Here is a 123,180-nt window from a genome sequence, read left to right on the forward strand (position 1 = left end):
TTCAATTCAACAATGGAGCAACCATTGTTGAAGACTCTATTGTTGGAAAGAATAAAGAAAGAAGATAGAAGAATGAAAAAATAAATAAAAAATATAAAACTTTAAAAAAATTAGAAAATTTAGGGGCTGTTTGGCAAAAAAAGAAGAAGTTTTTAACGTTTTAAAACAATTTCACGCGCTCAATGCGCGTGTCTAACACGCAATTAGCCAAGTGGCAGATATATGTCATTAAAATACGAAAAAAAAAGTCTGGGGGTAATAGGATCCCCGCAAAATTCAGTATGCTCAACTGGTAATCCGGTCAAATTTCAGGTATTTTTGTGAGTATTCTCCCTTTTATTTTTAATCATCAAGTATTCTTAGAATTTTTGAAAATTCCACTTTCAGAAAAGTAAAAGATATTTAATATATTTTAATTATTAGAAAAACATGGATATAATTTTCTTTAATAATCTAAGTGAAATGTTTATCATATAATTAAAAAAAAAAAAATTTGTACTCCTTTAACAAAATTTATTTAGTACCTTCCCAATGTCGAGAAATCCCTAAAACGTTCAACTAAATCTAGTAAAAACACTGATTTATTTTATTTAAATATTTTTAGAAATTTTTAATTTTACTAATCATATTTTTTTTCAGATCGATAAAATTGCTTTGCAAAAAAATAAAAATAAAAATAAAGTAGAAAGGAATGTTATATAATTTAAAAATAACACTTTACACGTGGATGGTGATGTGACATAGCCATGTGGCCTTTTTTTTTTAATCTAGGTGGCATGCTTGGTGGAATTTCGTTAAGGAAAGGGGTATTTTTGAGCCAAATTTTTAACGAAGGGGTATTTTTGAGCCAAAAAATTAACGAGGGGTATTTTTGATCTATTTCAGATAGTTTAGGGGTATTTTTGATCCTTTTTCAAAAATAAAATTTTACATGTGGATGGTGACGTGGCATAGTCACGTGGCTTTTTTTACGTAGGTGGCATGGTCCGTGGAATTTCGTTAAGGGAGGGGGTATTTTTGAGCTAAATATTTAATGAAAAGGTATTTTTGAGCCAAAAAACTAACGAGGAGTATTTTTGATCAATTTCAGATACTAAATTTTGCGAAAATGTTCAGATATACCCTTTATTTTAAGTTTAGCTCACCAATGCCCTTGACATCCAAGTTTTAGCACATATATACCCTTGTTGTCAAGTTTTGGCACATATATATACCCTTGTTTTCAACCCCCCCCCCCCCCCCCCCCCTTTTCCTTTTTTTAAGCAATTATATTTGTCACATCAGTTTTTAATTATCACATCATATATAATTAAATTCACCTTTTTTTCTACGCATTAAACATCCGTCGAATGCTCTCATCTACCTCACAACTTCTTTGAATTTTCTCTAATTTTTCTAAACCCTTTTGTTGTAGATGAGTTTAATTATATGTGATGCGGCAATTTAAAAGTGATATGACAAATATAATTTCTTAAAAATAAAAAAAAAAAGAGGGTTCGCAAATTTCAGCAAAGTAATTAACAATAATAGGGGTATATATGGGACAAAACTTGACAACAAGGTTTTGGGTCAAAACTTGGACGACAAGAGTATTAATGAGCTAAACTTTAAATGAAGGGTATATCTGGACATTTTCGCAAAGTTTAGGGACTTATTTGACCCTTTTTCCTTTTGGTAAATATTTTTCAAAAAAGTATTTTGACATCTCCATAGAATGACCACATGATTTGCGAATGAATGTTAGGTTGGGCCACATTGAATGGCGTGAGCCACATGAGTGGAGAATTAGAGACTCTCTTGTGTTTTCTCTAGACAATAAACAATATTTTTTTTGTTCAGTTTTATTCGTCACAAATTGAGATGATACACTTATTAAGAAAATAATAATTGATAGTATAACTTTGCAATATTGCCTCTATTAATGATTGTGCCATGTTTGTTTAATTAAAGTCAAATTCTAACATTGATGGAGTAATTATTTGAATGATACCAAAATATTTTTTTAGATAAAGAGTAGCAACCTTTTACATTATACTCTTGCTGTTTGGTGTGAGGTGTAAGTATAATAGTTTCGGGATAAAATGTAGAATTATTTTATTCATGTTTAGTTGGAGGTATTATTTAATCAAGGGACTGCTTATCCCACCATTTATGACTTAGAGATAAGATAAGTTCTTAGAGATAAGATAAGTTATCCCCTATATATGGTGGGATAACTAATCCGAAAATTAATTATTCTGGAATAACTTATTTCCCATCAAACGACAATGGTAGCCTGTAGTTCATCCATTTTTGTTAATTGCATTCTAACAAAAAATCAAATTTTTAGTAGAATTGTAGTAAATAAAATAGGAGAAAATCAATTGAATTTCAACAAATGTTTTCATCAATATATTTTTTGTACTCCCTCCATCCCATTTTACCCGTTCCAAATTTTCTAATTTGATGTCCCATTTTTCTTGTTCTATTTTACTTATCAATACAAGACAATTTTTTTTTTCATTATACCCTTAGTAGCATTCTTGAAAAATGTTGTAAAGAGGAGTACCATTAAAAATACACTATTAAAAATATAAATGGTACTTTGGCATTAGTCATCCATCAATATTGGAACTAACAACAAGACACAATTAAGAGGGGCAAAATGATAAAATTACATTACCATTCATTGTTTTCTTAATAGTCGTATCATCCCAATTTGGGACGGATAAAATGGGACGGATGAAGTATCTCTATTCATTTTTTAAAGCATAAAAGATGTTCATAAAATTTTTAAAAACAATATTTCGAGTCAAAGTACTCCAAATTATAGGAGTATGTTTTTATGCATTAATAAATGACTTAAACACTTTGTAAATTTTTACATCATTAATTTAATTTTTGAAGTCTTCAAAAAGTCTTGAAACAAACAAGGTTGGTTAATTCAATGCTACTAGGAGTAATCAATTAAGGGTATAATGAATTTTTTGGTTATCCTGTCTTAACTAATAAAAATAATAAATAAAAATAAAAATCAAATTAAAAAATTTGTAATGAGTAAAACTGAACGATGGGAGTATATGCATCTTTCTTCTCCATATATTGCTCCACCCATCTTCTTACAATATAAATGATTTGTATAGTTGATGACCTCCACATGAGTCCAGACTGATTGATTTCTAGTCACACACACAGACACACTCCTTTCACCCCCTCTATTATGTTCTCCCAAAGTTTGCTAGTGTGGCTTAACATCTTGATGTCTCTATAATTAGGGGTGTTCATGGTTTGGTTATTAACTAAATCGAATCACGATCCAAACCAAACTGATTAAAAAAAATTGATATTTGATTAAGGTTGGTTTGGATTGGTTTTGAACTTTAAAAAATCAATACTAATTTGGTTTGGTTTGGTTTTACTCTAAAATAACCGACAAAATTATCAAATCGAACCGATTATATATATATATATATATATATATATATTATTTATGTATTATTCATAAATGCAATATAAATATTTGTTACATTTTATATTTTAATCATGATTTAACTTTAGTCGTAACACATTAAGTCATTTCTTCATCTAGTTGATAGTACCTTATAAGATTCTAAGTGAATTTCGTACTTTAAATGACAAATGATACTAATTGTGAAAATAATATTTTTTTGTATATTAAAATTTATAGTTGAGATTCATTTGACTATAGACAATCATTAATTTTAAATTTCTTTTTGAACCTTGTTGAGCAAGAACTTTATATGCTTCTTTTTGGGGGGTTTTATCATATCATTCTGTTAAATGTAGTTTCAAAATATTTTTTTAGAAGCATTCATATGGTGTTGTTCATAGCTTTGCTGAAGTATAACACTCAATCAGAGGCGGAGTCAGGATTTCAAGTAAGGGGGTTAAATATTCAAAGAAAACTAAGTCGAAGGGGGTTCAACACCTACTATAACTACATAAAAAATAATTTTAATCATGTATAAATAGTATATTTTTGGTCGAAGGGAGTTCAGATGAACCCCCTAAAGAGGGTTGGCTCCGCCTCTGCACTCAGTTGACATCTTAGTTTCAAGGTTGAGATACAACACTTGGTTAACTTTTCATATGTTAGATTGAATTTTTTTTTTTTTAATTTTCAACTTTTATCATTAGTTAAAGTAATAAATCGAAAAAACCGAACCAAACCGACAAGAACCAAACCGACAGTTATTTTTTTATTTGGTTTGATTTGGTTTTAGAAATTTAAAAACCGACTAAGTTGGTTTGGTTATGATTTTGACCAATAACCGACCCATGAACACTCCTATCTATAATAATAATTCCGAATATCACCCTTGTTTTTTATAACAGTTTGTTGTACTTCACCTTCATTCTTTGACATTTTTGTCGTCCTAAAATCACTCCCCCCCCACCCCCGCCCCCGAGATTTGAGGTGTTCAATCAACCAAAAAAAAATTGCTTTTAAGAAATGGAGTAACATTTTTGAGATAAAATATTTTTAAAATAAATTCGTATTATTAAACCATTTCTCATTAATTTGACACACATATATCCTTTAATTACATATGGAACTCCTTGCCCTCCTTGAAATAGTCTAAACGATAAAGTGAGTGTTTGGATGAGCTTATTTTAAGTTAAAAATAGCTTTTAATTTTTTCAAGTGTTTGACAATTTAAAACTTGCTTAAAAAAAGCTAAAATTTACTTTTTATAAGCTACTTTTTTAAAGCATCCATTAGTTTTTTTGAGGAGCTTATAAGCCATTGTGTTTTAACCCACTAAAAGACATTTTTATCCCTCAATTTATTATTTTTTTATTTTTTTTAAAAAGAAAATATTTTTATCCCTCAATTTTTATTATTATTATTATTTTTTTTTAAATAGGAACTTATGTGAATACTTGCTATCAGTTTTTCTTAGCATAATAAAACATCATGACAAAATAGTATTTCTTCTGTTTTGACGTTAACTTATCACTTTTTGACATGGTACACTCATTAAAAAAATTATTATATGATTATTTTACCTTACTATCTCTATTAATTGATGTTTAGGACCCGTTTGATCATAAATTTTTTAAGTGTTTTTTGAAAAAAAATTGGCAAATAATGTTTGGTCATATAATTTGTCATTATTTGATAACTATTTTTGGCAAATAGTTTAAATTCTCAAATACTAGGAACAAATAGTATTTGAACCAAATTTTATTTTTTGGGAACGTTTACAAGTGAAATATATTTCCTAAATATTATGACCAAATACATGGTGAAACTAAGGGAATGTTTACAAGTGAAATATATATTTTGCTTGATGATTTAAGCTCTTTTAATTAAAAAAAAAAAGTTTTTTAGCACACAAATTAATAGTCATTTAAGAAAATATTATATATATATATATATTATAATATATATTAATTTTAATTTAAATCATTTTAGAAATAAAAATTAATAATAATCAACTCTATATACCCTTAACAGCTTTAAGGGTATTTCAGATATTTTGACCAAAAAAAAACTTAAAAGCACTTGTTTACCAAATATATCAATAATTTTTTTTCAGTTTCAGCACTTTTATCCAGACACATTATTTTTTATTTTAAAAATAAGTTCTAACACTTTTAAAAATACTTTTTAATCTAAACGGTTACAGTTACTCTCCCTCTTTTTCCACTATGTATTTCCTTTTCCTATCTGGAGTAATAAACTATTACTATAGTAGAAAATATGAGTTAATATATTTTTCACTTGGCTTTTAAGTCTTTCATAATAATAAATATTACAATAACAACATTCCGTATAATTTCGCAAGTAGATTTGAGGAGAATAATTTATACACAGATGTTATTCCTACCTCATAAAGATACGTAAGGTATTTTAAAGTTTTCATAAAAGTATTATTAAAAATAATTTTTCTGTTTAAACAATCCTAATCGTAAAACGTGACATGATACAAAATTATTTTCTTCAAAACTGCTATTCTAAAAAGCCATTTTGAGAAAAATATTTTCTACTTATAGAAGGGAGAGGGATCAATGATATTGACCTGCGGTCTTTCTGGCACAACTTCATTGGTCCTTTTTCTTACCTTTATTTATTTTTCTCTATTTTAATTTATTTATTTTATTTTTTAAATTTATTATATACTTACAAAAAATATATAAAAAATACTATAAATTACAATAATTAACAACTTAAAAATTTTAAAAGGTATAAAATATTTGGTTGATTCTTAAAATTATATTAGTGTCACTTAAATTGAAATAGAAGAAAAAGTATTATAAATCATAATAATTAATAACTTAAATTATTAAAAATATAATTGACTATTAATGCCACAAAAATTTAAACAAAGATATGCAACCTATATTATTTGAAAATTACATAAAAGTATTATAAATTACAATAATCAACAACTTAAAATATCTAATAACATATGAAATATATGATTGATTGTTTAAATTTTTTTTGTGTCACATAAATTAAGATAAAGAAATGACATATATTAGACTCGTGCCTCAAAATCTAGTCTCAAAATAAGGGTTTGTGACAGCAGAGGCGAATCCAGGATTTAAGCTTGATGTGTGCACCTCTATATTTAAATATAGTAATTAATAGTGTCAAAGTTCGACATTCAATTCTTTAAAAACTTATTAATTATATAGTATTTTAAAAGCAAAATTTTAATATTATTGAATATCATTAACTAGATTTAAAATGATAAAAGTGTGTTATTCACCGTACTTAAATTCAACTCACTTTTATATTTTGAACAATAATTGAAAGTTTTTGAAAAATATGAAATTTGAGAGATTTATTTATTAGATGGTTGCAAGGTAACGTTTGATTTAAGTCTGTTTCTAACTTTAAATTGTTATTTTTTAAAATAAAAAATAACTTAATGATCAAAAGATAAAAAAAATATATATATATTATACAATATAAGTTAGAGAGGATATCTACCTTTTGAAGTCGGAGAGAAGCTTGTATTTTGAAATTAAAAAAAAGTGTAAAAAGAAAATGACGGTTTTAAGCATTTTAATATAAACTTAATTTTTTATATTTTAATGCTTTAGATCGTGGCAGTAAGTGGAGTATTACTCCATCAGTTGCAAATTCACTTTGTGCCATTTATTTGCACGTTTGCAGACATGCAATATGTGCCTTTCACCGCCCAACCGTTGCACCTCTTTACTCCCATTCATTTGTTTCATTAAACTGGTAGAATATCAACATAAGTTTCATACAATTTCTATCTTTATTCCTCCATTATTTTATATTTTTTGACTTATAATTCTTATAATCTTTAAGCCATTGATATTTTATCTTTACTATCCCTATTCATTCTTATATTCATTGCATGAAAAACTTCCTCTACTATAAATAGAGGTAGTCTTGCATAGTTTTGGAATATACATACATAAGATAATAAGATAATATAGAGTTCATAAAAGATAGTAAAAAAAGAAAGTTCATTAGTTGAAAGGAAGGTGTTTCTTTTTGTGGAGCTTTGAACTCAACTCTTGTCTAGAGTTGTTGAGTTATTGTGATAAGACTGTTGTATTCTGGAGAGAACAAGTCAATAAGATTACTGCTGGACCGGTGAAATATTTGCTGCAGTGGGCTTGAATTTTCTTAAAGAGAGCGAGATATCCACACGTCAGACGACGACGAAGAAGAAGATAGTTTTTTTTATATTTTCTTCACTTGTAATTTTCAGTTGTAAGTTTATTGTAATTTCACTAACAATTTTAAGGAGATTCAATGGCAACAACTGAAAAATCCGCGGATGTCAAGATGTGAGATTTTAACAAGTTATTCCGGTTCAACGGTACTTACTTCAAGAGGTGGAAGGGTAAAGTATTTTTCTACTTGAGTCTTCTCAATGTCTCCTATGTTTTAACTGAGAAGAATCCAAATAAAGTAGATAACTCTTCCATGACCGACGGTGAACTTATCTCTCATCACGAGAAAGTTGAAAAATACGACGGTGACTCCTGCAAGTGTCGCTACTTTTTACTTAGTTGTCTGTCTGATAATTTTTATGATTATTATGATAGAACTTACTCTAGTGCAAAGAAAAATTGAAAAGCATTGCAAAGTAAGTATGACACTGAGGAAGCGGGAGAGAAAAAATATGCAGTTAGCAGATTTTTTCGTTTTCATATGGTGGACAACAAATCAGTGGTAGACCAAACTCAAGACTTCATAATGATTGTTGGTGAGCTCAGGTCCGAGGAAGTCAAAATTGGAGATAACATTATTGTTTGTGGCATAATAGATAAACTTCCACCTTTGTGGAAGGAGTTTTAAGAAATTATGCGCCACAAGCAAAAGGAAACTTCTCTTGAGACTTTGATAATGAGAATCCGCATGGAAGAAGAAGCAACGGGTCAAGATGCCCCTTTGCAAATAGAAGAGAACAACATTACACCGAAGGTAAATTTAACTTCTTCAAATAATGCTACCCCTGAAACTAACAAAAATACTACTTTGAAGCCTAAGAAGAAAAAAATCAAGAAAAATGATGGTAAACGTCCTAAGGACAATAATGGTGAAAACAACCAAGCAAAAATCAACCTGTACAATAAAAAAGACCGTGCTTTGTCTGTGGCAAGAGTGGGCATGTTGCTCGATTTTGAAGATTTTGAAAACGTGGGCCTACACCTCAGGCAAACGTTATCGAAGAACCATTTTTGCGGTGATAACAGACATAAACATGATTGAGAATGTTGATGGATGGTGGGCTGACTCTGGTGCAAATCGTCATGTCTGTTATTTTCAAAGATTGATTTAAAAAATATACTAATTTTGAGGAGCCCAAAACCATCATGATTGGAGATTCACACACAACTCAAGTACTTGAAACGGAAGATATCAAGTTGAGGTTTATTTCTGAAAGGGTATTAATCTTAAAAGATGTACTTTATACTCCTTCTATGAGAAAAAATTTAATTTCTAGTTTTCTTCATAATAAAACAGGCTTCAAACAGATTATTGAATCTGATCAGTATTAATTGTTAAGAATTATGTTTTTGTGGGAAAGGGGTATGTATGTGATGGTATGTTCAAATTGAATGTTGAAATAAACAAAACATCTACTTCTGTTTATATGTTGTCTTCTACTAATTTTTGGCATGCTCGTTTGTGTCATATAAATTATCGTTATGTGGGAATCATGAGTAGTTTAGGATTAATTTCAGTGATCAAAAAGAACTTTGAAAATGTGAGGCTTGTAGTAAAGAAAAATAACAAAAAGACCTCATTTTCAAGTTTAAAGAAAAACTAAATTATTATAATTAGCTCATATTGATATTTGTGAATTTGGTGAAATTTTAACTCGTGGAGAAAATAGATATTTTATCATTTTCATTGATGATTTTTTTAAGTTTACATATGTTTATTTAATTAAAAATAAAAGTGATGCATTTGAGAGTTTTAAATTTTTTCTCCATGAAGTTAAAAATCAGCTTAATAAAAAAAATAAAAATAATAAGAAGTGATAGAGGTCTTGAATATGAGTCACGTGAGTTCAATTCTTTTGTTAGATCATTGGGTATAATTCATGAAACTCCTCCTCTTTATTTTTCTGCATCTATCGGTGTAACGGAAAGAAAGAATAGAACTTTGGTTGATTTGACAAATACCATGTTAATTGAGTTTTGAGCACCTTTAAGTTTTTGGGGTGAAACTTTTTTGAATGCTTGTTTTGTGTTGAATCGTGTGCCTCATAAAAAGACCAAATTAACATCTTTTGAGTTATGGAAAGGTCATAAGCCAAATTTGGGATATCTAAGAGTTTGGGGTTGCTTAGCCTATGTAAGGTTAATGGATCCTAAAATCTCTAAGTTGGGTAAAAAAGTTACTACTTGTACTTTTCTTGGTTATAATTCAAATAGTACAACCTATAGATTTTTTAATCTTGACGATAATGTGATAATAGAATCAGGTGATGTTATTTTTCATGAAAATAAATTCTAGTTTAATGCTAAAAATAGTGCGGGTCATAGGATTGAAAAAAATATTTTGTCACTACCTAGTTCTTCTACTTTTACTTTGAAAAATAATGAAAATGATGATTTTGATTTAAGAAGAAGTAAACAAGTTAGAGTAGAAAAAAATTTTCGTCCTGATTATTATGTTTTTAACATTGCATATGACCCTATCACTTTAAAAGAAGTTTTGTCTTCAGATGATGCTATTTTCTGGAAAGAGGTTGTAAATGATGAAATGAAATCTCTAATTTCCAATAAAACTTGGAAGCTAGTTGATTTAACACCGGGTTGTAAAATAATAGGATGTAAATGGGTCTTACGTAAAAAGTTAAAACCGGATGGATATGCTGACAAATATAAAGCTAGGCTAGTGGCTAAAGGTTTTAACCAACTAGAAGAATTTTTTAATACTTTTTCACCAGTAACTAGAATTACATTCATTAGACTCTTAGTTGCTATTGCGGCAATTTTTGATTTACAAATTCATTAAATAGATGTAAAAACTGTTATTTTAAATGGAGACCTAAATAAAGAGATTTACATGAAACACCCTGAGTGTTTTGTTGAGGCTCTCCAAGAAAGCAAAGTGTGTAAACTTAATAAATTCCTATAAGGCTTAAACAGGCACCAAAGCAATGACATGAAAAGTTTGATTTACTGCATGATTGATAATGGGTTTAAAACAAATGAATGTGATAAGTGCATATATCATAAGTCTTGGAATAATTCGCATGTTATTATTTGCCTATATGTTGATGATTTATTGATCTTTGGCTCTAACTTGAATATTATTGATAAAACTAAAAATATTCTTAGAAGCCATTTAGATATGAAAGATCTTGGTGAGACAAATTTTATTCTTGGAATAAAAATTACTAGAACGTGTGATGGATTTTTCCTTGACCAGTCACAGTATGTTGAGAAAATATTAAAAAAATATAATTTCCTTAATTGCAAGAATGTTGTAACTCCATTTGATTCTAGTGTTCACCTATTTCCTATTGAAAGTGAAACTGATGTAATAAATCAAAAGGAATATGCTAGCATAATTGAAAGTTTGAGATATGCGACTGATTGCATTAGGCCTGATATTGCATATGCAGTAGGAGTACTTAGCAGGTTTACTAGCAAGCCAGGTAATGAATGTTGACAAGCTATAAATAGAGTAATGAGATATTTAATTGGAACGAAAAATTATGGTTTGTTCTATAACAAATATCCTATTGTACTTGAAGGCTTTTGTGATGCAGATTGAAATACTTTATTAGGTGATTCCTTATCAACTACTGATTATATATTTACTTTGGGTAGTGGTGCTATCTCACTACAAGAAATCTGATTTTTAAAGGCGACAAAAGTCGCCACAAAAGAACCAAAAGTCGCCACTAAATATATTTAGCAGCGACATTAGGGTCGTAGCAATTACTTCCATAACTAAAAGTATTTTGTGACGACATATGTAAGTCGCCACAAAACATACATTCTGTGGCGACAAAAGTTGCCACAAAAAAGCAAGCAAATACGCCACAAAACAATAATTTAGTGGCGATCTTTTGTTGCCACAAAAGGTTGAATTTTATTTTTTTTAAAAAATGACTTTTTGCAGCGACTATGGATCGCCACTAATACTCCCTGTTTGTGGCGACTACGGGTCGCCATTAATACTCACTTTTTTGTGGCAACTATGGGTCGCCAATAATACTCACTTTTTTGTGGCAACTATGGGTCGCCACTAATACTCACTTTTCCCCCCTAAAAAAAAATATAAATTATATATTGTCTGCTTCGTTGCCAATAATACAACTACAGTACTTAAAGGTACAAAAACGATATTAAAATATATTTCTCCAGAAGAAAATTATATAGTTTTAATGGGTAACAAATCAATGTGATATACATATGAGAAAGAAAATCACAAAATATCTTCAAACTTCTCATAGCTAACAATTTCCATCATGAAATTACCTGTCCCTGAAATAAAAAATAAAGCAAAGTTTCAATTCTAACTTGTTAAAATGCAAGAAATGATTTGAGAAATCTTAATGTTGTTTTGTTAAAGAGATGACAACAATATTTTTGAATTAAAATACTACAGAATACATTAAAGATTCCAGAATGCACAAACTAGTTTGCCTCTGTGGTAATTTCCCTCAATACTCATCTTACAAATGGGGATAAAAACATACTTATCAGACTGGCTCTTCCAAAATGATAAGACTTTTAATTCCTCAATGATGAATTACATTAAGAAAGCTTAGAAACTTTAACTCAATAAAAATTCTGTCCTTTTCTGTTTTCCAGGAAATGAACTTCTTTTTTAACTACTCTTAGTTAAACCAAAATAAAATAAAAGGACAATGAAACTAGCAAAAAGATCTGGCCAGTAAAAAAGAAAAATCTCAATTCAGCTAACACCACCAAACTTATTCATGCTAGGCATATCAATTCCTAACACATTTTTTCTTAAGGATTTACTTAAGAATTATCTAAGACACTCATGAGATCATTTACTTAACTTCCACTTCATTTTATCCATTATGTGGTCCTAAAATTCTGTTAACTCTGAAAATTTTTAAAATTTTTTGCTAGAGTTTCCTCTGTAAATAGGCCTATTAAAAACCTGTCAGCTAACCAGAATACATACAAATACGCTTCACAGAGCGTTACAACAATGGATATTGTAATGTCGTATTGATACAAGACTATGTGTGTATCAACAGATTCCAACCAACACAATAACAATAAGATGAACAACAAGGTGCTAGTGAATCGAAATAGGCCTTACACGGCTTCACTAGACTTTGAGTTTATGTGTTTGAATAAGAAAATTAGATGAAAGACAACGTAACAATGCTGGTGAATCGAAATAGGCCTCATACGGCTTCACTAGACTTTGAGTTTGTGTTTTGAACAAGAAAATGAGATAATAACCAGTCAACAATGCTAGTGTATCAAAAGAGTCCCACACGGCTTCACTAGACTATAGATTCAACAACACAATGTTAAAACGATAAAAATTGCTCAATAGAGCACTTACACAAATCTCTTTTGCCACTTCATTAACATATGATCCATCTTTTTTGGTATTGAGTTATTTACACTGAAACAAGATAAAACTCAGTGGGGCAATAACTTGACAAGGCTACCAAAATTTGTGTTTATATTATTATTCTATGCAAATTGACTGTAGAAATGAGAAAAATTTCTTAAACCAGCTATGAATCTGCTTTACTTTTACAATCTGTGCAAACGAAAATTATATGTTTATAAAAGGATAAGAAGCCCCTCCAACCGCAACCAAAAATGAAGTTCTGGTTTGCTTATTTCAAACTAAACCAGTAGCAGCAGAGCAGATGTGAAGAGCTGAGAATTAGCCTTGTAGCTAAGCCTTCTCTAGGTAAGCTATTGTTCAATGAAGAACCAAGGCGAAAGTCGTTTATCAATAAAATTAGTAATGTAGCCAACTATGTAAAACTTACATGCCAAAATGAATAAAACAACATTAAAACAACATTTAAATCACAAAAAGTTCACAACTTTCAAGAATATTTGCTGAAAAAAATATAAAAATAAGAAGACTTTAATGGTGTGATTAGACCTTAATATGCTATCTTTTTTTCTGGTCAGTTACTGAATCAGTGCACAGCCAAAAATAACTAAATCCGACATGTCAAAATGAACTAGATAACATTAAAACAACACCCAACAAATCACATAAAGTTCAAAGCCAAAACTAAGCAAAATCCACATGACAAAATGAACAAAACAACACTAAAACAACATCCAAATCCCATTAAGTTCATAACTTAATGCAGAAAATATAAAAACAAAAATACTTTGATGGTGTGATTAAGCCTTAACATGCTAAAACTAAGTAAACCTCAACAACACCCAAATCAAATAAAGTTCACAACTTCAACAATACTTACTGAAAAATATAGAAACAACAAACTTTGATGGTGTGGTTAGGCCTTAATATGCCAAAACTAAGCAAACCCCAAATGCAAAAATGAACCAAACAACACCCAAATCACATAAAGGACTGCAAACGGACACAACTCCTAAGCTCGGGAAATGTAAGCGCGGGCATAGCTTTCTGTAGGCCAGACAGAAAAAGGTATACATTATAATTCATTCAAACCCAAGATACCATCAGTGTCCAGTGAATGCTAGGCTCTTATTTCATTGCAATATCTGTGAAGAAAATTTGATCTGGTTGCAGGCCTTGTGCAACAGAAGCTGTATAAGCGATCTGAATTAGCAAGAATTAACGTTTGCCTACCTAACCCATCGTTTGCCTACCAACTTCAACCTATCGTGATACTATCTCAAAATAAATGAAAACAAAATCCACACTATGAATTTAATACCCCAAAATATCAAACAATTAAAAGTAATTGAGAGAGAGATAAGAAATGGACCTCAATTTATTTTAAATCCAACTTGTTCGACGTTGCCATCGGAATCTCGAACAAACGTCAACCAAACGAACAAATCCAACTTCGATCTAACGCCCTATGCATTGCCTCGCCAAAATAGAACCAAGAATCACAAACTGAAAAGACCAGAACCCATCCCATGTCGTTTTTCGATGAATTTTTGATGAATAGTTGCCGAAAAGAAAACGAGGTGACTGTTCTTGTTGAATATTGGCCGGGTTTTTTTCGAGGGGATTTGGAGTGCGTTGAAGCTAGTTTCGATTGGGTTTTGTGAAAAGGACGTTTGGTTCGATCGGAAAACGTGGGGAAGGGGGCTGGTGGTGTTTCTTGGCGGTGGATGACCTCTTTTCTGGCGAGATTCAGGCGAAGACTTGCCGGTCTCCGACCCCTCTCTCTCTCTCCGTCTCCGATCTCTCCCCTCTCACTGTTCTCTCTGTACCTCTCTCTTTCTCAATTTCTCTCTCAAATCTCCATTTATCCACTCTTTTTTTTTTGTTCTGGATGTAGATGAAATGAAAAAATTATATGAGTTTGTTTTGTTGCTACCTATTGTAACTACACTTTTTATTTTCTTCTTGTATGTTATTGGCCTTTTTTTCATTTTATAATTTTAATAAAGTAGGACAAAGAAAACATTTTTTACTAGATACCCAATAATTGTATTCATCAAAATTTAGGTAAATAATAAATAACATAATACTTCTCTACAAAAATTAAACACAAGAAAGAAAAATTGGATAAAAGTGGCTGCTAGTTTAATAAATATAATAATCATAATAATAATGAGACGTCCTATTAAAACAAATTAATGCTACGTCAAAATTATTATAAAAACTGTCGATAATAATAACAAGAACAATAACAATTATAATAAATATAATAATAATAGACAATATATTTGTAAATTATGAGTGTGAACATTTACGTGAAAAAAATTAATAAAATTATGTATAATATCTTATTTTATTAATAAATTTAAAAAAATGATACTAAAAAGTACCAGAATAATTTGTACATTTTTAAATCATGAATGTGGATTGTCTATATATAAAATATATATCCAAAATATATTTACAAATAACTTAATTTATTTTTTTAAGAAAAAAATAATGCAAAATGAAAATTTGAACTTTTGATTTGGTTTACATTTTGAACTTTTCGGCCTTTTAATTTATATCATTAATTATTCTATATTTTTATTATTATCGTAAATAATTTTTATTTGTAACTAATGTTGTAAAATATCTCAAGCTGAGAGTCTTATCAGTGACGACTTTAACGGTCGCCCCTAAATCTTAAACCTTTTGTGGCGATCTACGCATAGTCGCCACTATATAGTAACTATTAGTGGCAACTTTAACGGTCGCCCCTAAATCTTATACCTTTTGTGGAGACCTACGCATAGTCGCCACTAAATATGTCACTATTTTTATACCTTTTGTGGCGACCTATGTCACTATTACTGGCGACTATGTCGCCACTAAATATGTCACTATTCTTATACCTTTTGTGGCGACCTACGCATAGTCATGTCACTATTAGGGGCGACTTTAACGGTCGCCCTTAAATCTTATACCTTTTGTGGCGACCTACGCATAGTCGCCACTAAATATGTCACTATTAGTGGCGACTTTGACGGTTGCCCCTAAATCTTATACCTTTTGTGGCAACCCTTATATGTCGCCACAGAAATGCTAGCTTTTGTGGCAACTGTTTGTATTGCCACTAAAAGTCGTCACAAAAAACTGTATTTCTTGTAGTGTCTGTTGGAAGTCTAAAAAGCAAACTATTATTGCTAACTCTACCATGGAGGTTGAACTAATTGCTTTAGCTTCAGCTAGTGAGGAAGTGAATTGGTTAAAAGATTTATTATTTCAAATACCTTATGAAAAAATAATTCCTCGTATTTTAATTCATTGTGATAACACCGTTGCTACTGATAGAGTTCAAAACCATTATTACAACAATAAATCAAGACCTATACAGAGAAAACACAGTAATATGAGATCATATTTGACAAATGGTACCATTAATATTGATCATGTTATATCTTGTGATAATCTAAAAGATCCGTTGACTAAGGCTTTAGCAAGAGAAAAAGTCTAGAGCACATCGAGGCGGATGGGATTCAAACCTATTGAATCTTAAGTCATATGTGAGGAAACCCAACCTGGGGACGAGAGATACTATAACCAGGTTCAATGGGAAAAATGAATCACATGATGACTTGTTGTGAAAAATGCACTATCTTTTTATCTCTCCCTATGATGTGAGTACATTTACCTGTAATGATTGTGAGATTGACTTTATAAAATTATTAATGAAAATCTGTAGCTCATATGAGTGGGGTGCTAAAATTACAGGATCACTCTCGACGAATTTTACCTATATGAGTGTGGATGTAGGCCGCTTCCTATGAGAATTAGGTTCATTCTCAAAAGACACTTATTAAAATCGGGATAGCACAAGGCTGTAACGTGCTGGCTATAAAGCTCATTTCAGCACCTTGACTATTAAGTGTAAGCAGTAACTTTTTATTTTTCCAAAGCAGTCATCGTTCAAGTCTAAGATCAATACGACTCTGGAGTAAAAATTATTGTATTACTAAGTGAAGGTTCAATGCAGAGCAAACCTTCATTATGCATGGTAGTCTTACTTTAACTAGTGGACTCTCTTGTGTGAATGATCTCTGGGGAAAACTAGGCTACAAAGGCTTCTACACGAGAGATAATGGCCCCCATATCAACCATCTAGCCTTTGCGGATGACACCATTTTGTTCTGTAATGGAGGAAAAAAACCTCTTAAAATGGTTCTTGAGACCCTCAAATCCTATGAAGATATCTCCGGACAACTTATAAACAGAAACAAGAGTGGCTTTGTTGTTGCTGAGAACACTAGACCTGGTGATATTGTCAGGCTTCGTAACATCACTAGGATGAACCACCTGAATTTTCCCTTCAAATATTTGGGGTGTCCTATCACTGCAGGGAAGAAGAAAATTTCCTATTTTTATGACATTATGAACAAAGTTACCAGTAGAATTAGGGGTTGGCACACTAAACTTCTTTCTACAGGGGGAAGGGCCATTCTTATTAGACATATCCTCATGGCTCTTCCTATTCACCTATTATCAGCGGTTACTCTGCCCAAGGGCACCCTTGAAACTATTGAGAAATTTTTAAATAGACTTTTCTGGTCGGGGTTAGACAGCGGTGGTAAACATCATTGGGTTTCTTGGGACAACCTTTGTTATCCCTTCAATGAAGGGGGCACCAACTTTAGAAAGATCTCGGATATTTGTCAATCCTTCAGTGCTGAACAATGGTGGTCTTTAAGAATCTCTAACTCTCTATGGAACGAATTTATAAAAGCCAAATACATGGTCGGGAATCATCCGGTGAAAGCAAACTGGCAAAAAGTGCAATATTTCTCCTGGAAAGCTCTTCGTGCTACTGGGAAGGTTATTGATCATAACATTCTCTGGATAGTTGGTAAAGGGGAGGTATCCTTTTGGTATGATAACTGGAGTAACCTTGGCCCTCTCTATCAATAAATTGACAACAATACAGACATTTTAGATTTGCAGGTTAAAGAAGTTCGCCAAAATGGAGAATGGGACTGGAATAATAAATTGATCACTCCATTACCTGACGATCTAAAATGAAGGATTTTAAAGAGAAAAAATCCTAGTATAAACAACAATAAAGAGGATAAACTAGTGTGAACTCTTTCCCATACTGGAAAATTCTCTCTATGTTCAACTTAGAGGGAATTGAGGCAAGAAAGAGATCCCAACAACTTTGATAGCAGGCTCTGGCACAACAGCATACCCTTTAAGATGTCTTTCCTCACCTGGAGAGCCGTCCATAATAAACTCTCCACAGACAAGAATGTTGCTAGGCTTGGGATCCACATGGATTCCAAGTGTTATTGTTGTAACAGTAGTAGAATTGCCACCGAACTTGAATGGGTTAATCACTTATTTTGTCATGGAGACTTTGCTAAAAAAATGTGGTCTTCTTTTGCAGGTCCTCTCGGGATGAGAACGAGTAACCCCAATTTGAAGTTAACAATGCTCAATTGGTGGAACCACAGGACCAAAAATCTCTTCTGCTCGCTCATAATTAAAATTACTCCTGCGTTTATTTGTTGGGAAATCTGGCGTGCAAGATATACTAACAAATATGAAGAAAAAAGACCTTCGTTATATCAATCAACCTCTAACGTATTATTCAATATTTTGTAGGTTTTGAGGAAGAAATTTGGAAGTGCGAGGATTGGATACACTTGGAACTCAATCTGCCAAGCCTGCAATCAAGATATTCACCAAGCAAAGGCGACCATCGTCAAGTGGATTAGACCCCAAACGAACTTGTTAAAACTCAACAGTGATGGAAGTTGTATTAATGGAAATTGTGGGGGAGCCGGAATGGTAAGAGATCACACAGGGAAAATTATTTTTGCCTATGCGATACCTTTAGGCCAAGGTTCCAGCAACTATGTCGAAGCTGCTGCAATGCTATTTGGCCTAAGGTGATGCTTCAATAATGACCCCAGACCTGTTTGGGTAGAAACTGACTCCCTTCTTCTAACGAACTGCATAAAAAATGTTTGGAAGACTACATGGAAAATATCTAGTATTGTTGATGATATTCTGAAACTACTTGAAGATAGTGACTCTCATATTACTCATTGCTTTAGAGAGACTAATAAGCCAGCTGACAAGCTCGCCTCTTGGAGTCATAGAAGTAATGACATTCAAATCTTCAACTCCTTCTCTGTCTTGCCCTTCGAAGTGAAAGGTCTGACCAATTTGGATAGATAGGGTATCCCGTCCCTAAGAACCAAAGCTGTCACGGATAATCACATTGTATATGATCCCCCTTAGAGGCCTTGGCCTCCTAGACCTCTTTTGGGTAGGATTACCACTTTCATATTACCTCATCTCAATGCTCTTATACTCAGTCTGGGATACCAGACTAAACTTGTAACTTATTGCACATCAATGATCAATGAAGGTTGAGTTAAAAAAGAAAAAAAAATTGCACGTTTGCAGACATGCAATATGTGCCTTTTACTGCCCAATAGTTGGACTGCCACAACATGCAACCTCTTTACTCCCATTCATTTGTTTCATTAAACATCATAGTTAGTGATGGTAGAATATGGACATAAATTTCATGTAACTTCTATTTTTATTCCTTCATTATCTGACACTTTATGACTTGTAACTCATGTAACTCTTGTAACCTCTAAGCCATTGCTATTCTATCTTTACTACCCCTATTCATTCTTATATTCATTGCATGGAAGACTTCCTCTTCTATAAATAGAGGTAGTCTCACATGGTTTTGGAATATACGTACATAAGATAATATAGAGTTCACAAAAGATAGTAAAAAAAAAAAGTTCATTAGTTGAAAGTGAGGTGTTTCTTTTTGAGTTCATTAGTTGAAAGGAAAGTGTTTCTTTTTGTAGAGCTTTGAACTCAACTCTTGTCCAGAGTTGTTGAGTTATTGTGAGAAGGCTGTTGTATCTTGAAGGGGACAAGTCAAGACGATTACTGCTGGACCAGTGAAATATTTGTTGCAGTGGGCTTGAATCTCCTTAAAGAAGTAATTTTCAGTTGTAAGTTTATTGTAATTTCACCAACAAAAAAGGTGTAAAATAAATAACTACTAAATAGAGAGTCTTTTTTAATTAAAAGATGAATATATACATTTGCACAATAATGCAGACAGTGTAATTTGGAAAATGGGAAAAGGAGCAATAAGGAAACGTTGTTGTTTGGGTTCGAACTTGAGCAATCAGGTAATAAGAGCAACTTTTAAGTGGCATGCCCAACCATCTCACCAGCCAAATAAGTTGTTTTTGTGGGTGCACAACATATATTTTACATAACACCATGATATTAGATATACAAACTATATATACAAAGTTTTTCTCGAAGCTAGAGGGTGCATGTGTACCCCTACTCTTAATGTTAGTCCGCCTCTGTATGACAACTTGATCAAACAAGCCTTTAACCCAGGGCGGACAAAGGTTGAGCAATAGTGTATTTGGGGAGTTTGGCCGAATCTAGTAATTTTTACGTAGACCCTGTATTTATACTGTAAATTCAAAAATAATATATTCCTATAAAATATATAGTTGCAAACCCACATACAAACATGGAACGTTGATACGGAGGCGAGGTGAGGATAAAATGTCTTCCGCCCCAGATGTGTGGGTACAAACCTCACCAGCAACACCTAGTGTTTTTGCTTTTAAAGTGTTTTTCCTTTTTACTAGTGTTTTTGCTTTTTACTCTTTGTCCTAAAATTCTCAACCCACAAATCTAAAATCGTGATTTCGTCAAATAATACTATTTATATATGATTAAAATTATTTTTTATGTATATATAATTGATTTTAAACCCTATTAGTAAAAATTCTGACTCCGTCATTACAATAACTTTCTCAAATTGCAAGTAATCAAAATTTCGACTCTCTCATAGTTCTCTAAATCACCCAGCTGCATAATATTCTCTTCACTCTCTTTTGTTCAAAAAGCTTATGGAAGTATGTCTGCCATATTCAACTATTAGTACATGTAGTATGTGCCTCCTCTTCCACCAATACTTTGCACTATCCACTGCTTACGCCATCCAATTTTTTTTTCCTTCCAAAACTATTGGACCAGCACAAACAACAAAGTTGGAAGTAAATTATTTAGTGTCCCTTTCTCCAACAAAAAATGCAAACTATCCTACACAGATGATTCATAATTACTTCATTATCTCTATCTTATGGAAAGAAGTTCCACTTTTCACTTAACATTTTATTTGTCCCAGTTTGTCATGGATTGGATAGAAGAGCTGCCAAATATGACATACAACATGCATAGATGTTGACATGGTCCTAACTTTATGACAAAGTGCATGAAGCTTATGGAGGACATTCCTATAAAATAATGGAAATCTTTGGCAGCCAGACATGCTGGAAATTAATATCCTTGTGTGTAGAGAATAGCAGAAGAAAGGTATAATTTGGGAGACCTTCGGGTAGACCAAAATCGTTAATTAAGATCGAAAGATTCAACTAAAAAGAGGAAGACTAGAGAAGTGAAGGAAATACTAAAGTGAAAAACTTAGATTGGGAAGAAGACTACTTGAATTAATTTATTTTTTGGATTTTTTTGTATGGTATAAATGTACAAAATCATCCCTATTTATACTTGTTCTTTTACTATTCTAGAATATCATTATTCAAGATAAAAATCTAGTCATTTTTATCTTCTAACGCTACACTAAAATATCTACATAATTTTATAAGATGTTTAATCAAGATACTTTTCTAAATCTATTTTTCTATAAAATCTACTTTTATATTTTCACATTATGGAGTATAGAGAATTTGCCCCCAGAAAAAATGGGGAATAAAACAAAGATCGACATGTCAGGAATAAGTAATTAATTTGTAAAGAGTTATCCGGCCATATTATTTTAAGAGCTAGGAGTAATTCGGATGGAGTTTCCTATGTTAAAATTGTTAAAGAGCACATAAAATTTGACAATACAACATGGAAGAAATCGTAGTCAGTCGTTTTCATTAGAGGATATACCATTCTATTTTCGAATATTAGTTTAGAGGAATATAATCTTCATTAAGCATATATATATATATATATATATTTGGAGCCACAAATTGCTGAATACAGGACCAGGTGTAGTGTTAATGATATGGTTTTACTGGATCAGTAACTTCTGATAGATTTCGGAACGGTAAATTGAACGGATTTTCACTAGAATTGTAAATCCAAACTCTAAAAACTTTAAATCATAAATCTGACTATGTGTAATTGCGCTATATGTTGTGCTGGGTATATACTCTAACTAGGGAAATTAAAGAAGATGGAGATATATATATTTGAACGAAGATCTCTTTCTTTACAAAGATAGATTGTTCAGATGCCTCCATCAAGTAAAAGTTATGGAGAGAAATAATTTGATAAATTGATATTTCTATTTATGTTTTATTTGACTTCTCTAAAAATTGAAGAGTATGTATCATCTCAGTATAGGACAATTGCAAATTCATTTGACCTAAAAACTTTTTTCTTTTTCTTTTTTAAGTTTCTCATCCAATACTTGGAACCTCCAATAAGATTCATTCGAAGATATCACTCCTACTGAAGATTTTTCTACACTAAGAGCTCAAAACAAAGACAAGTCAATTAAAAACAAAATATGCCAATAAAACACTAAACATATCAAGAATGAGATTTAAGCCACACATTAGTATACATATGATAATATTGTGAAATCCTATTGTTAAATCTTCCTATCAAACGACTTCATCTTCACCATCGCTTTTATAAGAAAATGATAATGTACATTAAAATCAAAGATAGAAAATAAAATTCAAACAAAAATGAAAGAAGAAAATAAAGGAGAAAAGAAAAAAACATATCATAGGACCCTCCCAAAAAATGAGAAGATTATATATAGTATGAAAAATAAAATATGAATAGGCAAAAATACATTGCTCACTTAATAGCTATTTATTTTCCATATTCAATGTGCAATTTTTTTTTTCTTCATAAATACAATGACTTGTAAAATATTGACAAAAATTCAAAAGTAGGAGAAAAAAGATAAGTATTTTTCTTGGCCTATGAAGCGTGCCACATAAGCATGCCTATAAGTCTCCTTTATATATATATATATATATATATATATATAAAAAAAAAAGGAGAAACAAGACAAGAATTATGTGGCATCTCTCTATGAGTCTTCATTTCTATTTTTCTTTTCTTTCCTTTTTTTTTGACAATTTTTCTCATTTATTTCAATTAATTTATTTTACAAATAAATAAATTCTTACTCTTTATTAATATGCACGTATGATTCTATTGGCATTCCTTATTAATGGTCTCTTAAAGCTCATATTAGTTATAAAATACCAAAAGTCAAGAAAGTGGAAGTGGCATAAAAGGTAGTGTATAAAGGCAAGCTAACATTAAGCATTTTAGATAGTGTAAATCTACACATTGTAAAAGCTTTTAATATTTTATCCTACAACCTTTGTGAAGAAAAGAGATATTGTTGTCTAATCCAGAAAACTTTCTAAATGGTCTCTTCACATTTCTGCAGTGTTAGGATTATATATTGTATTTATTTCCCTATACAAAATTGATATTTGAACACTAATCATGTATTCATTACTTTTCATTAGGAAAAAAATAGTTGTCTATTTATCAAAAATACTATTTAAATAGAATTGTAGATATTCTTTTTTATATAAGGTAAAATTCTAATTGATATAGAAGTGTTAAATATTATATTTTTACTTGAATCTAATAATTTTTTTTCTTTCCATGCATTATTTTTTTTAAAGAAAATATATTTGCTTCCTAAATTTCTTACCTTAAAAAGTGGTAGGGCTTTTTTGTTACCATGCGTACTTTTCTTAAAAAATATAAAATTTTAATTCTTAAATATTTTTTTTCCTTTTCACATTAATTTAATTCCTTTTAAAGATTTTACCATAAACAGTTTAACGTGCATCTCAATATTTATAGAAGTATTTCCTTAATAAGATTCTATTTTAGGATTATTTTTTTAATTCATCAACGGAAATATTAATTAATTTTATTTCCATATATTTTAGGAGTCTCATATAATTTAGGAGTATAGTTAATATAATAAAAATAATTAAATAATAAATTAAAAAATAGTGAAAAAACAGTTTTGCCTAAAGGACAATCTTTTAATGAAGGACAAAAAATTCAAATCACTTTTCTAAGGGTATATATATATTTTGATTACTCTTGATGATGGCATGCATCGTCTTGGAGTTCCAACATACTCTACAAGTACTATGATATTTGTTTTTATTATTCATCCGATGTTCGGTATCCGCATTGAAACCTGACTAATTTGGATTGGCGTCGGATAGGGCCCCATTTGGAGGGTAGTGCTCCCTACCAAGGATTTTTTCATACCCAAGGTTCTAACCCGAAACCTCGGAAGACCAAAAAGAATATGTATATATGTATTTAGATAACAATTACAAATAACATAAATCTCACTATTTTGAAACATAATTATATTCTCTTCCTATTTTTAACTAGAATTTAATTCTCTCTCCCTACTTCAGTTAGTCCTATACATTACTATTTATGTATCTTAACTAACTAATTTAACTGTAATTAAGGAAATAAAATATCTGCATTAAATACATAATGCAATTAACTCTATATTTATGAAGTTGTGATTAATGGATCCCTTAAATTCAGTAACATCTTTTCAGTTTCAAAATTTTGAAACACTAAAATAATTTCAACGATCAGAATTAGAGATTGAGAAATTTCGAGTTGATTTTGGCAATTGCATCAAAATTGCATGCCCTGTAATAATATACATTACAAATCAATATTAGTTTAATATGCAACAAAATTTAAACAATTTTTTTCAAAACTTAGAAACATAAAACAATGCTTAATATTCTTTCATATACATAGCAACGCTATGTACATAGGCTAAAATAAACACGCCCCAATTTGTCTAACAAAGCCATATACATAACTGTGTTACATATAACATTGTTAATGCATAACATATACATAACTATGTTATGTATATGTTCTAAAAATACAACAATACAAAGTATTTGTTTCAACACATATACATAACAAGATTATGTATATGGGTTGATATACATAACGGTGCTACGTATAACACTGTTAATGCATGACATATATATAACTTTGTAATGTATATATTTTGAAATAAATAGCCCATCAGTGTTTGTTTCACCAAATATACATAACAAATTTAAGTATATGTGTTCATAGACATAATAATGTGTTCATATACACAATAATGTTATATATATGATATGAAATAACAACAAATTCAATACATACATTTGTATGTGGTGTGACATAAAAACTCTCGAAAATGTCAAATTTCATACATATACATACCTTTTCTTTCTTTCTTTCTTTTTCTTCCTCTTTTTTCTTTTCTTCCGATAAGAATGATATCACCAGCATAGGTCAAAACTTTCTTGTGAATCTTACCATGTATAAGACAAAGACGTTTAGTGTTCCAATGCTAAAGAAGGCCTAAGACTCTAAATTGAACCTCTAAGCATAGTATTCCACGTGAAGAGATTTGGTTGAATAATTTGAGCAAACAACTTGTGTGCATGATGAATAGATGCTGAAAAAGTAACGGTGGAAGCATAAATGAACTCGTGTGGAGCAATGCAGTTCGAGTTGAAACCATTAATGATCATGAAAACGTGAATTTGCTTTAAGGATCGGAGGTTTTTGCATTTGCTTCATAGTGATGATGATTGTTGGTGAAATCAAAAGAAAACTTTATACTAACGATTGAGAGATTGACAAAAGTCTGTATATTGAAGAGTTCTTGAGAAAGACAAAGAAAAAATATATACTCCTTCCGTCCCAAATTATGTGTCATTATTTCCTTTTTGGTCCGTCCCAAAAAAAATGTCGTGTTTCCTAATTTGGTAAGTTTTTATGACACAATTACAATTTTAGCCTTAGTGGTCTCACTTGATTTTAAATACTATTACTCCTTTTTTATTTGTCTTTTCAATTAAAAGTGGTCCCACTTGATTTTAAATACTATTACATTTTTCTTTAAGAAGAGTAATTTTGTAACTTTAATAAAGTCAATACTTATTTCTTAAATATGTGTCAGGTCAAATGGCTACACATAATTTGAGACGGAGGAAGTATTAAAGATCAGAAAACCGAGATACATTAGGAAATAAATATCAGTCCAAAATAATATATTAGGTAATTTGCTCCTTAATACCTTCCTTAATATATATAAGAGTAGGTGAGATATGCATATGATGTTTGGAGAGAGAAAGTGTCAAAAAAGGAGTTTTTATAATTACTTTTAATAGTTGAGATTTTATGTAATAATACAAACTTAAGTTGTAGTTTAAATTAATATAAACATGTATGCATATATACATATTTATAATCTTAATTGATAACGCATTAAAATGAATACTAGTTTGGGACAAGAATATTTGAAGTCCCTAAAATTTGGTTAACTTTGGACCCAATTGCTTCACGTCATTGTTGAATCCTTCACATGGAGGCATATTACTATTTTGAGATACTTAAATTCTCTCGAATTGATGTATAGCTTTCAAATTATTAATCCACCCAAAAATTCCATCATCTCTATCATCACATCTTTCATTATTTGCAACTTGACCAACTCCATATATAAGTTAGAGGTTCACACACACACACACACATAACTTCCTATAATTCTTCTCCTCCAAAAAAACAAGCTATTAACAATGAGCACTCAACATTTTCTCCTCAAAATCACAACACTAATTTACTTCTTAATCATTCTCCAACCAACCCTAATCTTTGCAAATTGTACATGTGAACCCCGAGACAACAAATACAATCATCAAGCCAAACACAAAGCCTTATCCTACAAACTAATAGCCATATCTTCAATCCTTTGTGCAAGTGCACTTGGTGTCATCCTCCCAATCCTCTTAAAAAACTTCAAATCTTTGCAAAAAAACGACTATTCATCCCTCCATTTCTTGATCAAGGCGTTCGCGGCCGGCGTGATCCTAGCCACGGGGTTTATACACATTCTTCCTGATGCATTCGAGAGCTTGACTAGCCCTTGCCTTAGTAAAGAAATATGGGGGAGTTTTCCGTTTGCTGGTTTTTTTGCAATGATGTCTACTGTATTTACTTTGATGCTGGAGTCACTTGCTTCTGGTTATCATAGTAGAGCTGGACTGAGAAAAGCTCAGCCAGTCAATATTGGAGATGATGATGATCATGAAGAAAATGATGGTAGACATGGACAAGGACAAGGACATGATGGTCCACAAATTATGCTTGAAAGATCCAATTCTTCAAGTCTTATTCGACACAGGTTAATATCACAGGTAATATATTCTTTCATTGATCTAATAGTATAAAAAAAGAGTCAGTTTGATGTACGAAAGCTTTCGTTATGTGTGGCTAGTGTTAGCCCATATGTTATTGGGCCTTTAGTTTATGGACCTTTAGGTTATTGGCTATGTATATATAGCCTACTTTTGTTTTAGTTAGTTTTATGCTTTTCAGATTATATTGTAAACCTTAGCCTTTCTTTCTTTCAATAAAGTTCTATTAACATGGTATCAAGAGCTAGTTCGATCCATGTCCTTTGATTTGTTGGTTGAAGATTTTGTAGCAGGCACCTACTGCGCGGATCGAACTCCGCGGTGAGTTCGCTGGGGGGTACGGGGGGCAGCGCGCCCCCGTCCGGGGTTCGGGGCGGAGCCCCGAATTTTGAGTTGCTGCTGTATTCGTTTGCTGTTTTCGTTGGGTTTTTGGTTGGATTGATTCGTTGCTGTCTTCGTTTGCTGTCTGGTATTGTTCGTCTTTCGTTCTTTTGCTTGCTGCCATTGTTGTTCGTTCGGAATTGTTCAACCTAGGGTTTTGCATCTTTTTGTTTTTTGAATTGTTTGTGTGTTGCTGTGTTTACAATGACTGGAAAGGATGATTCTCTCCAGTCCATTAGTACTCAATTAGATGGTAAGAACTATGCCTATTGGAGTTATGTCATGAAGAATTTTCTTCGTGGGAAGAATATGTGGGGTTATATCACTGGAGTAAAACCAAGACCTATCGATGATAAAACTGAAAATTTTAATTTGTTGGTGGACTTATGGGAAACTAATAACTCCAAGATTATCACTTGGATCAACAATTCTGTAACTCAGTCAATTGGTATGCAATTGGCTAAGTATGACACAGCAAAGGAGGTCTGGGATCATTTGGAAAGACTGTACACTCAATCTAATTTTGCTAAGCAGTACCAGTTGGAGTATGATATCCGTGCTCTTCAACAGCATGATCTCAGTATTCAAGATTTTTATGCTGCCATGTCGGATTTGTGGGATCAATTGGCACTTACTGAATCTGCAGAGTTAAAAGGTTTTGGGCCGTACATTGCTAGACGGGAAGAGCAACGCTTGGTTCAGTTTTTGATGGCACTACGTTCTGACTTTGAGGGCCTACGTGGAACAATCCTTCATCGATCTCCCCTCCCTACTGTTGATTCTGTGGTTCATGAACTGATTGCAGAGGAGACTCGTATCAAGTCTCAAGTGGATAAAGGGTCTAAAGTAACTACTACTCCTGTCGTGTTTGCTGCTTCAACTGATCAGTCTAGGCCACCACGTACTCAGACTCGACAATCTCCTAAAGTTGCATTTGATGAGTGTGCATTCTGCAAACAGAAAAATCATTGGAAGGCTCAGTGTCCGTTGTTACTTAACAAGGTCAAACAGCCTCAATCTGGGCAGCAACAGAAATATGGGCAGCAAAAGTCTCCGTCACGCTCCTCTGGTGCTCCTCCATGGTCATCTCGTCCTCCACAGTTCGCTGCTGCTGCACCATCTGTAGATGTTGAGTCTGTTAGCACTATGCCACCTTCTGCGTTGGATCCCCAGGTTTTCGAACAGTTCAGACAATTCTTCGTTTCTAATCCTACGGCCATGTCAGCATCTATGTCTCATTCGAGTTCAGTTTCTTCTAGTACCTCAGGTATTCCTTCCTCCTTGTGGATATTGGATTCTGGTGCGTCTCATCACATGTCCCCTCATTTGTCATCGTTTGGTTCTTTGTCACCCATTTCACCAATCTCTGTTATGTCCGCGAGTGCTGTACCTATGTCAGTCGAGGGTGTTGGTTCTGTTACTACCCCTCACATTGTCCTCTCTGATGTTTATTACATTCCCAAACTTGCTTTAAATCTTGTTTCGGTCAGTCAGTTGTGTAAGGCTGGTAATTGGGTGTTTTTTTCTGATTCTATTTGTGTTATACAGGACCAACACACTCAGAGGGTGATTGGGACCGGCCGTAGGTTGGGGGAACTCTATGTCTTGGAGAATCTCAAAGTGTCTGCAGTTGTTGCCTCTAGCATAGATTTATCTTCTTTTCGTTTGAGTCCTTTGTCTTCTCAGTTTTATCTTTGGCATTCCAGATTAGGACATGTGTCAGTTTCACGTTTACGTTTTTTGGTCTCTAGTGGTGCTTTGGGTCATGTGAACACTAGTGATATTTCAGATTGTAGTGGTTGTAAACTGGCAAAATTTTCTGCCTTACCGTTTAATAAAAGTGTGTCTTATTCTGTTGCTCCTTTTGATATTATTCATTCTGATGTATGGGGACCAGCGCCAGTATCCACTAAGGGTGGATCGACCTATTATGTTTCGTTTATAGATGACTATACTCGTTATACCTGGGTGTATCTTATGAAACGCAGATCTGATTTCTTTGGCATTTACAACAACTTTAGAGCCCTTGTTAAAACACAACATTCAGCTGTGATAAAGTGTTTCAGGTGTGACTTAGGGGGTGAATATACCTCTAATGACTTCACTCAGTTACTTGCCTCTGATGGTACCATACACCAGTCATCGTGTACCGACACTCCTGAGCAGAACGGTCTGGCAGAAAGAAAACATCGTCATATTGTTGAGACAGCACGCTCTTTACTTTTGTCTGCAGAGGTTCCTAGTATTTTTTGGGGAGAAGCAGTCCTAACTGCTGTATATGTGATTAATCGTATTCCTACTGCATTGACTTCAGGGATGTCTCCGTTTGAGAAACTATATGGTCACCCGCCGAATTATTCTGCATTACGAGTTTTTGGATGTACTTGCTTTGTTCTTCGTCCTCATGTTGAACGAAATAAGTTAGGGTCAAAATCAGCTATATGTGTGTTTTTGGGGTATGGTATTGGACAAAAAGGATATCGTTGCTATGATCCTGTAAGTCAGAAATTATATGTTTCACGACATGTCACTTTTTTGGAACATATTCCTTTTTATTCCATTCCAGCTAAAACCCATGATGTGACAAAGTCAGATATTTGGCTTATTGATCCCTTTGGGATTGACATAGAGGTTCCAGTTCCGGATTCATCCATGCCTTCTGGTGTGCCACCTGATAGTGCTTCAGCCTCGCCTGTGCCTGAGTCTGCTCCTTCGACTGTTGAGACTGGAGACCCACCACCTCTGAGGAGGTCTACTCGACCTTGTAAGTCCACCAAACTGCCAGATTTTTCCTATTCTACATATTCAGCCTCATTTGCTTCCTTTATTGCAAACATACATCATTTGTCTGAACCTGAGTCGTATAGAGAGGCTGTGTCTGATCCTCTTTGGCAGAGTGCTATGGCTGAGGAACTTGCTGCTCTTCATCATACACATACATGGGATTTGGTTACTCTCCCACCTGGTAAGCATGCGATTGGTTGTCGATGGGTGTATAAGATAAAAACAAAATCTGATGGGTCTGTTGAGCGATACAAGGCAAGACTTGTGGCAAAAGGGTACTCACAACAATATGGTATGGATTATGAGGAGACTTTTTCCCCCGTAGCAAAGATGACGACTGTTCGCACTATGATTGCTGTTGCATCCGTTCGACAGTGGAAGATATTTCAGATGGATGTCAAGAATGCTTTTCTGAATGGTGATCTCCACGAGGAAGTTTATATGACTCCTCCCCCAGGTATTGACCACCAGCCAGGTGAAGTTTGTCGGCTTCGAAAAGCTTTATATGGTCTCAAACAAGCCCCTCGTGCTTGGTTTGAGAAATTCTCCACTGTTATTACTTCCCTTGGATTTGTCCCGAGTAACCATGATTCAGCATTGTTTGTTAGATGTACAAGTGCAGGGCGAATTCTATTGTCCTTATATGTAGATGATATGATTATTACTGGTGATGATCATAGTGGTATTGAGTTATTGAAGCATGATTTGGCTCATCGATTTGCAATGAAGGACTTGGGCTTGCTGCGTTATTTTCTGGGTATTGAGGTGGCTCAGTCTAAGAAAGGGTATCTTCTTTCTCAGACTAAGTATATATCTGACTTGTTTACACGGGCGCGTCTTTCTGACAACAGGACTGTAGATACTCCCCTTGAAACCAATGCACGTTACTCTCCTAGTGATGGTGTTCCATTATCAGATCCGAGTCTTTATCGGACTATTGTGGGTAGTTTGGTTTATCTTACGGTTACTCGTCCAGATATAGCACATGCAGTTCATGTTGTTAGCCAGTTTGTTACTGCTCCTACTTCTGTGCACTGGGGAGCTGTACTTCGTATTCTAAGGTATCTTCGTGGCACTCAGTTTCAGAATCTCTTGTTTCCCTCGACGTCATCTCTCGAGTTGCGAGCCTATAGTGATGCTGATTGGGATGGAGATCGCAATGATCGTAAATCCACCACTGGTTTTTGTGTGTTTCTTGGAGACTCTTTAATCTCGTGGAAGAGCAAGAAACAAGATGTTGTCTCTAGATCTTCCACGGAGGCTGAGTATCGTGCTATGGCTGTGACTACATGTGAGATTATTTGGTTACGTTGGCTTCTTGCAGATATGGGGGTTCACATTTCTATGCCTACTCCCCTGCATTGTGATAACAAAAGTGCGGTACAAATTGCAAAGAATTCTGTCTTCCATGAGCGTACGAAGCACATTGAGATTGATTGTCACTTCACCCGTCATCATTTACAGCTCGGGACCATATCGCTTCGCTCTTGACAATTAAGAACTGAATTACAAGGGTCTATTGAATGCAGTTTTACCCTGCATTTGTGCAAGAGGTTCTTTTCCTGACTTGAGCCGGTGACCTCTTAATCTCATGACAACAGTTGCAAGAGGTTCTTTTCCTGGCTTGAGTCAGTGACCTCCTAATCTTATAACAGTTTTTTTGTATTGAACTAATAGTGTAAAGATTTTCGTACGTTGATAATTGTATTGCTCGGACTTTTTAATAATATTACTGCACTCGTGTTGGATCCTCAGTAAATGAATTACATTTGGAGTAACTGTGTCTTACGTATACTGACAGTTATGTTGTTCAAACGTAACTATCCAAGAATATTGTTGGTCCTGTGCCGACTCCTTCGAAAATAAGTTCATTTTTTGAAGAATTCGACAGGTACTTGTTGACATTCGATAATTTTATTTTATTTTCAAAATAATTTATCATCAAAAAGGGGGAAGGATATCTGATGAGGTTATGGATTCTCAATCCACTTACAATATTTTTTATAACTAGACGAATAAGATTAAAAACAAAGAAAAGTTTCAAGTTTTCCATGATTCTTAATTTATCTATTTTTTCTCAATTTTCTTTTGTTTATTTTCATTTGGTTTTCTTCCAAAAAAGAAAATAGTTTGAGATATTTCTAAAGAACAAAAATCACTGTATATATTTTGGGTATATTCTTGTTGTGTCAGTATATTTGTCTTTTTATATTATGCCTATCCCATTTGTGTTGCCAATTATTCTATGTTTGTCATATATACCAGGGTCGGACCTATCAACATTTTTTCGTTTCGCTGCCCGTTAAATTTGAGGTAGATTAAGTATTATTATATTTAAAAAAATACACAAAAATTGATAAAAGACTCAGAAAAGAACGCTCACTAAATCAAGAAAATAGACGGATACTTTAATTTTTAAGCAAAACCTCAAAGATTTGGATGGATATCAATATATGTGTTCGAACCTCTCGAGCACCCACCACCACTAAATCCTAGAACCGCCACTCAGGGGAGGACCCACGTACATTTTTCGAGTGCTCAAGCACCCACTAAACTCGACGTAGAAGAGGTATAATTATATAAGAAATAGTAAAAAAAAATGATAAAATATATAAAAAAGCACCCAGAGAACAAAAGCATGGCTGGATGCTCTGCCTTTAGGCTTAACTTTCATATCTCTCATCCTGGAATCGAATCCCTGCATCTGCTGGACCCTTTAATAATTTTTTTTTAAAGCACTCACAGCCTAAAATTGTTGGGACCGCCACTGCCACTATATCATAGAGATGATAATTCAACTCATTTTGTTCCGACTCAACAGATTTACGATTAATTACATAAACATCCTTTTACAAATTTATCCTAATCATAAGTAGTTTTATGCTAAATCCTCAATTTAATTCAAAGATTGTTATGTTACGATTATAATTAGTATAAATAGAAACTTGTTAATTAATATCACTTTTAAACATATTTTACCACAAATAATTCTCTAACGAAAGAAAACTATGTAAATGACTTCATATTATTTGGCTTAGTGAATTCAAGTAGGTCGATTTTCTAAAATTATTTGACATAGGAATATTCTATAATAATTTTTCAAATTTTCCAGGTTTTGGAGTTGGGAATTTTGGTTCATTCTGTGATTATTGGCATTTCCCTTGGAACTACAGAAAATCCAAAAACAATCAAACCTTTAATAATTGCTTTGAGTTTTCATCAATTTTTTGAAGGCATGGGACTTGGTGGCTGCATCTCCCAGGTAAAATTAGTAAATTCTTTCTCTAATTTCTTATTAACAAACGTGACTACATTTTCTTTATTGTATAGCATTTGTGATACAGTTAAACCTTTTTATGACGCCATTTGTCCAAATCTTGGTGAAAAGTTGTTAGAAAGAACATATAATATAATATAACATGAAAAATCGATTTCAAAAGAAAACTCAGATATGTTGTTATAGAGAGATCTAACAGTCAGGAGCGGAGCAAGCCCTTTGATAGGAGGTTCGTCTGAACCCTCTTTGATGAAAAAATATATCATTTTTACACATGATTAAAATTAATTTTTATATATCTATAGTAGGTGTTGAAATATTTGAACCCTCTTAGCTGAAATTCTGGCTCCGCCTCTGCTGACAGTACATGACATATGTGGATGTGCAGGCAAAGTACAAGGCTAAAACAATCACAATTATGGTGCTGTTCTTCACTCTTACAACTCCAACTGGAATAGCTATTGGAATGATGATAACAAAAGGTTACAATGATCAAAGCTCAGCAGCATTGATTGTGCAAGGAGTTCTTAATTCAGCATCAGCTGGGATTCTAATTTACATGGCACTTGTAGATCTTCTTGCAACTGATTTTATGGACCCCAAATTACACACAAGTTTCAAACTACAAGTGATTGTCAATGTATCACTTGTCTTGGGAGCTTGTTGTATGTCATTATTGGCAAAATGGGGTGGGACATAATTTCATATACAACTATATTCCTAGCTAAAATATGTTAGTATGGAGTACTAGTTTTTAGTTTCGCAAGATTTTGACCAGATATTATTTTATTAGTATATCAACTTATGTCATCCCTTTGTGGTATGATTCCATGATTGTAAAATATTGATCTTTTTGCACTTTTGCATCTGTCAACTGTTAACATGCAATAAAGGACTGCACCAAAAATCAAGTTGCTCTACTGTTAACTATGTGCAAAAGAATAAATAAATTAAAAGTATAATATGGTTCGGTAGTCAATTCCAACATAATTACAAGAATGTCCCTATAAAACCATATAGAGTGAATTAGCCTAGTCCGTGATACCCACAAATAAGACTGAAATTATCGCGGAAGGTTGTGGTGGGATCGATAAAATTCTTTCATATTAATCAATCGAGAGATCTCGAATTCTACCCCTAAATACGTAAGTCATGATAGAGAACACTTCCTCCTCTAAAGCTTCTCATTGAGAAGGACTTGATTCGAACCCAAAATTTCTGATTTAGGTAAGACAGAGAGAGAATAAGGACAACTTATTTGGTCCTTCAACTAGTTTGTGGAAAGTGCAAAAGGGACAAACATAGTTACAGTTCACTAGAACTATGGAAATGTAAAGCAACTTTACTTTACAGTCAAAAAAATGATAAATAGGGAAAAAGGGTATCCAGTGCTAGTGTTTACATTTTTTGTGTGTGTGTGTGTCAAATCTTCTACAACGAAAGAATACAACAGACAACTGAATAAAATCCAAATGTTAAAGATATTTACTTACTAAAGTAATAGCAATGGCGATTGAGAAAAGAATATTTTATTTGGCATATTTTAAGACACTACATAAAAGTGTTACAAGCTGTAATTTAATTTCTCTATCAGACAAAAGAATACAGTTTATCTAGTTCAGCAAGTGAACTCTTTAAACTAAAGAAGTAACAATCACTTGAGATAAATTAAGTGGACTTATTGTAAACAGAGGTAGGGCCAGAATTCAGAGTTTATGAGTACTGAATTCGTCACCGAACCCGTAGCTCATTCTTAATTACTGGGTTCTCAATTAAGTACATTTATACACATTTAACGAATTTTCCTAGTACACATACCGTCTCTCTTCTTTCATTTTTTTTACTATAATACTTGCTCTTCAGAAAGCATAGCAGTAATGCTTTAGCTGAGCACTGAAGAATACAAAGAGTGGTCAAAATTGATTGTGCAACTTAAATGTTGCTCTTCATGAATCCCATTCATCAAACCACAAATCTATCAAACAAACAATTCACTTAGCATAGCTACATGACTAGTTAAATCAATAATAGAGAAGAGCCAAAAGGCTTTAATGAAAGGAGATACCTAAGAGTATAAAGCTGCTCATTCTGTAATGTTAAAGCAGAGCTTAGCCTCATCCCAGGGGCCATTAATCTCAAACTTGTACTCTTGAATCCTTATCAGCCAGTAAGGACAAACCAAATTAACAAAGACAAAGATGCCCAAAAGCAAAATGAAAAGCAGCTTATGCAACCGGTAAGTGAAGATTAGTGTCAGAACCAGTAACTGAAGGGAAAAGCAAATATGCAGCTTGAAAGAACGCTTCTTGACGCAATATGTAACTAAAGGAGCAAAGAGGAAAACCTGCAAGGAGAATAGCACGATAGCAAAGACATGAAGCCGTGATGGAAGTCGAGAAGAAATCAGAAGTGAAGCTACGATCGAAGCATTCAGAGAGATATTGCTTGTCAGGGTTGGATTATCTAAAGCTCCAGGAGCCTTTACAGTGGACCCTGAGTAATTGTGCAGGAAGAGATGGAGTATGAGAAGGGAAGCTGTTAGAGCCCATATAGAATTTGAGCTTATGGACCTAGTAAGTGTGTGGTAGATAGGAGACAACATGTATAAGGCAGTTATGAAGAAGGAATTCTGTAGGAGATAATTGAGAAGGAGATTGAAGGGTATCATGTCCGCAGTTAAGAGCAGAATAAAGAAACCTGATCCAAGTAGGCTAACATTCAATAGCAGAAGATATTTTTCCGTGAGGATATTTGTGAGTGTGTAGGTCCAAACCAAAACCACAAGGGCAACAATGCAAAGATATTGTGAGATAGAAACTGCGTCAAGCACCACCTTCAATAAATCTCTTTTGACAACATTAGCATTCATGATCATTTCCTCCAGGAAGGATTCATCTGTGTGATTGTCACCAAAGCCAGGTTGCATCCCACCATAAACAACTTTTCTCCACTTAGGGTGTGTTGGAGAAGAGGTACCGCTGATGCTAGTTTCCATTTGTCTCATACAACTCTACTCCACGACATCTGCGAGCAATTAAATGAAAGTCATCACTAATCATTCTTATAATTCATAAGACAAGTTCGAAATGAAAAGGGGAAAACACAACAGATAATGCAAACTTGCTAAGATCTAGAGCCATGAAATATTTAATCAATATTCACCAATTGTATTACGTTAGGGATAAAGAACATAACAATTTAAGTAACTGGATACCGTTGTTTATTTAGTAATTTTCAAGCTGAATAAACACAATGCAGACACTAAATTTCACATTGCATTTAAAATACAGAAAGAAGATTCTAGCAACAAAAACTCTTTATTTTGCAATATTTATCTTTACAGGATAATTGAATAATACAATCTATGCCATCCTGTTCCATTATGCATCACTTAACCCCTCTTAATTAGTAAAGCGTATTCATGATATCTTCAGCTTTTGGACTAGAGTAAAGCCTTTTAAGTCTCCCTCAAAGTGTATCATATGACTGCCTTATACTTAAATGAGTTTTTTTTCCTTTTTTTTTAATCAATTCATTTTTTTTGAAGTAATTGTTATATTGACTGGCATCAAGAAGATGCTGAAAACAGTACAAAGAAAATTAGGGAGAGCTCCTAGATACAAAAACCTACAGATATAACTTGAGCCATTTCCCTGAATGTGCAAAAAGAATGGCTGATAAGCCAAAGACAAGGAACTAATAAAATCTACAAGAGGAATAACATTGTTTGCAGGGGTTAAATTGCTCCAGCTGAAAAGAAACATCGAACACTAAAACTTCAGAGAAAAGTTAGGAGTTGAAATCCCATCAAAACATCTACAATTTCTTTCCATCCAGCTACTCCAAAAAATGCATGCTGGTCATTTGCCATATCTTCTTGATGGTTCTGTCAACCACCCAATGGTTCCAGCTTTCCATAGTTTCCTTCACATTCCGCGGCACTACCCAACTTACCCCAGAAATTGATAAGAACATGTTCCACAAATCAGATGCAACTGAGCAATGCAAAAGTAAATGGTTGACTGTTTCTGAGCTATGTTGGCACATAAAACACCTGTTTGCTAGTTGAAACTTTCTTCTGCAATGGTTGTCTTGAGTTAGGATTGCCTCCCTGATGGCTGTCCATGTAAAGCACATGATTTTATTGGCGATTTTAGTTCTCCAAATCAGCTTCTAAGGCCAGTGTTCAGTCACTTCATTTTACGCACACAATTTACTATAACCTGTATTGACTGAGTAAGACCCCTTACTTGAATTACCCCATCGTAGCTTGTCACTAGCCCGGGAATTTATTGTGCAGTCTTCTAAAATTCTGTAAAGATCAAAGATCTCCTCTAGTTCTCAATCTTGCGAATTTCTTCTAAGGAGGAGGCGCCTGCTCTATTTTGTGCTACTGTGGAGTCAGGGTTCACAGCTAGTCGATAGAGGTTTGGATGAGAGATCTCCAAGGGTTGGTCGAGAAGCCATGTGTCATTCCAGAAACTCACTAAATTTCCATTTCCAACTGAAAACGAGACATCAAGGAAGAAATCATCTCTAAGCTTGCTTATGTGTTTCCAAGGTCCAACACCATGGGGAGCTGTACCTGTGCTGGTGCTCCTGTGATTTTGTTTCCCATACTTGGCAGTCACCACCCTTTTCCAAAGACTAGCAGTTTCTTGACCATATCTCCACCACCATCTCATAAGCAAGCTACTATTGTGTTTCGATAAGTCTTTGATTCCCAAACCCCCCAAGTTTTTTGGTTTGATAACCTGTGACCAGTCCACCAAATGAAATTTATGACCTTCACTATTGCCTTTCCATAGGAACGTTCTCCTTACTTTATCAAGATGCTTCAGGACCTTAGATGGTATAGGAAAGAGGGACATGATGTAGGTAGGTATACTATCAAATGGGCTAAGATATCACCATTTAACCTCAAAATGATCCCCTCTAACTCCACGACTTGATGAGCCCCTCTAGCCAATGCCAATGCCCCCCTACCAGGCCACCAACATAGCCCTAATACCCAGCTTTTTTAGCTGCCTGCCAAAAGCATATGCCAACCCACCTTTTTTTCAAGTTCGAAATTTGAAATAGAGCAAAATTGTCTATCATTCAAGAAAACTAACTAGATGGTATCATAATATTTCCACTTGATGATAACGTTTGAATAATTATCACTATATTTTAGAAATATGCAGTGGTGGTGATACTGAAAACCAGTAAACCGTAGTAATATCCTACACTAATATAGATTGTACCGTCTACAACTGCTATTAGTAAGGAAATCACAAGCAGAAAGAAACAACTGTATAAGCTCAAATTACTACAAATGCTCAACACAGGAGATAAAGAGAACTCACAGATCCCTTTAAATTTTTATTCAATGTCTATCTTGAGAGAGTATTGGAACAATACGGGCCAAAATAGAGAATGAGATCAATAACGATGATTCATATAGTTGCCCCTAGGGCTTTGGTCTAGTGTTAAGAGCACAACACGATGTGTGAGTTAAGAAACAACATTATCAACCAAAAAATAGGGCAGACAAATCAACAACAACAAACCCAGTATATTCCCTCAAAGTGGGTTCTGGGGAGGGTAAAGTGTACAAAGTCCATACCACTACCTCAGAGGTGAAGTAGAAAGGGTAGACAAATCACAAAAATAGAAAATAAGACAAACTCCGCTGTTACTAGCCCTGTGAACTAATCATCAGAAGAAAGTTGAAAAAATCAGGATGATGAGAATATTTTAGGGTGAAAGTTGAATATATGACATTTACGGAGTTACCATATTGTATTGATTTTGAGGTTAATTTTTTCTATGCCAAAGAAAATACTTCTGGAGAGTAAAATTGATCTACAACAGTGTTCTGAAAAAATTTGGCCATGGTGGTTTTGGTTTTGGGGAGAGAAATGACGAGGGGGCGACCCTACTGGAGTTTGCGAGGGCCTTTGGGCTGGTGGTGGTGAACTCGGGCTTCCCGAAGAAGGACGAGAACCTGATCACCTTTCGAAGCGCGGTAGCCAGGACTCAGATTGACTTTTTCTTGCTTAGGAAAGGGGATAGGGCGTTGTGTAAGGACTGTAAAGTCATCCCGAGTGAGAATCTTTCGACCCAGCATAGGCTCTTGGTTATGGATTTGGGTATAAAGAAGAATAGAAAGAGGAGGACTAAGGAGTGTAGACCGAGAATTAAGTGGGGCAGCCTGACGACAGTGAATGCGTGGGAGATAGGGGAGAGGTTGGCGGGAATGGGGGTGTGGGAGTGTAGGGGGGACGTGGATAGTATGTGGGACAGGGCGGCAAGGTGCATCAGGGAGAATGCAAGTGAGGTATTGGGTGTTTCTAGGGGCCGGGCCGGGCACCGTCGGGGGGATTGGTGGTGGAATAAAGAGGTGGAGAAGAAAGTGGGGACCAAGAAAGGGGCGTATGCTAAGTTGGTGGAAAGTAAGGACGAAGAGGAGAAGCGGGTAAACAGGAAAGAGTACAAGCTAGCGAGGAAGGAGGCGAAGTCAGCAGTCACGGCAGCTAAGACGGCCGCTTTTGAGAGCTTGTATGCAGGGTTACAGGAGAAAGGAGGGGAGAAAAAGTTGTTTAGACTCGCTAAGGCTAGGGAGAAGAAGGGTCGTGACCTCGATCAGGTGAGGTGCATTAAGGGGGAGGAGGGTAGAGTGTTGGTGGAGGACGGCCATATTAAGAAGAGATGGCAGTCGTATTTTCATAGGCTCTTGAATGACGAAGGGGATAGAGCTATTGTGTTAGGGGAACTGGAGCACTCAGAGGAGTGTCGGGATTTTAGCTATTGTAGACGTTTTAAGGTAGAAGAGGTTAGACAGGCTGTCCGCAGGATGCGAAGGGGTAGGGCGACGGGGCCGGATGAGATACCGGTGGAGTTTTGGAAGTTCGTTGGAGAGGCTGGTGTAAGGTGGTTGACTGGATTGTTTAATGAAATCTTCAGGACGGCAAAGATGCCCGAGGCGTGGAGGTGGAGTACCATGGTCCCTCTCTATAAAAATAAGGGGGACATTCAGAGTTGCAATAACTATAGGGGGATTAAGTTATTGAGTCACTCTATGAAGATCTGGGAGAGAGTGGTCGAGGTGAGGCTGAGACGGATAGTGTCTATTTCGGAAAACCAGTTCGGATTTATGCCCGGCCGCTCGACGACGGAGGCAATCCACCTGGTGCGGAGGTTGGTGGAGCAGTATAGGGAGCGGAAGAAGGATCTGCACATGGTGTTTATCGATCTGGAGAAGGCATACGACAAAATCCCCAGGGAGGTGCTTTGGAGATGCTTGGAGGTGAGTAGAGTACCGCTGGCATATACCAGAGTAATCAAGGATATGTATGATGGAGCGAAAACTCAGGTGAGGACGGCGGGAGGAGACTCAGAGCATTTCACTGTCCTGACAGGATTGCATCAGGGATCTACTCTTAGTCCCTTTTTGTTTGCGTTGGTGATGGATGTGTTGACGCGGCGCATTCAAGGGGAGGTGCCGTGGTGTATGCTTTTTGCAGACGATGTAATTCTGATAGATAAGACTCAAGGGGGTGTGAATGACAAATTAGAGGTGTGGAGGCAAACTCTTGAGTCTAAAGGGTTCGGGGTGAGCAGAAGCAAGACAGAGTATGTGGAATGCAAGTTTAATGACGTGAGGCGGGAAAATGAGGTGGTAGTGAAGCTGGAAGCACAGGAGGTATGTAAGAGGGATAAGTTCAAGTATCTTGGGTCCGTGATCCAGAGTAACGGTGAGATTGACGAGGATGTCTCGCACCGTATTGGGGCGGGATGGATGAAGTGGAAACTCGCGTCGGGGGTGCTGTGTGATAAGAAGGTGTCGCCCAAGCTTAAAGGCAAATTCTACAGGGTGGTAGTCCGTCCGGCCTTGTTGTATGGAGCGGAGTGTTGGCCAGTTAAGAACTCCCACATCCAAAAAATGAAGGTGGCAGAAATGCGAATGTTGCGCTGGATGTGTGGACTGACTAGAGGGGATAGAGTTCGGAATGAGACTATCCGGGAGAAGGTTGGTGTGACTTCAGTGGAGTGCAAGATGCGGGAAGCACGATTGAGATGGTTCGGACACGTGAAGAGGAGGGACATGGATGCCCCGGTCCGTAGGTGTGAGATGCTAGCGTTGGATGGTTTTAGGCGGGGTAGGGGTAGGCCGAAGAAGTACTGGGGCGAGGTGATCAGGCGGGACATGGAACAGTTACAGCTCACCAAGGACATGACCCTAGATAGGAAGGTCTGGAGGGCGCGAATTTCAGCAGAGAATTAGGGCCAGTTTGGGTCGCTAGTGTAGGAAATTACTTGGTGGGGGTTTTATTCCTGTTATGATTCCATGTTCCGTGTTCCATGTTTTATTACGAATCTGTGTGCTTTCCTCTGCTTTCCTCTGTTTTATATTACTTATGGGTGCCGTATTTATGTTATGTAATCTGCTTCTGTGCTTTACTATGTGTTTGTGTGGTATCTCGTGTCTTGAGCCGGGGGTCTATTAGAAACAGCCTTTCTACTTCATCAGAGGTAGAGGTATGGACTGCGTACATCTTACCCCCCAGACCCCACTAGGTGGGAATACACTGGGTTTGTTGTTGTTGTTGTTGTAGTGATCTGTTCACAGATAATTTTCAACAAATTCCACTTGCCTCTATAGCTTCTACCTTAATCAATAATCATGTGTTTTCCTTAGTGTCTATCAGATTTGTATTCTTGGTCGAGATTTAAATAATAGTCATTGATATCCATCACAATCGTTTTTTGATGCATGATCTTATCCATATTATATTAGAGAACTAAGAAACTGTTGATTAACAACATGACAACTAAAATGTTAAGCAAATCAATCAAATAAATTTCCAGTGTACTGTTTAAAGCAAATAAGCTCAAAAATGTAGATGGAAAAGACATCAATTCGGTCATCTGACGGTGAGAGTATAATGCAGCATGCATATGTGTAGGATAGGAATACTTTACCTTCTAAATAAAAGGCCATATGTGTGATAGAAAAGAATCTTGACAATGGAAACAAGGAAAAAGATTGTGAAAGAAACGTTACTTTGTCAAAAAAAAAAAAAAAGATTCTGAAAGAACTATAGGCCATGACAGATGTAAAACCATTTAAGACTCAAGGGAACCCTGCGACCAAATGGCCTGATATGTATGCCCCAAAACATTCAATTTACTGAAGAGATTTCAGATACAATTTTGGCACGAGAGGAAACCAAAACACTGTATGGTTTCAGAAGATTAAGCTCATATCCAGTAACATTAGCAAACTTAACTAAATAACTAGATTTGAAGAATAGCGAACAACCAGGACTATCATTTAGCCCTGGTAGCTATTACGCAAATTCAGAAATTGCGAATTCTACTGATGGCATCTGGAACATGTTCAACCAATTCACATGAACTTAAGGAAGAATTTCCATACGAGAAAGCCGCTTTAAAAGAAATAATTGAGGAAACAAGAAACGATGTCCCTACGGTGATAGATTCCAGTTGAAAAGAGAGTTGCCAAAATCTCATATAAAGAAAGAAACCCTGACGACTCTGTTTTCCATAAAGTTTCAAGCGACTCCAACCAAGAAAATTAAGAAGTTTGACACTTGTGGAGATATAGCATGAAAAAACCCTTAGGAATCTGTTTTCCATAAAGTTTCAAGAGACTCCAACCAAGAAATTCAGAAGTTTGACACTTGTGGAGATATAGCATGTAACATTAGACTCTTCTTTCTTTTTATTAAACTAAATAGTTTCATGAAACATTAGACCGTAAAACTGACGCCCAGTGATGATAATACAAATTTACTGCAGTAAAAGCCACACAAATATGAAATATGTCTACAGATGGTTGTCAACCACATCATCCCGTGAACAAAAAGATAGTTAATTGGCACTTCTAACCTTCCTCAAAACGTAATAACAACACTTGACTTCACAAGACAAAGGAACGTCTTCTCTAGTTGTTGCACTTGCTGCTTTTATGTCCATTATTTCACATATACCTTGCAAGCGACAAGTTTTCTCCCTTTTTATACCTCGCATTTGAACTATGGGTACTTTATTTTTCAACATCTTCTAGGATGATTCCCCAAGGCGGATCTAGAGATAAAGATACGGATTTATCCAAACCCAGTAGATTTGGCTCGAACCTAGTGTATATGTTAAAAAAAATCTCTAAATAAGTAAAGATAATTGACTATAAAGTATAAACCCAGTAAATCAAATGAACTATGATACAATCGCGAACTGTAAACAACAAAATTCAAATTATGAATCCACTTCTATTGTTTACTTGCCTTATGGTCTAAATATATCACAAAATATAGTTTAACATCGCATAACTTTTATGAGCATACACTTAGTTCATATGTCAGATATCTAAACCTTGTCCGTATATTATCTTCCCGACATTGAAGTACATGAAAGTACAACAAATGACTTTGATCAAATAGTAAATATAACACGCGGGCCCTGTGAGTCAAATATTGCAACGATGTTTCACTCGATTTTGTACCATATGTAGTTCAATTTCACTGTTTTTACTTAACATAAGACCAACGGAGCAACTGTGTGTTGCATTCTCGTCAGTTGGCTCAGCATAAGAAAAATCATTTGAAGCTCCGAGCAATGATAACGGATAGAAATGCTTAGTCTGTCTATCCGTTAACATTCAGCGTATGCAGAATTTGAATTTGACTGATTCAACCTTTAAAGTTCTTATTTCCATAACACTGAACTTTTTGGACTTTTGATGTTATAGATTGGGTTCAAAACCTAATATTTGTAATATTGTAGTGATTTTTCACATATTGATACTCTATGTGTAATTACTGATTGGGTTGAATCCATAGCTGGTAAGCTACATCAGCTTCATGGAATCATCCAGTATATGAAGACAAATCTGCTAAATCCATAAATCATAATCCCTTAAATTCCAGAATATTTTGAATAATGCACTCAAAATATATACCACAACCCCTTTAAATCTACCAATACTTATAAACCCAACAACTTTAACTAATTTAATCACATCCGGATCAAAAAAAAAAAAAAATCACCAACAAATTCTACAAGACATAATTAAAAAAGCAAGCATTTTGTTTGGAACAAAAACAAAAACATAAAAGCAATAGATGAAAAAAGTGAAATTACCATAGCAAGTAAACCTGAGATTGGATGAAAGCGCAGAAAATACCTTTGAATTGCTTCAATTTTTTGCTTGTTTCACGTTGCGGCAATTTTTTCTCGTAAAGAAGAATATGAAAATAATTTGTCACCTCCGTCCTCTTTTTTTCTTTGGGGGGGGGGGGGGGGTAAGGGGCTGAAAATTTTAATTATTACTTGCGAGTGTAATTTCAAAAATAATAATGGAGAGTAAAATGTATGTGAGATCTTACCTCTGTCTATGATCAACTACCAGAGCGTCAATATGGGTCAGCCCGGTCTGATCCTTATTGATGGAGTGGGCTTCAATTTTTACAGTTCCTTTAAAAATAGGATTTTTTTGACCCATTCAGATAAGCTCATGGGTCATAGGACTTGAGAAATGTAGGTTGAGCTAGCTCGTGGACTGATCCATCAGTCAAATAATAAATAATTTTAAAATAAAATACTAAAAAATAATAAAAGAGTTAAAAAACAATCAAGTTCAATGATGATCATTGACCGGTTCCATTAAAAAAAAAATGAAAACTGAAAAGTTTCCTACTTTTCTATCTAATAAATAATTAAATATCTACCACTAAAACATAAAGAGTACATTGTACTCTTTACTTTCCTAATTTCTTTAGTTCTACTAGCCGTTACTCCCTCGACGTGTCATCGGCTTTCAACCATGATGTTTTCGATTGAGTAGTGCCACCTCTTCATTTTCTTCCTACTTTAGGTGATTCAAGTTCTGGCTCCCTTTTGATTAACAGACATTAATACTATGTGTTATTATGTGATAAATATTTATGTTTATTAACAGTGTAAAATTAAATTATAAAATATTATTTTTTAAAAAGAGGGCTGGCCCGTGAGGCCCGTAGCCCACAGGGTAATAGCGTGGACTTGGTGGTTTTTGACCCGTCATTTAAATGGGTCAGTTCGGCCTGATCCGTCAAACTCAAAGCCCGTATGGTTAGCTCCGAAGAGTTGAACCAACCCGTATTGTCAGCTCTATCAAATACTAAAGGTCAAACTAATCAACAACCCCTGAACTTGACATCATCTTTCACTTTGACATCTCAAGTGGATAATGTTCATTTTAGACACCTCAACCAGCTATTAACTATGCTATTTTGACACTTTTTTTACAGTCAGCTAAAATTATAAAGAGTGTAATACACATGCTGCTAACATGACATACAACCAATTAAAAAATAACACATGACACTTTTTGTATAAAATAATAATTTTAAATAAATTATAATTAAAAAATCTATTTTTAACTAATTAACTTAAAAAAAATAATAAATAAATACCCCCCTTATCATCTTCTTCAAACCCCCCCCAATCATCATCTTCTTCCCCATCACCCCCCCCCCCCCCCCTTCCAAATCATCTTTTCCAAAACATCCCCCCCCCCCCCCCCCCCCCCCACACACACAAAATCACCCTTTTCCAAACACCCAGCGCGCTATCCCCGATTATCTTCTCCAAAACACCCTTGCAACCCCACTCCCACCTTCAAATCTTTTTCTTCAAAACACACATCAATAACGGTTGAATTTAACAAATTTATTCTCACCAATTTAATTTAATTTTATCAATTTTTAAGTTGATAAATGGAAGCAATTTTTAAAATAGGTAAAAAAAAGAAGTTGATAAATGGAAATGGTGTAAATGGCGATTCTTATGGAGATGCCATTTTAAATGGGCAAAAAAAGAAGTTGATAAATTTTAAATGGAGAAAATGATAAATTTTCTAAATGGGCAAAAAGAGAAGTTGATAAATGGCGGTTCTTTTAGCTGATTGTAATTTTATTTAAAAAAAAATTCTAATAAAAAAAGAAGTTGATAAATGGGCAAAATTGATGTTTAAGAAATAAAGGAAAGAGTATAAAAAAATGAAAGCAATTAAATATTATTATTATAACCAAGTTGGACGTCATATCGGATAAAAAACAGTAATCACGCGCCTAAATGAGTGAAAAACACGCGAGCTGACACCTATACAAAAAGTGTCAAAATGACATACTCGTATACTGGTTGAGGTGTCAAAAATGAACAACATTCACTCGAGGTGCTAAAGTGAAATATTATGTCAAGTTTAGGGGGCTGTCGATGGGTTTGACCAATACTAAAATGACTATATTTGCATCATTTTTCTTTATAATTTTTTTGTGATAGTCTTTGTTTGAGATAACTATTTAGTAAATAATATCTACATTGTTAATATTTAGAATCTAAATTTAAATTTAAATTTTTATAAAATAATATTTATTTAAAAAGTGAGTTGACCCGTTGAGGCCGACTGGCGTGTTGGACTTGCTATTTCATGTAATGGGCCAGTATGATCCGACCTGTCAAATTCAAAGCCCGATTGAAATTTCACTATAGTTAATGCTTTCATTTTCGTATTTATTTTTTCAAACTACTTGTAGATGCGTTACTTGAGCCAAAGATAGATCGACGACAACTTTTTTATCTCTCTTCAAACAACACTTATGGAATTCATCTGATACACTTCAGTATTTGGTGCAAGTGCATTCAATCGAGTCCCGAGTATGGATGCATCACAGGTGAAACATATTTTTTCTTTAGATAAATTTTATGCGTTACAAATTCAATTCAATCGAGCTTTAATACAGGTACAAACTAAAGGATTAAAAAAAAAAATGCATTCAATTGCTTGTTTTTTCATTATTCTAATCTAATTTTCTAAAGAAAATGTATAAGCTAATTTTTTTTTTTTTTTTTAAAAATATATATATAAGTAGCCAGCTCTATTAGGAATTGGCTCCCTCCCTTTTTCTCCTGAAACCCTAACTCTCCAAAAGAGAGAGACAGAAAAAAACCCGTGTTCAATCCCCAAATCGATTTCGGAACCCTAGCGGATCGATTTCGGAACCCTAGCATTAATTTCTTCCGATTTGGTTGATTTGGTAGGGAGAAATGGGGAAGAAGAAGAAGAGATCGTCGTCGGATAAAGTATGGTGCTATTACTGTGACAGGGAGTTCGATGATGAGAAGATTTTGGTTCAACATCAAAAGGCTAAACACTTCAAATGCCATGTGTGTCATAAGAAGCTTTCTACTGCTGGTGGTATGGCCATTCATGTTCTTCAGGTTCACAAAGAAACCGTCAGCAAGTGCGTTTTTTCTCATAATTTTCTAGCTACATTTTTAACGTTGATGTATTTCTTGTGATTTAACAGTCTTTTGTTGGTGTTTTTGTGGAATATCTTTGTTCAATAGGGTACATTTTTGACAATAGAAGGTGTTAGAGGCTGGAATTATTCGTTAGGTGTCTGAATAAAAAGAAATTGGCTAATTAAGAGGCCGTCTTTGGGTTCTCTTGTTATGATATCCCTTGATCCATAAATGTCACTGGGGTTACTTGTTAATAAGATAATATTTTTTCGCCAGAAAAAGCATCATCTAAAGTAGGTGAGGTTTTTGGTTTGTAATGTAGGGCAACATCTCTCCGAAACTATACAGATATAATATGCACATGCTTGGAATATTTTCATTTTTATAGAATTTGCCTAATGGGAAGCTGCAGAAAGTGGTCATTTGTTCTGTCTCAGAAGTTAAATGTCATGATAGAAGAGTGTTCTGTAACCTGTTGATGCAACTAAAAGAATTGTGAATTATACTAATTTGGGTAGAACAAAACACGATGGAGGCAAGCTATGTGTATAGGTACCACGTCTAATTATTGAGTTTTGCAATAAAATGGGTCCCATGGAGCAGAATAGATGTTAGGGGTTCATATAGTGGACCTCAACTATTTTTAGATGGAGACCATTATCGTTGATGTTTTATATGGGTGCTTCTGAAGTTCAAAACAAGTTTGACCTTGTTTATTCGACCCATTTATGTCTGCAAAATTCCTAAAGCTTCTTGCCTGCTCCAGTTTCCAAGGAATTCTTTCAGGATGGAATCCAATATGCCGATAATGTTTCATGCTACACTTTTTTGTATTTTTTTGGCAATAAATGTATTAAGCTAGCATATTTGGCTGCTACAGGGTACCGAATGCCAAAGAAGGCAGAGAGTCAACAGATATTGAAGTATATGGAATGCAAGGAATCCCACCTGATGTCTTAGCAGCGCACTATGGAGAGGAAGGTATGAGCAGTATTGCGATGTGCTTAAATTTTGCCTGTTTGAAAGACGTGGAGGAGCCAATACGGTTTGCTGAATTGTAGCAAGAAGAGAAGTTACCTTTGCTTTTGTGTCTTTCTTGTTATACCATTGCACTGGTACTATTGAATTGCTATTCTCGTGGCAAATGTTTCCTCAACTTAGAGGGGGACCTATTATCTACCGATTTTCGAACCATGCGTCAACCCTCTTCACTGGCCCTTGGAGATTTCTTGATTTATCAAAAAAGAATATTTCCTTAGCTTGGTTTTACCAACTTAAATCAGGGTGTTGAAATTTGAAATAATGTTTTAGAAGTTCAGGAGTGCTTGTATCATCCATCCCACACAGATGCCCTCATACTCCCGTGGGGAAATCTGAAGATTGTATCTTAATATCTCTCTGCTGGTGGGTTTAAATCTCTGATTCATTATTGCCTCCTGGGTATCTCTACTTCCGTAGAACCCTGTATCATTCATAAATTGGAAGCTTGTTTTTAAGCTTTTGGAACCTTGCATCTTGCTTAACTAATAGCCGTTGATGTCTGAATTCTTTGCTTCCTGTCCATTGATTTTAGGTGTTTAAAACTTTTTGCCTTTTGTGTTATGAGTTTTTAGTGCTTCTTTTTATCTCGTATATGAGTTAACATGAGTTTATTGCCTTTTCAGCTTTCCGCAGATCCTTTCCTCTATTACTAATATGTCGTTTCTGGATTCTTGCTTTTATGATTACATAAAGCTAAATTTTCCCTGTTGGATTTTATTTTCCTGTAGATGATGAGATCCCAGCAAAAACTGCCAAAGTGGACATTCCATCATCCCAGTATCTTGGTGGTGCACTTCCAGGATATCCTCCTCGGCCAACTTTTGGCGCAGTACCACCACTGTATGTTTCCCCTGGAAATGTTTCTTATTCTTATAAGTTTTATGTTTCCTCATGCTTGAATACTTTATGATACACTTTCATTTTCATATGCTGTTGCATGAGTTTGCTTATTTTAAAAACCTTTCCTTTTGTGTGCTACATGCTAAATCTTTGGATATGGATGAGTTTTTTCTATTTGCCATAGAGATTTGGGATCCATGAGAATGCATGCCCGCATATAGGGGTGTGCAAAAAGCGAACCGACCGATAAACCGAACCAATAAAACTGTTATTGGTTTATTGTTATTGGGTTAACGTTTTTTAATGATTTTATAAAAAAAATTGTTGGGTTATTGGTTCGGTTCGTTTTTTCTCAATTTCTCTTTAATTTCTATAAATTAACAAACCTATTATTTCAATTATACGAACTCTTAATTTCTCCTAACAACATTTAGTTCAAACTTGAAGATTCTTGTAAATTAGAACACATCATGCAGGATTTTTGGTTACAACTAAGATTCAAATTTTTTTATGTTAGTTACTACTATTTCTATTTATAAGTATTTTCTTATCGGTTAAATCGAAAACCGAACCGATAAGGACTAAAAACCGATAAACCGATAAAAAATATGTTATTGGTTTAGCATATTTAAAAACTGAAAACCAATAAATCAAACTGATAATATATAAATCCGAACTGACCGATGTACACCCCTACCCGCATAAGATCCGGGACATGGTCTCTTCATTGTGTGCTTGAATTGTGGAGTCTGTTCATTTTATTTTTTCTACCAGGATATGTTCTCCTTGAATAACTTTTGTTTAAGATGAAATCTGTCATTCAGTTCAATTTATCACTATTATATTCTCCTTGAATAAGTATCTGTGGTCAAGTCAGAATAAATGCAGAGAAGCGTAGTATTTCTTGAAAAGAGGAAAACATTTTCAATTTTAACTAGTCAACGACACAAGCAATGTATACAGAAGAACAACACATCTAATTCTTTTAAGAAGGTAAATTAAAGAATCTTTTAATATGGAACCCGTCCTGAGCAAATGGATTAGCAAAAAACGAGAGGTGAGCTCTCTCTTTGAACTGAAGTTTAGTTCTTTCTATAGTTGACTTCTGATCTTTTTGAGGACTACAACTTGCTTTTGCTTATCATCCGGGGTGGGGGTGGGGGGGTTACATCTTGCTTTATTTCTCTATTCTAGGACTACCTACTGTTTCTTCCCCATGTTAGTAGTAGTATTATTTGGTCAACCAAGCAAAATAATGAAAATATGAGAAGGATTCAAGCTCATTATTATAGTATGATGCAAATATCTCAGTTCTGACTTTGTTATTGTGATGCTGTGGCATACCTAAATTTAGTCGAGATTTGGCCTATAAAGAATTTAACTGCTAGTTTTCAGGTGTTCAGCAGTTTGGCTTCCAGTATTGAGATATCTAGCATTCTGGCTTATAGTAATACAGAAAATTGTCTCCATTGTTGAGGAATAGGAGTAACAATCTGGAGATTCCATGTTTGAATTCTTGCTTCAACACTTAGTGTGAATCCATTTTATTGAGTCTTTGATGTTCAGGGCTACCGACTTACCGGTATGACAGCATCTATGCTTGTGGACCGTAATTAGCTACCGGGAGGATTAGTCAAAGAGCATGCAACTTGAAATAGTTTACACAGTCATTAAAAAAAAGATATTAGGGAAATTAGCGTTTGCATTTATATCTTTTCGTCAACTTTCTCTTCTACATTTTGTTGTTTTGACATGCTTTGAATTCTTGGCTGCTTTAGAATTTTAATCAGCAACTTTAATGGTATATAAAGTCTTACTTGGATCTGTCCTGTTTGGTGTAGTTATAATCCTGCTCTGCCTATGCCCCCAGCTGGTTGGCCAGTTCCACCTCGGCCTTGGTATCCACAGTATCCTCCTGGCTCGGTTCCACCTCCTGCTCCGATGAGTCTGCCGCAACAACCGTTATTTCCTGTGCAAAATGTTAGGCCTCCAATGCCAGCCACTGCTCCGCCAACACTTGTTGCTCCTCCAGGGATCCCAGCCCCACCTGTTCCAGTGTCTCAACCGTTGTTTCCTGTTGTTCCTAATAACAACAACCTTGCGCAAAGTTCGCCATTCTCACCGCCGCCGATGTCAATGAGTGTGCCATTGAGCTCTGCAGCTGAAGCAAAGAGCTTATTTGACCCAAACATGGGCAGCAATGCTCCTACCGCCATTGGCTATCAGACTTCAGGTATTCAAGGTCTTGAGTTGTAATGTCTTTATCTGTTTTGTTTAAGGCCCAACACTTTCAACATGGTTCCTGTTGGGAATTTACTTATTACTACCATTTCGTGTTGTGCCTTGAGATGGGATAAGCAGCTCTGTTCTGATTCTTTAGTGAGAAGTAGTATTCTTTGATTGTTTTGGAAAGGAACAAGGCATGCTTTGAGGGGTTGAGGCTGCTGGTACCTAGAGTTAAAAACAAATGCACCAAGAACCTGTATTTTTTGGTTTTATCGTAGTACTCTTGATAGGATAGATAAGTATTTGGATTTTTTGCACTTATTAGGGGAAAATATGTACTCCCTCCATCCCATTTCATGTGGCACCATTTGACTTGACACGGTGTTTAAGAAAAAAAGGAAGACTTGAAACTTTTCTGGCAGAAATGCAAGGTAAGACTGCGTACAATGCACCCTTATGGTGGGGCCCTTCCCCGGACCCTGTGCGTAGCGGGAGCTTTAGTGCATCGGATTGCCCTTTTTGGTCTAAAACAATCATTAGATATTTGTATCGCTCTAAATCATTTCATTATAGGTAAAAGGGGAATTTTAAAGTTAAATTGTTTCTAATTATAGTAAGGTAACATTCTTTTTGGAAAGCTATTTGATTCTTCATTTCTCATCCCATTTACTCTTTCTGCAGCCCCAGTACCAGTAAATTCACATTCTTATGCCTCTGGCCCAAATACTGGTGGACCCTCAATTGGTCCACCACCTGTTATTACAAACAAAGCTCCAGCTAATCAACTAGCAACGAATGAGGTCTACTTAGTTTGGGATGATGAGGCCATGTCCATGGTCAGTAGTGTTTGCATTTTCATTTAATTAATATCTATCGGTTAATTTGTGATACTGAGTGTTGATGTGAAATATTTGCAGGAGGAAAGAAGAATGTCCTTGCCAAAGTATCAGGTGCACGATGAGACTAGCCAGGTAAGTTATAATTACCTAATACTAGCATTTGTTGCTATGGATTTGGACTTGTGTTGTACATTTATCCAGATGGTTGGTGTTAGTTTCATATCTCGGATTCAGTTGTTTACTATTCTTTCATATTCATAAAGCAAATTTGTAAGTTTTTCCATTCTCCTTCATCTTCTTGGAAGTAGCTCGTACTCTTGGATGAGTAACTAATAATCGATCAATTTAGTGTATGATTCAACCCCATTAAATAATGGGCTTCTTTTATCTTCTTTTGGCCATTCTCCGGTTGGCAAGCAATCCCAACAATTTTGTGGTCATCAAAGATTCAAGTATGTATCTTTCTATATCTTTTGCTGGTAGTTAAGTAATGGCATTTCTGACTACTATGCTGCCATCTGCTCAAGGAATCTCAGCAGAGTGAATGTATTAGTTCTTGGAAATTTCCATGTTCTCTTTGAGCTTTACTTTGACCTTGAAAGAGTTGGCTTGCGTGTGCAAGCATAGACCCAACAGATGTTTGCAAATTACTATGATTGTTTATAGATATTTATGGTCGAACAGTGGTTCAAATTTGGCCCAGGTCAGAATCTATTGTCATTGAAGTAGGCTATGATTTTGACTCGTACATTGTGCTGATTAGCTAACCTTTTCACGCTTCAATCCTAAAATTTCCTGTCTGTGTTTTCTTCTTTCAGATGACCTCTATAGATGCGGCAATAGACAGAAGAATATCAGAAAGCAGACTTGCAGGGCGCATGGCTTTCTAGACCTGATCGTTTAGCTCTGGTTGGAAGGGTGCTCTCTCAGTCGTAGGAAATTGTTTAAACTTAACAAAATTCTACTTCAAAAAAGAAGTCTGCCTGTTCTGGATTCATAGGAGGTTTAGTTGTTGTATTCTTTAGGAACAAATATTTACGCCAGGCATTCATTTTACCTAGACATAGGAATATGGAAAATGTAGCAGATTGTCGTTGTGGGTTAGTGATACAGCCGTGTGGTTTATCTGGGGTATGTAACCTGTTGTGCAATTCGCTTTCAGGGCATATTCAATTTATTTGAGTAAATTTTTTCTGGATAATCATCTTTGAATACTGAGGACTTGGGCAAATTCCTCATATATCCTGAAGTGGTAGTGGGGGGAGTCAACCCCACGGCCCACGGTTCCCATATTTTGCAGAAAAAATAGAGGAATGAATGTATAGACTCAAAACCTGTGTCGGCTCAAGATTCCCAAGGCAGGTAGTGAGATAGACGATTTGCTGTAATGATTCTTCTCTTTTCAACTGTAGTGTAAAATGCCATTGATATGTGCGAGTTCGGTATGCCAATTTAAGGGAGTTGTGATCCTGTCCACAGAGACGCAGCTACATTTAAAGCTTATATGAGTTTGGTATCCTATTCCTTCTAAGTTGTAAGTTGTTGGGTTACGCATTCAACGAATGTTATAACAACAAAAACAGGGTTTAACCAAAATTTTAGGGTTTCGGCCAACTACATCTCAAATCATACAAATTTCTCTACTTTCAAATCTCACACGTTGGAGTATTTTTCTAATTTGCTTCTAAAAATGAGGAAATTTTAATTTGTGGCTTTTGATTCGAAACTGTGCACGTTTGATTCCTCAGGCAGTGCAATCTTTTCCCGAATTTGCGATAAGCTTTTCCCCTCTGACGCGAATGGAAGCTTGATGAAAAAAAAAAGAGAGATGAAAATGGCATATTACGATGTTATTTTAGGACTTTCAAATTAAAAAATATCTACAGAATTAATAAAATATAATTAAAAGGTGTGCTGGTAGGGTAAATAAATTAAATTATTAATCTCTTACATAACTAAAAAGAATAGATAAAAAGATTTGTTACAATTTACAAATCCAAATATTAATTCAAAAAAACAAATGTAATATCAAGGGAAGTGTTTTTTTTTTTTTTTTTTATTATCAAGGTAAACACGAGGGACATTATTTTTTTCTTTATAATAATGGTGGTGTTTGGATTAGTATTTTTTGCAATCCATTACAACTAACAACTTGTTTGGGCAAACTTCTAAAGTCAACTTATTTTAATTATTATTTGTTTAAAAGTGTTTTTTATGGTAAGAAGTTTTTGTGTCTAATCAATAAATTCAAAAGTATTTTTGAGCAATAATTAATATTTTTTCAAGCTTTTTAAAATTATTTTTCGTCCAAATGTACTTTTATTAAGAAGACTATTTTTTTTAACTTCTAAAAAACTGCTTCTTGTATTCTCCAAAAATACTTATTTTTCTCTAAAAAATGTAATCAAACAATTCACTTTTAAAAAATAAATATTTTTTTTTAAAAAATAAACACTAGTCAAAATACGTAAACTTGACCAAACAAGCAGTAAAAAAAATAAGTCAATCTTTTTTTTTTTTTGTGTATTCAGTAAGATTTGTACCCGCGACGTTAAGTTTCTTCGCACTCCACTTTGTTAACCATTGGCTCACACCTTATGCTCGTGAATGACTTTTACAACCGCCCAAGTTTTATTAGTTAACCTAATTTATAGATAATTTTCCCTCCGATTTCACTTTCCCCTGTTCCCTCTCCTCGGCCGGCGATTTCAGCCGGTTCATCATCTTTCTCACACACACTTGGACAAAGCCAAACCACCGACAGTCCGCCACCGTCGCCGCCGTTCCACCTCCTCCGCCATATCTCTCGCCACCAGTCACTGTAAGTTGATCGAGTTCTACCAATTGATTTTTACATTCATGTTACTATTAGGATTTCCCTGCAAAAATGTCTAGCTTTGTCTCAAAACTTCGACGACATTTTGATTTTTCTTGAGTTTGTAGAGTAAAGATTTTGTATGAATTTGTACATTCTGCTTACGGAGTTGTTTGACATGTGAATTATAATGCATTAATGATATCCAGAGTAAGGGAAAAGTAGAATTTTGGCATTATAGTTTCAGTAACTGTTAACTCAGATTTTTTTGATAGCCGTGGTGTGTGGGCCAACTTGTGCTCAGCTCGACTAATTCCACAGGTCCATGAGACAACTGTCACCTCTCACCACTCTGTCCGCCAAGGTTAGGACAGATGTGGGGAAATTACCTAGTGTTGTTTTGTTTTTGTTTTTGTTGGGATTTGAACGTGAGACTTTATGGTGTTCAACCACTTACATTGACAACTAGGCCACACCCTAGGGTGCAATAACTGTTTACCTAGTTTTGGGGATTTTTCTTGCACTTGAATAGGCTTCAATACAGATTTGGGATTTTTGTTCTTGAGTATCTTCATAAATTCGGGTGTCAAATAGGTGCTCCGTGTTGTTTAGTTATTATCCTACCTTCCGTCATGGCATGCGTTTACCTATCTTTCAACTTTTCAGTGCTGCAATCTTATATTGTTGAGCTTGAACTGTTATAGGGTCTATATTTGACATAGCATGACAAGCAATTTATTTTGTTCCTAGCCTTTTAAAAAATGATACAGCTGTTGTTTAAATATTATTGAAAAGAATTATACTTTGTTCTAGGCTGTCATTATCACTAACTTTTTCTGCTTGATTGGTTTGTTTATATAAACTGAGAAGGCGAATAACCAGAAGTGAAGTCCAAAATAAATCAAACCAATCAAATGTGTATGCTGTTTGGACCATGTAAATAGTAACATGTATAGATTTGAGTAGCTGGCGCTCGAACCTCCAAATCCTGGGCGCCTTTGCACATGCACAAAACACACACAGACGCAAATACAGAATGCCAATGGACATATCAGTTTTTGTATATTTATTGAAATTTTCTTGGAGAAAGAACCAAAATTTGGCGGAAATTTTTGAGAGAGGTCCCGAGATATAGACACCCAAAAGGCCCAAACTTCTTTCTTTTACTGTACTGATAAAAACTTTGAGGTGATTGACAATACTGGGTGCAGTTTTTATTTTATTTTGTTATCCATGAAAATTATTACGTTACTATGGATTAGGTGAAACCCATCTAGCTTTGTACATCTCATATTGCAGTTAGTAGTAATAATTTGATTTTTGTAAAGATTGCATTAGTTATTTTTCTCCTCATATTATCTAGTTATATCTCGGTGTTGGACTGTGTATTCATAGACCATTTATCGTGTATGTTAATATCCTCTAGTTGTATTTCGAGGGAGATTCACCGTAATGAGGTGCAAAGTGTTTCGTTCTTTGAGGAGGGGACAGGGGATTAGCTTTAGAGTAAGCATTCTTTTTCTGTGATTTAGATGATCTAGTTTTAGTTATCATTTTTGAACTTTACCTATGTTCTGAATTATTTATGATTTATGAACATTGTCCCCTTTGTTTTACTATGAGTTCTTTTTTTTTTGGTTCTTTTAAACTCTTTTTATGTTCTGGTTCAGTCTCGGCCTTGAAAATTGTATCTACGGACCATTGAAATTATGTGGCTTTGTTTATAATTCGGAACTTGAAATTCGGCTAAACACATACTGAAGTACTTAAAACTTGGTACGAGAATCTGCTTAGGTACCTCAATTTTCACATTTCCCATTTAGATACTCGAACTACATCCCAAACGTATCAACTCTCTCTCTCTCTCTCTCTTTCTTTTTTTCAACTTTTTTTAAAACCCAAGTGTCCTTTCTCTTCTCTTCTCCAATACATAAACCCTAGACTTTATTTTCTCCTAATTCAATCTGCACTCCCACTAAAGATGAGAAGCCATGTGGTTTATATCTTCTACTCTCTATTTTATCCATTTCTATACTGAAATTGCGAAGACAAGCTGGTCAGAGACCTTGTTCGTTCCTCACAAACGCGATTATCCGGATTTGGCTTTTTGTATGAATTGGAGAACTCCTATCCACCATCATCACACACTTCGAAGATTGGTGCGAAACCCAGATTTCAAATCCGTTGGCTAAATAATAAGTGGAATGAATTGCATTCGTGAATTTATGCTGAAATTCTTGATTAAAACATTGCTTTGTCACTTTGGGTTGAAGAAGTTTAGATGAGAATTTGAAGACCTCAAAGTTCATTTGAAGCTTCGTGCGAAAAAATTCCATCTCTTGCTGTCAATTGTTATAGAGCTTGACTTTGGAATTGAAATTGTTTGGCTTGAACTTGTGCGAACATCGAGATTACTGGCTGTTGGATGGACATTTTGATTCTTCAGCTTGATGTACAATCTCGAAATCAGAAAATTGTTTGGGCCCTGGAGTGGATTGGAGATTCCATTGAAGTCTATTTGAAATCTTCATCTGATTCAACGTAGGAACTTTTCACGTGCTTCTGTTTTATTGGCCACATTAGCTTGTGAACTACACAGCCCTTTTGCATTTGATTGCAATTGTGTTTTAAGTGACACTTGAGTTGTAGTTGGAGTGTCTAAATGGGAAAAGTAAAAGGAGAGGTACATAAGCAGATTTCCGTGCAAAATTTAAGTGTCCGCATATGTGGTTGGCCTTGAAATTTTACAAAAGAGATAATCACATGCTCTTTTAAACTCATTTTAGTGGTTACAATTTCTCTTATCATTTATGTTCTTTTCAGTGTTGACAGTAAGTTCATGGACCTTTTAGATGATATTTTTGCTGGTGGTGCTTCAAAGACTGGTAAGTGGGGAGAAAATGGGTTTTTTGGTCTGCGATGTTATTTATTCTTATTATTTCAAGCTTTTGCTTTGTATTGTTATTGGATGCAGTCAAGGCTGGCGGCAAGTTTCAACCCAAGGCGAAGCCTCGTCCATTGAAAAAAGGTCCAGCTGTTGCGTCCTCAGCTGTTTCTTTGACGTCAAAACCCACCGGTGATACTGTAGCAACTGATTCCTTTGAGGCTCTTAAGACTGCAAAGAATTCTCAAAATTGTTAGCTTCTTGCCTTTGTGTTATATTATTATTCTTACCTTTTCCGGAATATATTGTTGCTAGACTTCTTCAAGAATGGTTTTCTGTTGTTAAATGTAAGCAGGCTATGAACAAAACTATGTGTCAGCAGAACCTTCCTTGGAGCATCCTCTTAAGGCGGAAACTTTGGGTCCATCTGTTGGTTCAAGTCTAGATGCAAGTATGGTAATGACCGATACCAATGAAGATTGGAAATCTTGCTTTGAAAAATCTGAGGGAGAGGTGATAGTTTCTTATTCATATTTTGATCTCGTTAACAAACCTTTTATATCCTTATTAAAGTTCTTTAATTTTCAGAATGCAGACATATATATAGGTCTGGATTCGTTTGATGATTTACTTCCTCACTCAAGCGGCATAGGTTACAACCATTCCTCTTCTGTTCTCTTATTGCTGAATTTTCCTACATATTTCTGTCAATTGGAATCTCTTTGAGCCGACGGTCTTTCGGAAACAGCCTCTCTACCTCACATAGGTAGGGGTAAGATCACCCTACATTCTATCCGCCTCAGGCCCCACTTGTGGGATTAAACTGGGTATTTTGTTATATTGCTATCAATTGGATGCTGCAAATGAGTTCACTTCTTTTTGAATGATTGGCCTTTTAAAGATTAAGTTATTAAAACTTTGTGCTGCATATAATGCAGAGAGTTCTACTCCTGCTACAGATCCATCTGCTGTTCATGTTGCTGGTGCAGAGAAGCGACAAGAACAGTTTTTAGATCCAGCTTCTTCAGTTGACGATTCAGCTCCTAGTGCCTCCCATCTTCAATCTGATGAAGTTGCAGCAGCCCAAGATCCTTCAACTTTCCAAGGAAGTGTTCTTCCTGTTAGTGGAAGTTGTCAGATGGTCAAATTCATGCCTTTGCCTTCTTTTTACTCTGAGTAGAGAAGCATTGACATTTAAATTCCTTGTCACAGTGATGAAAACTCCAGCTTTGTCTTTTGCAGGAGATGGACCCCTATCCTTCCCTGGAATCTGATATCCTTGGGGTAACTACTATATCTGGTATGACTGAATTTTCAGGTTCCTGCACTTTTATGCTATTATATCCTGCACTTCTTTTAAATCACTAATCCTTATTCAGGGCAGAGTAGAAAATTCCAACCCAAGCCCAAGCTACGAGTGTACAGAGAGAGATATGATACAATCATTCCTGATTCAGATGTAGGCGAATCTGTGTCAAGTCAGCCAGATTCACACTACGTTCATTCTGAAATGGGTTTTGTGGATAATGGGAAGGAACATGAATTACCTGCTGCCGTTGTCCTTGATTCCTTAGCCAGAGGATTTGATAACAATATTATTACAGAATCTGCGCATGAATTTTCTGTGCATGAAGAATATGTTGTGGAGGCCTCTCTTCCGGATTCTGGCATCCCAGCAAAACACTCTGAGGCTACTGTTCAGATGCCTGAGGAACCTGTAAATCTACAACTTGTTTTTTCAAATTGTTTCAGTTATTTCTCTAATTTTTGCATTAGTTTGCCTTGTTGGAGTTCTTTGTTCCACTTCTTGACCCACTTGCAACTTTCTGTTTAGGTATCTCAGAGGCCAAAGACTAAAAAACAAAAAGTACGTGCATCTAATCTTTCTGCAATTAGCGAAGAGAACAGAGAGAGTAGATCATTAAGGAGTAGAAGAAAGTCTGTGAATGCAAATAGACTAGTAGATGAGTCCGAAGAAGTAATTGATGATGGGGAATATGTGCCTGAACATCCTAATGATTCTGTTACAAATGGGAATGATGATGATGATGTTCAGGTGGAAAATGACTCACAAGGGGAAACGACACTGAAGAGGTCCAAGAAAACAGTTACTAAGGAAGGAAAACGAGTTAGGAAGAGTAAAAAGACCGCCGAAGCATCTGATCAGGTAGCCAACAAGAAGCCTAAAAAGTTTTCTCATTCCACTCGTCAAAATAGGAGAACAGGTAAGCCTAGTGGGTATTGCTGACATCTGGCGTAATTATGGTAATGAACATTTTTAACCAGGAATATCCTTTTTTACAGTGGACAAAACTTTGCTTGAGGCTCCTGAGGATGAGATTGACTATTCAAAGGTGCCTATTAAGGATCTAATTTTATTAGCTGAGCACAAAGAGCGGTTGGCGGTGCGTTCTTCTTTATGTTCTCTTGTTTTTCATCGACCTTTAAAAAGAGGAAAATTAAAATGATTTTTTTTTGTGACACAGTCGTCCTTTATTCTTTTGTTTCCTTGCAGAAAAAAGATCCAGCAGCGTCACAGATACCTACTACAGATCAGAGGTATCAGAAGCTTATATACAATTAAATATACTAATCTGCATTTATCATTGCTTTATTTGTGAAAAAAAATACTAATCCATGTTTAACCATATGCTTAGGCATTTTTCATTTACTGCACAGTTTAAATAAATTTGTTCTTGTTGATAGTGAAAATGTAGGTGATGTGTATAGGTTATTATTGGCTCGATACATTCTAGTCTCCATTCAAAATGTCTGCTTCTCTCATATCAGATCCATTTCTAACTATCAAGAGCTGCACTGGTCTTTTTTATATTGCCTAAAGCAGATAATGTGTGTAGGTTATTTTGGCACTATACATTCTAGCCTCCTCACTATGTGGGAATAAACTGGGTTTGTTGTTGATACATTGTAGCCTCCATCCATAAGGTCTGCTTCTCTCATATCAGGTCCATATTCTAACTATTCGAGGGCACCACTTGTCTCTTTTATATTGTCTACAATCTCATTCTTTTCTTATAGAACTGTTCTAGCTTACTTGTCCAAGCACTTTTATCCGAATTATGTGTATATTCCTCCCTTATGTCCGTTTGCCTCTGCTATTCCTCTTTTTCTACGCCACATTGACCAAGTGCACCATCTTCTTCAACCCTAGCATCATGATTGTTCAAGAAATGGTGAAGTGGCATTTGCTAACTCTATTCAATCTTTTTTTTAACCCAGCCTGATGACCCGGATTGGCCCTGACACCATGGTTATTTAAAAAAATAAAATTATTTTGTTATATCTAATGTGAGAAAAAAATTATAAGGTAAATACTTTAATTTACTTTTTGCTACCTAAATTGTATTTCAGAAAGGTAAAATAATCAGGACAAGAGATCTTAGAAGTTCCATGCATGCTGTAATAGTTTTGTAATCAGTTGCTTTTGTTGTGTAATAGTTCACTTTTTACTTATGCTGGAGGTGTTGCTTGTATTTCCCCTCTGGGACCAGGTCCTTTTTTAAGTCGCAGTTTTTCCGTGATTTGTGCTTGTGCAGTGTTGGTGCTTCTTTGTCTAATTATGATGATGATGAGACCTATGCTGTAGATGAAGATGGGGAAGCTAATGATCATAATAAAAGCCCTAGGGGTGAAGATACTTCTGCCTACTTCAATTATCAGACTTACATGGACAAAACCCCCCGCACAAGGTGGTCAAAACAGGACACAGAACTTTTCTATGAGGTACACCCCTTTCTTTGTATCCTACTGATAGATGCACAAGTAAATAGGGAGATAAATGAAATTTGAATAGGAAAAATTAATTTTAGATAGGGAGAAGTAGCTTCCGATCCCTTAATTTTCTTTTGGTGCACCCATGTAGTTCCTGCTGTACAGGGGATTGGGTGGCTGTTGGAGAGGACCATATTTGTACGCCCCTCCTTTTTGGGTATGCCTCTTGTATGCGGCCATCATGGCCTTGTCATTATCAATGAAATCTTTTACTTAACCAAAACAAAAAGAACAAAGATTGAATTTGCTAAGTGGTGCGTAAAGGAGAACCTTTGAGGAACTGTATTAATATGGTCCAGACTTGTTCAAAGAAGGCGTGAACTTCCTTTAACTATTTAAAAAAAAGCTTGAGCCTTTTTATAAGATTATTATTCTTGAGCCTTTTTATAAGATTATTATTCTTTTAATAATCCCCTTTTTAAGATAATTGTTAACTTTTATGCAAAGAGTAGGGGAGCAGAAACTCAAATGTTACAATAAATCAGGTCTCGAAAAGATTGTTTAACTTTTGACTTAAAGGTGTCATGGAACCAAATAGAGCTAATGGATAAAGATGCTTGATGTGATTGAGCACAAACAGTTCTGTGATGCTTGTTCTCATTCCTTGGTTTGCTCTTTAAGGTTTATAACATACATGTCTTCAGGCTGTGCAGCAATTTGGGACAGACTTATCCCTGATACAACAACTTTTTCCTGGCCGGACACGTAGACAGCTAAAGCTAAAATACAAGAAAGAAGAGCGGAAAAATCCATTTATGCTTCATGATGCTCTAACAAATCGTTCCAAAGGTAAATTTTCATCAACTTTCTCTACTGCACTCACAAATGAATATTATTATTTCAGAGAAACCATCCAATTAAGAGAAATCTTTTATCAGCATGACAAACATGACTTCTGGGGTGGCTGAAACCATACATGCTAGCTTCTTGTTTTTGCCTATCAAGCCCCAAAATGAATTGGAACCTGACTTGTTAAAACAGGGGAAAAGGAGTTGGAGCGTGGATTCATATTCCTTAATTATTTCCTTTTCTTCTTTCATGAGTTTGTATTGTGATCCTCCAATTCTCCCTAGTTTTTGTTAGATTCTCCTGTCAAATGATGGCTAAGAAGAATCCTATTAGAGTATGCAAATTCTGAATGGTTTGAGTTCTCTCTTTTTGTTTTTTCAATATTTTTTCAACATGGTTTCTGCATTGTTGTATCTAGAATTAAAATTCTGTATCTGCTCATGGTGGGGCACTTTTCTTCTGTAGTTTCTTTGATACCAGTCTTGTATTTAATCTTGTTTGACCATAGAAGAGTATAAAATAACTGATATTGGGATAGTTTAGAAAATTCCATCTTTATTTAAGATGTATAAAAGGCCAGGTGCTGTACTATGCCGACTACAGGAAGATACAGGTTTTACATAGTTCCTACAATTGAGCTATTAGGATTGTTCACTTTGGACATACTATGAATGTATGTTTACGTTTGTCAGAAAAAGATGGTCTTGATATCCTGAAGATTCAGTTTCAGTAAATTGTTTACTTAATGCTACGACGATCACACTTAATTTTTGGTTTTCCTATATGTCTCTTGCGTGACCGGTCCACCATTAATGGGTTCCAGAATCTACTATCCTAGACTTTGCTTTCTGTTTCATTTGGAACAAATATTAAATTCTTTGATGATTTCACTTTTACCATATCCCTTGATCATTATATTGTAAAATGTCTAAAGGCTGGAACTTCGGATCAGGTCTGCACCACTTAAATTATCCTTCCATGTCATAAGACCTTCACAGATGGAAAAGGAACCATTGGCCTGAGGAAGAGAAAGGCTATTCCACTAAAATGTGCGATTCTTTTTTTAGTGTTCTGCTGAGGTCTTACATGAAAATATACTTGTTGCAGATCATTCCCACTTTGAACGGGTAATTGAGCAATTAAAGCAAATTGAAGCTGAGGAATTGCAGTATGCTGATAAAGATGAGTCAATTGGCTTGACAGGAGAGGAGGAAATGGAGGGGACTCAGGAGGTCAATGTATGGATTTGCTCTTACTTCTCATCAGTATTAACATACTGATGCACATGTCATTATCATAATTCTTGGTGTTATTAATCAGAGTTGCCCTCGAGAAATTGTTAATTTTTTTTCTTTCCAATTTCCTAATTCATCCATTTGCTGCTTATGATTTTGTACAGGAAGGAGAGGCAATGTCTGAAAAACAACATACGCAGGAGGAAGAAGCAATGCCTGAACATGTTGATGAAAAAGAAGTTGAAGCAGTGGGGCAAGATGTTCCAGGAATTGAGAGTCCAGTGAAGGAGGACTATGATAGTGAAGACGATTTCTTGAAATGGAGTCAGTATACGAGTGAAGTGTGAATGTTAACTTAGTTTCAGTATAAGGATCTTATCTCTTCTGTTTATTCCTTTTTGAACTCCTGCGAGTACTATGGTAGTTGAGAGAATCATGTCGAAGGAATATAGCAAAAGGCAAGTGTTCAATGTTATATGTGTTGACTATGTAAAGAAAGTTTGTCAAAATTATGTTGGTTGGCTTGATAGTGTAAAAATTCTTCATACCATTTGTTATTAGTATTCTCTCATTTTTACGAGCGAATGTGAGCTACTTTATTCTTTTTCGTTAGACAAATAGTACTGTGCAATATTTGTCTCAATTTATGTGATACAGAATTTAGATTATAAATCGTTTTGTTTTTATATGTTTTTAGATATTTTAAGCTATTGACTATTGTAATTTATATTATTTTTTATGTAATTTTTAAATAATATATGTTAGTAGTTTATTTGTCCAAATTTTCGTGGCATTGATAGTTAATTATATTTTAAAATTAATTTAAGTTTCTTTTCCTTCTATTTAAATAATTAAATTTAAGTGACACTGATATAATTTTCAGCACTAGTCAAGTATTTTACATCTTTTGAATTTTTTAAATTGTTAATTATTATGATTTACAATATTTTTTTTACATATTATTTTGAAATAAATAATGAATAAAATAAATAAATAAAAACAAAAGAAAAAGGTCCAATGAAAATTGTGCCAAAACATGCGCTACATCAACGTGCCTTCCTTGCCACCCTTTATAAGTATGTCATTTATGCAAAATTATTTCATATTTAACGATAATATTATTTATCTTATAATAGCACATGTAGAAAATTGGATCAAATGCACATGCGAATATTCTAATTGATCAAAAAGTCAATATGCTAAGCCATAAAAGGATGAGAGATTAAAGTTTACAACTCCTTTAGGGACTAAAAATGCTATGATCCAGGACAAAAACAGAAAAAAACAATTCGAACTAATCTAGAATTCTGTGATAACTCCCATTGGTTGATTGGTTCTACTATAATAAATGTACATTTGGACCAAACACACGAACGCATACATTTATTTTTGCCCGAATATATATATACAGGTTGAGGTCGGGTTTCTATCTCCGGGTTGACCCGAACAACTCCCAAATTCCCTCTCTTCTCAATAACCTAACCCCCATTTAAATTGCCCTAACCCCCCGGCATTAACCAACTCTCCATTCTTCTCCGGCCAATCACCGCTACAAAAACCTCCGACATCCCCGCCGGTAAACCACTCACACCGGAAAACGAAAATCTTTCACCCAGTGGAAAACAGGTAAAGGAAAATCGACCGTTATATTGTTCTCATCGAAACGGGTCACTGGGTCGACCCGGATAACTCGGGCGAGTCGGACCCTAAAATGAACTCGCAGTGTTTATTTCGCTCAAAATTGATGAGTTTGTAGCTTGCTTTGTTTTGCTTAATTTTGTGTGTGTGTTTTTAATGCAGTGTGGGAGTTTCCTAGCTGAGCTGAAAGTTGAGAAGAGTAGAAAATAGTGAATTTTGTGAGGGGAATGAGCTGAGTTGATAATGAGTAGACTCTCATTTAGACCGCGGCCTCTTGACATTCACAAGAAGTTGCCAATTTTAAAATCTATTAAGGATTTTGAGGATGATGATTCCCAGACTAATACACGAAACCTTATCCTTCGTCTCACTGTTGAAGCTACAGAAAATGAGGTTTTTTTAGCTTAATCCTTGTAGCTGTATGCTATATTGCATTGCATGGAGTGTCTGTATGTTAATTTTGTATGCGCGAATTGTTCTTAATTGTATACTCCCTCCGTTTCAATTTGTTTGCCTAGTTTTGACTAGGCACGAAGTTCAAGGAAGTAAAGAAAACTTTTAAATCTTGTGGACTTAAAAATAAAGATATGTAGAATGTACCAAAATGTCATTTAATCTTGTGATCTTAAGCATGCCATGCGAGAAGTTGATATTAAAGAGTTTCCAAAAAAAGAAGAGGCATTCTTCTCGATACATACTACAATGGAATGTAAGAAAGATGGAGGTAGCATTCTGTATAACTAAATCTTACTAACATTTTATGTTTTAATCTCCTTGTTTCAAGTTAACTTTCCTAAATTGTCTTTGAAAGTTAGACCATCAAAATTTTTATACTGTACCTGATCTTAATCATGACACACATTAGGAATGAGAATTTCGGCATTGTTGTGCTGGTAAATTATATCTATATCTAAGCTTATTATGTTGGACAATAATTTATTCTTTAGGTACCCCAAACTTCTAGCAAGAAGTTGGCTCCTGAAATACCCACTCCTGAGTATGTAGTTGTGGATACATATGAAAGGGATTATTCACGCACTTTTGCTCAGCCAACATCATATATTCATGCTAGAGGAGGTATGTGAAGTGTACCGAGGTAATGTTTGTATTTTCATTTGAGAAGTGACTCCTGAAATATATTTAAATTTACTGTAGCTCGGGCTGAGATCGGAGAATTTGTTGAGTATGATCTTGACAATGAGGATGAGGATTGGCTTCTAGAGTTCAACAGAGAGAGAAAAGTTCTTGCAGCTGAAAAGTAAAAATCTTAAACATGCTTCTGTGTACCTGCTGTGTTACATTTAACACATACACGCATAGACAGCTTTCTTTGACACATTTGCTCTCTGTTTCTTCCTTATGGTTGGTTCATTCTTAATTTTTTATTTTTCAATTGAGTGCGAAGTTTGCTATGTTTAAGCTTGTCATTCCTCATGCCACTTTAAGTTGGATACGTTTGCTTCACCCAGAGAGTAATTAAATCTGGTGCTTGTGAGAAGTAGTTGGAAGAACAGAAGAACAAGACGCTAAAATCTACCTTAGGGTAATGGATGTTTTCTTTGGAATATACATCATAACTGTATTGCATTAGCACTTATCACACTATGGCCCAATGCACCAGAGAGCTTAGTTGACCAAATATTCCAGGTATAAGGAAGAGAGGATAAAGTGGACAGAAGCCATTCTGTAGTCATAGCACCACCCTTTAAGCTATACATTTAGCTAATTAGCCAAACCATAAAGTATCTAGGTCAATCCATACTTATAGCGATCGAAAACCACCAAGTGAAGGATAAGCTCAAATTATGGTGCTTCCTGAAGAGGGTCTCTTCTTTTAAAATTCATTTCCATTAGTCCTGTTGTGACGTGTTGGTTGCCACATGGAAGATTCAACTTCCTTTGTGCTGAAGTTACAATAGTTCTTTGACATTATCTTTCATCCTAGTAGTATATACACTTAGGGTTCGTTTGGTTGGTAAACAAGTTATACATGGATTATTATGTAGGGATTAAATAATGATGGTATTATTTAGTGGATATGCTTTTTTTAGTAGATGTTTAGTTCTTTTAAGTAAAAATGGGATATCGGGGTATAATACAATACATATGTTTGGTTTTGAACTAGATAAATTGGGATAAACTTTTACTTTTAATTTTGCACCCAATGGTGTGGCCTACTGACGCTGGTGATGGACGTGTTGACGCGGAGTATTCAAGGTAAGGTGCCTTGTTGTATGTTATTTGCGGATGATGTAGTGCTGATTGATGAGACGCGGGAGGGTGTCAATGAAAAATTGGAGGTTTGGAGGCAAACCCTTGAATCTTAGGGGTTCAGGTTGAGTAGGTCCAAGACGGAATATATGGAATGCAAGTTTAGTGACTCAAGTCAGGAGGATGAAGTGGTGGTGAGGTTGGATTCCCAGGATGTTTGTAAGAGGGATAGTTTTAAGTAACTTGGGTCTATGATTCAGGGGAATGACGAGATTGATGAGGATGTCTCTAAACGTATTGGAGAAGGTTGGATGAAGTGGAGGCTCGCCTCGGGAATGTTGTGTGATAAGAAGGTGCCCCTTAAGCTTAAAGGCAAATTCTACAGAGTGGCTGTCCGTCCGGCCATTCTGTATGGAGCGGAGTATTGGCCAGTCAAGAACTCCCACGTTCAAAGATTGAAGGTGGCGGAAATGAGAATATTGCGTTGGATGTGTGGACTTACTAGAGGGGATAGAGTTCGGAATGAGACTATCAGGGAGAAGATGAGAGTGGCTTCGGTGGAGGACAAGGTGCGAGAAGGAAGGCTGAGATGGTTTGGGCATGTGATGAGGAGGGGCACGGATGTCCCAGTTCGTAGATGTGAGAGGCTAGCTTTGGATGGCTTTAGGAAGAGTAGAGGTAGGCCGAAGAAATACTGGAGGGAGGTGATTAGACTTGACATGGAGCAGCTACAACTTACTGAGGACATGACCCTAGATAGGAAGGTGTGGAGGTCACGGATGAGGGTAGAAGGCTAGTGTGAGTGTGTGGGTTGTAGCAAGGTGTTAGGAGAGCTCATGTGTAGCCGGGTTAGTAATCCTAGGACTATGTCCATAAGTAGGAGCCTCTAGTCAAGAGAGTTTGGGTGTGGTGGGTGTCTTTGGTCTGTGAGTGTATGTTACTACAAGGTGGGTGTCTATTTCTTATTTCGAATTGCTCTTATTTCTCTTATTGCATATTTCTCTAATATCTATTTTATTATTTCTTATTCCTTATTTCTGTTATGTCATCCATCTTCATGTGTCACTACGACTTTGTGTACTATTCTCTATCCTGAGCCGGGGGTCTATCGGAAACAGCCTCTCTACTTCTTCGGAGGTAGCGGTATGGACTGAGTACATTTTACCCTCCCTAGACCCCACTTTGTGGGAATACACTGGGTTTGTTGTTGTTGTTTTGGTGGTGGTGTGGCCTACTGGTCAATGAAGTGGGTTGAGAACCTAAGGTCTTAGGCTCAAACCCCAACAGAGACAAAAAATAAGTAGGTGAGTCTTCCTATTTGTCCTAGCCTTGGTGGACAGAGTTACATGATATTTATGCAATTTGTTGCTGGTGGGAGGTGACAGGTATCTTGTGGATTTAGTTGAGGTGCACGAAAGCTGGCCCGGCCACCATGGTTATCCCAAAAAAGAAACTTTTTCAATTTGAACCTCAACTTTTTTCGTCAGGACTTTGGGAGAGAGTTTTGGAGAAGGGCATCTTAATCATTTTGGTGTTTTATCCCGGGATTTTTTCCACATTGAATGTGGTAGAAAAATAATGCTAGAATTGTGGTATAACCCTGGATTTGCTAATCCCTGATTCAAAAGTTCAACCAAATGCAAGATAAAATGATCAGTGTATTTTCCCCGGATGGTTATTCCAATCTATAAACCAGACAACCCCTTACTTTCATTCTAATATATCATTCCCACACTGTAAGCTACGTACTGGACCCGAGTTTTCTTCATAGAGCTACCATGTTTGTTGCTATCCGACTCACTTGCACTCCTTTTTCCTGTTTTCCTCAAGCTACTTTCAGTACCTTTAATTATTTTATATTTATTCGGTATTTGGCTTCAGGTTTCTGATGCTGAGTGTAATTTGTCTATGCTCTATGCATTTCATTCTGTTCTTTTCCTTTCAGTACAATGTGCTCTTTCTTTGTGATAATGAATACAATATGCCTAATTCAAGACTTGAATTTTGTTTATTGATCATACTCATAGGCAACGAATCACTTTTGTTTCCTGATACAGGTTGGAGACGATTTTGTACAAACTAGAAGTTTTAGATCACAAGGCCCGAGAAAGAGCAGGAGTTATAGCAAATACACTTGGCTCGCCAGTTCCTGTGCTTCTAAGTTTTGATGCTGCTGTTGAGGTAAAAACTAGCTCTTCTTGTTAGTCTGTTGATTTTGCAGATTTGACTTTGTCTTTCGTGTTGCGTTGATATTTAAAGAGTCTAGTTTGCAATTTTTGATATTGTTTGCTCTCATAAGAACTCCATATGCGTTATTTATAACTTATATTTGGACCTACCGGAAAATTCATGTTCACGATTTTGGCTAACTAATATTTGGACCTACTGGAGAATTCATTTTCACGATTTTAGCTAACTCCTATACTAATTTGCAAGACTGATGCAAGCTACCTAAAGGCTAAAAATGATGGGCCTTAGGACGCAATTTTCATTGGGTACTTACTGAAATTGTTAGAGACGTAGCAGGATTTTTTGACATCAAAGGAGGATTTTAACGAGTTCAAAGAGTTTGGTTTCTTATGTGTAACAGCTACATAGACTCTTTTCTGATTTTTGTTTTGTTTCTTCTTAAATTTCCTCTCTACCTTCACAAGGTAGAGGTAAAGATGCTTATACACCACCCTCCCAGACCCCGCTTGTGGGATTACACTGGGTATGTTGTTGTTTCTTGTCAAATTTATGAGAATCAATATTTTTTGTCTAAAAAGAAACCACGTTTCAAATTCTGCATTAACGGCCTGTGCAAATTAAACTTATTAGTTTCAACTTAAGAAAGCTGGGATCATTGTGGTAAGCTGTACCCTTTGATTGCATTTGATCATTGTAGTCGAAACATGCTGATCAGTGATCAGTCTCCTCCAATGTGATTAAAAATGTTATCTCCTATTTGTTAAAACTTTTTGGTACTGCAGATCTGGTGAGTTCTGACCAATGATATTGACCTTTAAATCAAAATACTTGCATGCTTCATGCTCTGGTATTTCTTTACCCGTGCAGTAGAAATAGAAAAAACTTCCTAGATGTTCAGTAATCGATATTCACTGAAAATGCTCAAGTTCTGCAATTAAAAATAATATGGATTCTTTATGTTTGTTGCTGACATTGGAAGCTGTGTTCATTTCTTCAGTTTCAACAACATAACTTGTACATGATCTTCGTACATCTTTCTTCTTTTTGGATATCCCTATTCTTAGCTGTTATGATTTTTTTACTTTCTGAGATTATTTTCTTCTCTGAATGTAGTGAAGTCTAGTTTTCCTACTTATTCATCTTTTGCTTACCTTTTTATGGTTTTAAATTCAGGCCTTGCAATCTTTATCTATTAAATATGGAGTATTCCAGTCTATTTATAATTACTGGAAGGATAAGGTATGTATTTCTCAATTCTCACCACTTATGGTTGTTTAATTTGGTGAACACACGTTTGTCAAAAGAAAATATGGCGCACACACTGTTAATGCTGTTCCATTTTGAGACATTCAACAAGTAAAGTTGGAACTTGGGACCTACTTGTTTGTTCGGGGGCACCAGAATCTGTAAATTTGCTTTCATGATTCTGATATATTCACAGAGATCATATTCTACATAATAAGCCTTTTATTCTCTTTCAAATTACTTTTCTTGTAAGGTCTGAGGTCATCTCTTACTATTAGCAGCATCCATCTATAGGTGCTGTAAAGCCTAACTGTAGCAACAACAACAACAACAACAACATACCCAGTATATTCCCACCAAGTGGGTTCTGGGGAGGGTAAGTGTACGCAGTCCATACCACTACCTCAAAGTGAGATAGAAAGGCTGTTTCCGATAAACCCCCGGCTCAAAATAAAACAATAAAACAATCTAAAGCAAGATAAGATAAGAATAAAATAAAGCAATCTAAGATAAGATAAGGAATAACAATAAAACAAGATACAGTGGAAAATAACACTGTCAATAATATCCAAAGCAAGATACTTCAGGTATATACCCAAAACATACAACCTCCTAACTCTGACTAACCTTCTACTCTAATTTGCCTCCTCCACAACATCCTATCCAGGGTCATGTCCTCAGTAAGCTGAAGTTGCTCCATGTCATGTCGAATCACCTCCCTCCAATATTTCTTCGGTCTACCTCTATCTCGCTTGAAACCATCCCTAGCCAAACCTCTCACACCTCCGCACTAGGGCATCTGTGCTCCTTTGCATCACATGACTGAACCACCTCAACCTCACTTCCCTCATCTTGGTTTGATGGTTTTTAACAGATGTGACTTCTGATATGGAACTTATTGAAAGACGTGGAATTGCTGATTTTGATAGAAGACCACATTGATGGATTTGTAGTCATAAAGAATCTGACCTTTTCATTTATCCCTTGAGACCTCGTCCTTTTGCGCTGTATTCTGAATATTTTTTTATTTTCTTAAATTGGGAATAGTTTGAGGATTTGTTATGAACATCCCATCATGTGTGCTACATAGGTTTGAATAGGTGTATTTTTTCCACAGATGATAAAGATAAATAGTAAATCGATTTGAGAAAGTGTTAAAAGCATCCTGCTTCCTGTCAGCAAGTGTTTATGTGGAGTAAACCATGACAACTTATCTTCCAACTTGTATGTTATACTTAGATTTTACTTGGAAATTCAGGATCACACTGATTGATATTTATGTATAATATTCAACATGAAAGCTCCAAATGCTTGATTACAGGCATTTGGTGTTTGCTTCTTCTCAGAATTAATAGTCCATTTATATGTGGTCTTTAAAGATGAATCCTCATGCATCCTTCTCTTTTTATTGAGAACCTCTGTTTCTTTGTTGTTAGCGGGAGCGGTTGCAGAAGCCTGCTCTTCGGCGTTTGCAGGTCAGTTCAACTTTCTGAATTTGTAAACTAAGTTGGGTGATTTTGGATTAGTATTGCACCAACACTGTTATTTATTTAATTGTGTCTTCAACACGCCCTCTCACGTGCAAGCTTGATTCTTTTTTATGGGTCAAGCACGTGGAAATTCTTTTTGATTTTGGGTGGCGGTGAAACTTGAATCCAGGACTTAGCTTGCTCTGCTACTATGTTGAAGTGCGTGACTATCTCATCTTAAAGCTTTGGATGAGATAGTCACACTTCAACATGGTATCTAGCCAAGCCCACCCAATTCTTGTTTCACCTGATTTTGGGCCCCCATATTAACTTGTCCAATGTCCAGTTGGCAGACCTTGGGTGTGCGAGGGGTGTTGAATTGTCCTACATCCGTGGATAGGAGGCAATTTGTCTCCTTATATAATCTTTGGGCAATCCTTATCTCTTGAGCTATCTTTTAGGTGGAGTTACGCCCAATTTCCATTATCTTATCAGTTGCTATATAGTAGTTGACACAATCTCATTCCTTAGTTATCCTCATCAATTGATTATGTGGAAGATTGTTGAGTGAACTGTCTTGTCTGCATCTTTATTCTGTGCACTATAACTCCTTCGGATCTGCGGCCATGTTTGACTGGTACTTTCAGCAATAATATTTAAATCCTGCCTTGGTCCTTGAGTGATCATTGAGTGCTATATTTTCTCCATACCTAATGAAAAATTGTGCAAATCGTGTCTGTATTATTGCATAATGAAGATTTGATGTTCTTTTAGTTTTATATGACTGTATTTGCTGATTACTGGTCATTGCTTTCATGTTTTCAGCCGCCTCCACCAGTTAACGACACAAATCCGTATAATGTATTTAGGCCAAGGGAGAAGGCCCACAGACTTCATACAAGAAGGGTATGCCATTCTATGCTGTCCCAATTTTGTTGTGTAAAATTTCTGGTTGACAATTTAATTCTCATGGAATTTTGTTTGTGTTAATGGAGAATTTGCGGCTTCTGTTTTTCTTTAACAGATGCAAAGGAGGGAAAACAACGCACTGTCATTTGAAAAGCTTCGCCAGGTGAACCCAAGGACGAATTTAACTCTTATTTCCTGATCTATCCTCTTAATCGAAATACCCTCTACTTATGATTGTCTATCTTGACAGTTCCGTGTATCTTGCTTGTCGTCATCCCAGTCCAGCTGCACCCAGAATCATAAGTTTCTTTGCCATCAGATTATACCACCCATCATTTCCTTTCATTCCGATCTAACTACATTGCATTAGATTCTGCATGAATTGCTGAAACAATGCCAAATTATTGCAAATGTTGTACTTCATTTCTCTTTTCCCATTAATGGATGATGGTAGTTAAATACCTAACGATAATGATCTAAGAAACAAACAGCTGTGTTCCTATGATTTTTCTGTGGGGCCATAGCCTGTATACATGACGAGCGGGATAGACTGCATTAGTAAAGCTTCGTTGGCTATAGACGAGTTGATGCTATGTTTGATTTTTGTTCCTTTTCCCATAGGAAATTTACTTAAATTATCTCACATTATCCAGGTTAGGCGCAACCTTGACCAGGCAAAGTTCATTCTTGAGGCTCTCATCAAGGTTTGTATTTCTTAACAACTACTAATATGTGTATATGTTATTTTGGTGCATTGTGTCAATTGTGGGAATGAATGGATACTGGACTTCACAAACAAGTTACAGACCCATACAAATTGATTCCTTATGATCTGCACAGTCGACAGTCATTTCCCTGATCTTATTGTGTGCAGAGGGAGGAGAAGAAGCGAGAGGTTGTTGAGAGTGAGATTAGTCTCCAGAGACTTCAGATGAAACACAAGGTATGTGGGGAGGGTTACTATCTAGTCTATCTTTGTTTTTTCACGATTTTTACCCTATGATAATTGATACTTACCAGCAGTAATGGGAGTATCATTCAATAATTTCTGTTTTCTCTCTTATTGTGTCTCTACCGGAAACAGACTGAGTATCTGCTTTCTATTTTATTATGATTGCGTTTTAAGATCGGCGAATTAAGGTATTACTAGAATCTTACATGCAGCTCCGGAGTAATTTCTAACTGCTGTGCTGAAAAGAAATACAGCTGCCTATTAGAAGTTGGTTTGTGGAATAGAGTGAAAGTATTTTTTTGGGGAAAAAAAGAGAGGAAAAACTAGTAGATTGGATTGGGAATAGCTTACTGCAATAGAAAACTTAAATGTGGGTGCACATTTTCCTTATGTATATCCTGGTTAGTGATATTACGATATCATCTGACCTTTTCCAAAGTACCAAATGTAACTGGTTATTCTACTCAGGGCTTTATGTTTTTAGGTTATTCATTGTGAATGTTACTTGAATTAATAAATGTAATTTTCTTATATTCCAGAATGAAACTGAGCTTTTTGAGGATACCTTAACTCTGCCTGAATTTCCTTCCTTCCCAAGTAAGGCTGGTTCAAGTGAGGATGAATTCATCGACCCTGATGATCCTTTTATTAGCCATCCGCATGGTCGGCATATAACACAAAACATAGTGTTCCCCGACACGAAGCTGGTAACTGCTTCTCCTAGAATCATGAAGCGAGAGTTCAAGCGAAGACACGTTCCACATGGATGGCTCCATAAATTGGTGCTTACTTGCTCCCTAAAGTTGTTTCTACTTTATCACACATGTTTTTATATGTTGTGTTCATATTACTCTGCATGTGAGTTGAAAGCTACTTTAACTTAATCCATTTGTTGATAATAAACTGAAAGACGAGACTGCATAAATTGGGTATGTAGGATCCAAATGAGCCACCTCTGCTGTTCACGAAACCTCTGGACCCAGCCAAATTGTCAGCTGCAGGCATCATACCTCCAGGTTCTCCAACACCAAATGGCCTACCTGCACACACATTTAGCTTTCGCGGAAGGATGGGGCGAGGTGGCCGTATCGTGTTTGATAGATGGAATCCACTTAGCTATACACCAATCGAGTGTGGTGATACTTTATATGTTCCACCCAAGGCCCGACATTCTGCACATCAATGATGTAATCAGCACCTCATGAGCTTGTGTCTCAATCCCCTTAAAAGTGATATATGCGTATGATATTTGCAAGGATGATGCTAAAGATAGACGAAGATTTTTGAGACAGTGAGAATTGAAGAACCAAGACCCCCATTATGGACTTTGAAGAGGCACAAATATTTGACAAATTTGCTGAAGGCAAATGCCGTAGGATGCTTAGAGCATCGTTTTGCTGTGATGGCTTGCCTGGTTACTTTTGCAGGTGCAAGGGTGCACCATTCTCATTGTATCTACGTAGTTAGGAAATGGAAGCATCTCTCAAATGTACAATATTTCTAAGTTAGGACAAGGGAAGAAAAAGAGGAAAAAGTATCTTCCTGTCTTTTGTAGAATGTTATTGATGAGGTTTATTCTAAGTACTTGCTTACGTAGATAGTGTATGAGTTTGTTGTAAATGAAGGATGAAGTTAGCTATTCATTGTTAATTTGGTCAGTTTATTTTCCAATCTTGCATTTTTTTTAGAATCTATGGACGTGTTCCATTTCACTTGAGGTTTGTCTAGTTAAGTTCTCCATTCTCAGAAAGCTTCAGCTTTCACAGATGAGTGCACAAGCTTGCCAGTATTAATTGGAGCCATTGCGATATATATGTTCGACATAGACAAAATAGGAATCTTAACATAGTCCAGTGTTGGGCTTCTACTTTAGCCAAATTACGTCTAGTGTACCAAAGTGTTCGGTACGTCTAGTGTCTCCAAAGTGTCCGGTCTTGAATTTTTATCCTTTAAATATCCAGTCTTGAATTTGTCCCCCAAATATTTGGTCTTGAATTTTTGTCGCGCTTAATAATGTTTGCAGTTCACCTATAAGGCAGAACTTATGATCAATTAAATAAGTTCATTAACGTGAAGTGTCTTTAACGTTTGCTTTATGGACAAAAGTTAGAACTTATATCAAATGAACCATGTACTAAGAACATAAATCTGATGAAAAAGGTTCTAACTTTTGCATGTAAGTCTGTGTTATCTTATAGTCAATTATGTATATTCATTATCTTAACAGATTCTCAATATCGTCTTATGAGCAAAATTTGCTCAACAGCCAACAAATCGAGACCAGTCGTTATAAAGGCTAAAGGCCATTTTGGTCAAACTTTTCTAATTGAGGACAAAGTATCAAACCAACCCATTAAAGGCCATTTCTAAACTTGACTAGTGACCCATGTACAGTCCCAATACTCATGAGCCCAAATTCCAAACAGTTTTCAAAATGGCAAACAAATCCCCATTTATCCTAAAACCCTCAAAACCCATTTTGTCCAATTAACAGTTCTAACACCCTCACCATAAAAGCAAATTCTGGGTTCTTGAAATCTGCATAATTTATTCCATTTCAAGTTTTTGCATCAAGCTCAAAGTTGAAATATTCTTGAATTCTTGATATGAAAGCTTTAAGAATTTTAAGGACATTGAACTCATCACTCTCTTCAAATCACAGCAAAACCCATTTCAACTCAACCATTTTCCTTCGATTTTACTCGGCACAAACTCAACAAGACCACCCCACAACCTCCGAAGAAGATGACACGTCATCCTCAGTCTTCGACAGTTCGCAGTACGATGATGTTACTTCAGAAGAGAACAGTGTAAGAAGCTCCACTTGGGATGAGAAATATAGAGAAAGAGTGAAAGAGAAAGTGTTTGGTGAAGACCCTTCAAAGGTTAAGAGCTCTAGGATTTTGATTAAAGAAGAGGAGAAGAGAAGGAAAACTGCTTTGTTGGCGAGGACTCTTCTAGAAGCTGCGACGGAGCGGGCCGATGAAGAGGGGGATGAAGATAAAGAAGATGAAGTGGTGAAGGAAGAAGATCAAATGTCATTGAGTGTTGGAATTATTGGAGCTCCTAATGCTGGCAAATCTTCATTGACTAATTACATGGTTGGTTGGTTGGTTATGTCTTCTCAATAAATTTGTATGCTTTATTATTGTTGTTGGTTATTGGTAGTCATTTGAATACCCTTCGGTGGAGAATTACACTGTCTATACATGGGAAAAATTATGTTTGTTTTATGTGTATATAGTAGATGTACTCTACATGAGGTAGAGGTAAGGTCTGCAGAAGCGCTACCCTCGACAGACTCCACTTTGTGGGATTATAATGGGTATGTTGTTGTTGTGTATATAGTAGATGTTGGTCCTCCTTCGGTTTATAGGTTTATGCATGTGGTACTTCTTCATATTTTGAACCCCTTAGTGAAAATCCTAGCTCCGTCACTGCTCATGACGATGACGAATTTCCAGTATTAGCTAAAAATGGATGAAATACCGGAGAGATGAAGGTTAGAAATTGGCAAATCCAATTCTCCTCCAGATAGTCTGGTGGAACAGTTCCCTTCAAATTGATTGGACCCACTGCCCTCAAATATAAGATGAAGATGCAATCGTAGAGCTCTTATCTTGCTTTCTCGATTTCAACGGAGAGCCAAGCTAACTCAAAGAAGAAAGAAACCAACCAAAGCTAGAAAAAGCCATTAAATGTTCCAGTTGAATGCGGATATTGGTGGTTACTGGTAATTAAGACAATGATAAGCCTAAGTACTTTTAGTTTCTTTTGTTTCTAAGTATGAAATTTTGAACAAACAATTAAAATTTCAAGTACATGGTTCACAGCTCTTGATAAATTTTCATGTTTTGTAGCTGTTATTGTTATTATATTAATATAGTGATGACTAAGTTTTCAATATTAGTGGTTAATTCTTATTAGGACAGTGATATGCTTGAGTATCTTTAGCTGGTATCTTGCTAAATATAAATTTTGACAAACAATTTGTCCCTTCTCTACCCTATCCTCAATGAGTCTGAGATTGGAATGCAGTTATGTGTTGCTGTTATATTGTCCATAGGGTATACACTATGAAATGTAACAACTCTTATTTTATTCCAAAGAAAATGTTATTATTGGCAACTAATCCCTGCAATAGTCTTTAAGTATATGGCGATGGTCTGACCTTTTTATGTTTCTGTAGGCTGGGACCAAAGTTTCTGCTGTATCACGGAAGACGAATACCACTACTCATGAAGTCTTAGGTGTGATGACTAAAGGAAAAACACAAATTGTGAGTGGCCTTAAAATTACTAGGTTTCAGTTCCTTCCCTTTTAGGATTGTTGACCTCCATTTCATTCTCATCAGTCTTTTATTGCTTGAGCTGCATCTTTTTGCTAAATTGTATTCTAATCTTCAACATGACCAATATGTACTCATATTTTGCCCACTACATAATCAAGTCACAAAACTACTTTTTGTTGTCACATTGAAGCAACTGAACTATTTCTGAATTGCTCACAAAACAGCAAATTTCATCCTCAATAATTACAATATGATAGAAGTAAAAAATGTGCTGTTTAAAGATTTTGACTTCCCATATTTTATAAAACAAATAACAATTTAAGAAACATTTAAATAAAACAAAAGAAATGATTACCAGGAACCGGAAATTTGACCTTCCAGACATTTCTATTTTCTGAGCAATTCACACATAAGTTGATTCTTTAAAAACGATTTTTTGATTTAACTATTATTGTGGATAAAGTGTTGTCACTAATGCGACAAACATATAGTGTTGTGACTTAACTAGTATAGAGGGTAAGATTAAGTATTGATACATAAAATTGGTCAACTAACTGATCAGAAACAGTTTTCTTGTATTAGGATTACAACCTCGCTTTCTTAGGATTCACAAACATCCTTCATTTGATTAAGCTAGCACTACTTTGATTTCAGTCATCATTCTTTTTGTAAAGGGGATTATGTACTCTCACATCAAACATCTTATCGCCTGAACTTTTTCTTTATTTTTCCTTTTTGAACAACCTCTATTTATTTGAAGGGAATCCTGCAAGGCATGACTACAAGCGAAAAATGTCAAACCTTGTGAGCTAATCTTGCAGAATGAAATATACTTTGTGTGTCTAAAATGTATGGAGAGCAGATCTGCTATATATCTAATGGGTTCTTTATGCAGTGTTTCTTTGATACTCCTGGGCTTATGCTAAAGAAAAGTGGATTTCCACACAAGGACATGAAGGCACGTATTGAAAGCGCATGGAGGTCTATTGATCTATATGATGTACTCATTGTCATATTTGATGCTCATAGACATCTTACCAAGTTAGTTTTTGTGTTGCCTCGACTCCAAAAGTGCATTTTCTTTATATATTGCAATAACTATATGATCCATCCCATGATATATGCAAAACTGTTATCTATAATTACTTGTGATATATAGGATACTGATACAATAAAAAAGAAAATATGGTAAAATGTGTTTTAGCTGTTTAATCTGGATATGTTTGTCTAGTTTTCAGATTTTCATCCTTAGGCTGAATTCACAGAAGAAGGTAGATTTTGTTCTCCATTTCCTTGGTGAAATGGAGATTCTATTCAATACTTGCTCTTACCCTAAGCCTGTGGGAACTTATTTGTATCTTTGGGTTGGATACCTCTCTGATTGGTACACTAGCCCATGTCATTTTTCAATCACTTTTCGTTATCAAGTATAAACCAAACAGTCCTCTGGATAGAACTGCATTCACCAACACCAATACGAGGTACAAATCATAGTAACATTTTAAATTTGGTGCATTACTAAATTTTGTCACGTATATAGGGTGGAGGGAGTAGAATTTCTTGATGATGACGAACATTTTCTGTGACATGACAGGCTTTTGTCCTCTTGAATTCTTTGCTCTGTAAATAAGATATTTATTAATGAAGAAAAAATCATTGAGTACTGGTCAAAATTGGCATTTTGAAGTTGCATGCAAAGATTTTTATTGCGGATTTCCATCTAAAAGCATTTCTTAGCTAGCATTCGGCCATAGATTCCCAAATATTTTTGGCAAGTCATTTTTGACTGAAGATTTGGGTGAAGCTTCACCACGTGTTTGGCCGTAGTATTTGAGAAACATATATCACTATTAAAAGTTAAAAAAAATATGGAATTTGGCCCAAATACTAGTATTTTCTAGTATTTGGGAATTTGGATTATTTGCCAGATAATGACAAATTATATGGCCAAACACTATTTGCCAAGTTTTTTCCCCAAAACTACTTGGGAAATTTATGGACAAACTGGTCCTTAAATTGTTCAAAAGGATTTACCTCTACAAAATTAAACATATACTCTGTCCCATTTTATGTGACGGTGTTTGACCGGATACAAGTTTAAGTAAAAAAGGTTTTCCAAACATGTGGTCTAAAATATGCCAAACATTTGTTTGGCTCTAAAATCATGTCATTAAGGGTAAACTGAAAATTTTAAAATTAAATTGTTTCTAAATATGGTAATATGTCAACCATTTTGGGACAAACTAAAAGGGAAAATGTGTTACGTAAAAATGGTATAGAAAGGAGTATATATTGATGGAGTACCACTTTTAGAGATTTCTCGCTGAGACAGGAAATTTCAAGGGATGGTTGAGGTTTACAAATGCCATTCATATAATTAAAATGCTTGAACAATTCTACATGCACCCTAAGTGTATGGTTTAGTGGTCTAAATAAACGGAGAAAGACCCTGCTATACCAGGGGTCAAATCCCAACAAATATTAACAACTCTAGTAGTAGTCTGGGTGATCTTTTAGTTGGGATAGTGACCTGATACTTTTACTGGGCTGGTTGAGGTAGCAGATAACTGGTAAATTAGTTGAGAGTGCTTGCAAGTTGGCCCGCATACTACCGTTTAAAAATCTAAAATTAAATAAACTAATTGAGCAACTCCATTTTTGATTGTTAAAGTGAAAAGGTAACGGTATGGATAATATTTCTTTGGATTTTTCTTTGAGGTAGAGAGCTGTATAATTGCTTCATAGGCCCGCGGTTAGAGTTCCAGAGGAGAAGATCAGCTTGAAATATATCAATGAGGTGACACCCATATTTTCCATGGCTGATGGAAGGAAACTCTTCCTTCATACCAAATCTTTTGTCAAGTTAGGCTTTTTGAGGATCAATGAACCAATTCTGAAGTGAATTTTATCATTGTAAGCTTTGTGAAGGTCAGGTGACCCAACATTGAAGTGAAATTTTACATGGATAAAGTTCTTTATATTGCTTGTTGAGGTTTATTTATTTTAGATTCGTCTTTAGGATCAAGATGATATGTGAAGTAATCTCATGGTGCGATCAATTCCTGTCAAATTTGACTTCTGGGTCCATTTTGACATACTGATATTTTTATTTTTGTTCAAGGGTAAGCTTCTTTTTTGTTTTTAAAATTTAAAAAACATGGTTCCATGTGTGTTAACCCTTGATAAATTTCTCACCTTGATAGAGCAAGCTTCTACTTGAGATAGTAACACGAGGACCTTCCAGGATGGCAAAGATCATTATTAAGAAATGTGTGGACTTCCTATGTTGATTATTTATTTGTAGAATATGTGGCAGATAGAGTAGGTTTACTTTCTTCTATGTAATCGAAGTTGATGTGTTATTTTCAAATGACTGTCACTAATTTTTGAAGTTGAATGCCATTTATGGCTATGCAATTCTTCTTTTCCTTTTATATTTTAAAAATGATTTTTAATTGGAAAACTCCAATCTAGGGTTACGATGTTATGCACTTTAGGTTTCTACGTGGGAAATGTGAGGTATTCATATCTTCGTATATGTATAAGCAGAGCTCCAAGTAAAGTTCTGGGTCCTTTAACTCAAAAAAAAGGCTTTGGAATTTGTTATGACTGTATCTATGTTGCGTGGACCCTCCAAAAATGTTGTCGCACCTTAGTAGACTCTTCGAAAAATGCAAAGCTTTTGGAGGATCCGACACACATCCAGCTGTATTTTTGAAGAGTCCGAGCAACGTAGGCCTGGATCATCTTCAGTAGCTCTGTGCAGTGAAGATATGTAGGTTTCCATGTTTAAAATGTAGCGAACTTGTCAAAAAAACCATATTTAGAGAGGAGTGGAGCGCACATAGAAATGAAACTTAAGTAGATTCATCAGAATTTTTGCATGCATGATTTCTTTAGTCTAATTTTCTGAAAAGATGTTTGTAACGTTCTACTCTACAAATATATAGGCCTGATTCCAGAGTGGTGAGGTTGATTGAGAGAATGGGTTCTGAGGCTAATCCAAACCAGAAACATTTATTATGTATCAATAAAGTTGACCTAATCGAGAAAAAGAAAGACTTGTTGAAAGTCGCTGAGGAATTCAAAGACCTTCCCGGATATGAGAGGTAATCTTTTACTTTTCGTATTGTGGTATTGTACAATCACTTATTTGATTTAGTTGAGATTAATTCACATTATGGTGTTTGCATTCTGGATTTCTCCTTTGTAGGTGCTTTACGATATCAGGACTAAAGGGAGCTGGAGTGAAAGATCTAACAAAATACTTGATGGAGCAGGCATCTCTCTCTCTCTCTCTCTGTATGTGTGTATGTGTGGTATTTTTACCCGTCTGCATGTTATGTTTAAGTCATACCATAACTACCTTTTTTTGGACGACTGCTAAATGATGCCGAACTTCAGTTGATTTTCTTGACAGTTATCATTGGCAGTCAGATACACTTGCAGCACCCCCTTTTCTCCCTATTAACTGCAGACACTACTCTCTAACGATAGTGCATAGGGATGGGTTGATTTGTTGTTTCTCACATATGTCATTAGACGTGTTAAGTTAAGTGGGTTCTTTTAGTTAATATATTTTTTTGCTTTGACCTCTCTGTATTCACTCATCCCCTTTTATTGACAAAAAAACTGGATGCTTAGTTTTGTCATCTATCTACCAAGTTAAGTTCTTAACTGGTATACCGTGTTGTTATGCTTAGGCAGTGAAAAGACCATGGGATGAAGATCCATTTGTCATGAGTGAAGAAGTTATGAAGAATATTTCACTGGAAGTGGTCAGGGAGAAGTTGCTACATTACATACATCAGGTATTCGATTGTCTTGTTTGTGCCCTTTGAGGATATGCTTTCCTAAACCAGCATGGGACCAAGTCTATCTTTTGTAAATAAATAAATGCAGTTGATAAGCATGAGGATGACATGCTAATTTGTTTATTTAGGAAATCCCGTATGGCATAGACCATCGCCTGATGGACTGGAAGGAGTTGCGTGATGGTTCCCTAAGGATTGAACAGCATTTGATCACACACAAGATAAGCCAACGCAAGATTCTCGTAGGAAAGAATGGTTCCAAAATAGGGTAACAATCCTACTAACCTTTTTATTACGGTACTAAAAGAACATGAAATAGCTCATGAATGATTTCTCTGTTTAATATCTGGGCCAAAAGTGAAGAACAAGATTAGTTCATAATTTTTTTTTCGGTATATGGTCCATTAAACTCGAAAAATGAGATTTAATGCACAGTCCTATATAGAAAGACTGGACTGCGCTGATGCTAGGTGCTTGAACCTCACCCTGGATGTTACTTTCTCTATGTAATTTACTGTGTGAACATTGAACAAGGCTGTTCCCCACCTGTAGTAGTTTCTGTTTCCCAGTCTTCAAATCTAAAACACTTTATAGTGGTTTTGTTTTGACTCTGAACAATGCCATGTTGCTTATAGAAACCATCTACAATTTACCTTTTATCTCTGCTTTAGCAAAGCGCCTGTTAACATGAATTTTATCAGCTTGGGAAAAGTTGCTTTACGTTGTATATCTGTTATTTCTGTGCAGGAGAATAGGCATGGAGGCAAATGAAGAGTTAAGAACGATATTCAAGAGACAAGTCCATCTAGTCCTTATGGTTAGAGTGAAATCATAATATCAAAGACCATGCCATTGTTTAGCATGTGTATATATGGAGGTGCTCCAGTTTTTGTCCCTTAACCAAAGCAATTGTCAGTTGACACAATAATTTATTAAAGCATATTATTAATCTAAAAATATGTTGTTCTGTTACAAAATATGAAAGAGAAGTTTAATTTCCCTTTCATGTTAATACACTCATATTCTTTTCTATAGATTTAAGGTCAAAATTCTAGACACTCTTTATATTTCATGTTGGATTAAGATTTAAGGGTACAGAGCTCTTTTCCCTCCCTAGAGTAAGATTGTATGTCCTGTTTGTCACGGGCTCATTTTTCGACGTGTCAGCGGCACACAATTTTGCCCGTGCGGCGCCCATGGTTCCCCCAACTATAGGCCAGCCTTCCTCATTTCCCAGGTCTTTAGCACGATCCTGTGCCTGTGGGAAGCTCGCCTCAGAGGCTTGCCCCCTTTGGTGCCGCTCCTTCAACATGTCGGCTGACATAGCCAACGTATAAGCAACTCTTCTGGCGCACCTTTAATCCGTAGATCTCATCCATATGCGTTCCTGGGGGTGGCTACGGACATACTTGTCCCTTGCCTTGGCCTGAGCATTGCCATCGCATGCACAGTTCTATCCTCAAGCTTGACATCGCCTCATGCATGTGCACTTGGCCTTTGCTTCGCCCGAGTAGGGCAACCCTCAATCCTTGGCCTTTGTCTCAAGCGTCTTTCTTAGATATGCCCTCTCATGTCTTATGGCATAGCCAAACATAGCCCATGCAACTTGTATCCAGCTTTCGTAGCACAGTGCCGCCCCACAACTGCGCGTCTAGGCCAACGGACCCTTGCTCGCTTGGCTGAACCTTGACCAAGCTCACAAGTTAGCTCACGAGTCTCTTGGGGAGAGTATCTCCATTGCTCTATCGGCTTGGAGGCATCCTTCCATCATTTAGACAGCCCACGGGGCTTGTCGGTTCATATAGCCAACCTCTAGCCTTTTTCGACGCCCAACGCTAGTCCACCCGACCTTGCGTTGCCCATAGGGTTCCCGAGCCCTATGAGTACCTTGCGCATTCCTTTGACATGCCAAGGCAGGCCTTTGAGGTTGTCCCTCAAGGCAGCACACTTGGGGTGGCCATCTGTCGACACACCCGGGGGAGGCTGGTAGGCTGTCACCATTCATACCCCCCTTATATATGCTTAAAATAAATAATCCCAATGTCCGCCACTAGATATCATTTTGCCCGAGAATCATACTGGGGCTTAGATAATTCATCCGACCATCAAATTGGGTGTCGTTTGTTCCTACTCCTTTCTCTTGACTTCCTTCACACCTCCATGAAGTTTCACCCCATTCCCATACACATGGAATGAGTTATGGCCTTCGGACCAATCAGCAAATTACGACAATGCCACTGGACTTCGGCCAAGTCAAGCCCCTATCCAAACGGACTCCAAATGACCCCAAATTTGGTAAGAATACATAAGGTACCATCAATATCAACTCTCTAAACCGGAATCCTTAGATTCCACTTGTAGCTCAAAATGGCACGGCGCTGACATCGAACACCGCACACGATCCTCACCATGCCTCTGCCCCCTTGGGCTCACACCAAGCCCTCTCCAAATCACATTGGCACTCTTAGGACATGTCATGCAACGTATATAGATGCTTGTTGCCTCATGTTATGCCCCTTTGCCTCATCTTTGACTTCAGCATATTCCCTCAGCACATGCCGCCTGCATAGCTGACAAGGTTGCGGCCTAGTTGGCACGCACAATCCTGGCGAGTGACAGGCCCCAAAACTTTGGGGCGTCACATGTTGGTTCATTTGCATTTGAACCTTCAGTTGTTCCATTTCCTCATCTAATTTATGTACTTTCTGTTTTTACAGTAGATTTTTAGAACCCTCCAATTGTTCCATTTTCTTCATCCAACAAACATAGCTGTATATACTTCATTTTCCCCTTATTTGATTGTTCCTGATAAGATACTTGCATGGTAAAGGGTAGTTGGATGCACTAAGTTTGTGGTTTATGAAAAGGTCGAACTACATTGGATGTATTGTATGGCGTGTTACCTTGCATTTTCGCAAAAGGTCATTTTTTCGCCTTGAACTTGTGACTTTTTGGTTATGCAGCTACAACTTTTACCACTGCCAAGGTGAAAACTTTTGCCACATGCTGACGTGTGATACTGAAAATAGCCATATGTTATCACTGATTGAGATGGCAACTCTTTTGGGTCCAACAAGAACTAAAGTTTTTTATTGGAAACTCTAGGAAAATCCACAGCCGCTATACTCTCTGCCCTTCGGCTGAGCACGCACTGGGTAAACCCCTCACTGTGCAATAGCTCGCAAATCACACAGGAGATGTAAACCGCACTAGGTAAACCCCGTGCGACGAGCTCGATTGAGAAGGTATTAGGGGTGGATCGAACCCGCGACCTTCGCTATGGAAAGTGCCCCTTAAACCAACTCAACTACCCCCTTGGGGCAACAAGAACTAAAGTTGCTCTATGCAATATTTGATATTTTTAATACCACATACATAATCAACTATGTTTGATATTATTTGGATCATGTTGACCTGTCATGATCTTCAAAAAAAAAAAAAATTTAAGTAGGAGTATATTTTACTAATGTAATCTTTTCAATGAAGTTTTTATAACTTTTACTTTGACTATTACTATTATTTTATGTAGTAATTTACTAAGGATAGTATAGAAAGAAGTAACATTAATTTTCTTGATTTGTTAAAATGGATGAGTAAAAATAAAAATCTATCTATGATATAAGAGTTAAATAAATTGAAGTGAAGGGTAGTTATTGATTTATAACTTGTTTGACTAATCTTCTAAAATCAGCTTATATTGAGAATGTTTCTTATTAGCTCATATTTGACCAATCTTCTAAAATCAGCTTATATTGAGAATGATTCTTATTAGCTTATAGTGAGAATGTTCTTTTTAAAAGTGCTTTTCAAAAATGTGTTTGAGTGAGAAGTAATTTGTGTTTGATCAATAAATTTAAAAATTACTTTTGAGCAACATTTAGTGTTTGATCAAGTTTTTAAAAGTAATTTTAAGTATATTTTTTCAAAAATGCTTTTAAAAAGTAATTTTGGGGAGACGTCACTTTTTCAGCCTCCTACTCCCAAAAACAACTTCTGCTACCCAAAAACACTTATCTTTTACCAAAAATTTGTCTAAACACGTCAATTTTTTAAAATAAGCATTTTTTTTTTGAAAAAATAAACACTTTTTTAAAAAAAATTAAAATAAGCATTTTCTAGAAAAAATAAACACCTTTTTAAAAAAAAAATTGATCAAACAAACTATTATTATACTTGTAAAAACAATTTTGAGTTTTATCAATCTTTTCATAAGGGCTTTTACATGTCAAATTATACGAAAAACTTCATCTTACAATATAGTGAATCTATGTTTGCGAGACTTTGGTCATATACCATCAAAGTATGTTAGTATAATTGTGTCTTCCTTAATCAGATGCTTTGATTATTTTGAGCTTTAAATATTAAAAATATTTGGTAGGAAATAAATCTTTGATTATTTCGAGCTTTAAATATTAAAAATATTTGGTAGGAAATAAATCTTTGATTATTTCGAGCTTTAAATATTAAAAATATTTGGTAGGAAATAAATCTTATATGCATGAATCCAAATAAGTTGAACTCTAATGTTGATATCTCTTACCATTTGGAAAAGCGAAAAAAAAAAATCATTAATTAAACTAGGTACAACTAGTTCTTTAAGATCAAGAGAGAAAAGAGGAGAAGAAAGAAGCAGAGAAATGAACCTTTTACTTTCTTAAGGGATGAATTAGTAAACTACCTTCTTATTTATGATTTTTTAATATGCATGTAAAAGAAAAAGTGGACAACTAAAATGAGACGGAGGAGTATTTCTTTCCTTAACTAGCACCTCATGTACAAGTATTATATTGCATACCTCTTCGAATGAGATATCAAGTTATTCTCCATACCTTATCTATTACATGGTATAAGAACCAGGTCCATTTCCGTTTGAGCTCACGCTCTACACTCTAGTTAGACCATTAGTTGGGGAATGGACTGGTGATCTGTTCAAATAGATTTGGACAGTCCTCTCCTCTTGAGCTAGCTTTTGAAGTTGAGTTAGGCCCAACGTCCATTTCTTGACATGATGTTGAGTTAGGCCCAAGGTCCATTTCTTGACATGGTTGATCATATACAGAAACGTCTCAATAAAATTAGTGGTCTAAAATCAACCTCAAGCCTTAAATATATATAGATATACATACAAAATAATATTGTAATAATTTAGCCACGTAACATTTAGCTTCCCATATTAATATGATTATTAATGAAAGTAAGGATTAATTCTAGTTCATAAGACGTTAATTAGTCATTTGTTTGTAATACATTAACTTGGATGTTATTGTTTAAACTTTATTTATTAAATGAAGTTTGAGTTGTTTAATTCAAAGACCTACAAAATTTTTGATAAAAATTAGATATTTTTTTCTTTCATTATTTTTTTAGATAATTTTTTAAAACATATTTCACAATCTTCATTATTATTTCAAAGGAAATTGAAATCACAAAATTTACTATTAAAATTTTTGAGGCATTAAAATTTTAGGGGCATAAACCCCTAATCGTATTATTTATCTACATTGATTATACTTTTTTTTTATTGTCGAAATAGTTTGGCAACTGCAAATATTTACTAAAACTTTTTTAAGCATAAAAAAATTAGAACAAAAACTTCTACTCCAGTCTCTGGTAGAGAAGCATGGTATTCAGTTGATCTATCTAAATCCAAATGAGACATTTGATCGGTGGGATAGATAAGGGCATTTTATGAAATTCTTTATCCTACTTTTTATATGAAATAACTAATCTTTCATTTTATTCAAAAGTTATTATTCTTATCCCATCAATTAAAAACGAGGTGGCAGAAGAAGCTGAATATCCTATTGCAAGTACAACTAGTTTAATTCATTTCGCCGCAATCAATTACCATATGTACAAATTACATTAATGATTATGAAATAAAATCAAAATAGAACTATAATAGACAAGATAAGATCAAAACTCATTAGTACTCGAACAAAAACAAACGAAAAATACATCGTACTCTTTTTCTCGAACCACTATTAATTGGTCATATTGTCCTTTACAGAGAAATCAAAGAAGCTATACATGAACTTTCTTTTCACCTATTCATGTGGTCCTAATGTAGGCTCTGCAGTTTAATTAAAGTTATTGAGTTCGCATGAATGTACTTGATATATATTGTAACTTTGTTTCCCTTGCTCCAATAAATTATTTAAAAAGACGAAAGAGACAAAAGTTAAATTTGAGCTTCGAGGAGATATCAAAAGTAACTTAGTCAAATAATCGTAATAATTATTATTAGCATGTATTTAATAAATGGGCAAATTAAAACTCTATGAAATAAATAACATGGTCTAGCTAGTGATAGCAATATATTGGCTGAATACATTGACAATCACTTAAAATTTTTCAATAAATTTTATTTACACGGCTTGTTCCAATTGAAATATGAACACATGATGAAATATTTTTATTAAACAATTCCACCGCTCATTATGTAAATAAGTTAACTGTTTAAAATATTTTCCTTCATTTAATTATACATTGATAAGCGTGAGGTTTTATGACTTATTTAGGCTAATACATATATGTCCTAAAAAAAGATGATATATTTCAAGTAGTTAACTCATCTATATACACAAAATCTTGAATCGAAAGTGTTTAACGTAATTACTTTATGGTATGTTTAGTGCTAACTGGTACAAGGCATATGAAATTCAAATGTCTAAATAAAATTTGCCGACAAATATAAGAGCCGTCATGTATATATTTAGCCTGATATATACATCTCGAAATTATAAGTTAGCATTGACTGTATGAAAAAGAAAGCATGCAGGTGGTAAGATTGATTGGGCAGTGGCAACTTAAGTAAACAACACCATTAAAACCCTAGTAACTCCCATAAATCTAAGAGTAAGCACAAGGGATTCCACTATTTTAACCAAGAGACTATTGGAGGCAAATTTAAAAAGTCAAAAAGACTTTGAAACAGTAGCCTTTTCCATCAGTCTAGCACTAAATCTGAAATCAAGTCAAACTTCTGATGTTACTAGCCAATGGGTTTAAGTTTCCTCCATGCATACAACAACAATCATATAATCAGTGTAATCCGATAAGTAGAGTCTGCAAAACTGATAAAGTTGTATGTAGATTTTATCTCTCCGTAACTATAGTACTTAATTACAAAAGAAAAAAAAGAGAGAGAGTTGTTAATCCATCTTAAAACTAAGGCATAATACATAAATATGACTCTAACCTTAACACCAAATTATAACGTTGAGCTTAAATTTTGATAGTGTACAATGTTAAGAATGGACCTTGGGCCTAACTCAACCTCAAAAGCTAGCTCAAGAGGTGAGATTACCCAAGTCCATATAAGCAAACCACTAGTCCATTCCCCAACTAATGTGGGACTTTTACCCACTCTAACATACAAAACCTGAGCAAATAAACACTCCAATCCTACGTGGCAAAATGCGTGTGTACACGCACAACTGAGCGCGTCGGAGTTGGAATTGAAGGGTTTTTTTTTTCAGCTTTTGTACAGTTTAAAGGGTCTATTTGTGCATTGACAAAGTTAAAGGTTATAGTTATAATGTATTTTTTTTATTATGTGGCAACATCTGAGTGGATGACTAATCCATGTAGGCGCAAGTGAGGTACACGTATGTAAGTTGCAAAATCAGAGTGTTTATTTGTTCAAATTTTGTATAGTTAAAGGGCCTACTTGTGCACTGTCAAAGTTTAAGGTCAGTGTTATAATCTGATGTCAAGTTTAAGGTCATATTTATGTATTATACCTAAAACTAAATATGTCCAATCATGCTCATGTCTGGACAATTATTTTTCCTTTCGAGAATTTAGCTTTATATATTACTAGAAACTACTATCAAGCATACAAGATTATGCAGAAGGAGAAAAATAAGCTTATTTATTATGATGTAAAATATGATTTGGACAATTGTAGTAATTAGTCCATTGCTTTGGTGTAAATTGTAAATAGTACTCACTAAAATCAGTTTAATATATGAAATATTCAAAGTAGAATGATGAACAGAAAAGAAAGATTTTTATTGGGTCAGGAAATTATTATAGTTAAAAGAAGTGCCTTCATTAATCATGATTACAGCTTAAGAAAACACAAATTAAAGAAGCAAAGTACATACACATAGGCAGATTTCATGAGTAGTAGTGACTGTACAGCCAACTTGGAAACATAGTTTTCTTGAAAGAATGCACAATTTCCAAATCTGGCTACAAAAACTTTTTACTTAAAAGGAGGTTTCTTGAATGGAAACACAATTTCCAAATCTGATCAACACAACTTTTTCCATTTATAGGCTTCTTGAAAAGAAAAACAAAAACAGTCTTTGTAAGGTAATCATAATAAATAGATTGACAGGAACAAGACAATAAAATGGGGTGGGGGTTAGGGGGTTTTAGGAGGGTGGGGGTGTATGACTGACTAGTAATTCTGACTGAGATTTTGCAACCCCACTTAACAAAACCAAACAAAAGCCAAGACAGTTGAAGAAAGAGAATATTATTACTCATTGAAAAGGGAAAGCTATTGATTTTTCTCTTTTTCAAAAGGGTTAATAGATAACTAGCCTCCTAAATTAAATTTGTAAGTAAAATGTTCAACTTCTAATAAAATGTTTTACGAACTAAATTACGAAAAAACTTGTTCATGTGTTCTCAGTTTTTTATTAGATAGTTAAGTTAACCACGTAAAATATATCATTTCCGTTTACCTTAAAATTAACATCTCTCTAATGGACAAATGAGAACACATGGAAAGAAAAATACAAAAGTTATTGAATCGAAAGTGTATAATTGGAACACATTATTAGAGTTGGGGTATTCAGTTGAAATAAAACTTAGTCCACCTGCCATATTGAAGGGTGATTATGCATGTATTAAGCCTTCAAAAATCTATCACAGATCTCAGTCATAGATTTCATTGCTTTTGGTAGTACAATATTTCTCTGACAATGATAATAATTACTAATTAAATAAATGTTTTACTAATGTTTTTGATGCTGTGATATTTAAACAAGTGTTAAGACCAGGTGACACTTGAAAGTTTAGACAAATCAGGCAAAGATGTTAGACAAGTTTTCAAAAGAACAGTTGGTAGAAAGCTTACAATCTTGACTATATTGCACTGATGAGTTTCTTTAATTTCCTTCTATTTTGTGGTCATGTACACAATTCATTTGGGATAAAAGTTGGAGTAGCTGTGGAAACCTTAATGGTGTAAAAGAGAAGCAAATACTATGTGTATAAAAGAAAGAAGATAATTTAAGGAGTATTAAAAAGAGTGTAATTTATATGTAATCATGGTGTAAAAAATTTGTTCACTTTTGAAATAAACATCACTCGGTAATCAAGTAACAATGGAATTCTTGGTCTCAAGTAACAGAACTTTTCTTTTATTTATTGCTATTCAACTACACTTGTCTCCCTCTTGAGTTGTCAAATACTAAGAAATAGTTGAGGTGTTGTCTGATACTGCTAATAGATACTATTATATTAACGAAAAATAAGATATAAATTTTATGCAAAAACAGTGTGAAAATAAATTATGTACGTAAATTTTTCAAAGAAATTAAGAATGTATAAAACCACATAAACTGAAACTGGGGAATAATATTGATAACTTAAATTCTGAAACTATTCTGCTATCACAAGTTAAGTTATCCATTAATATAGTTTTTCACAGTATCAGTATACATAGTCAAAGCTAAAGAAGCACATATAAAGGAAAATCAAATATAAAAGGAGATAAAATCACAACAACTACAAACATGATGTGCTCTTAAAAAAAAAAAAAGAACTAGCTAGAAGACCAAGAACTTCATGTTTAATTATGTTCATAGTAATATCTTGTCTCTTTATTTATGTGTATAATATAATGTGTGTGTTGTCTGCTTGTGTTGTTTCAGCTTCAGTCTGATGATTGTCCTTCCTTCCTCGGCCTTGACAAGATAACACTGAAATCATACATGTATCCATCAATACATGACTTCCACTTTTCCTTTTCTCTGCAAAAAAGATTTACTTAGTCAAAAAAAAAAAAAAAAAAAAAAAAAAAAAAAAAAAAAACTCCCTCCGTCTCATCTTATGTGGCATATTTTGATCGGACACGAAATTTAAGAAATAAAGAAAGACTTGATGATGCTTATCAAATTGTCCTTTATTAAAAGATGTATTATTATTATTATCTTTAATTAAGTGGGACCTTATAAGTGGACCAATAAAGACAAACGCGGAGTTGTGTCTTTAAATAGTTACTCCCTCCGTTTCATAATAAATGAATTGTTGGATTTTGGCACACAGATTAAGGAAAAAACATTAAAGACATAAATTTAACACAACTTTTTTCATTTTTACCCCTAAAAAAAAAAAAGCTGACCTTGTAATACCTTTTCAAAAGTTAATTGGTTGTCAAATCATGAGGGTAAATTTCGAAAAAAATTCAATGATTCACTTATTTTGAAACATCAATAAATACTCCAACAATTCACCTATTCCGAAACGGAGGGAGTACTAAATAAGGAAAGGTGATATTCTTTTTGGGACGAACCAAAAAAGAAATGACGACAACACATAAAATGGGATGGAGGAAATACTCTTTTCCATCAATTTATTTGCCTGATTTTGACTAGATATAAGATAATTGAAGAAAAAGAAATAAAAATTTTGAATCTTATAGTACCAAAATATATTTTAGTGATTTTGTGGTCTTAAATATCATATGAAAAGTTAAAATAAAAGAATTATCAAGAAAGAAAAGAGACGTTCACTTTGAAACATGGGAGTAAATTAACCAAACAAAAAACAAAATAATGGAAATAATATAAGGCTACCTTTTAATTCCTATATAAACACTTGTTCTCCTCTCCCAAAACAAACCAAGAATCCAAAAGACAGAGAGAGAAGCCAAAAAAGAGACTTACCCTTCTAGTTTTGCTTAGTATTCTGCCAAAGATTCATATCTCTTTCCTCATTTTCTTCCTCTTTAGTGAAACTCTACTTCCTTTACTCACATGTCCACTGAATTTGAGAAACAAAAGAGAACCCCTACTTGTTGCATTGCCAAAAAACAACCTTAACTTTCCATTTTACACTATTGTCTTTCCTAGCTCCAAACTTGAAGGCACAATTCAAATCCCTTTTAGTCTAGCTCCAATTATAGTCTACTTTCTTTTAAAATGGAAGCTTTTCATCATGCCCCTATCAGCTTTCACTTTCCCTATTCTTTTCCTATCCCAACACCAACAACCAACTTTCTTGGAACTACAACTACTCCAAATTCATCATCAATTAATGGAATTAACACTTGGATGGACAGTAGAATTTGGAGTAGACTACCACATAGGCTCATTGATAGGATCATCGCTTTTCTTCCACCACCAGCTTTCTTTAGAGCTAGAGCTGTTTGTAAGAGATTTTATGGTCTTCTTTACTCTAGTCATTTTCTTGAATTGTACCTCCAAGTTTCCCCTCAGAGACATTGGTTCATTTTCTTCAAGCAAAGACTACCAAGAAACAACATTTACAAGAATAATAGTACTAATCTTGGAAGTTCTGTTGAAGGTTACATGTTTGATCCTGACAATCTTTCTTGGTATAGGCTTTCTTTTGCTTTAATCCCACAAGGGTTTTCTCCTGTTTCATCTTCTGGTGGATTGATTTGCTTTGTTTCTGATGAATCTGGATCAAAAAACATACTCTTGTGTAATCCACTTGTAGGCTCTATAATCCCCCTCCCTCCTACTTTAAGGCCTAGGCTTTTCCCTTCTATTGGCTTGACTATTACTAATTCATCTATTGATTTAGCTGTGGCTGGAGATGACTTGATTTCTCCTTATGCTGTCAAGAATCTAACGACAGAGTCATTTCACATTGATGGGAATGGATTTTACTCTATATGGGGTACAACTTCTACACTTCCAAGACTGTGCAGCTTTGAATCAGGTAAAATGGTGCATGTGCAAGGGAGATTCTACTGCATGAACTTTAGCCCTTTTAGTGTGCTTTCTTATGACATAGGCACAAATAATTGGTGCAAAATACAAGCCCCCATGCGGCGATTTCTCCGTTCGCCAAGCCTTGTTGAGGGGAATGGGAAGCTTGTTTTAGTTGCAGCAGTTGAGAAGAGCAAACTGAATGTGCCAAGGAGCTTGAGGCTTTGGGCACTGCAAGATTGTGGGACAATGTGGGTGGAAATTGAGAGAATGCCACAACAATTATATCTCCAATTTGCAGAACTGGAAAATGGACAAGGGTTCAATTGTGTTGGACATGGAGAATATGTGGTGATAATGATCAAGAATAATTCAGATAAGGCATTGTTGTTTGATTTTTGCAAGAAGAGGTGGCTTTGGATTCCTCCATGTCCATTTGTGGGCAATAGTAATAATAATAATAATATTGATTATGGTGGTAGTAGTAATAATTGTTGTGGAGAATTTGGAGGGGGAGAATTGCATGGATTTGGTTATGATCCTAGACTTGCTGCACCTATTGGTGCACTTCTTGATCAGTTGACATTGCCCTTTCAGTCTTTCAACTGATAGTTAAACTGTTTTCAAGTGGGGTATCAGTAGTACTAGTACTATGAATAGTAGTAAGCCAAATTTAGTTTGGTTATTAATTACTACTATATTTTAATGTTTAATCTAGTAATTAGTGTTACATTACTAAGTATTTGTGTTTAGTAAGAAGTTTGTACTCTACTACTGTTGGTTCGCTTATAACTATGTGCTTTTACATTGATTTTTTGCTTATATATATTGTTAATCTATTATTATTAACAACTTGAGCATTTTCTTTTTACGTTTCTCTACAAAAGAGAGTTTATTACTTAGCTATAATCGAGTTTCAATATCAACACTAACATTAAGAAACTCTATATATTGACTTAGGGATTCTTTCTTTCTTCTTTGTGGCAATAACTAAAACTACAAGAAAAAACTAGTAATATTTAAAACAACATAAACGTTGCAATGTTTTCAATATGCAATGGTCTTTTTAGCATCGTAATAATAACACGTAAAAATCAAAATTTTCAGCCATGGAGAAAAGAGTAATTGATTTTTGCACTACACAGCTACCCTTACAAAACATAATTCTATTTCATTGTCTTTTGTTATGCATAATTGAATATGATTAGTTTGTTGTACAGTAGTTATATACTGAGTACACATCAGGGGCTAAAAATGTTAAGATAGATCCCTTGGTTTGCACTGATCCTAAATCCTTTGCAAATAGGTATTTCTTTTTTTTTTTTTGCCACGTGGAATACTACCTTATTTGCTAGAAGAAAGTTGATTTCAAATTTGTAAATGAAAATAATCTCGTGATAGATTAATCAGTTTTCTTCTTTTTCAAATAAGTGAGAGTTTGAAATAGAAGTAAAACTTGTTCAGTTTGCATTTTTAAACAGTGAGAACAAAACCAACTACATGCAATCGTTAAATATTATGTTTAGCCGTACGTATCCCATACAAGGAGTATGAGGTTTCAGCTGAATGAATATGGGAGAACGATAGTAGACTGAATTCATGAGCATTCTCATATTGTAGTTTACTGTGCTTTAGTTATCAAATTATTTTGGTGTTATTATTTCTTTCCTGAATGCTCTACTCTTTTTTTATTACTTGTCACATTTTCTTCACGATATTTTTCTTTTCATAACTACTTTGATTTGCTTGAACCAAGAATCTTTTAAAAATAGTCTCACACGCTACTTTCCCAAGAATCCTCTTGTGAGAAAGAAAAAATACAATCATTACTAAAAATAAAGTTTGAGGATTTCTTTTTCTGAAATTCTGTTGGTTGATTTTAGCTTGAAACGTAACTAAGTGGTAAGCTAACAGAAGGTATAATATATAAACAGACACTCAAACTTGGCTTCCGCTGGCAAACAAGCACCCAACTTTGAGAGTGCAACAACCTCTATAAGCGCCAAAAAAGAAATAGATCATCAATCGATTGCATCTCATACCCAACAAGTTGGGATTAGTTATATATGAATTGATATAGGTAGTCTGCCCTACATGGTAGGGAAAAAAAGGAGGATTTAGGCAAACAAAACTGATCGCTAACTTGAACAGAATAATAGTTTTTGCTTATAGCAAACTTACACTGGACAAATTGGCTCATGCTACACTGTTCTTCTTCTTTGTTCAAGAGTCATTAGACAGCAGATACTACTTGATTGGACTGCTTCCTTTTCTTGTTCTTCCTCCGATGAGTTTTCCCTTTCTTCTTTGAAGGCGCTTTAGGTGGCTTTTGTTTTATGCTAACTTCTTCATCAGCGGGGGCATCACTCAAGGAACCCTCTTCATCAGAGCTGAGAGTAAAATCTTCTACGATGTCTTCATCAGAAGCAGTTTCGTCTTGCAGCTCCTTCCTTCTCTTCTTTTTCTTCTGTTTCTCCTCTGTAGGCTCCTTATCCCTGCAAGGTATCATATTGGAAAAACACATTCATAATCAAAATAAAGATAGCTTTTTGACCCCGTGTCAGGTCTCAAGGGTTATTTTCCTGTTGAGGAGGGGTTATAGGTGGTGGGAATAGATCAGTGGTGAAGAAGAATGTGAACATACTTGGGAGTGCCTGCAGGTAGCCAAGAAGAACTGAAGACAGCATCTCCTTTGCTATCTTCAACATCATCATCTTCATCACTTTCAGGTATCTTACTCCCAAATGCAGATGAGTCTTGACCAATGAGTAAACTGCGGACGACAAGTTCATTACTTTATGATTAACAGAAAGGACATCCACAGACAGAAATCTTAAGAAAAACAGAATATTGGGAAACCTGGATTCCTTTAACGAGTCATTTCTCTGTTGTGCTCTCTGTCGGAGACTGGCAACATATTTCGATAGAGGACTCGCCCCTGCATTCTTATCATCCTAAGGATGAGTATGAAGGTCAGAGTGGTTTCAAGGGAACCAAATCATGAACGATGATGATATGGATTAATCTTAGACACGAGGTCAGAGTGGTTTCAAGGGAACCAAATCATGAACGATGATGATATGGATTAATCTTAGACACGCAAATCTCCCTAATACCCCAACCTATTCGTGTTCATCGCAAGGAAGCTTTGATAAGTTGACAAAGCTTTCAATGTGTTCCTTACTAACAAAAGAAGAATTAAGTGTAGATTGGTTGACAGATAAAAAGTAATTTGATGTAGCTTTTACTGGTAAATGAGCAAGTTAAAAAACAGGAGTAACTAATTCAACATTTCAAGAGAGTAAGATGCTTCAAAGCTACTTCTTGTAGAACTATAAGAGAATTTTGATGTTCAAACCTCAAGAAAAGATGCTGTTGCTGGGTCATTAGGCAGAAATGAAACTGTCATGCGCTTCTTATTTGTGTACTCCGAATTGGCTTCAATCTGTATCATTTACCAAGTCAACTTCAGGAACTTATAACAAAGGCTTCATTGCAGAAGAAACAATTTGTGCCAGCTAAAAAATAGCCCGCAATAGGAAGACTAAAGAACATCGTTTGCACCCAGAGAGCTAAACTAGGTTATTATGTAGACATGTGACTTTAGAAAATAATCCACAGTCGCATCACCAAGTAGAATCAAGTACCCAACAAACATACCTCGCGAATAATTTGCTTTATTTCGCGGCGGAATCTATCGACGTTGGTGGACTTGCAGAAGTTGCGTAACCTAACAACAGGGACAGAAGAGAGCTCAAAGAAAGCAATTGAGTAGCTCCATTGAGCAAGATGCTCAGCAAGTTCCTCAATCACGGAGAACACACATGCTTCCTGAAATGCTCTCGTCTTCAATGTAAGCTTGCTAACCTGATACATAAAATATAGATTCAGACTGTCGAGACAAGTTTTTCTAAAGCAGTACACTGTTAAACAAAAGCAAGTAGAGGTGTTTTGAAAGTACCCTTAAAACAGTACGGAAATCTATGGCTTTTCCAACTCCCCCTGTGGGAGGCCTATGCAATTCTTTTATCTCCAACATGTCTAAGAGGAGTGGGGAAACAGGAACAAAAGAATTGGTGGATGCAGCAATTCTGTTGAGCATTTTGATACAACGCAATCTAAGGGGAAAATAGCGAGCAGTTGGAACCAAACGAGCTGCTCCAGAAATTATTTGTGTCAGCGGATAAGCCAGGGGCCTAAACTCAGGTTCTGAGCTGTATGCACAGATAGCTGCAGTCCACAGCTCAAGACAATGTATATACTTCCACTGGTAAACCTTCAGAAATGATTCCTGAGAGGGGGTTGAAAACAAAGAAACTCCGATTGGATTCGCTAGAGGAAAATATAACCATCAAAAATCATACAACATGTCACGCAAAATACGGAAGCAACATGACTCTTTTGTCAGTCTATGGTCAACTGACATTGTCTCTTGAAAATTCACAATGGAGGCTAAAATGCATTTTCTCAACTCTTACACGCAGAATATTCTACCAGAATTTATCAACTGAAAAACGAAAGGAAAAAAAATATTGCCTTCAAACAAAAAGATCAAATTCTTCCACTACTAGAAAAGAGATCGGAGCCGTGGTTCATCTAATAATTAACAAAAACAGAGAACACCAGTGCAGGATTACCCACTAAATCAAACCCTAAGAAAGAAAGAATGAGCATACAAAAATAATTTGTAACACTAGTTGAAAGATGACCACTAATGAAAATACACACCAACACCAGTTTTAACTTCCTAAATGATTCCTGAGAAAGAGTTCACAAGGACGGATAGCTTTCAGAAGAACACACAACTAGTCATGGAAAAATGCTGAAGCAATCTGATGATCTTTTGAGCACATTATGTGATGTCAAAATGTAAAACAAGGGTATGAAGCAATTTTGCAACTCTAGAACATTATACAATGCAACAGTGCAAGGTTACCAATAAACCACCTAGAAATTACAGAATTAGCTCACATTTTGTAACCCATAATCCAAAACAAAAGAAAGCGACAAGTTAAGAGTCAAAATACCTTGCCCTTAGTATTGTGTGCTTCCTTGGATGAGTGCTTAGCCTTTTGAGACGATTTCTGGGAAAGATTAGACAAAGGGAGAACAATATTAGTAGCCACTAACAGGCAAGGATAACTTTAGGATAGGATTCTACCAGTCATGTAACCTTTTAATGTAAAATGTTAATTACACCAGCATGTATGTTGAAACTGTTAAACCAGAGTATCTTCAGCTAAAGTTATTAAAACGAAAAAAAAAACGTTACACAAGATACCTTTTAACCCAAATGATTTTTAGGAATAAGCATATATCAGCGTTGTAACAAAAATCCAGAAAGAAGACAAGTTATCAAAAACAACATACCCAGTGTTCCCACAAAGTGGGGTCTGGGGACGGTAAAGTGTACGCAGTCCATAGCACTAACTCAGATGAAGTAGATAGGTTGTTCTTGATAGAACCTTGGCTCAGGGAAAATAACAGAGAAGACAAGTTATCAGTAACAAAATAACAAACCTTGGTCTTAGAACTACTATGCGCATCCCGTAAAATCATTGCCAACTGCCGAATGAAAACAAAGGCATGCTGGTATGCATTGGGAAGATCCACCCTAATGAGTTCAACGAAACAATTTCCAAGAAACTGAATATGCTGCAGCTTTGACGCATTCATGAATTGGCAGTTCAATAAATAAGCTTTATACATCCCTCTAAAGCACTCGTCAGTGCAATCAGAACCAAGCTGTATACACAGATCCCTTAGAAACAAAAAAGAGACAACTGGTAGTGCACCTCCGCCTGTACCCCAGAAATGAAGAAGAACCTGAAAAACCAAATTTTTCTTAAGCTCCTTTCTTTAGAGAGAGAAGAATACCTCATGCAGAGAAAGAAATAAACTTGTGCTTCATGTATTCTGAAAAACAGAAAAGTCTAAACCAAGGGTGCTTCACAATTATTTTTTAAGATTAATTCTTATGGATCTTAATTAACTACCAGCCAATGGACACAACCTTCTCAAGGTTTGTTATTTACTTTTTTGGTGTTGGGGGTGGGGTAAGGATTATCTAGAGCTATGTTACTAGAGTAGGATGTTTGAGTAAGATACTTTTTTTAAGAATCAACATAGACATCAATGAATTAATTTTGCTCTTGATAGTAGGATATAAGCAGTGTGCCTAGTTTGAAGTGATCAAGGGCCAAATGCCATGTCATTTAACTGTCAGATGTCAATTTCATAGCCCTGATATAGAAAACACTTAAAGGACCCCTATTGAGAAAATGAAGATAATGAGATTTGGGAAATAGCTAAAGCCTCAATCAGCAAATAGACTTACCCAATCACCTCTGCCAAAAAAGAGAGGGAGAAAGGATGAAACATGCAAATTTCTTGCAAAAAAAGTTATATTCATGCAGAAGAAAACTGTTGGTCTGAATTCAAGACTAATCATTCCTTTGTACAAGAAAACAATTTATCTGAATTGTAAGTACTGGATCACTCAATCCCATACCTTTATATATTTCCTTAAAAGAGCTGGAAAAGCAGCCAAAAATACAGATGAAAATCTGAGTCTTCGTAAAGTAAATGATATCATTTCTGTATCAGTCATCTGATTTAGAACGTGTAGCGCATTCCCGAGATATGACTTCACCAAGTGGTTGTTGCTCTTCCACCGTTTAGTATTAGACATATCCTTTATCATCTCCTTCTTCCCACCAGAAGTTGGTAACTTCAACAGGCCACGAAGAATTCCATCCATTTCTTTTAGAACAAATAACATTATCTTGTTGAACACAGCACTAGACATAGTACTCCACTTTGACTTAGCATCTTCACCAGTATCATCTCCATAATGACAAGCTGTGCGGAAAGCTCTCATGAGAGATCTGATAGCCCCAGAATTCCTGTTTTCATGAATTGAACTACACCAAGAGTCCACCATTGCACTAGTGATGACATTTGTGGACGACTTGACCTCCTTTCCGTCTGCATGATCAAGTTGTTCAGCGTCAAATTCATCAGCTTCATCATCTTCGATTTCATCACCATGCATTTCAGTCTCGTCATCATCCTTTACAAAATAGAGATAAGATTCTACGAACATTTAACATACAATGAGAACAACGAGACAAAAAGATACTGTAAAGACTTACATCAATATCCTCATCATCAAACTCAAGGAGCTCCTTGTCATGCTCTTGCAAAAATTGATAGAACTCGGGATCCTACAGGAAAAAATGTGGCATATGCTGGTCAAATAGATTATCAGTAGTCAGTACAAAAAAGTTGTGGAATGAAAATTTGCAGCGTACTACTCTTGGACTGACGGGAAATAGCCTCTCTATCTCTACGATAGGGGTAAGGTCTGCGTACACCACATTGTTTTTTTTTTTTTTTGAGATAAAGGTCTGCGTACACCACTTTGTGTGACTACACTAGGTATGCTGCTGTTGTTGTACTAATCTTGCCCTGAAGATATAAAAATGTAAAGCAGACTGACTACGTTGCTCAGTGATGCAAGCAAGCTAAATGTAGGAATGAGTTATAGATGAATGGACCTTGAACTATGTAAGGAAATCTATCAAGCTAAACTTTGAATCATTTTATTTCAATTTGAAGCTGTCTCTGTTCTCAAACTGAATCTGGCCAAAAGCAGCACATTTGCTGTAAACTCGGATAATAGCATTCTGGAGTTTCTGTTTGATAGCATTCTTGGATGTAAAGTTGAGTCCTTTCCTACTACTTACTTGGGACTTCCGTTGGTGCTAGACTGAAAGACATAAGATTTGGCAAGGAGTCCTTGATAGGTGCGAGAAAGGTTTGGCTCTGTGGAAGAAACAGTATGTATCTCTCAGTGGGAGACTTGGCTGGTATGCCTACCTACCCAATGTTCCTTCTCCTTATCCCTCCTTCTGAGGAGGAAAAAATTCCTCCACTTGTCCCAATTATGTGACTCTTTCATTTTTGTCCTACCCAAAAAGAATGACGATTTCCTATATTTGGTAACAATCTAACTTTAAAATACACATCTTTCCCTTAATGAGATGATTTATAGCCACACAAATATCTACGGCTTATTTTAGTCCACAAGATTCGCTAGTCTTCCTTTATTTCGTAAACTTCGTGCCTAGCCAAATACCTTCACACACACACACACACACACACACATATATATATCCACCAAGGCTAGAACAAATGGGACGAAACCACCAAATGTTTGTCTCTGTTGGGAACTGAACCTGAGACCTCATGGTGGTCAACTCAACTTCACTGAACCACTAGGCCACACCTTGGGTGCTAACACCTTTACATATATTGGGACAAATGGAGTAATAAATAGAGATGCAATTTTCTCAGGCAAGGAAATTCTGTCCAGATAAAGTTGCACCTGATTAGATGGCAAAATGTGGTGATCAATAAGCAAGGCGGAGGTCTGGGTGAAGAATATTAAGTTCCAGCGTAAAAGATCACTCTTTAAATGGTTCTGGAGATTGAATAACAATAGAGAAGGACAGTGGGCTATTACTCTATCAAATATGGGAAAGGTCACTGGTGTGCAATTATGCCAACAGAATGACCAATTTTTTACAAAAATAAATGACAAAAGAATTACCAATTGGAAGTGCAAATGCAATAATGCAGCTACTGGGATGACTTTTAGTCATTTACCAAATTAAAGGTGGGCAATTTCTGAGATCTTGCCTAGATTATTGGATGTATATTGGGGTGCCTAAAAATGAATTTACTACTATATATAGTTTGGTCTTAAAGCAGAGCATCTGAATGTTTCACTAGCACTGATTGAATTTATTTCTTAGAAGAAGACTAAATGACTAGGAAATAGAAGAGTCAGTCTTCTAATGAAGCAGTTACTATCTGTCTCTATAGACTCAGACAGGAAGGATTCACTTTTCTGGTTAGTAAGCGAGAACGGAGAGTTCTCCATTAAAAGTTGTATATGACATTGATGTTAAAAGCATGCTGAGTAGTTGGCAGGGACTGAGTATCTGCAGGAGCTTGAAGACAGACATTGATGTTAAAAGCATGCTGAGTAGTTCGCAGGGACTGAGTATCTGCAGGAGCTTGAAGACACTTTGGAAACTATCTGATTATGCATTTTATAGACCGTTTGGGTTTCAAGAAACAAAAGTTGTTTGAGGGAAAGAAGGACCATATGTCCTATATAAGACATAGTTTGTTTTCAAAATTTATTCATTTGGTGTAAAAGCTGTAAGGTTGAGAACGTGACATTCATCTTGCGTCGTCAAGATGGTATGACGAAATGGTGTTGGGATTCTAATACTCTACTGTCTTGCTACTGATAAACAGAATTTAACTTTACATAATCAAGAAAAAAAAAGTACAAAAAGAACCCTTCGAACTCATAGACGTAGCAAAATAAACAGTATAGTACCACAAAGTGGGATCCGGGAGGACAGAGTGTAAGCAGACCTTACCCCTATCTCGGAAGGTAGAGAGGTTATTTCCGATAGACCCTCAGCTCAAGGAAAAAGCAATCCAAAGCATTAAGGAATTCGAACTCATAGGCATAACAACACACCCAGTGTAATACCACAAAGTGAGTTCTCGGGGGAATAGAGAGCACTCACCCCTTACCCCTACCTCAAAAGGTAGAGAAACTGTTTCCAATAGCCCTCAGCTCAAAGAAAAAAAAACAGTCCAAAGCAGTAGGGAATTCAAACTCATAGACATGTGGACAAACCTTTAGTTGGAGTCTTTTCAATTGCTCCACATGTCCCTTCGCATTTTGCTCTGAAGATGACTTAGACACCATTTCATCTGTATTTTCTTCAATCTCAGATGATTTTTTGCTCAATTTCTTCGATTCTGACATACCACACACACATAAAAAAAAAAATTAAAAAAAATGAAACAGTATGTAAACAAGAAGAGTATGTAAAAATACACAGTAAAGAAGGAACCTTTTTTGTTCTTCGTCTCCACTGATAAAATTTGTGAGTTTTCTCTTATTGCTAAAACCCTATAATTTGCTGCAGGGTTTAAGTGCTATGAAGGTTTAGCTCCATTGACATAATAAAAGCAAGATAGAAGAAGAAGTTGGGACTGGGCTTATTGGACTACTAATTATTTGGGTCAAAAATACTATTGGGCTATTTTAGCAAACCAATGGCTGATTTAAGCAAACATTTCTTTTTGGGGTCACTATTTAAATTTTGTCCATTTTTTAAAGAAGTGGTCAGATATGTGTTTGGGGTTAAAACATAAAAATTCAAATCATGTTCCAACACTTTTCATAAAATTTTCAGTTGAAGAAATTTTTAGATCGTGATAAAAAATATCCATAAACTACAAGAAAAAAAAACCATTTATTAAATTGTTAACAAACTAACAAAGACTAATGAAAATCTATGTGAACTGATCCAAAATTTGAATTAAAATGTCTAAGAGTAACACTTAATCATATTAATCATATTCAGATGTTCAATTAGAACAAGCCGCAGTTTAATTATCTAATGAAATATGCCCATTATTTATTGGTAAATTTAAGGGATTGTGTATGTATTAATTAAGCCTATTACTTTTCTGACTAAATGTTCTGGCACTTTCCTATAACTTGCACCTGCTCCCACCTACTGCCCATTGAAAAGAGAATACATGGAAAGACCTACTTAATCAACTCAGAAGTTTAAGTAACGTAATTTCATTTTTGGTTCGACACAAAAAGAATGTCATGTTATTATAATTAAAAAAAAAAATTAATTTAAAAAAAAATTCTTTTGCTTTTAATGAAATACTTTATAACCGCACAAATATTCAAACATTATTTTAGATTAAAAATTCTTTTGCTTTTAATGAAATACTTTATAACCGTACAAATATTCAAACATTATTTTAGATTATAAATTATAAAAGTATTTCTTTTTTTCTTAAATACCGTACTAAGTCAAACTATGTCACATAAAATAGATGAGATCGGAGAGAGTAATAAATTTTTGAGTTGATTAATTGACTTAGAAGTAATTAGAAAATTACTACAAACTTGACAAGGAAAGATTCCAATAAAAAAAAGACAAGTGACTAGAGAGCTAGAAAATAGTGGTTTATATAGTGACCACTACTTCAACCCAAATCCCACACACAGCAATAAGAAAAAGAAAAAAAAACAACCATGAAAAAAGCAAAGGTAGTGTTCATTTCAACACCAACACTTGGCAACATTGTTCCAATTATTGAGTTTGCTAAAGTCTTGACTCAAAAATACAATAATCTTTCAGCCACCATACTCTTAATCAACATCCCTCAAAGGCCACTTGTACAATCCTATATTGACTTTCTCACCACCACCGGAAACATCCATTTCCGCCCCCTCCCCGTGGCGGATCCACCGTCCCTCGATCAATTTGAGGCCACTATAGTCTTCTTATCAATACTGATACAAAATCACACACCACATGTCAAAGATGCTCTTATTGAACTTATGTCAGACTCAGACTCAAGTCAAGTTGTTGGATTCTTTATTGACATGTTTTGTACATCTTTTATTGATGTTGCTAAGGAACTAGACATCCCATGTTATCTCTACTTTGCTTCTCCTGCTACTTTCTTGAGCTTCATGTTACACCTCCCAACTTTAGATGCTGAGGTTAGTGCTGATATTGAGTTCAAAGATTCAGCCAATGAGTTCAACATTCTTGGTTTTTCCAATCCTGTCCCTGTTAAATGTTTCCCTTCATTCATGCTAAAGAGACATATAGATGGCTACTCTTGCTTCCTACATCATGCAAGAAGGTACAAAGAAACCAAGGGTATTGTTGTCAACACATTTCAAGAACTTGAACCTCATTGCTTAAACTCATTGGTACATGATGGTGGTGATGTTGTACCACCAGTTTATCCAATTGGACCAGTGGTGGATCATAATGGACCAGCTCAGTGGCATCAAGATTCTTGGGGTCATGAAAATGTCATGAAATGGCTTGACAATCAAGAACCATCATCAGTAATTTTCTTGAGTTTTGGGAGTATGGGAAGTCTTAAAGGTACACAAGTGAGAGAAATAGCAAAGGGTTTAGAAAAATCAGGACACCCTTTTTTGTGGGCAATTAGAGAAGCACCAAAGGACAAAAGAGAACTTCCAAATGATTATGCTAACTTGGAGGAAATTTTGCCTTCTGGATTTTTAGAATCAACCAAAGGGAGAGGTCTAGTGTGTGGGTTGGTCCCACAAGTGACAATCTTGGCCCACAAGGCTATAGGAGGATTTGTGTCACATTGTGGTTGGAACTCAATTCTTGAAAGTTTATACTATGGGGTGCCAATTGGTACATGGCCTATATATGCTGAGCAACAGTTGAATGCATTTGAGTTGGTGAAAGAGTTGGATTTGGCTGTGGAAATCACAATGGATTATAGAGATGGCACCACATTAGTTTCATCAGAGGAGGTGGCAGATGGGATTAAGAAATTAATGGATGGTGATAGTCAGGTGAGACAAAGGTTTAAGAAAATGAGTGAGAAGTGTAAGGAAGTTTGGAAGGAAAATGGCTCATCTTCTAACTTTCTTGGACACTTGATTAATGAATTAATGGCTGTGATTAGCTAGTCCAACTTGGTGGGCTTTGATTGACTACAATAAAGTAAAAGTCTTTGGAAGATATAATGCTTTTAAAAGTTAGAATAAAAGGGCTATCTAGTTCATTGTAATTTTTCTTTGTTGGCGTGGTACTTATATTATTTTTCATGTCTTTGTTGTGTTGTACTTTTGCTCATAATCAATATATAGATATTATAATGAAGGGGAAGAGGCAACCTTTATTTTAACTTAGGTAGACAATTTAGTCAAATATCTAAATATTTATTTTTTAATCGTTTATTGAAGTGGTACTACTTCTTTTCACTCTTTTACTAACTATGGCATTTCCGTGAAATCTTTGGATTTCGAGTATGCCAATTCAGTATTTCTATTTTTTCGCAAAATTTGTTTGTTTGAGCTAAATATTAAAAACTATCCCCCAACCCCCCGCCGCCCCCTCAGAAAAACAAAAGAAAGAAAAAGAGAGAGAAAGGAGTATTCACGATGGGATTAAGAGGCAAGAACGTCAATAACTTATTAGAAAAAATATAACAATATAGATATTGAACAGAAATTAAGAGTAGTAAACAAATTTTATGTAGTAGTAAGGCATTGCTTTAGACAGGAGATGCAAATTGTTGTGGTTGGTTAATATGTTGAACAAGTGACTGAAAATTATTGTAAGAAAAAGAATAATGAAGATTAATGAGGAAATTAAAAAGTTCATCAGTCGGGTATGAATTTTGCCTTTGCAAAAACATTTTTTTTGGGGGGTTAAAAAGAAGATATTTTATTGATCATTAATGAGAGTGGGGTGGGTTAGAACTCCTATCATATGTAGGAGGTAAAATAGAATCGTTCAACGCCACATTCCAACCTTATAGGTCAATGTTTGAGTGTTTAACAGTATGATTAAATGTTTTGCCAAAAAAGTCGTTCCTGTATTTTTGCTCATAATCAATGTATAGATATTGTAATGAAGGGGAAGAGGCAACCTTTATTTTAACTTAGGTAGTCAATTTAGTCAAATATCTAAATATTTATTTTTTAATCGTACTAATTTAGGTGTGCGTATCTTGTGCGTGTACCTCACTTTCATGAATTTAAATATTATATTAAATGGGATATTTATTTGAATAATAAAGATGAATATAATAATTAAATTTAATAACTTTTGAGTATGTAAAGATGGAGAATTTATTTATTAAACCTAACTTTTACCAAAAATATTTGTAAAAGTCGATGGACATTCATCTACTATCTGTAAATTGCAACAAAATAATACAATGATAGAGATATCAAAATAATACAATTAAATATAATCTTTACTCACAAAAATTTTCTCAAAGTCGTTCGACACTCATGTACCACTTGTAAACAATAACAAAATAATACGATAATAGAGATATCAAAATAATACAACTAAACCTAACCTTTACATGAAAAAAAATCTCAAAGCCGATCAACATTTATCTATCACATGTAAACTACAATAAAATAATACGATAAAAGTGATATCAAAACAATACAATTAAACTTAAATTTTACATACAAAAAATTCTCAAAGCCGATCGAGATTCATCTACAAACTGTAAACTAGCACAAAATAATAAATTAATAGAGATATTAGGATAATACAAAAACATGTATACACACATTTTGAATTATATTGACAAAAACACTAAATAAGGTGAGAGTTAACAAATCAAGCATCCACCAATCTAGACATGAAGTCGAATCAATTTAGATGAGCATCAATCATATTCTCCTATAGACAATCTGGTTTGTTCTCTAGTTTAACGTACATCTCAATATTTATAGAAGTATTTTCTTATTTTAGAAAATTTTTCTAATTGAATAGTAGAAAGAAAAATATTAATTAATTCTCCTACCATATATTTTAGAAAGTCTAGTAGAAAGGAAAATATTAATTAATTCTTCTACCATATATTTTAGGAAATCTAGTTAATATAATAAAAATAAATTTAAAAATAGTGAAAATATAATTTTGTCTAAAGAAGAATTTTTAAATGAAGAACAAAAAGTTCAAATCACTTTTCTAAGGTCTTTATACTTTTAATATATTATTATATAGATTATAGATAGATTATTGATACAAATTATAGATATTGAAGTGGTAGTACTTCTTCGTGAAAATTTTGAATTTTGAGTTTGCAACTCAGTATTTCTATATTTGCAATTTGTGTTTGTTTGAGCTGAATATTACTAAAAACTATCCCCCTCCCCTTATATATCCAACAAATTTGGTGTTATATTAAGTCGAGATGCACATCGTTGTGGCTGATTGATACTTTTAAACATGTGCACCCGTGACTGAAGTTTTGGAGTGTACAGAACCAATTGCCACCTTACATAGAAGATTGGAAGAATTATTGTAAGGAGATTAATTAGAGGGGAGTTCTGCCTTGCAAAAGGCATTTCCAATATGTGCAACACCACTCCCTTTTAATTACTACCTCTTTCTAAGTTCAATAATGCACAAGCCAATATAAAGAGAAAACATTTTTCTTCCTAATCAATAACCAAACTTTTCGAAGCACTGCTCAGTGCTTCCTAATTTACCATTTTACCCCTGATTGTTCCGTAATTTACTATATTATTCCTAATTAATTATTATAAGTTATTTATATATTAAAATTAATAATATTTAAATAAAAAAATAGATATTTATGACGTTTGTTTCAGCTGCTTTAACCGTAATTTTACTATATCATCCTTAATTAATTATTATAAGTCATTTATGTATTAAAAAATTAATAATATTTAATTAAAAAAATAGATGACATGTCTGCTGTAGTTGCTTCAACCATAATTTTGCTAAATATCGCTCATAATTAATTATTACGAGTCATCTAAGTGTTAAAAAATTAATAATATTTAAAAAAATAAATATAAAATGATAAATTAACTCTTGATGTATTAAATTAAGTTGATCTCCTTCAATCGTGATTTTACCATATCACTTCTGGTTAATTATTACAATTCATTTATGTATTAAAAAATTCATAATATGTAATTAAAACATTAGTTTCGACATGACTGCTTCAAGAGCTGCGCCGTGATTTTACTATATCACCCTTAATTAATTATTATACATCATTTATGTATTAGTAGATTAATAGTATTTAATTCAAACAAAAAAAATATGTGTTTATGACATGTTTGTTGCAGCTGCTTCAACCATAATTTTACTAAATATCGCTCCTAATAAATTATGATGAGTCATCTAAGTATTAAAAAATTAGTAATATTTAATAAAATGATAAAATCGACAAATGATAAATTAACTCTTGATGTTTTAAATTAAGTTGGCGTCCTTCAACCTTGATTTTACTGTATCACTCTCAATTAATTATTGTAGGTCATTTATGTATTAAAAAAATAAATATTATTTAATTAAAAAAAATAGACATTTATGATATGTCTATTTCAGCTGCTTCAATCGTAATTTTACTAAATACCGCTCTTAATTAATCATCTAAGTATTAAAAAATTAATGATATTTAATAAAAAAAATAAAATAGACATAAAATGATAAGCAGGTAGCAAATCGATGTGTTTGTTTGTGTTGACTACCTAGATACTTCCTTTTATATTTGTTTATTTTACTTTCAATTTTAATCTATTATATATTTGAGAATTACGTAAAGTATTATATCATAACAATTAACAATTCAAAGTAATTAAAAAGACATAAAAAAATTTGGTTGACTCTCTAAATTTTATTACTGTCATGTAATTGGAATAGAAGAAAGAGTACTACAAATCACAATAATTAATAATTTAAAGTATTTTTAAAATATGTAAAAAATTTAGTTAACTTTCAAAAATTGCATCAATACCACATAAATTGAGACAGAGGGTGTAACATATATCATTTAAAAATTACATAAAAAATATTATAAATCACAATAGTTAATCTTGAAAATGTTGTTCGCGCTGCCACCTCAATTCTAACTGTTGTTATATTTAGATATCTAGATTTGATAATATTATGCACCCATCTATAAGAATTTCTTAACTTAGTAGTGGTTCAAAACATTTCAATATCTGTATTTATACGTGTTTTGCCTTTGAGAAGATGATCCAAGACTTTATTATTAATTGAAATATCTTTTGTTCTAGTTTTTGTATGAAATAATCCTATGAATATTAGTTCTACATCTTTTCTATATTTTGTAACAGGTCTCAATCTTATCATCAAACAATTAAAATAGCCCGATTACACGACACATCACAATTTCTTATCATGTGGAAAAAACTATCTTATAAAACTTCACTCCTTAGCGAATACTGTCAAATAGTTATTATTTTAAAAGTTATTGTTTTAAATCAATGTACATTTATATTTGTATCTCATCAATATCGAATTTTGGTGCTAAAAAATGTCTATAATGTTGTCTGGTATTTTTCATAAAAGACAACCAAGTGAAATAGAAAAATGACCTAAAATAAAGGGAAGTATAAGGACTCACGAGAATTTGTTTCTTTTTTGTCTGATCAAAACAAAAGAACAAGGACTGAGAGGAACAATTCCAACATATATAGCTCAAGCCTTTTACTATCCCTTGGTTAATCTAAAGTGAACTCTGTGAAAAGAGAGCCGTAAAGTTGAGAAAGTTAACATTTGAAAACAGCCATCGGGACAACTAACTGGGGTCTTTATCATCTTCAAAATGTATTTGAAGAGCATAGACTATAAAATTGCAAAATGAAAAGCAATGGTAAATTAAAAAAACTGATATATAAGCAAAACACAGGACATAGTTCATATGAAAACTAGTACGTACGCCTTGATCTATAAAACAGGCCAATAACATGTAGGAAAGAAGGATTAGAAAAAGTTTATTGTCAATCAATATCTAAGGCAGTAAATACATTAGATCTTAAAAGTAATTAAATATGAGTGTAGGTTAAATTTTACTATGAAAAGTAGTCACAATTGAAGAAGAAGCAGTGGCCTGAATTAAAAAACATTTTTCTGATATAAATTGACACATTTTTCATTAGTTAGTTAAACAAAAAACATATTTTTTATTTGACAAATGTTTGATGATATTATCAATATTTTACCCACATGTTAGATCCCACGTATTTGACGAAATCTTTTATTGAGGTGGGACCAAACTATCAATGTAAAAACATCAATAGAACACCTTTAAAGCATAGACATTGAAATTTACACACTGATGAAGAGTTTGAAATTTAAAAGTACCATCGCATGACGCAGCTGCAGAGGTGGAGTTAGGATTTTCATTGAGGGGTTTCAAAAATAAATATATGAATTAATTAAAGAAATTCAACATCTACAATATATACATAAAAAATATTTTTAATCATGTAAAAATAGTATAAAACAATGCAATTTTCCATTAAAGGGAGCAAAGATAGCTCCACCACTGCAAGTAGGTACGTCGATAAAGAAGTGTTTGCTTGATTTGGCAATGCTGGCTATATATTAAATAATTTGAATATGTGAACATAACTTGAATGGTAAGGTGCAAGTGGCTACTAGGCGCAATTCCCACTTTAATAAAGGCCTCATCGAACATCCAATCCGACCCGATCTGACCCGGCCCATTTAAAAATCTTGCGCAAAAAGACTAGCTGAACTCGTCGTCTACATAAAGAGGAAAAACACTTTGGACTCTTCCATTGCGCTTCTCTTAGATCTCACATCTCAGGTATCTTTCTCTGTCTTCTTCAATTCGAATGTTTTTCCCTTTTTACCCCAACCAATTTTTCTGGTATTTCCTTAATTTTTTTTGTTTGTTTTTGTTTTTGGGCTGAATTAAGTGATGATTTTTGTGTTATTCTATTGATAAATAAATTAGCTGGAATTCTTAGCTTATGATTTTAACAAAATTTTGGAACTTTGATGAAAGTAGGAGGAGGGTTTACATGAGAAGGAGAGTGTAGTTGGTAGTAAGTCTTCTGTTTCCTTTATTTTCCAATTATTTTTTGATAGGACAAGTAAATTTTTGATAATTAAGGACAAATATTTTACCCATAGTGGGATAAGCTGTATTTCTAGCAGCTCTTGTTGTAAAGAATTGTTTTAACTAGAAAAAGAAGAGAGTTAAAGTTCATTAAGATGAACTATGGGAACAATTTGGTTGTAGGGAATTTGGGTGGATATCTGGTGGTTATGAAGTAAGGGGTCGTTTGGTAGGAGGGATAAGGATAACTAATCCCGGGATTAATTTAGAAGAGGAGCTTATCCCATGTTTGGTTGAAACAAAATGCATGGGATAACTCAGCCCGGGCTTGTAGTGTTTTTCTTATCCCTCCTTGAGGGTGGGATAACTAATCCCGGGATAACTTGTTTTCCAACCGAACGACTCCTTAAGTCGCAGAATATGAATATGACTCGCAGACTAGGGTTCAAGCGGGCTTAGATACCATGGATACAACAACATTCCCAGTGAAATCCCACACACATTCCCAGTGAAATCCCACAAAGGGGGGTCTGGAGAGGGTAGAGTGTATACAGACCTTACCTTTACCTTTTGAGGGTAGAGTGGTTGTTTCCGAAAGACTTAGATACCATGGTTATTTTTGAAAAAATTAAAAATTTGACTAGCAGACTAGGGGTTTCTAAGAAAATTCAAAGGGCTGTATGACCTGATGTAGGTAGCTATGCCATGGTTTTTGGGTGTGTATTCGAGAAGACAACTTGCAACACCATACAAGCAATAGGAGGGCATTGAATGAAAGGAACAATTTATAAAGATTTCTTCATTTGAAATGTCCGTTAAGTCTTCTCTAGGATGGGTCTGAGTGTGGAATTCATGTATAGTGTATTGGATAATGTGTGTCTACCTCATGTTGGAGCTTCAAGTGTTAAAAAGGAAAGAGATTTAGTTTGTGTTTGTCTATGGTGATTCTTCCCCTTGTAGTAAACAATAGTTTTTGATCAGTTAAAGGCATGTTCAGTCAAAGTTGTAAGATTGCTGCAGTTTTTGCTGAGTTTGTATACCATACCAACTTGGCTTTGTTAACTCTAGATTTTCTAGTTCCTTTCTCTATCTCTCCTTTGGAACAATGCTCAAGTTCTTATGCCAACAAGGGGCTTTATTGAATAGTCCCCTGCCGAAATATTAGACTGTTTTGGAATTGAAATCTAGGATATATTGAACGGCCTTGGATCACATTAAGCTCGTGTTTTGAGTTTTGAAAATTTCACTCCATCTTTGTACTGAGAGCCTGTTTGTATTGGCTTATTGTAAGTGCTTTTAAGCCAAAATAGCTGTTAAGGATATTCGTAGAGTTTGGGTAAAATAATAAGTGCTTATAAGCACTTGGTTTTAAGTCAAAATAATAAAAATAAGCCAAAGCCAACCCAAACAAGCTCTAAGTGCGAAAAGTATTCTGTATCCAATTACTATGTGAACCCTGTTTTTTGGAACTTTTGTTTTGAAAAGAATAGCAGAGCTTTAAGGTAAAAGAAAAAATATACTTGACCTTAAACGCAAATTCATTTATTTGCTAGCTTTTTGGTGCAACTTAGTTCTTGTACATATGGTAGATAAAGTGCTAGTTACAGTTGAGGAATGACACCTTCTTTAATCATGCATTGGCTTTGTGCAAGGTCATCTATAAAATGTCTTATTACCTATCCAAAAGAGGTGTTAGCTCCGAATACATGAGAACAAACTATGCTTAATATCAGGGAACAAATCCAAAAACTAGTATATAAGCTCATTAGACATAGATTGAAGGAGTGGAGTGACGGGATTTGTTGAATATGGGGAAAAAAATTAGAACTTTTGTTTTCCTTTCCTCCCTTTCTGGAAAAAAAGCGTCAATACCCACGAGCAAATGGCTAACCCCCCCCCTCCAACAACCCACCCGCACTTTCCTTGTTTTCTCTTCTCTACATTCCTTTCTTTTGTTTAGAACAAAGTGTCTTTACTATCTTAAAAGAATTTCCTCATATCTGAAGTGTGAATTGGAGTGTCATGGGATCAGAGTGACACTTTTTATCTAGGTATAGAATTGCTTTAAGAAATGAAAATTGGGTTGCAATTACTTTTGTCTGTTCTGGGCAATCTAGGATGTTACTGTTTACATTTGGGGATTGCCCTGCTGTTTAGTCACTTACCAAGCTTTTCTTATGCCGTCGGTCTGAATTTGAATTGAGGACATCCCTCAGCCAGGTAGAGTGGATAACACATTCCATAGATCGAGATGGTTTGCAAAACAATATATAGTACTTGGGTGGGGTAAATAGTTGAGTAACTTGCTGGACTTTGCATAGTCAGATATTATTATAGTTTGTACAAAGGAGTATTTGCATATACCTGTTTTATGCATACAAGCAACATGGTTCTTTATTTGACAGGTATGACCTAGGTAACAGCTTTGGACCTTGGCTTTCTAGTGAAAACAAAAGTGGCGTAGAGAAAAATTTTCTTGTTTTTATGATAATATTCAACAGTAAAGATCAATGTGGCATAGCTATGACTTAGGTCATTGCTAATGCCTAATGGGAGTATAGACCATTTGCTCTAGAAATAAAAGTGGGATGGAGAAAACATGATCGTAGTTGCATATGACAATATTGATGATAGTTGCATATGATGAGGACTAAGGCTGATGGATGAAGTTAAAGAGAGACTTGGGTTAAAAGTTAGTAGAATCTATGGCTGTTTCGACTGCACAGGAGTGATACAACTCTATCACTAGCATGAACAATAGTAAGGTGCATAAGCTACCAGTAGGAGGAAATGTTAAGGTTGCTTGACAAGAAAACTAAATCTTCCGAAAAGTAATGTAAATAGCTTAAATACTTGACTTGTTTAATTTATTCAGGTAAACTGCAGATAAGAAAAAATGTCACGAAGGTATGATAGCCGTACAACAATCTTCTCCCCCGAAGGCCGTCTCTATCAGGTTGAGTACGCAATGGAGGCTATTGGGAATGCAGGTAGTGCTATAGGCATCTTGTCCAAGGATGGGGTGGTGTTGGTAGGTGAAAAGAAAGTAACATCTAAGCTGCTTCAGACCTCGACATCGAGTGAGAAGATGTACAAGATTGATGATCATGTGGCATGCGCTGTAGCTGGAATTATGTCTGATGCCAACATACTGATCAACACGGCCAGGGTCCAGGCTCAGCGCTATACATTTGCTTATCAAGAACCCATGCCAGTTGAACAACTTGTTCAGTCACTATGCGACACCAAGCAAGGTTACACACAGTTTGGTGGACTTCGCCCTTTTGGTGTTTCATTTCTCTTTGCAGGTTGGGACAAAAATTATGGCTTCCAACTGTACATGAGCGACCCAAGTGGAAATTACGGTGGTTGGAAAGCTGCAGCAATTGGAGCAAACAACCAGGCAGCTCAATCAATTCTTAAGCAGGATTACAAGGATGATATCACAAGGGAAGAGGCCGTTCAACTTGCTCTTAAGGTACTTAGTAAGACAATGGACAGCACTAGCCTCACTTCAGAGAAACTTGAACTTGCTGAGGTATTTCTCTCTAATGGGAAAGTTAAGTATCAAGCATGCTCTCCCGACGCTCTGAACAAAATGTTGGTGAATGCTGGACTGACTCAACCCGCAACAGAAGAATCGTAGACCAATATCTTTTGATCGGGATTTGACATCGACTCTCTCTACACCATGTCTGGCATGTTGTACTAAAACTAAGTGGTGGATTTGTGTTTTTTTACAGCTGCATGCATATTTATGTCAAACGTTTTCCATTTTGAATTTCGTTTCGGATTAGTTCATGGTACTTCACTGCATTTGACATATGTTTGTGCCTCTCTTTGACTGACAAAGAAAAGAACGAACAGACAAAATATCCTCCCATCTTTTATTTTAACTGATGCAACTACAGTGGCTGGGTAGGAGAAGAATGATATCTTTTCATCTTATAGCTATCCATTTTTAACATTGTTTCCTTCCTCCCACCAAGTCCCACTAGTTAGCTATTTGAATAAGTGCAAGTAGAAGATATAATGGTCCATTCAGCGCAGTAGGAACTTTAGAAATGTAGATGTATTGCTGAGTCTGATCTTTTTTCATTTTTTGGGGGAAAGGTTTTAATCATGACTCTTGAGGATGCTAATTGTTTGGTTGATGGACAGTATTTGTGGCTAATTAATGTTTGGAGGTCCTGCTAAGCTGCATTAGCACTTCTCTCTTAGCAGTCCCTATGGGAAAAGCAGTATTATTTATACTTCATCAGCAGTCCCTATGGGAAAAGCAGTATTATTTAGCCTTTAGCATGAAGGTGCTAAAGTATCTCAAACAGTGGAGATCTTTTATTCGGCGTTTTAAGATGTGATTTAGTGGTCAATGAAATGGATGGAAGTTTACGGGCCATCAAGAATTCCAATGTCGTCACTTGATATTTATGATGGTGGTAGGTAGCAAGTGCTTGGTAGAATAAATAATTTACAAATACCTGATGGAATATTCTAAGGACACGTTTGACTCAGAATTATTCACCTTTTTTCGAAAATCTTGCAAATGTCTGAGGTAGCTTCAAGTGCTAATGGTCTCAAGTGCTCATGTTGGGGTCCTTTGGAACGCAAATGCCATTATTGGCCTTTTGTTCTTCTCTGTTGCTTTATGATAATAATAAAAAGAAATGATCCACCATATATTAGCAAGGAGGTTTAGGATTTGTTTGTCCATGAAAATAAAAAATGTACTACTTTTTTATAAAGTGATAGAAAAAGTTGAGTCCGAAAAAGTGAAAACACCTTATGTGGTATTTTTATGCCAAACGCCTACAGGAATAAATCCCCAGGACAACTAACAACCAGTTAAAAAAAAGAGGGTAAACTTGGGTTAAAACTTGGAAAAAATACATTAACTAGCATATTTAAGTATTAAATTACAAAAAATAACAACACTTTTTAATTACATTTTGTAGCATATGTATTTCTATGTATTTGTATTTTTGTAGCAACAGTTTGCAAAAATACAAAATATAACTTGCTATATTATCTAATTATGAAACTGTTGCTATGAAACTCATAATTAAGGGGATAAGTATGCTATTTCTGAATTTTGTCCAAAAAACTTATACGCATCCGATGTATACACCAAACCAATACATGCATACCATGTGTTTGAATTTAGAGTTCATGTTATTTAATCATGATTAATTAACATGCATTTTACTTGATTTAATTGCTTAACTATAGTAAAAAATATTAGTTTAATGTATACACCCGAGTGCAATTAGGTTTTTACCATAAACTTGCATGTGAGACTTATGGAGTTAATTACATGTCAGAATTTTTATTATTTTAATGGTGTAGCCTAATTAACGTAAAATTCATAACTAATGACCTTGTTAGTAGTTTGATTACTTGATGGACGTAGGAATTAAATCATAATTATGATAAATTGATTCTCTCCCTACCCATTGGGGCTACTGCCCCCACACAATTTCTCCATCACTGAAGTTATTACAACATTAGGTATGTTAGTGCTTCCTGTAACGCCTCTATGTAATTATCATGCTTTAATTTAATATATGTAATCATATGAACGTGAATACATAAAGTTTATGTTTACACATTCGTCATAACCTCTTACGAAAATGTAAACTGCTCCATTATTGGACATAAATAAATATATTGATTTGTTTTGATTATATCAAAGACGCAAATATATATATATATTCTTCCAGAAATGCAAGGTATAAGATTGCATACAATAAATCGTTCGATGTTTATTTAATAGTATCTTCTACATGCTTGCGTCTGGTGAAAATAGATTCCATTTCCTCCAAAGACCTTCCTTTGGTCTCAGGGCAAAAGAAGATGACGAAAAGCAAAGCCACCACAGATACTCCACAAAACAAGAAGAAAGTACCTCCAATAGTAATTGCATTAGACATGGTGAGGAAAGTCATTGAAACAGTAGCATTCATCAACCTATTGACTGCAACACCAATTCCATTACCCAATGCCCTATACCTTAGAGGATATATCTCAGCACTATAAACCCATGTAACTGGTGCAAGTCCAACGTTGAAAAACCCCACATATGCATAAGTTGTAATGATACTAAGTACCAAAGCCCAAATAAGTTTCCCTCCAGAATGCTCTGCCAATGTCAAGAAAGTTCCAAGTCCAGCTAATGTGCAGATCATGCCAATCACACTAAATAACAATAACTTTCTCCTCCCAACTTTGTCAACCAAGAAAGTGGATATTACTATAGCTGTAAATTTTGTCAGTCCAACTCCAACTGTGGCTAGGATTTGCTTCCTTGTGTCATGTACTCCTGCCTTGGCAAAAATCTTGTGACTATATAATATCACAGCTTCAATACCAGTTGCATGTTCAAAGAAATGAATCCCCACACCAGCTATTAAAATCCATCTTAGTGCTGGGGTTGGTCTTAACAACAATTCTTTCCAAACCCCGTGTGATTGTTTTGATTCATGAATCTGAACAACGTCCTCGTCACAATTTACATCGATTCCCATAGCTTCTTTAATATCCCTGAACCGAATTTCAGCTTCTTCAGGTGTATTCGAGACTTTGTACAATATTTTCTTGGCCTCTCCTAGACGGCCTTTCATAACTAGCCATCTAGGGGTCTCTGGCATTTTAAGAATGCCAACAGCTAATAAAAGTGAAGGAAGTGCTGCAATTCCTAACATAATTCTCCAACCAAGATGAAGGGGCAATCTTGAGAAGATATAGTTAGACAAATAACCAAGTAAAATACCAGTACTAATTCCAATTTCTGGTAGAGATGTTAAGAATCCACGAGACTTAGGTGATGAGATTTCTGCAGAATAAACTGGTGCTATCATAAGTGCAAAACCAACACCAACACCAGCAACACATCTTCCAAACAATAATACTGGATAATTAGGGCCATATCCCATTATAACTGATCCAAGCAAGAAAATTACAGAAGCTATAACGATAGTGTTACGTCTCCCGATAATATCAGAAGTTCTTCCAGCACAAAGTGAGCCAATTAAAGCACATAAATTAAGAATCCCTGCCAATACTTCTGTTTTGTGATCATTGATGTGGAATTCTTTCTTCACAAATATCATAGCTCCGCTCATCACACCAGTATCTAACAAAATAAAAACATATAAATTCTTGTTAGAACATAATATGTACGGTATATAAATTCACACTTCTTTTTCTTTTCTAATCAATTAATTAAAAGTAAGTACATGCATGCATGAGGTAAAATCTCTATATATGTTTTGTAACTGGCTTTCTCTGGTAGGTTAAAAGGTAGGAGTGTTTATCGCTCGATTCGGTTCATATTATGGGTTCAGTTTGTCGATATTATATCGGTTAATCCAGCAAGTAAATTTCAGACATAGATGATGGCTAAAGAAAAACAAGAAGGAGAATTTAAATTATTGAAGAAGAAAACTTACCATAGCCAAAGATGATAGATATCATGGAAGCAACAATAGCACAAGCAGCTGCATATTTATTAACCTTAGTGGGATTTTCTATACTATCATTCTCCATATTTTCTCAATACAATATAGCTTAAATTAAAAAATTTTGTTTTGATAATAAAGTGACAAAATCATATAAAACTCAGATATGATGATAGCATGGAAGAAAATCCCCCTTACGATAGAAGTTCAACGTAATAATATTACGTTTGAACTTGTGAAGAATTAATGTTATGTTGATAGTAATAGGTCCATAGTACGATATATATAAGAATTATAAGTTACATGAGTCCTCATTATTGGATTGACATGTGGTCTTGCGTTTCCAACGCCGGCTTTATTTGGATATCATTGATATTCATTTAGTGGTATTCCGATCAGTTTGTGTATATTTTGTTAATGTATTGAATGTATGTTAGCTATCGGTGTATAATTTAAAATTGATCAGTTCAAACTTTAAGTTGTTAATGCTGATTCATTATAGATAGAAATTTATGTATTTTCAAATTTTAATCTAATTAATTTGTTGAAATTTTAGTGATTCTAATTGCACTCCTTCTCACCATCAATAAATATATACATAATAAAGAAGAATCTAGAAGAGTTGATGTGTTATCTCTCATAAGTTAGAATTCTTATTTATTTTTTTCTCAAAATTTTGGACATTTTCTTATTTATTTCTTACTATTTATTAATTTGTGTAATATTTAAAAAAAAAAAAAAACAGAAATCATCTCATTTAATAAATAATGAAATTGTCGATTTTAAGTGAACTAAACACTGTACCGATGTGGTTACTACTAGTACCATTGTCCATTCAATTCCTTTGTCTTCATGTCTTTGACATTCAAGAGAGGGTTCCATATAAATATGAGCATAATATAATTAAGTACTGTTAATTACAATTTCCATGAAGAATTGAGTGAATATTGAGTGTTTTTATTTTTTTAAAAAATATTGAATTCTAAATTTCTTCTAATATTCTTTTTTT

General features: G+C 34.9%; 11 protein-coding genes across 16 annotated transcripts; 8 read left to right on the forward strand and 3 right to left on the reverse strand.

The window, feature by feature from the left end:
- Positions 1-26,310: 26,310 nt before the first annotated feature.
- Positions 26,311-34,674, forward strand: LOC107859680 (zinc transporter 5). The gene is made up of 3 exons (XM_016704760.2): positions 26,311-27,366; positions 33,644-33,793; positions 34,197-34,674. Exons 1-3 carry the CDS (start codon positions 26,749-26,751, stop codon positions 34,506-34,508), a joined length of 1,080 nt encoding a protein of 359 aa, XP_016560246.1. The 5' UTR covers positions 26,311-26,748; the 3' UTR covers positions 34,509-34,674.
- Positions 34,675-35,448: 774 nt separating this feature from the next.
- LOC107859681 (phosphatidylinositol N-acetylglucosaminyltransferase subunit C) lies at positions 35,449-45,175 on the reverse strand. Of its 4 annotated transcripts, none has more exons than XM_047407115.1 (3): positions 45,000-45,175; positions 35,874-36,832; positions 35,449-35,783 (listed from the first exon to the last, which is right to left on the reverse strand). In XM_047407115.1, exon 2 carries the CDS (start codon positions 36,810-36,812, stop codon positions 35,892-35,894), a length of 921 nt encoding a protein of 306 aa, XP_047263071.1. In that variant the 5' UTR covers positions 36,813-36,832; positions 45,000-45,175; the 3' UTR covers positions 35,449-35,783; positions 35,874-35,891. The 4 variants fall into 4 exon arrangements, with proteins under 4 accessions (XP_047263071.1, XP_016560248.1, XP_016560250.1 ...); XM_016704762.2 differs by having other exon boundaries at positions 44,957-45,102; XM_016704764.2 differs by having other exon boundaries at positions 35,449-36,832; positions 44,971-45,108.
- A 2,559-nt stretch (positions 45,176-47,734) lies between these two features.
- Positions 47,735-54,247, forward strand: LOC107859682 (protein SUPPRESSOR OF FRI 4). The gene is made up of 7 exons (XM_016704766.2): positions 47,735-48,099; positions 48,981-49,081; positions 49,870-49,981; positions 51,823-52,214; positions 52,889-53,043; positions 53,125-53,178; positions 53,865-54,247. Exons 1-7 carry the CDS (start codon positions 47,903-47,905, stop codon positions 53,934-53,936), a joined length of 1,083 nt encoding a protein of 360 aa, XP_016560252.1. The 5' UTR covers positions 47,735-47,902; the 3' UTR covers positions 53,937-54,247.
- A 1,365-nt stretch (positions 54,248-55,612) lies between these two features.
- Positions 55,613-65,146, forward strand: LOC107859683 (transcription factor TFIIIB component B''). 3 transcript variants are annotated; one of them, XM_047407117.1, is made up of 15 exons: positions 55,613-55,867; positions 58,685-58,746; positions 58,836-58,997; positions 59,101-59,258; positions 59,334-59,397; positions 59,684-59,886; positions 59,988-60,045; positions 60,125-60,462; positions 60,580-60,970; positions 61,050-61,150; positions 61,261-61,304; positions 62,303-62,489; positions 63,182-63,326; positions 64,434-64,564; positions 64,726-65,146. In XM_047407117.1, exons 2-15 carry the CDS (start codon positions 58,701-58,703, stop codon positions 64,906-64,908), a joined length of 2,211 nt encoding a protein of 736 aa, XP_047263073.1. In that variant the 5' UTR covers positions 55,613-55,867; positions 58,685-58,700; the 3' UTR covers positions 64,909-65,146. The 3 variants fall into 3 exon arrangements, with proteins under 3 accessions (XP_047263073.1, XP_047263074.1, XP_047263075.1); XM_047407118.1 differs by having other exon boundaries at positions 59,705-59,886; XM_047407119.1 differs by lacking the exons at positions 59,334-59,397; positions 59,684-59,886.
- A 693-nt stretch (positions 65,147-65,839) lies between these two features.
- LOC107859684 (enhancer of polycomb-like protein 1) lies at positions 65,840-76,846 on the forward strand. Its single transcript, XM_016704768.2, has 13 exons — positions 65,840-66,187; positions 66,362-66,592; positions 67,147-67,276; positions 67,355-67,457; positions 70,468-70,591; positions 71,774-71,839; positions 73,282-73,320; positions 74,140-74,220; positions 74,339-74,386; positions 74,877-74,927; positions 75,098-75,166; positions 75,715-75,957; positions 76,113-76,846. Exons 2-13 carry the CDS (start codon positions 66,443-66,445, stop codon positions 76,359-76,361), a joined length of 1,353 nt encoding a protein of 450 aa, XP_016560254.1. The 5' UTR covers positions 65,840-66,187; positions 66,362-66,442; the 3' UTR covers positions 76,362-76,846.
- A 649-nt stretch (positions 76,847-77,495) lies between these two features.
- On the forward strand, positions 77,496-85,370 carry LOC107859685 (GTP-binding protein ERG). Its single transcript, XM_016704769.2, has 8 exons — positions 77,496-78,276; positions 79,365-79,454; positions 80,362-80,507; positions 83,417-83,575; positions 83,680-83,746; positions 84,170-84,277; positions 84,409-84,548; positions 85,028-85,370. Exons 1-8 carry the CDS (start codon positions 77,782-77,784, stop codon positions 85,113-85,115), a joined length of 1,293 nt encoding a protein of 430 aa, XP_016560255.1. The 5' UTR covers positions 77,496-77,781; the 3' UTR covers positions 85,116-85,370.
- Positions 85,371-95,442: 10,072 nt separating this feature from the next.
- On the forward strand, positions 95,443-96,807 carry LOC107861275 (protein UNUSUAL FLORAL ORGANS). The gene has a single exon (NM_001324808.1). It carries the CDS (start codon positions 95,443-95,445, stop codon positions 96,805-96,807), a length of 1,365 nt encoding a protein of 454 aa, NP_001311737.1.
- Positions 96,808-98,194: 1,387 nt separating this feature from the next.
- LOC107859687 (nucleolar complex-associated protein 2) lies at positions 98,195-106,302 on the reverse strand. Its single transcript, XM_016704772.2, has 12 exons — positions 106,143-106,302; positions 105,923-106,047; positions 103,353-103,424; positions 102,710-103,270; positions 101,719-102,024; positions 101,226-101,282; positions 100,160-100,489; positions 99,859-100,065; positions 99,557-99,643; positions 99,058-99,152; positions 98,843-98,971; positions 98,195-98,693 (listed from the first exon to the last, which is right to left on the reverse strand). Exons 2-12 carry the CDS (start codon positions 105,992-105,994, stop codon positions 98,432-98,434), a joined length of 2,178 nt encoding a protein of 725 aa, XP_016560258.2. The 5' UTR covers positions 105,995-106,047; positions 106,143-106,302; the 3' UTR covers positions 98,195-98,431.
- Positions 106,303-107,164: 862 nt separating this feature from the next.
- On the forward strand, positions 107,165-108,977 carry LOC107859688 (UDP-glycosyltransferase 43). Its single transcript, XM_016704773.2, has one exon. It carries the CDS (start codon positions 107,351-107,353, stop codon positions 108,782-108,784), a length of 1,434 nt encoding a protein of 477 aa, XP_016560259.1. The 5' UTR covers positions 107,165-107,350; the 3' UTR covers positions 108,785-108,977.
- Positions 108,978-114,229: 5,252 nt separating this feature from the next.
- LOC107859689 (proteasome subunit alpha type-4) lies at positions 114,230-118,495 on the forward strand. Its single transcript, XM_016704774.2, has 2 exons — positions 114,230-114,459; positions 117,590-118,495. The coding sequence occupies exon 2, from the start codon at positions 117,611-117,613 to the stop codon at positions 118,358-118,360; it is 750 nt and encodes a 249-aa protein (XP_016560260.1). The 5' UTR covers positions 114,230-114,459; positions 117,590-117,610; the 3' UTR covers positions 118,361-118,495.
- A 1,846-nt stretch (positions 118,496-120,341) lies between these two features.
- Positions 120,342-122,438, reverse strand: LOC107861276 (probable polyol transporter 6). Its single transcript, XM_016706622.2, has 2 exons — positions 122,163-122,438; positions 120,342-121,846 (listed from the first exon to the last, which is right to left on the reverse strand). The coding sequence occupies exons 1-2, from the start codon at positions 122,257-122,259 to the stop codon at positions 120,477-120,479; spliced, it is 1,467 nt and encodes a 488-aa protein (XP_016562108.1). The 5' UTR covers positions 122,260-122,438; the 3' UTR covers positions 120,342-120,476.
- Positions 122,439-123,180: the final 742 nt, after the last annotated feature.

The sequence above is a fragment of the Capsicum annuum genome, chromosome 2 (assembly GCF_002878395.1).
Source record: "Capsicum annuum cultivar UCD-10X-F1 chromosome 2, UCD10Xv1.1, whole genome shotgun sequence".
NCBI lineage: Eukaryota > Viridiplantae > Streptophyta > Magnoliopsida > Solanales > Solanaceae > Capsicum > Capsicum annuum.

Bases quoted from the DNA above. Each gene is read 5' to 3' on its own strand.
- LOC107859680 (XM_016704760.2), top strand. From the start codon at position 26,749: ATGAGCACTCAACATTTTCTCCTCAAAATCACAACACTAATTTACTTC. The intron at 27,367-33,643 runs GTAATATATTCT...CAAATTTTCCAG, and splicing joins GACACAGGTTAATATCACAG to GTTTTGGAGTTGGGAATTTT. The intron at 33,794-34,196 runs GTAAAATTAGTA...GTGGATGTGCAG, and splicing joins TTGGTGGCTGCATCTCCCAG to GCAAAGTACAAGGCTAAAAC.
- LOC107859681 (XM_047407115.1), bottom strand. From the start codon at position 36,812: ATGAGACAAATGGAAACTAGCATCAGCGGTACCTCTTCTCCAACACAC.
- LOC107859682 (XM_016704766.2), top strand. From the start codon at position 47,903: ATGGGGAAGAAGAAGAAGAGATCGTCGTCGGATAAAGTATGGTGCTAT. The intron at 49,982-51,822 runs GTATGTTTCCCC...TGTTTGGTGTAG, and splicing joins TTTGGCGCAGTACCACCACT to TTATAATCCTGCTCTGCCTA. The intron at 53,044-53,124 runs GTCAGTAGTGTT...AAATATTTGCAG, and splicing joins ATGATGAGGCCATGTCCATG to GAGGAAAGAAGAATGTCCTT.
- LOC107859683 (XM_047407117.1), top strand. From the start codon at position 58,701: ATGGACCTTTTAGATGATATTTTTGCTGGTGGTGCTTCAAAGACTG. The intron at 58,747-58,835 runs GTAAGTGGGGAG...TATTGGATGCAG, and splicing joins TGGTGGTGCTTCAAAGACTG to TCAAGGCTGGCGGCAAGTTT. The intron at 60,046-60,124 runs GTATGACTGAAT...ATCCTTATTCAG, and splicing joins TGGGGTAACTACTATATCTG to GGCAGAGTAGAAAATTCCAA.
- LOC107859684 (XM_016704768.2), top strand. From the start codon at position 66,443: ATGAGTAGACTCTCATTTAGACCGCGGCCTCTTGACATTCACAAGAAG. The intron at 74,221-74,338 runs GTATGCCATTCT...TTTCTTTAACAG, and splicing joins ACAGACTTCATACAAGAAGG to ATGCAAAGGAGGGAAAACAA. The intron at 74,387-74,876 runs GTGAACCCAAGG...CACATTATCCAG, and splicing joins CATTTGAAAAGCTTCGCCAG to GTTAGGCGCAACCTTGACCA.
- LOC107859685 (XM_016704769.2), top strand. From the start codon at position 77,782: ATGAAAGCTTTAAGAATTTTAAGGACATTGAACTCATCACTCTCTTCA. The intron at 79,455-80,361 runs GTGAGTGGCCTT...TTCTTTATGCAG, and splicing joins CTAAAGGAAAAACACAAATT to TGTTTCTTTGATACTCCTGG. The intron at 84,278-84,408 runs GTATTCGATTGT...TTGTTTATTTAG, and splicing joins TGCTACATTACATACATCAG to GAAATCCCGTATGGCATAGA.
- LOC107861275 (NM_001324808.1), top strand. From the start codon at position 95,443: ATGGAAGCTTTTCATCATGCCCCTATCAGCTTTCACTTTCCCTATTCT.
- LOC107859687 (XM_016704772.2), bottom strand. From the start codon at position 105,994: ATGGTGTCTAAGTCATCTTCAGAGCAAAATGCGAAGGGACATGTGGAG. The intron at 101,283-101,718 runs GTTTGTTATTTT...AATCTTTCCCAG, and splicing joins ATAGTAGTTCTAAGACCAAG to AAATCGTCTCAAAAGGCTAA. The intron at 98,972-99,057 runs GTTTCCCAATAT...TGTCGTCCGCAG, and splicing joins GACTCGTTAAAGGAATCCAG to TTTACTCATTGGTCAAGACT.
- LOC107859688 (XM_016704773.2), top strand. From the start codon at position 107,351: ATGAAAAAAGCAAAGGTAGTGTTCATTTCAACACCAACACTTGGCAAC.
- LOC107859689 (XM_016704774.2), top strand. From the start codon at position 117,611: ATGTCACGAAGGTATGATAGCCGTACAACAATCTTCTCCCCCGAAGGC.
- LOC107861276 (XM_016706622.2), bottom strand. From the start codon at position 122,259: ATGGAGAATGATAGTATAGAAAATCCCACTAAGGTTAATAAATATGCA. The intron at 121,847-122,162 runs GTAAGTTTTCTT...TTATTTTGTTAG, and splicing joins ATCTATCATCTTTGGCTATG to ATACTGGTGTGATGAGCGGA.